We start from the raw sequence: 144,179 nt of genomic DNA, 5'->3' as shown, positions 1-144,179 counted from the left end.
TTATTTGAAGCACGTTTGATTATTTAAGTAAATTTGAGTGAGAGGACTCCTACATATCATGAACAAATATGCAAGAAACAAGTTGGTATTGAAATTGTTTTATAAACCTGTCTAATGATCGAACTTAAGATTAACATATCCATAAAAGTAATTTTACTATGGTGAACACGCACTTTTAAAAGCAAAGGGAATGTATCGGTAAAATGGATCGAGCGGTCCTAGTAAATATTACTAAGAACTACATAATCAATAAGGGACACTTAGAAGGTGTCCTTTTTTACAGGTACAAACCAAAACGAAAGATAATTACTGGAACATAAAATGGCATTATCGGAATGGTGGAAAACTTTCATAATGATCACAGATTTAAAATGCTTCAGAAATTTAATTAACAATTTTTGACCGTACAAATTATTGGCTTTTTAAGCGGTTACAAGAAATACCGAAATGCACACAAAAACTCAAGATACATCGAAATACACAGTGTATATTGCTGTACACGCGGAAATTATGAATTGTAGCTGGTTGAGTAATAAAGAGCAACGTTGATTAGGGTGAATTTAATAACAGCTGAGTTAATTAATTTATCATATTTATAACATAATTCATGTAATGATGCCACTTTGTTGTACTTGAGTGGAAAGGTATGACACATTGTTAATGATATCAATAAATACACAGAATGATGATAATGTAAGTAATTACTGTTGTGCATATTTGCATTATGTTTTTCATTTTTCATCCACGGTTGTAGGTTATAAGGGTAATTTATTTAAACCTTACATAGCTTCATATTAGTGGATTGTACTTAAATGTGGGTAAACAATTTTTTGTTTCCTTTTGACCTTGTAAAGGTGTATCAGAGTCAGTCATTTAGTTGTCTTCAAGTATTATTGAAGAGGATTGAATTATTTCAATTATTCATTGGATTTACAAATATTAATAGACTTAACAACTAAATAACTATCCTATAATTACTGTGAATTCATTATGGATTGTAAAGACACACAATGGGGCCCAAGTGCTATAAAGTGGCAATAAGTAGTTATGAAAACACTTATTAATGAAAGTAAAATAAATTTTTTCTTATCTTTTATAGATGAATTTGATTTTTTCATGATACCAGTTACTCAAGAATTTGACAAAACAACTCTTTGTGTGCAGTGTGTTATGACTGCATGCATTATCATTCAGTATCTGTGGAAGTTTTTATCCATGCAATTATTGCTGAGAGGCTTCAGTGGAGAAGACATTAAATATTCTATAAGTGAAATTAGTGACCCAGCTACCGAGACCTAGTCTCATCCAAATTATTATCTTAAAATCAATATACTTCAACCAAATTTCTATGAAAAAAGTGTTGCAAACAAATGTTTATATACCAGTAGTGAGATAAATCATGATCCCCGAATCTGGATTGCATATCAATTTTGGGACACGGATGGTATCAATTTTGGCACTCGGATGGTATCAACACTTAAGTTATGGTTTACATTTAACTCATTTTATCAGACATGGTTGTGCTTACAGATATATACATCAACATGAGTTTCAAAAGGAATACAAAATCTATATGATTAACAGTTTCTATAATGAAGAAGGCATTGTTAATTGTGAGATCTCTTTTATCTTTATTTAAAGTATCATTTGCAGTCATGATACACTTATCAGTTACTTATATTTTGTTATCCTTGTCTGTTTGTCTGCCTGTATGTTTGTAATACCTTGTTCAGTTATCTCACCCATGAGAATCACATTCTTGGTTGATTTAATGGCCTAAATGTTAATGGTCATTTTGGTTTTATTGGTTTAACACCACTTTTTCTGCACATTATAGGCTATCTATGGAGTCAGTACACTAAGTGGAAAAAGAATCCAGGAAAACTGTGGGAAGTACCATTGGGAAGCTGGAAAGCTACTGTCAGATGAGGCAGTAGGAAATTATAGGATAGAAAATATATTTAGTGGAGGTCAAGAATGCAGGGAAACCCCATGAAGTTGGCCAAGCAAGATCGACAAATATTAGTGAGTTGGTTTCGTATCTGATTGTGTGAATATATTGCCATTTTGGAGAATGTATTTACAAAATTCTTAATACTGACTGTAACCGTAAAATGAAAGAAACACAACACTTTGATATATGATAATTGTATTCATGATGAACTTATTTTGTATCTGACAAAATTTTAAATCAGATGGTTCCCCTGGGGTCAACCAAGAAATGAACCCAAAAGGTCAGCTTGAGTTGAGTAGTCGTTCTGACTTGTATGAGTCATTTCTGTTTATTCACTGTTGGTGAAGTATTTGACTAGATCTAGACCTGTCTGAATAGTGGAGATGTGTATAGGAATCCCTGTGTCCATACTTCCATCTAGCACTCAATCTAGTTAGTGCAACTAGGACTACAGTTTTTGTTTGGCATGCCATGTAACTTGGTAAATAATATGGTCGTCACCTGAAGATGCACATGTTGTCAAGTTACTTTACTCTGAAACTTTTAGATTGCCTGGCTGTAAGGCTGAGTGAGCTTATGGCATTACCATGTGTCTATTGCTTGCTATTCCTCTACAAGCCATGTGTTTGATCCAATTTGGGATTTAAGATTTTATCCTGATTATCACTGACAATTAGTTTTAATATGCATGAGATATATTCAACTTACTAATGTTGTTTTCCATCTCATTGGTTGTTATCACTGTGATGGCTGAGCCTGTTATCACTGTGATGGCTTAGCCTGTTATCACTTTGATGGCTTAGCCTGTTATCACTGTGATGGCTTAGCCTGTTATCACTGTGATGGCTGAGCCTGTTATCACTTTGATGGCTTAGCCTGTTATCACTGTGATGGCTGAGCCTGTTATCACTGTGATGGCTTAGCCTGTTATCACTGTGATGGCTGAGCCTGTTATCACTTTGATGGCTTAGCCTGTTATCACTGTGATGGCTGAGCCTGTTATCACTGTGATGGCTTAGCCTGTTATCACTTTGACGGCTGAGCCTGTTATCACTTTGAAGGCTGAGCCTGTTATCACTGTGATGGCTGAACCTGTTATCACTGTGATGGCTTAGCCTGTTATCACTGTGATGGCTTAGCCTGTTATCACTGTGATGGCTTAACCTGTTATCACTTTGACGGCTGAGCCTGTTATCAATTTGATCGCTTAGCCTGTTATCACTGTGATGGCTGAGCCTGTTATCACTGTGATGGCTTAGCCTGTTATCACTGTGATGGCTGACCCTGTTATCACTGTGATGGCTTAGCCTGTTATCATTGTGATGGCTGAGCTTGTTACCACATTAATTGCTTGAGTTCTTTTACCACTGTAGAGGCCATATTGCTGGTCTAATTTTGATAAAGCTTGGAATATTTGCTTGTACACCATAAAGAATTCAGAGAAGTCCTGACTTTAGAGAGATATATTCCTGTTAATGTCATGATACATGCCTTTTAATTTGGTAATCATGCATCTGATTGACTGAGATTCTGGAAAACATTTTTCTGATCCAGTTTTGATCCAGTTTGGAATATATATGCTTACAACATGCAGACGTTGAATGAATTCACTGAGAAGCAAAATCCAATGCATTGCTAAAGCGATCTTGCATCTGATTACATGTGCTTCTTAGTTTATCTGGCTGGAAATGAAATTATTTTATGCTCATGTGTCCGTCAGTTTGGAATATATATGCTTACAGCTACAATAATTCCTGCTTAGTGAGATATAGTCAACTATCAAGTGATGTAAGCTATGTGAATGCTATCAGGCCCACATGGGCCTCATGCTGCTACTTAGGATGACACATTGTTTTATCCAGCCTTAATTAAACTTGGAATTCAGGGCTATGTATAATTCAGATCACAAACAAATTTAATAACAAGCAAGATATATACACATAAAAATGAGGTAATCTTGCATCTGATTGGCTGAGTATGTTACCACTAAAAAGGTTATTATTCTGATCTGACTTTCATCAGACTTAAAATGATCTTGGCTGGTCTGATAAAGATCAATGCATTTCAATGAGGTAATCTTGCATCTGACTGGCTGAGTATGTTACCACTAAACAGGTTATTTTTTCTGATCTGACTTTCATCAGACTTAGATTATATGGTTATATTATCATGATCTTGCCTGGTCTGATAAAGATCAATGCATGTTAATGATGAGGTGATAATTGGTTGTTATTGTAACCTAACCTGGCAGCTATATTCATGATCCAGTTTTGATCAGATATGTACTAGAGACTTATTTGATCAAGATCTCACTTGAGTTTAGTATTTACCAAAACCCACACATTAATGAATTGATTTTGCATCACATTGTGTCAACTTGTTTTAAGTCTAGATATGGTATTTGTGATAAGATTTATAGCAAAGTCAGTAAAACGATTGAAATAATCAAGATCTAAGATGAGTACAGTCTTGTGCAGGATTAGCACATATTGATGAGGTGATAATGGATCTGATTGGCTGAGGTTGTAAGCACTTTGGTGATTATTTATAATTAGATTTGTATCAAACTTAGTAAATAGGTTTGTATCATCAGGATATCCAATGAGCAACCTGCCAATCAAGTGAATTCAGCATACACTGTATCTAGAATTCAGTTTATTCTGCATAATAATTTGCTTCCTATATTAAATGAATTTTTTCTGTCACTAAGGAAAGAAAGGGAAGAAACCCTTGTATATTGCAAATTACAGGCTTATTTACAGTTCTTCCCCTTGCAAGCCATTCATTAAAAGTAGAAGATGAATATCAACATGCTTTTCTCCTGAACACTTCCTTCATTTACCAAGAGTCACATGACTCTTTAGGCTACTAATTAAATCTATGTCTCTCTTTGGAAAACAGTTGGTATCAGACTATAGTAAAAATGGAAAATTAACATACTACAAAAGTCAACTGTTAAGTTTGTTAAGCCAGGTGAATGATATGAGGTTCACTTGGGCCTCTTATCTAACAAATATGCTAATCATATTTTTCCTTATTATTCATTTTATTTGCATTCATTCTGCATTATGCTGCATTCTTTCTTTATTTGCCCTACATTCAAGATATTTCCATGAGGCCTAAGTTTTTCTCTGTGTACATTTTTAATATTTATGTAGATAATATCGACCGAATACTGAGCAGTGAAAATTTTCACAGAGTTTGCCTTAAAACATGTTTACTTCATGTTTGCTTGATTCTTTTTCCAGCTGCATTACACTGAGATATGTCCCATGCTAACTTATTTCACCTTTAATTGTTATCAGATTGTTGGGACTATCCACGTCTTGAGGAGACATTTATTGTCCTGTGTTGGCTTATTTAGCTATGTGCGTAAGATTGTAAGTACCGTAAGTGCAACAGTGATGACAGAAAATGATTTGTAGGTGTATAAATGTATGAATATTTACAGCTGAGTGCATGATATCAGTGACTTAATGCATTATAAAATATAAATATTTTTGTTGTTTTTTTTGTCAGGTTTTGCAGCTGTTGAGTCCTAATTAGGCATCTGTATCAAGATAGGACTGTCATGAGATTTGATCATTAACATCGCTGCCTTGACAATGCTGGTATGTATCAGGGTATGGAGCATAATGTAAATAGCTGTCAGTTACTGGACGATAATAACGTAAATAGCTGTCACTTTCCTGGATGTGGATTTTTATTCTCCACCATGACATTAATAGGATCATGCAGTGTTACCCTTGTCCAGCTATCCAGCTATTACACTTTGGCTGGGTTTTGTATCTAGGTTACTTTTTATACATTATGATGGAACATCCATGTTTTGTGAGCACATTTGTTTCCTTCTTAAGCCCACACTAAAGGAATAGTATATAAAGACATATCAGTCACTTTTCCAAAAGGGTAGTTATGATCAAAGGTTAAATTAAAATCCTTTTATCAATATGGAGTTTATATAACAAGTTCTTGCCATATATTTTTATAATTTTGTATTTTTCTTTTTAACTTATTCTTTGTTTTTATTTACTTGCAAGAAGTTTGGCATTTTATAGTGATGTCTTGCATGGGGTCATCATATCACAGACATTTAGCATCATGTCCCACCCAGATACACTGTCATGACACTAGGCCAACCAGTAATAATACTAACCTCTAAATGGCTCGTAAGGCAGCTCTTAAGTGCCATTTTTATATGTCTTTGGTATGACTCATCTGAGGATCAAACCACATCTTCCTTCATCCAAGGTAAGTGCTCTAACCACTTAGGCCACTGCAGTGGTCATCCATGATGTAGACAAGAGGGCAATGTGTGTTCTTTGTGTTCAAAAGCTCGAAGATCAAGACCACTGAATGAATTATATTTTTCTGCACAATAACACCAGTTTTCCTATGTTTGCCAGCCTTTATACATGGATTGCCTTTGGTGTGTGGAAGAACCCATTTGAATTTGGAGTAAAAATGAATGTCAAAGGTTAATGTCACTGACTGAAAGAAGAGGAAAACTTTAGTTCTGCTTGACATACCTCCACCAAACATTGTGGATTGCTTGCATTTTGGGTAAGGTAGGAGGCAAATCATTTGGAATTGTGTAAAGGTCAAAAGTCAAGGTCACTGACTGCAACAAGAATAATTTTTTCTCACAATCTTAGTTTCACTTTACAGACCTGGCCCAAACTTTGCAGATGGTTTGCATTTGGGGGAGGAGGAAAAAAATCTTCCTGAATTTGTGGTAGAAGGGTCAAGGTCTCTCAGACTGAAGAAAGGAAAATAGTTTCTTCATATACATTTCATTTATCAACTCAGACAATTATTAAATATAGACTTGTGTATAATGTCTCATTTATGATACTCTTTGTAGTTTCCAAATGTCTCTTTTTTTTCTTAATTTTTTATTTCTAAATGTAACTTTTCACGTGTAGATGGACCTGGTCTACAAATTTTTAATGTATTTAAGTTCATTGTTGCAATTAATTTTGGGGGCCCGAGTGGCCGAGTGGTCTAAAGCGCTCTCCATTACTGATCACTGCCATCTCACATCTGTCTGCGTGGGTTCGAGTCTTGGATTCAGCCAATGTGGTTATTTGAGAAAGCTTGCCAGTAGCTTCTCGAGGGTTGGTGGTTCTTTACGGGGATTTCCCGGGTTCTTCCTCCACCATTAATACTGGCCACCATGTATAGCCTATCGTGTGCTGAAAAATGGCGTTAAACCCTACAACAACAACAACAATTAATTTTAAACTTATTTTTGTATGATCTGTAAACAAATTCATGTTTCTTATTTCATCTCTAATCTTTCTTTGATGTGATCTTCTCACAGGATCCATCATGAAATGTAAGAGTGTGTTCATTTTTTGTCTCACAGAATCTAACACTTATATGTTGTTCTGTGCTTTTTAGATACCTAAATTTCTACTCCAGGCACAACTCTGTTACAGGATATTTATTGGAATGAATAGGTTACCTCCCCTAGACCGTCTGTCTGTAGTTAACATCAGCATGGTACATGTTTCAACCTGGTCTTAATTTAGCAAGTTTGAACTTTTTCCCAAAAGTTATTTGATTTGTATTTGTGTATTTTGTCACTTGTTACATACTTGTTATGAGAAACTTTCCTGGCTTAAAATGAAAGTTTATCTTATTAAAGTATGTTATATTTACATACCATTATCCTGCTATTAATTCCATACATCCCACTATCCTGCTATTATTACCATACATACCAGTATCCTGCTATTATTACCATACATACCAGTATCCTGCTATTATTACCATACGTACCAGTATCCTGCTATTAATACCAGTATCCTGCTATTATTACCATACATACCAATATCCTGCTATTATTACCATATGTACCAGTATCCTGCTATTAATATCATACATATCAGTATCTTGCTATCAATTCCATACATCCCAGTATATTGATATTATATTCATATATCCCAGTATCCTGCTAATAATTCCATACATCCCAGTAAATAGATATTATTACCATACATACCAGTATCCTGCTATTGTTACCATACATACCAGTATCCTGCTATTAATTCCATACATCCCATTATATTGATATTATTACCATGTATCCCAGTATACTTCTATTATTACCATACATTCCACTATCCTGTTATTATTACTATAATTCCCATTAAAGAGACAGTTAACAAGATGAAGCCATTCAACTCTTCACAGCACTGGATTAAGTCTTCAGCTTACAAAAAAAAATTAAAGCTATATTTAAATCTTTAATCTACATTTAATTCTGTCCAAAAGCAAATATGATTAGATCTTCAAATTGCTTTCACAGAATGTAATTGTTGCTAAACCTAATTTGAATAAAAAGTTTTATTGATGTAAACATAGATGGCCTTTACATGTGGTACACTGTGGAGGGTATTTGAACCATGTTTCCATAGTTTCAAGTGTGATAAGGTGTCAACAGTCTTGTTGTATCACAATAATATGATACAAAATTTACTTGAACAATTCACAACAATTCTAAAATATTGTTTTATTTGCAAATTAATGAGCACTTTTTAATTCCAATGAATAATTTAAATAAATAATTCCTCTCAATTATTAAATGAAATACAATAATATTGATTCCTTTAAAGACTGATGTTAAAATAGAATGAGTAATTCTAATATAATCAACCTTAATATAAAAACCTAGGGCATAATAACAGAACCATGATGAGGTGATCATTTTTCCCATCAATTGCATAAACAAGATCCCTTCTAGAAATTTCCATGGTCAAAAGGCCACATAAACATGTTACCTCCAAATAATAATGATTTTAATATATGATATAAAATCATAGACAAAAAATAGTGATATAATATGTTGTTTATAAAAAAGACATTATTCAGGTAGGCCCAACTCCAACCCTTAGTTATGAATTAAGATCAATTTCACAATTCAAATTAAATATACCAGCAACAGTTATACATAACACTTACATGATGGCATTAAGTCTGACAAACTGATATTAAATTTGACTAACTGATAAAACATTTTACAACCTGACATTATACTGGACAAAATGGTATTAAACGTGACATACTAGTAATATCCCAAATATTACAGAAACAAGATGGCTGCCTGATCACATTGATAAATGTAAAGAAGGGCTGATATAGCAGCCAAGGCTTCTGTGCAGTCATCAGCATCTGAATATAGATTTTCTACAGAGGCTTCAAATATTATATTAATTCATATTACATGTCTACTTGGCAAATATGTGGAACAAAAACTGTACAGATAATCTTTAGAACATTAAATCAACATTTGCGAAGGTGGAATCCTTCATATGGAACAAATTATACAGATGAGAAGGTGTGGTGCCACTTACATTGTATTGGAAACATATGCTTGACCAATGCCTGCCTCCTGAAGGGTGAAACTCGACCACAGTGCATATCATTATATTGTCCACTAACAGTGGAAGACATTTTTGTAAGTGTATCGACTTGGACTCTGTGATAAATAAATGTTTAGTGAGAACATAAGTGTTTAGTGAGAACATAAGTGTTGCAGTTAGGAAGGTTTTAAATCTGAAGAAAGAAAAAGATCAGAGAAAATTTTGGACAGTTTTAAAGACTGCAATCTCTATAATAAACTTTGATCCATATGTTGTAAGACTATATTTTATACCTTTCTCTTTATTTATATACGCTTCAAAGAATCTGAATATCTTTATCTTCTCTGTTATATATAGGACTACATGTTTAATTTTATTTGGAAGGGTTTATCTTCCTGAATATCTTTTCAGTTTTTACCGTTTACATTTTTATGTCCATACTGCAATAGCAGAAAGAGGTATACCACTTCATTGCTTTCTGACCGTATGTCCACAAAACTCCACAAATAAGCTTTGGAACATTAAGTCAGCATTGGGGAAGTGGCATCCCACATACAGAATAAACTGTAACGATGATGTGGTATTGTGCTGCTCACATATATGACACACATACCTGGTCCAAAGCAGTAGGACACACATTTCTAGCCTATAGCAGTAAGACACACCTATCTAGTCCATAGCAGTAGGTCACACATACCTGGTCCATAGCAGTAGGTCACACATACCTGGTCCATAGCAGTAAGACACACATATCTAGTCTATAGTAGTAGGTCACACATACCTGGTCCATAGCAGTAGGACATACATACCTGGTCCATATCAGTAGGACACACATACCTGGTCCATAGGAGTAGGTCAGACATATGTAGTTCATAACAGTAGGACACACACACCTGGTCCAAAGCAGTAGGACACAATTTCTAGTCCATAGCAGTAAGACACACATATCTAGTCTATAGTAGTAGGTCACACATACCTGGTCCATAGCAGTAGGATACACATAGCTAGTCTAGCACAGGATCACATACCTGGTCCATAGCAGTAGGACACACATACCTGGTCCATAGCAGTAGGACACACATAGCTGGTCCAGCATGGGAGGACACACATACCTGGTCCATATCAGTAGGAAACAAATACCTGGTCCATAGCAGTAGGACACACATAGCTGGTCCAGCATGGGAGGACACACATACCTGGTCCATATCAGTAGGAAAGAAATACCTGGTCCATAGCAGTAGGAAACAAATACTTGGTATATAGCATTAGGACACATATAAGTGGTCCATAGCAGTAGGACACACATAGCTGGTCCAGAGCAGTAGGACACATATCTAGTCCATAGCTGTAGGACACACATATCTGGTCCATAGCAATAGGACACACAAAGCAGATAGTTTCTGCACAAAGACCAAATTTCTCCACAAACTGCAGTTATTAAATATCTAGTCCATAGCAGTAGGACACATATATGTAGTCCATTGCAGTAGGACACACATATCTAGTCTACAGCAGTAGGATACACATGTCTAATCCATAGCAGTAGGACACACATATCTGGTCCAGAGCAGTAGGCCACACATATCTAGTCCACAGCAGTAAGACACACATACCTGGTCCATGGCAGTAGGCCACACATACATGGTCTATAGCAGTAGGAAACATATCTAGTTCATAGCAGTAGGACACACATAGCTGGTCTATAGCAGTAGGCCACACATATCTGGCCCATAGCAGTAGGCCACACATAGCTGGTCCAGAACAGTAGGACACACATACCTGGTCCATAGCCGTAGGAAACACAAACCTGGTCCATAGCAGTAGGACACACATACCTGGTCCATAGCAGCAGGACACACATACCTGGTCCATAGCAGTAGGACACACATACCTAGTCCATACCAGTAGGAAACACATACCTGGTCCATAGCAGTAGAACACACATATCTAGTCCATATTAGAAGGACACACATATCTAGTACATAACAGTAGGACCCACATATCTAGTCTATAACAACAGTAGGACATGCATACCTGGTCCATAGCAATAGGACACACAAAGCAGATAGTTTCTGCACAAAGACCCAGCTTCTCTGCAATCTGCAGTTATTAAATTTTGAGAGTAGATTGCATATGGCCTAAATTAGATTTCTGTTCATTTTGGGATCAACCATCAAGGTCACTGTCACTGAACAATGAAAATGGTTTCTGAAATATAACTTGAATGTTCCACCATCTATGGTTACTAGACTTTGTGGGTGGTTTGAAAGGAAGAAGTCTATTGATTTGTGGTCAAGAGGTCAATGGTCAAGGCCACTGGCTCAAACACTGAAATGGGTTCAACACAATAGCATGAGCTTTCTACCATGTACAGTCATGAAGCTTTGAGAATGGCTTGTACTTGGCATAAGGAAGATTATTTATTAAGATTATTATTATTTGTAGGTAAAAAGTTTTCTTTGATTTCAGTTTTAATGTGAGAGGATTTATTTATTTAAAGGATTCACCGGAATTACAAAGTATTCAATAATTCTTTCAGACTCAATCACTAGTTTAGGATTATTATGAATTAATTTAGAGATGTTTTGGACTATATCATTGTGATTCATCAAGACTATTAGAAAATCAACACTATTTCAGGCTATTTCATCTTCACTTTCAAGATTGGAAATCGTTTGAACACATCTGGGATTCGTTCAGAATAATCTACAGTTTTGAAGATGTAAATTGAACATTCAGGATTATTTGTGATTTAATTCACAGTACAGTAAGATACTTTTAAAGTTTCACATTGTATTTTAGAAAATCAATTTCTTTTTAAATTTTTCTAAATGTGTTGTTTTTGCTCTTTTTTGTTACTTAGTTTAAGATCAAAGAGTTGTAGCAAAATTACGAGGCCTTTGGTATGGCTTGCACTTAGTGTCAGGAAGAATCAAATGGCCCTAGGTCATGGTCACTGACTCCAAGAAGGATAATGGCCTTAACACAGTGACTTGAGTTGTCTGCCATGTATTGTTATAAAACTTTGTGTATGGTTTGTAATTGAAGTAAAGAAGAACCCAAAATAAGCTTAGTTTGTGAATGTTGTTATGGGGTATAGTGCCATTTTTCAGAACAAGATAGGCTATGGATAAGTGGCCAGCCTAACTGGTGGTGGTAGAACCAGGGATAACCACTGGAAGATTCCCATCGACCCATGGGAAGTTACTGGCAAGATTTCTCATGTGCCCATATTAACTGAGCCTGAGACTCAAACCCACAGACAGAGGTATTAGATATCAGTGATTCATAATGGTGAGCACTTTAGACCATTTGGCCACTCAGGGCCCCCTAAGACTGAGGAATATGTTTGATCAATTTAGTAAAACTAGTTTTAGGAAAGCATTTGTTGAATGTTGGTTTCTAATTATTGCTGTCATTGTTTTTTTCACTGAGATTGAGTGAAGAAGATGATGCCATTGGTAGCTGAGCCATTTTTGACAGCTCACTTTTAGAGAGTTTGTAGGCTTTGACTAAAAAGTGTGAGAGAGACATTATTGGACAAAATCATTGTTTGTATAAGCCTGTGGTGTTACACATTAAGCCAGCTTTCAGCAGTGGGAACTATGAATTTCTTGAACAGTTATTTATGAGAATTTGATTTACAGTGTTCTATAACAGTGAAATAATTGTTAATTTCTTTAACATTGATACGTGTCAATTTCTTTAATGGTGAGATATGTGATTTTCTTTAACAGTGATGCATGGAGATTTGTTTAACAGTGATGCATATGAATTTCTTTAACAGTGACAAACATGAATTTCTTTAAATGTGAGATATGTGAATTTCTTTAACAGTAATATTTGTAAATTTCTTTAACAGTAATATATGTAAATTTCATTAACAATGATATATGTGAAAAACAGTGACACATGTGAATTTCTTTAACAGTGATATATGTGGGTGTCCTTAACAGTGATGCATATAAATTTCTTTAACAGTGACATACATGAATTTCTTTATAAGTGAGATAATTTTATGTGAATTTCTTTAAAAGTGAGATATGTGAATTTCTTTCACAGTGGTTTATTTCAATTTTATTATCAGTTAGATGTTAGCTTAAGTTTAGGTATTGTTATTGCAGCACAGATCATATTTCAGTAACAAATGTTTTTATCACTGAGCTACACTCAAAATAACTCTTAACCAGGAGGAGTGTGGTGTTGTCCAATCCACTTTGTGTATACATTGGGGTACTTCACATCATACTTTGTGTATATACCATGGGTACTTCATGGCATGCTTTGTGTATACACAGGTACTTCAGGGCATAAATTATGCATATACAGTGGGGTACTTCAGGACATACTTTGTGTATATACCATGGGTACTTCTGGCATGCCTTGTGTATACACAGGTACTTCAGGGCATACATTGTGTATATACCATGGGTACTTCATGGCATGCCTTGTGTATAAATAGGTACTTCAGGGCATACATTGTGCATATACTGTGGGGTACTTCAGGGCATACTTTGTGTGCATATCATGGGTACTTCATGGTATGCTTTGTGTATACAAAGTCAGGTACCTCATATCATAATTTGTGTATATACAGTAGGGTACTTCAGGGCTTTCTTTGTGTGTATACTGAGGGTACTTCATGATATGCTTTGTGCATACATAGTGAGGTACTAAAGGGTATACATTGTACATATACAGTGGGGTAATTCAGGGCATACTTTGTGTGCATATCATGGGTACCTCATGGCATGCTTTGTGCATACACAGTGAAGTACTAAAGGGTGTACATTGTACATATACAGTGGGGTAATTCAGGGCATACTTTGGGTGCATATCATGGGTACTTCATGACATGCTTTGTGTCTACAGAGTGAGATACTTCAGGGCATACATTGTGTATATACAGTGGAGTACTTCAAGGCATACTTTGAGTGTATTCAGTGAAGTACTTCAGGGCATACATTATGCATATTCAGTGGGGTACTTCAGGGTATACTTTGTATGGATAACATGGATACTTCATGGCATGCTATGTGTATACATATGTACTTCAGGGCATACATTGTGTATTTACAGTGGTGTACTTCAAGGCATACTTTGTGTGTATTCAGTGAAGTGCTTCATGGCATACATTGTGTATGTACAGTGGGGTATTTCAAGGCATACTTTGTATGGATAACATGGATACTTCATGGCATGCTATGTGTATACATATGTACTTCAGGGCATACATTGTGTATATACAGTGGGGTACTTCAGGGCATATATTGTGCATATACAGTGGGGTACTTCAAGGCATACTTTGTGTGTATTCAGTGAAGTACTTCATGGCATACATTGTGTATATACAGTGGGGTACTTCGAGGCATACTTTGTGTGTATACTTCAGGGCATACATTATTTACATACAGTGGGGTACTTCAAGGCATACTTTGTATTCAGTGAAGTACTTCAGGACATACATTGTGTATATACAGTGGGGTACTTCAAGGTATACTTTGTGTGTATTCATTTAAGTACTGCATGGCATACATTTGTATATACACAGTGGGGTACTTCAGGGCATACATTTGTGTATACACGTTGAGGTACTTCATGGCATAATTTGTGTATATACATTGGGGTACTTCAAGGCATACTTTGTAATGGACACAGTATTTTGTCACAGTTTTTCACAGTGATTCTCCCACTGTTGAATATTCAGAATAAAACAAAACATTAAGATTCTTTCATCTTTGTCTCGCCTGCTTTAGTTTGGTACTTATGCAAATGGTGCCATCATCATTGGTTAATGTCTTCATTTTTCTATAAGATAACATGTTGCAAGCCATGGAGGGATATATAGCTTTCATATTTAGACTGTAGAATCAGGAAAAAATGCCATGTCATATCCATGTACCACAACATTCTTTTTGACCTCAATGCATCATCAGAGATGTTGCCAGAGCATGTGAATGCAGGATGCATCAAAATTTATATCAATTAGCAGACATCGAGAGCAGTGTTGCATGAGAGCTCCTGCAAATTAGTTTAAATTAATTCAAATTAGTTTAAGCTGCACAAATATATAAAAAAAATTATGCACAGGATACAATTTTTATTATATAGGAAGAAAGAGAGATGGATATTGAAGGACTCACGGTATTAATTCAGTTTCCAAACTTCAGTTCCCATAGTAAACCTATGCAAACACCATATATTAAAAACTCAATACCTTTGAATTTCTGAGTGTCCATGATGAAATTTATATTTATTAGCATAGATGTTTCCTGGATGACAACTCTGTGTAAAGAAATTATATGATCTGAGGCGTTTTCTAGACTTGCATTTGTTTGAAACATGTGCTTTCAATTCTGCACCAAAGAGTCAGGTGATAATTTCAGTAATGAGTGTTACAAACTCAAGACTGTTAAAGGATTGAAATTCCATCAATAAAACAATATCTCTATATTTTTCCAGTTACAACTAGCATGAGCACTCAAAAATACTTTTTACTAAAATTTATCTGTCATTATCAACCATTCCTGACTAGACAAACCCATATATACTCTTTTATCTCCAGACAAACCCATATATACTCTTTTATCTTCACCCATTTCCAGACTGGTTCCCATTTTTCCATACAATTAGTAACATGAATCCTGAAGTGTTATGTAAATATTGTATGATGGCTGTTTCATCCCATCTCCTTTTTTTCCACTACCCCCTTCCTTCTTTCTTTTTTGGACAAGGGAGAGCTACCCACTTTAGATGAAATCTTTGCATCATTAAGCAAAAACCACATGAAGCAGCCAAATTTAATTTCATTGATTTGTTTGCATATATTGATGACTTGAATAAATTTTCAAGTGATTTCAAATTCAAAAGTTAATGTCACTCTGAGAACAAAGCTAGATTTTGCATTAACATTATTTATTCATCATAGACATAAACCAGTCCTTGTGGATGGCTTGCATTTGGGGTAAAGATGAAGCTTTCACTCTTGGAGTCCACTCTACCAGTTCACTGTTATACTGAGACAATTTATAATGATAGACTGCATTATACTGAGACAATTTATAATGATAGACTGTGTTATACTGAGACAATTTATAATGATAGACTGTGTTATACATAGACACTTTATAGTGAGAGAATGTTATAATTAGAGATCATTACACTGAGATACCTTATCATGAGAGACTATTAATTTAGTAAGACACTTTTATTATGTATTTTATATTGTGTGTTTGACCTCTGGCAGTAATTGAGGGTAGAGGTTAGGCCTACCTGGCTTTGGTCTTGTTTTTTATGATATTTACTAAAACTTGAGTTCAAAGCCTAATTTTGTTTATGAATATATGTTCTGGAAGTAAATGTATTAACAATAATTTGGAATTTTCCATTAGTTTTAGAAAATGCTATTGCATCATATATATATATATATATATATATATATATATATATATATATATATATATATATATATATATATATATATAATGAGGTATTGGTAATCAGTGTCTTCAGTCCTGTCTTAAGTTCAGTCTGTGGAATCAATTACTGTTGCATTCAAATATAATTCAAAGGGGATTATTTATTGAAATTACTCATTGGAACTTCAAAGTGCTTTTGATGTTTTGGACAAAAACACTACTTTGCAGTTAGGAATAACTCATTCAAAGACATTTTGAATTGTCATTGTGGTACATCAGGACATTCAAGACTTTTAGTTCAAGGCTTAAAGACTCCTGGTACATCAGTACATTTGTGGCTATTGTAATTCATTCATAACATTCTATATTTTGGACTTGGGATAGGAAGATTTAGGATTATTTGGGATTTAATTGTTCCTCTTAAACTTTAACTTTGTAACTTAGAGAAATAAATTGTTTGTTAATTTTACTTAAATTGTTGATTTCACTTGTCTCTGTTATATAGGTTAAGACCTCAGTATATTTGTAACAATTTATAGAGAGAGACTTTTATGCTGAGACACTTTATAGTGAGAGACACTTATACTGTTGCATTCTAAAGTGAGAGACTGTTATGCTGAGACAATTTATAGTGAGAGACTTATACTGAGACACTTTATACTGACAGACTCTTATATTGAGCGGAACATAATAGTGAGAGACTTATACTGATACATTTTATAGTGAGATACTGTTATAAAGAGACTATAGTGAGAGACTGTTATAATGATACACTTTGTACTGAGAGAGACTTATACTGAGACACTTCATAGTGAGAGACTGAAATACTGAAACACTTATGGTGAGAGACTGTTGCACTAATACTTCATAGTGAGAGACTGTTATACTTTCTTAGTGAGAGACTATTATACTGAGACATTTTAGTGAGAAACTGTTATACTGAGACACTTTATAGTGAGAGACTGTTATAGTGAGAGACTGTTATAGTGATACACTTTATAGTGAGAGACTGTTATACTGTGACACTTTATAGTGAGAGACTGTTATAGTGAGACACTTTATAGTGAGACACTTTAAAGTGAGAGACTGTTATAATGTGACACTTTATAGTGAGAGACTGAGACTATATTGGTCAAATTCAGGCAATTGTTGCACATAACACAGCTAGTACTCAATTCATTTATTTCAACTGACCTGAATAAGACCCACAGGGTGAGTTGCTAGATTATTAAAAATGACACCATCTTATAGGCCTAATAGTGGGTTATAATCCAGGATGTCATAGCAGGTTATAATCCAGGGTGCATGCTTCCATGAATCACAAAAGAAACTGACTACAGTGGAGTACTTGCCTGTAATAACCTGTGACAATTGGATGTTGAACACTGTGTATTATGTAGCTTGGTGTCATCTACACCAGCTCAAGAGAAAGATGGTCAGTACACTTTGCACACTTTATGTTCATTTGAAACTGTATATTGTAGAAGCCAGTTCATGATTGTTTCCCCAGCATGATCAGTGATGCAGACTAGGTTGAAGCTTCCTCTTGGATGTGATGAGTGGCAATGAATGGAGGCAGAATAGGCCCAAAGCGCCCTCTTGAATGTCACAAGAGGCAGTTAACAGAGGCAGAATAGGCCCAAAGGACCCTCTTGAATGTCATTTAATGGAAGCAGGAATAGATGTGGCTCAGTAGTTGGAGTGCTGGATATGTCATGAAAAAGGTGCAGGTACAGAGCGATCTATAAGATCAGCCTGTGTTGGATACCATAATATACATATAGGCAAGGCACTTTATTTCAGTTGCATCAGCCCTAAATGACTAACTGGCGGTGTCATGAAACACAGAAACAAACCAAACCATGATTGCATGAACCTGATTTTAATGGATGAATGCTATGGACTGTCATTAATCAATAAAATGACAATTTATTTGACTGAAAGTCAGGAACATCAGTTTGGATATATTCTATTATTTTTTTTCATGATCATTTATGTTCCTCAATAAAATAATTTTATTTTAATGACAATGATAAAGTCCATCATCAGCATAATTTAGCAAGATGTGTATTAGGTTCCAGAGAGAGAGAGAGAGAGAGAGAGAGAGAGAAAGAAAGAGATGTTAATAAATGGTAAGATTATTGAGAAAAATGAATATAATTTATTTACAACTTCATAGCAGTTCTGGGAAATGGACATACTAAAATGCCATTTACACAAATACAGACTGAATTATCTGCCATAAAAAGGAAATACAATAAAAAATGATCTAGATAATGCAGTGAATTTTATCAGATCTTGCATTGATATATTTTCTGAAGACTGAAAAGAAAACATTTAAAAAAGTTCCAAGCAACAATCTTGACTACAATACTATCTTTATTGGCATCGGCATTTACAATGATTAAGGCATTTACATACGTACAGTTCATTGCATCTCTTTCTTTTCCCAAGGTCCTTGTCAACAGTTGGAATGCATTTAATGGCACCAGCCCACTGGGGGTTGGGCTGTATAATTTTATATGTACATTAGTTATACAGTCTATGTAAGTTTTTTGTTTAGCTCAAGCTAGTTTGCATGCTGCATACATACTGTTATACATAGAACCATGAAACTTGGTGAGAAGTCTTGCATCTTGATGAGTGCTACAACCTAATTACAAAGTGTGATCATATTGACCCATACTGAACATTTCTCTATTATGTTTTTTATGTTTCAAGACTTATAACAAAAGAAGGTCATTGTGACCTACATTTAGTATTTTGTTGGCATACATTAAACTTATATTTTGCATTATATATATATATATATATATATATATATATATATATGCACACACATACACACATATGGTATTTTACCTTGAATTAATCGTGGAACTTAATGATTGGTGAATATTGATGAATAGTACACATTTGCAGCGGAAATAAGGTCATTGTGACCAATATTTCATACTTCTTTGATTTTGGTTCAATTTTCTGTTTTGATTGTTCATGCTAGAATCAATAAACTAGATGACTGTATGCATTTCTATTAGTACCACATGGGTAATCAAAGTCACATTGAATGCATCTCTATTAGTACCACATGCAAAAGCAAAGTCATATTGAATGCATCTCTATTAGTACCACATGCAAAAGCAAAGTCATATTGAATGCATCTCTATTAGTACTACATAGGTATGCAAAGGCATATTGTATGCATCTCTGTTAGTAAAACATAGGTACGCAAAGGCATATTGTATGCATCTCTATTAGTACATGACATGGGTATGCAAAGGCATATTGTATGCATCTCTATTAGTAAAACATAGGTACGCAAAGGCATATTGTATGCATCTCTATTAGTACATGACATGGGTATGCAAAGGCATATTGTATGCATCTCTGTTAGTAAAACATAGGTACGCAAAGGCATATTGTATGCATCTCTATTAGTACATGACATGGGTATGCAAAGGAATATTGTATGCATCTCTATTACTACATGGGTAAGCAATGGCATTGTGCCCCACATTTCCTATTTTACTGGCTTAGCTGGCTTTACATTCACACTGTGATTAAACAGCTTATTTGCATGCTATTTATATGCAAAATCATATTAAAATCATGCAACTTGGTGAAGGTAGCATCAACGTTCTACATGAGGGAGCATACACATACTATATGAGGGAAATATACATATACTAGATGAGGGGAATATTATGCATACTAAATGTGGGAAACATGCCCATACTAAATGAAGGAAATATGCACTTACTAGATGAGGGAAGCAGCACATATTATTACTAGATGAGAAAAACACATACTAGATGAGGAGAATATCTGCATACTTGTTAAGCAAACATGCATATGCTAGATGAGGACAGCATGTGCATTCTAGATGAGGGAAACAGACACATGCCAGATGAGGGAAACTTGCACCTTCTTGATGAGGGAAACATATACATATTAGATGAGGGAGAACTTACCAGATGAGGGAAATATGCACACACTAGATTAGGGAAATATCCAGACACTAGATGAGGAAACATGCACATATTAGATGAGGGAAACAATCACACACCAGATGAGGGAAAAATACACATACAAGATGAGGGAAACAATTATGTTCTATATGAGAAAAACATGTACATTCTAGATGATGGAAACATAAACATACCAGGTGAGGGAATTATATATATATATATATATATATATATATAGATATAGATATAGATATATATATATATATATACTAGACAAGGGAAGCTACACATACCAGATGAGGGAAATTACCCAAACCAGATGAAGAAGAAAACAATTACATTATATATGAGGAAAACATGCACATTCTACATGAGGGAATCATGCACACACTAGATGAGGAAAACATATCTACTGTATGAGGGAAGCACCACATACCAGATGAGGAAAACATGCACAAGTCATATTGATTGTGGGAAAGATGCACATACTATATAATGTGTGTGTGTGTGTGAGATTTGGATTTTTAATCCAGCTTTAACAATTTTTCAGTCATATCACTGTGATGTCTGCATTGTGACACTTTATAGTGATGTCTAGCACTGGTGTATCATGGCACAGACATGTAGCATGTTGTCCCACCCAGTCACATTATCCTGACACCAGGCCGACCAGTCCTAATACTAACCTGTTAATGCAGAGTGCCAAGCAAGGCAGTTGTTAATACCATTTTATAAGTTTTTGGTATGACTTGGCCAGTAATCAAACCTATGATATCCCACATCTGAGGTGGACACTCCAACCACTAGGCCAAAAGAGTGGTCCCACTATATGATGGCAATATCCTGATACCTGATGAGGAAACATGCATATACAAGATGAGGACAGCATGAACATACTAGATGAGGCACACATACCAGATGAGGTATACATGGGCATTCTAGATGAGGTAAACATGCACATTCTAGATGAGGTAAACATGCATGTTCTAGATGAGGTAAACATGCATATTCTAGATGAGGTAAACATGCATATTATAGATGAGGGAAACATACGCATACCAGATGATGGAAACTTGCACCTTCTAAATGATGGAAACACACACATATTAGATGAGGAAAGGAGTGCATACCAGATGAGGGAAACATGCACATAGTCTAGATGAGGGGAATATCCAGACACTAGATGAGGAACCATGCACTTATTACATGAGGATGGCATAAACATTTTAGATGAGGCAAACATGTACATTCTAGATGAGGGAAACATGTACATTCTAGATTAGAGAAACAGGCACATACCATATGTGGGAAACATGCACATACTAGATGAGGGAAACATAGATACACCAGATGAGGAAAGCAACATATGATAGATGAGGGAAACATACACATACTTGATAAGGGATAGCAATACATGCCAGATGAGGGAAACATGCATATACTACATGTGGAAAACATGCACATACTTGATGATGACATGATGCACATTCTAGATAATAGGCAAACATGCACATTCTAGATGATGGAAACAGGCACATACCAGATGAGTGAAGTGGCACATACTAGATAAGGGACACATGCACATACCAGATGAGGGAAACATGCACATTCTGCATGAGGGAAACATGCACAGACAATATGAAGGAAACATACATATACTAGATGAGGGAAGCAGAACATACCAGATGAGGAAAACACGCACATTGAAGATGCGGGAAACATATACATTCTAGATGAGGGAAGCAGCACATACAAGATGAGAGAAATATGAATATCCTAATTGAGGGAAACATGCACATACTAGAAGAGGGAAATATACATGTACTAGATGCTGAAAGCAATACATTCCAGATGAGGAAAACATGCACATATTAGATTAAGGAATCATTCACATACTAGATAAGGGAATATGCACATTCAAAATGAGGGAAACATGCACATTCTAGAAGAGGGAAACAACACATAAAAGATGAGGGATATAAGCACCTTCTAGATAATGGACACATACACATATTAGATGAGGGAAGGAGTACATACCAGATGAAGGAAACATGCACATGCTGGATGTGGGGGAATACCCAATACCCAGACACAAGATGAAGAAATATGAACATGCTAGATGAGGGAGGCATCACATACCAGATGAGGGAAGCATGCATATACTATATTTTATATAGAATCTTGGATCTTGGTATACTTGATATTTAGCTGGTACTAAATAAAATGGTGCCCATTTCATATCCAGTATGGCCACCATGAATACCCTCTTGGAAATTTTGTCATTTCTATGTCCTCTAGATGGAAATCCATATTACCATGATATCTTCACCAGAAGACTAAAAATGAAATGTTGTTGATCTCCATGGAGGCCAAATAAAAACTTATGTGGTTTTGGTTACTCTATCAACATTTGGTTTTCTTGATGAATCTACATGGGGGGGGGGGGGAGTTGGTAAAAAGAAATAAATTAAGGAGAAAATAAATAATAAAAGTATGTAACTGCAATCAAACTTAAATTCAAGGTATGAACGATGCTTATTTTTTAGGTTATTCTTTATTTAAATTTATGGGGTGTTCACTAACAGGGTTTTTATATCAGCCCGGCTGTACTTTTTCCATCGTATACTCTGGAAAAGGATGGAATACGATGGAAAAACATGGAAAACCCTGGAAAACGATGGAAAAATGAAATATTCTGCAGAATTTAGCATGGAAACCCTGGACATTGTGCATGGAAAATGCTGGACATGCCTGGAAAATGCTGGACATTTTGGACTTTGAAATTTTTCAGCATGGAAAACCCTGGAAAACGATGGACATTTTGGACTTTGATTTTTTTCAGCATGGAAAACCCTGGAAAATGATGGACATTTTGGACTCTGAATTTTTTTCAGCATGGAAAACCCTGGAAAAGCATGGGCAGTTTAGACTTAGAAATTTTTGGATAAATTTCAGCATGGAAAACCCTGGAAAAGGATGGACAGTTTGGACTTAGAATTTTTGGGATAAATTTCAGCATGGAAAACCCTGGAAAAGAACTTAGTCAATTTTCAAGATTGGTACAAAGAATTATTTTGAATTACCTAAAGAAAGAGCAATTATGACTATATGGGAATCATCTGATGATGAATATTACATGTACATTGTATTCATGGTGGTCCGCTGCAAACAATGAGATTTTATGGAGTTTGCAAGATCAGTCATGCACTACATCCAGCTCAAATCATACAGCACTGATGCTGACATGCAGGCACATCATTTATGATATTCATTTGAAGTCATAATAACCACTGACCTATTGGTGCATTAAGTGATGGAAGGTAAGGGTCTTTGATGTTCATTTGAAGTAATTGTTATCACTTTATGGTCTTAGACTAAATAGCAGTAAAGAGCGAAAACCCAAAAACAAATCCAAATGTACATTTCCAATTGAATTCCATTCATGTTCCAAAAAAGTTCTAATAATGAGACTGTTGATATGACTGTGGTCTCAATTTTGCTAATGTGCCAATTACCCGGAATGTGTTCATGTCATAGCAGTCTATAGAGGTGTTGCAATAATAAAATAAAAAATGTCCTTATTTTGAATTACCTAAAGAAAGAGCAATTATGACTAAACTGCGCTGTAACACAGATTTTTGAACTTGAAACTGAACTATTATTTCAAACCTATGATAAATATACACTGAGAAATAGAGGACACAAGTCAAGTAAACAAACTAAACCATACACACACACACACCTGACCCCTGCTTTAAAAAAACAAACTACAAGTGCTGAAGTAGTACATCATTTATTGTATGTACCACATGTGTAAATAAATGTTCATTATCAAAAGAACATCACTATACAAAAATGTTGGTGTAACACAAACTATACATGTATGAAGAGATATCCTGAAAAATTAGTTAAATCCTGACCAGAAAATATCTGGTGCATATAAAATCATAAATATGTCCAAATCTGTTCACCACTTGAGCTTGACACTACAGTGTATAAGTATGAAATTCTGCTGTGCAATGGTGAGAGCCATTTTAGTCCTTTTCATGATGATTGGGGAGAACAGTACCATAAATGGCATTTCCAATTTCAACAACAATAATAGGTTCTCAAAGACACTTGATCCTATTTTTGATGATGAAAGGAAGTCTTCTTTCTTGTCAGAGCCAACTTCATTCCAAGGAGATGTTTGCTCATAATTATTAGTTATGTACACCTGGACAGCCCCCAGTTTCACACATTTCTTCTTTATCGGAGTACAGTTTTTTGCAGATCTCACAATAAAAATTCTATTTGAGATACTCCTTACTGAATTCACATTTTTCCTTCAAATCTTTGACAATTGTCAATCCTGTGTTTGCTGAAGGAAGATGCAACTGAATTAAGTCCAAAAAGTCACATATTTAGCATCTGACAAATTATGTCTTGTTGGCAAAGCCCCAAGGACAATAACATGTTCAGACTTTGTGATTTCACTACAATATATATCTTGTTATGGGGCTATGACATAAAGTGGGGGATCTGTGACATGGGATGGGTAAGACTGAGTTGCTTCATTCACCTGATGATACTGTTCATCGTCTGAACTTGATTAAAACTCTATACTTTCTTCTGAGTCAGATGAAAAACTCATGTCACTGTCACCATATCTAGTTGGTTCATCTGTTGATATTCTCATTATATTTGAAGATTAGTATTACGTACAGTCACCAATTTCATAATATCCAAGACCAACAGAACTGGATTCACCTAGATCAACAACACTGTAATGAGAAATACAAATTTTAGTGAACATGTATAATTCATATTAAAATCTTAACATTCAAACATTATTGTTTTGTTGTGGGAATTGAATATGTACAGTTAATATTACACTGTTACAGTAGTTTAGTTTGACAAATCCAATGTTAATGCATGCATCATTTAAACATAGGCAATGCAAACATGATACACAATGAATGCATGTTAATGACAAGTAATTGATACACAATAATATACTCAATCATACAAAGTACATGTGATACAACATACACTTCATAAATGTATGTGATGTTTTCAGAAAAACAACTCAAGTTTCATAACGTTTTAGGGCATTATAAGAAAAATGAAAGTAAAAATTATACTTAACATTTTAAATGATTAAAAACTGAAGTATGACAATGCATAACAATAAATTATTAATCTTGTTCTGCAAGAATCAATACTGATCAGATATTTCCTGGAATTTCTGTAATTGGCTGATTTGGTTAAATATGGTGTACATTGTGCATATATTGTGTATGGTGTGTTGGATAACCCATACAGAGTGAATGTTCTGTTCAAACACGCACATTGAATATTCTGTCTGTAAATACTGAATGATTTCACCATATACTCAGAATTTGTTGAACTCTGAAAATTCCACTTAGTATTGTATAGTGAAATTTGTTTATTCCTTAAATTATTGATATGGTAATGAAACTGTGTTTAAGATATGAGCCATGTTAAGCTGTGAATGTACTAGGTAAGAACAAATGTATAAAGAATAATGCTTATCTTCACACAAATAAACATTGCTGTGGGAGACAGCTGCAGACATTATTTAAAATGTAAAAAAACTCTCTATTACTCCTGGAATTACCATTGTTTTCTCTTCCTCCAGTACATGGTGCTTTTAGGAATGGACTTTGTGGAATTAACTTCAAACTGCTTATATATTTTGTCCTGAACACCAGTACCTATAATACACAAACAGCATTAAAACGTTTACTGACTGTACAGTCAGACTGATTAAAACATCAACATATCGTTCAAAAATCATCTTCATGGTAAAACTTGTGTACATTTTAATCTTGCTAAGATTAATGTGAAATTTTTCAAAATTTCTTTTTCCAGGACTTAAGTTACTTAAGTGATGATTTTACTTATATATGTAGCAGTCTGAAAATTTAGCAGTAACCTAAAGACCTTTTTGGACTAGATCTACAAATACTCAAGAAATTCACAACTTTATCATAATACCAGAGCAGTCCCTGTTTGGGCTTACATGTATCACTGGAGTTAACATTTCCAAGACTGACAATTACAAGGTTATGGCTGTTAAAATAAAATTCCACAAATTAGGTTGCTTTGAAAGTTATATATACATATATATTGAAAAACAAAAATACCTACTCTAATTTTAAAACTGGTGCAAAAGGAAACTTGTTTTTGACCTTGTATATCTTTTCACATTTATTGAAATACTTGCTTACAATTTAATTACCAGTCATACATATATAGTGTTGGGCGGTTAATCATATAGTCAGTTTATACTTGGGCAAACGAGATAAAGCCGAGACTCCGTTTATTTCATACTCACCTATAATGTTTGGGTGTCCAGTTTGTGTTGTCTTTCCATTTGTGTTCCACACCTCGACACGATATTGCCTCTTGGTCGTAAACTTTGTCTTCTAAAACCACTTTACTGTAAACCAATCATTCCCCAACATATCCAAATCACGGCGTTGGTATCCGATGTATAGATATTAACTCTTTAGATAAATCATAAATCAAAAGAGAACAAAATGTCTGATTTTTCTGTCAAGTATTCGCCTTTACGTATCGGAGTCACGTTTTTGTCACGCAGAAATAGCCGAGGTTGTTCCGTATGATGATGGCTGATGAAGCTGACTATGATGGGATATAAAATTATGAACTTATTTTTTTTAACCAATTACTACATTGAAAAAGCCGACATATTTCGATTTCATGCGTTAGAACCAAATTTTCTGTAAAAAGAAAAAACAAAAAAAAAACGTTTCTGTAAATTTTGGTTCCAAATTCGGCACCGTAAAACGCTTTGGATAACCAGTCTAGAATTTGGGCGCAATTTTCAATTGGAGTGTCATTGAAATTGTAAAATATAAAATATCCCAGGATTTTAAGATGACCACTGAACCAGAAATATCCCTGGTTATATGGGTGAATGATCGTCCCATTCAGGGAGGCATAATCTGTATGGCTGATGTACACTCGCCACGAAAAGAAATGAAGGAATATCGCACGGGAGAGAAAGTGATGGCGGTTCGTCGTGGATTCAAGAGATACCATGAGTGTATTATTGCGAAAATAGCAGGTAAGTCATTACTCAGTCCAATTGTAGCAAAATTATTTGCACGGCCGCCAAATACCTTAGCTGCGAAAGACTTCGCGTGACGTAAATTTACGGAAAGCTATTACGAAATATATCCTATGGAACAATTTCTCTTTTTTTATGCTGTTTGAAGACATAAAATAGACGTCAAAATAGTAAGGATATTGAAAGGTATGTGTTATGTTTTGAGCTTTGTTTACATAATTGGCAACATTTTTTACTTATCCTAATGAACAATGACCAGTTATCTCGTGTCTGTCTTTCAAAAAAGTTAGTACGTGCCGGCCTTGCGAATATACATTTCCAAATTGTAAATTTCACTTTAACTTTTATTCACCCTTGATATTATTAATGATCTGACTGGTATTTGTATTTTTTACATTTTCGTTATTATTTTCCAGACAGTGTGCGGTTTGTAGCAATAAGTTATATTTGTTTTAATTAATTTTAGACTGCGACTCAGAAATATTCCAGTAGATCTCTTTTCCAATTAATCTTCAGTTCAGATTATGGCTTGTTTCTGTCTATCCAATTTATATTCAGCCATTTCAGTAATATTTAATAGTAACTTATTGTATAATTAATAAGAATGTACAGTTGTAAACTGTTGGAAATGATTATCAATTTTCCTCACCAAAAATACTTGTTTAGTTTGTGTCCTTTAATTTCAGAAAAAAAGTGGCAAGGCACAGTTATGTAAACAACTTGATGGTGACAGCTTCATTGAAATTCTTCGATCTTTTAATTTGAGTTAAGCAAGCGAGAGGTAATACCACACTTGTTTCAAATTCAAATGTCTAGAACATTAGCTGTAACCTGGAGTTGTGTATGTAGATAAGTAAATATATCAGAAACTTAGTGCATATGAATCATCATGGTGAAAATTTGGATTAAATTTTTTTTCACACCCAGCATGAGGCAGAAATATGTCAAATTTTGGATTTTAACAAAGCTGATAAATAAATATTCAGAATGCTGTACAGCTCTGGTGAATATATTGGCAAGACACTAACTGGGGCAAGAGCCAATAATAAGTACACACAAGGCCACCTCTCCAAGACCAGTCCAGAATTCAAATAATTTATGGTATATTTTAAATTATTAACCATGCGTTTTAAACTTTGTTAACCTATGACAAAATATATGCCAAATTGTAACAAAATTTTTTTAATGAACTAAGGCTGGAACATTATTATGAAATCTAAACGTATACACAACTACTACTTGAAACATAATAGTGTAGACAGGCAATATTCAAATGGACAATGTAAATCTACTTTCAGTTTAAATGGTATAATCACAACTGCATGTATATGGTAGCCAGTTTGTGTGTGCGTGATTCAGATGTTTAGTAACATAGCTTTAACAAATGTTTAGTCACATCGCTACGATGTCTGCAGTGTGGCAATTTATAGTGATGTCTAGCACTGAGATATCATGCCACAGACATGTAGCATAATGTCTCCCACCCATTCACATTATCTTGACACCAGGTTGACCAGTCCTAACACTAACCTCTTAACCGTTTACCTTATAGAGCATAATTACAAAGTGCAGCATGCTATAAATAGAGCACCTGTTACCTATTCGACTCCATACGCATAGGCCTGCCTGTTAACTGTTTAGCAATGTAGTGTATTTTATGTTAAACAGCAATTGTAACCATTTTACATTTTTGGTTCACATCTATTATGTGTGGAAAAATTTAAGATTAAAAGTCTGATTGTTATAGCTGCGTAATTATTTTTCACTGAAGAATTTTTTACGGGCTTTAAAATCTTGAGAGGACTCATTTACCGTCATGTCAGTGAGGCTGCGTGACCAATCATAGCTGCCATTTCTCATACTTGAAATTTACAATTTGTCGTCTGCATCTACATCACTAAATCATCTGAATTTGATAATTTATGAAAACTAATTGCTGCCTGCATCAATATCAGAGCCTTTACCTAAGTTATTGAATCTTTCGTAGTTCTGATTCTAATCGTGAAAACTTCGTAAGTACTGAATGAAATCCGCGACCTCCATCTTGGAGAGTGGAGATTATGACCCAGTTACTTTAAATAGCAGATATCGACCAGGGCATAAACAGTGACCACGTGATCTGATGTAATTGTCATTCACAGAAATGAATGTAGTATCTAAATGGGGGTTTTCCCCGAAGGTGGCACTATGACAACCGGCTTAAAATGGCTGATGTTTACAGCAGGCGTCAAAAGGCGCTTCCATGTGAATGGAGTAGAGGCATCAAAAGACGCTTGCATGAGGTAAAGGGTTAATGCTGAGCACCAGGCAAGGCAACTAATAGTACCATTCTTTTAATAAGTCTTTGGTATGACTCGGTTAAGGGTTCAAACCTGTGACCTCTCACACCCGTAGCAGGCGCTCTAACCACTTAGACTTAGGCCACAGGAGCAGTTAGGTAGCCAGTTTAATTTGTGATGGAAACCACAGGTTTTTAAGCCTATCAAGTTAGTCATCAAGCCAAGTGCCTCATTACAATTACCAACCTCAGGGATTGTAAAAGTACTGTAATTGCATGAAATGTTTCAGGCATAACTCTCATTCTCTCACTCCCCTCTCTCTCTCTCTCTATATATATATATGGGATTGAAATAAATTTGAAATCTTGCTTGATTCTATTCATTAATATACAATGATTTGTATTTCAGAAATCATGAAGGAGAAGTACAACATTGGGGAGGTGATGGTGAGACAGAAACTTTGCGATTTGGTTAAACCATCAAGAGTACCATCACTTCCACAGACTCCAGTGGTGACAACAGAAAAATAAGAAATGTGGTGAATGAACTATGAAACAACACGTGTAAAAAAAAAATATTTTAAATTTTTTTAATTAAAATTGAGATAGAAATTAACGTGAATTTTTGTTATTTTGTTGTTAAGATTGCTTCAGAATAAATTCAGACTATAACTAGAGTAAGAGAACATATTTTTAGAAACTCGGATGATGTTAAGGAGCTAGTAATCTGGATTTTATGACACACCAGTAGAAGTGTAGCGATATTTATGACAACTTAAGCCATGTTGTCTACTGAATACTATTAAGCTACCAGTGACAAGTATAGTTTTTAATTTTGTTTCCTTGTTTAAAAGTTACTAAACATCACAGTCAATACAAGGAGTTGGTTGGGGTAATTTGGATCATGTTCTTCTTGAAATTTTCATCAAATAAAAGTTGCATCACTGTTAAAAATCTCGTTTTCATAAAATATTTCAACAATTTTCAGCTAAATTTTAGTGTTGTCCAGTGTTTTCCAGCCTACCCTGGATAAAGACTGGAATATTAGTCCAAATGCTCCAGCTTTTTCCATGCTAGAATTGTCCAGGGTTTTCCATTGTTTTCCATGCTAGAATTGTCCAGGGTTTTCCAGCCTACCCTGGACATAGGCTGGAATATTAGTCCAAATACTCCAGCGTTTTCCATGCTAGAATTTTCCAGCGTTTTCCAGCCTACCCTGGACAGAGGCTGGAATATTAGTCCAAATACTCCAGCGTTTTCCATGCTAGAATTTTCCAGCGTTTTCCATGCTAGAATTGTCCAGGGTTTTCCAGCCTACCCTGGACATAGGCTGGAATATTAGTCCAAATACTCCAGCGTTTTCCATGCTAGAATTTTCCAGCGTTTTCCATGCTAGGATTGTCCAGGGTTTTCCAGCCTACCCTGGACATAGGCTGGAATATTAGTCCAAATACTCCAGCGTTTTCCATGCTAGAATTTTCCAGCGTTTTCCATGCTAGAATTGTCCAGGGTTTTCCAGCCTACCCTGGACATAGCCTGGAATAATAGTCCAAATACTCCAGCGTTTTCCATGCTAGAATTGTCCAGCGTTTTCCATGCAAGAATTGTTCAGGGTTTTCCAGCCTACCCTGGACAGAGGCTGGAATATTAGTCCAAATACTCCAGCGTTTTCCATGCTAGAATTTTCCAGCATTTTCCATCGTTTTTCATGGAATATGATGGACATTCTACAGCCGGGAGGTTTTACATCCAATATGGCCATTATGGTGTTGATTTTACAAAAGCAGGCATTTTTAATGCAGATGAATTTTTCTTTCATGTAAAGGAATATGAATCTGCTAATTAAAGGAAAAGGAAAAAATCACAGTAAATATGGCAATTAATAATTGTTAAACAGTGGAGTGTCAGTGCCTTCCTGGGACTCTTGTTTATTTGATATAAAGGTATAAGAATTGTGATAAAAAAACAACACAAATGCCGAAAATTCTGTGCAACTAGTTTCACATTTAATGTTTGCTTTTGAAAGTAACGGATGATGTCTTTTATTTTAAAACAACAATTATGTCTTTACGTAACGTCATAAATGATATGCATCATTATAACAATTTTATAACAATTCTATATGACAGGATCTAAAAGATACACAAGTCTCTAATGAAACTTGAATTAGTAAAATAATAAAAGAAACTAGAGACAAACAGTCATACATATAATTATATTGTTATAAAGGATATACAATATATCGATGTAAATTATACAATTTTATATAGTGCATTAGCATTAAGTCCATTAGGATACAGAGTAGGATCATCTGTTATGTATAAAAAATGGAACACTTGCATAATATTGAAAGGACCTAATATATACTGCATATTTATTCACTTCATGGGGAGACATATTAAGAATCAGATATTTTTCTGCAGCACTTTTTCTATCTTAAAATAATTTTTCATATCCACTGAAAAAATGTAACCATGCTACCTACTGCCTTGTTCATTTTGCATGAATGCTAATATTGACAAATCAAGGGAGACAGCTGCAAATATTTAGCAACATCATCTGGATTTTTAGTTGCAATCAAACAACAGATTTGATAGAGTTCCTGCACTTGCATAATATTGAAAGGACCAAATATATATTGCATGTTTATTTCTTCAGTTCATGGGAAGACCATATAGAATGAGGAATGAGATATTTTTCTATAACACTTTTCTATTCTAAAATGATCTGTCATATCCATTGAAGAAATGTAACCATGCTACCTGTTGTCTTGTATATTTAGCATGAGTGCTAATATTGACAAATCAAGGGAGACAACTGCAAGTACTTATCAACATCATTTGGAATTTTAGTTGTGACTGAACAAAAAATGTATAGGGTTCCTGCACTTTGCTTGAAAACCACAAACAACTGGACTCTTGAACATTGATAGCTCTGCAATTTTAATATGCAAAATAAAATATGAGTTTTTATAATAGATCTTTTATATGAGTAATATTGTAAAATTCCATTTAAACCTATTCTCATCTGTTGTTTTGAATTATGTATGTACATGCATCTGTGATTGTATATGTAAATTGGTTCATTCATTGTGAGTATAGGGAGGTATTTGTGTGTATATAACATTGTTGTTTGTGGACTATTTGAGTATAGGGAGGTACTTGTGTGCATACATAACATTGGTGTATGGGGACTCTTTGAAAATAGAGAGGTATTTGTGGTGTATACAACATTGGTGTATGGGGACTGTTTGAGAATAGGGTCAGGTATTTGTGGTGTATGATAACATTGGTGTATATGGGGACTGTTTTTTTTCTACTACTAACATGGTGGCTTAACTCTCTCTCGAGTCGAACTTAAGTGTTTGCTTTATTTTCAGATTATCTGGTAGACAGTTAGAATGAGTATGTGTAAACCAACTATTGTACCTGTAGTTAATGATTAGCTACAATATATGGTAGAGGAATGGGCACAAAACTCTGATCTGGAATCTCTATGATTTTTAAATACATGCCAAAAGGCAGAACAATTAATATTGTCATTACATCCATCTGTCACCAATTTGATATCTACACAATAGTTTCAGTTGTCCTAAATCTATAAATCTACATTTATCATTCTGTGTGGATGGCGTTCACTTGAAGCAATGAAAAGGATTACTAACTTTGAGGATGAAAATGACCAAGGTCAAGGTCCTTAACTGTAAAAGAAACTTGGTTCCTGCATAATAAGTTGAGTTGTTGCCATGGTATCTCACTTGTATCGATATCAGGCTCATAATCCAAGAGTTAAGTGAGTTTGAAACCTGACCTTACCATCCCAGGTTGGAAGCCTCAGTGTGACCGTCAGCAAGACATTAGGCCAGTATAATGTTAAAGTGCCATTAAAACCAGAAACAAAAAATATCCGTCATCGCTTACCACACTTTATGGCTCACTTTTGTTTGGTGTAAGGAACAAACCCGTTGATTTTAGAGTCAAAAGGTAAAGGTCAATGTCATTTCTCTGAATGAAAGAAAAATGATTTCCACATATTAACATTATTTCAGTCACTTATTATGAATGTTTTGCACTAGGGATAAAGAAAAAGGCTTTGGGGTTTTGGGACTAAAAGTTAAAGTCACTGACTGCAACAAAAATATTTTCTGTAGAATGACAATAGTTTTATATCTCAAGCTTTGGAAAGGGCTTACACATAGGGTGAAAATAAAGCCTGTTGATTTGGGGGACTGCTGTTCATAGATCAAAAACCCTAAGAAGAAAGATCATTTCTGCATGAAGTCAGAGTGTGTGATTTGGATTTTTAATGTAGCTTAATAATATTTCAGTCATATTGCTATGATGTCTGCAGTGTGGCAGTTTATAGTGATGTCTAGTGCTGAGGCATCAGGTCGCAGTCATGTAGCACGATGTCTCACCCAGACACATTATTCTGACACCAGGCCGACCTGAGTCCTAACACTAACATCTTAATGCTGACTGCCTAGCGAGGCAGCTGTTAGTACCATTTTTATAAGTCTTTGGTATGAGTTGGCTGGGGTTCAAACCCGTGACCTCCTGCATCTGAAATGGATGCTCTAACCACTAGGCCAATGGAGCAGTCATATTTCTACATGGAAATTTCAGTGATCAATATAGAAAATTATTACACATGGGGCAGGTGTATAGTATTAATGTTACACTAGTTTTTATTTTTCAAATGTTATTTTCAAGTTTTCATTTTCAAATGTAGTTTTTCATTCTAGATAAAGCTGATCTAGAAATGTATAATGTATTTAAATCATTATCATTGTACTTTTATGTCATATTTTGATTTGATTATTAACTTTAATCACTTTTGAAAATTAAGTTAGGTGACTGTATATAAATGTATAATCCACTTTTTATTGTCCGATTCTGTCTGTCACATACAGTTAATACAAAGGACATTTTGATACACATTATTAAAGACATTATATAGCTTGTAAATTAATATTAATTGTTAACTACTTGGAGACCAGAATTTTTAAAATTTAAAAGGAAAATTTCTGTGTGATCATCGTTAATTGAAAGAGAGAAATTTAGGCTTTGCTTATGTCAAAGTTGGATACATTAGAGCTGGGTAGACCATTGCATTGCATAGATAGACCATTGCATTGGATTGTGTTGGTTAATTACACTATTCAGATGTAAGTATTTTATTCATAAATGATTTTGTCACATACAGCACAAAATCTGATTTTCATATCTCTGACGTTATTAAATATCATCAGTTTTGCTTATGATGTGAAAGAAAAGAAATTTATCCACAAAAAGACATCGTAAAAACAAAAAAGTGTGCTCAGCTTTAAATGCTATTTATCTATTTTACCCTTTGGTCATAGCTAGTATGTGCCAGTCAACCAGTACCATATATTCAAATGGAGACTGCATTAATTATGTCACTATGAATTAAAAAACAATTCTATTTATGAGTAAGAGAGAAAGTCACATTGAAGGAATCTTGATTGTTTGATATCAATAGGCATCTGCACTCAGAAGACAAGAATAAAAATACGAGCACTTATTAGTTGTTAGCCAGTAGAGCATCAGACCCTTCTAGGGAGTCTTGTTCATTTGATATTAAGGAATAGGTGTCTGCTAAATAAAAGACAAGAAAAATCAGAAGAATCACAATAAATATAGTACTGATTAACCATCAAACAGTTGAGTGTCAGTCCCAGAAGGGACTCTTGTTTGTTTTATACTCATGATAAGTACATGTATCTGGTGTTTAAATAACATGAAGAATATTCACAATAAATAACAAACTTTTAATTGATAACTGTTTTAAAACTTTTGTTTTCTCTTTTTTCATACAGGGAGCAGCGAGAATGGTTTTAGAGACAGAACAGAAATCTATGCCATCTGAAGGATATGTTTGATCTACAAGTGGCACCACTACCACTACCATGCATGTTCAGGGGAATGGGGGGGGGGGGGGACAAAAACAGCAACTTTAAAAACAAGTGACCTGGAATCACAGAAAAAAATTCTTATCCTGCTACACTAGCAATCGGTCATATCCATTGACATATTGGAACTTTAAAGGCCTGTAACCTACTGTCTTGTAATTTCTTGATGAATAATCAGTATGCCTTATTGCAAGCCTGTCAGTACATGTCATATTTGATCAAACTTTGTAAACAGGCTTATATCATCAAGATGTATAATGTGTTTTGTTAGGAGCAAAATGTATTCATATAATGAGGTGATCTTGTATGTGATTGGCTGAGCTTCCTACCACTTGTGAGACTGTATTTTTGACCTGAGTTTAAGTAGGCTAGTATTGTATTTCTGACCCAATTTTAATTAAACATGGTTAGTGGGATAATATCATCAAGATGTTGGATTTTTTTTATTATGAGTATGACATCTGCACATTTATGAGGTTATCTTGCATTTGATTGGCTGAATTTTGTTTTACTACTTTAGACTATTTTTAAAAAAAAAGAAAAAAGATTTTGATCAAATTTGGTAATTTAACTTTTGTCATCTAGCCTTTGATAGAGTATGATGGCTGAGCTTTTCAGCAATCAGGCAGCTTTTCTCTTGATCAGATTTTGATCAGACTTGATAATTGGTCTTTACTATTAAGATATAGGATGAGATTGATTAAGAGCAGGATCTTTAGATTAATGAGATAATTTTTTAATCTAATTGGCTAATCTTGTCACAACTCAGGAGACTTAATTCCAATCAGATCTTTGATTCACCATAAGCTTATATTATCATTATCATTGACTGCTTCTCTAATAAGGTAGAGCTGTACATATAAATGAGATACCTTGTTTCTGATTGGCTGAGCTTGTTGCATCTCTAGATATAGAAATTATTTTTCTCATTCAAATTTTATAAAACTCAATAAATGGTTTATCTTGGCTGACAGTGCATATTGCTTTTTATCTGTAGGATACATTTTTATCATTTTTTTTTAAAAAAAATAGGTACAATCAACATGGTTAAAAGTATGAGAGATATTTTTTTTACATATGATGTGTTTTTACAATATCACATAAGACTGCTTAGTCAAATGGTCAGCTTTTAGGTTATGTAAGCCTGCAATTTCAGGCCAACTTGGAGCCCTTGTTATGATAATGAAATTTAAGATGTCCAGTCATTACTGATTATTAAGACGACATATTGGCCAGTTTGTGAAGCATTGAAATGTTTCTGTTGTCAGCATTCAGGACAATTTGCAGGTGAGACAATAAATGTATGGATATTTCCTTCAATTAGCCTGTGAGTACTGTCCCAGTATCAATTTGAAGGATCATTTGAATTTATTTTAATAATAAATGAAATATACATAACTGCTCCAAGAAGCAGAGGTATTTTAATAAATAATAATAATAATAATAATAATAATAACAATGTTAATTTAGTACAGCACCCATTCTTTAGAATCTCAGTTAGCATGTTGCAATATTGTATAACACAAAAATATGTATATCGATAAGATTACCAAAAGAAACAACATGAAATTACAAAACAAAAACATACTGAAAAACATTTAGGAAGTACCAGTAAACATTATTAAGTCTTAGGTCTAAAGTTAAAAATGATATGTTCAATTTTGTGTTGCTGATATGGCTAATTATTTTGATTGAATCTGTCAGAAATACATGTTTTGGTTTGGTTTATTTCAGAGAAGGTTCATGCAGAACTGATCTATGCTGAATGTCTTCTTATGAGAGCCTTACTGATGTTTGTACAGGATGAAAACCTCATCAGCTTTGTCAAAAGGGGTCTTAAAATTAGGGAGTGTTACAAAGTGTACAAGTAAGTTATTACTAATCGGAATAGGTCTTGAATAGTGTTATTATGTTTGCAAGTAGCTGAAAATTTACATGCCATCAAAATCTCAAATACGGTAGATATTTACAGTCTTTTTTCATCAATAAGTCAAAGCTATAATGTTTAAAATTGTCTTAGATCAGGAGGTGGGCCTATCATTGAAATATTACTTCTTACATACAAATTTGCCAAAATTATCAAAAGGTAGTGAGGGATGTATCTTCAAGCATGAAGTTATTAACTAGGGTTAATTAATAAGAAATTTATAACACTTGTGGTTGTTAAGGATGATTGCATAAGTCATGAAGTAGGTGTTAATTTTATAGATGCAAACATCCTTATGTGCAGCATAATCACCTTAAAATACCTTGGATACTCGTATCTTATAATGACAACTATCACTGAAAAAAAACTTGTACAGGTTCCATTATATTTGTGAAAATGTAACTGTTACAGTTGTAAATGCCTTGCCTTGTTAAGAAGATCACTTATAAATATATATTTTGGTTTACAGTATCAGAGCTTAACTGGAAATGTAAACTGGGTAAAGCTTAAGGAACTCAAACATCAAAATACTCAGTTATATTACATAGCTTGCTAAGAAACAGTCAAGCACTTTATTACGATCAAACCCCCAGATGTGGAAGCCCTACAGTAATAATGGTTTCTGTCAGTCCATCATTCTCTCTCTCCATGCATCCATTCACACTAGTTGTAAGCACTGCTCTTACACACAATTTTGTGCCATTAGATGCCATATGTACTCGCTTATAAGACAAGCCCAATGCAAACTGCACAGACCTAGGTCTGCCATCATGTAATGTGCCAGCAGATCTGGGTCTGTGGAGTTTGTAAGGAAGTCAGTATAACAAACAACGTAGACCCTGATCTGAAGGCACATTATGCTGGTCAGGATCTATGTTGTTTGCAGTTTGTCTTGACTTAAGTAAATGTATGTAGTAGGTGAATGGCCTATGACGTGTTAATGTACCTTTTAAAGTTTGCATCTTTAAAGTCCAGTTTTGATTAAGTTTATTGCCCTTTTATTTATCAATGTTACCTTTTCCATACAGCAGAGCTTTGTAACCAGCAACGGTTCAGGAACCATTCAACATAATTTGATACAGAACCAGATGTGCCCATTATAGGTTTTGTCTTATCAACTCATTTCTTAGCACTGCTAGGATTCTATCAAGCGTCAATATAAAAAAATAGAGAACCACAGAGAGAATATAATTGGCCAAATATGATGGATACAGAGTCAATCAAATAAGCACTTGGTTATAAAATACTACCTTATTTGTTTAAATTATGAATAAAAAGACAATTATTCAATAAGTAAACCTGTTTGAATGAGCACCTTTATACAGTAGTCACCAGGCCTCAACAGTAATTTTATTTTCTCCCTGGTGAAAATGTCTCTTCTAAATATAATGTGTCTATCGGTCATCAGGTTTAGACGGTCAGTATTTAACAGCCAAATATTGGTTTCTCACTGCTTTATGTGGTGAATGGCAGGGTTACCATGCTAGCAGGAAATTTGAAGAAAGGACAGGTTTGTTCTTAACCTGAAAAAGCCATTCAATTTTGCAAATCGAAGTCGGGGGAAAGCCAGGAATTTTAATCCACCACTTGATGACAGGAAAATATGTTATTGAGTCATATTTGAATAGATTGTGAGTTAAACGTTTCAAGTTCTTATATAAGTTTTGGAGGATGGGGAACTCTTCAGTCAATTGAGTTAAAATTACTGTATGGATCATTTGCATGCTTGCCCTAAACATATTTTTATTTTCAATGCCAGTTTGCAGGCAATCAGATTGGTCATGTTGAATGGTTACCCTTAGTTCACTCCATATTGATATCTTTTCTTTTCTGGATGATTGGATGATGGGGAAAAGCAGTCACACTGTACCATTACATTGTCTGTGACATGTGATCTCAGTAAATATAAGCAAAAACTAATAAAGCTTTCCTTCCTCAGTTCTCCTTTTGATATGTAAATTTATTGTGATAAATCTTTTCTCATTCAGAACATAGCGTTAAGCATTATCATCAGTAGTAACGTCCTAAGTTCACCTTTATGGTGAATTTCACTATTAGACCTAATTATGTAGAAATTTACCAGGTGTTGGGGTAATTTTCAATGCAGAATCCCATGTTCTGGGTGTTCTTGACAATGACAGCATTAAATATACTCGTTCACTGTTAGTCTATATTGAAAGTAGATGTTGGGGCACCAACCAGACATAAGTAGGGCTCAGGAAAATAACTCTTCCTCTGGCCTGAAAACATAATAACTGACTCTGCCAAAGAAAATTTTACTATCCCTGACCGCTCCGGTGGCCTAGTGGTTAGAGTGTCTGCCTCGTATGCAGGAGGTCGTGGGTTCGATTCCCAGTCGAGTCATACCAAAGACTTATAAGAATGGTACTAACAGCTGCCTCGCTTGGCACTCGGCATTAAGAGATTAGTGTTTGGGCTGGTCTGCCTGGTGTCAGGATAATGTGACTGGGTTGGACATCATGCTACATGTCTGCGGCATGATGCCCCCTTGCTAGACATCACCATAAACTGCCACACTGCAGACATCGTAGCGATATGACTGAATTTTTTATAAAAATTACGTTAAAAATCCAAATCATACACAATGTCTACTTGTCCCTTAGGTTGAGTGATTGCAGATTTGCGCCTTGAGAATATCTCTGTGCATTTTCTACCCATAACAAACTCTGAAGCTCAACATTGCTTAACATGTGTGTCATTATGTCAAATTTGAGAGTGAGGTTATTTTATGATCAGAGGAGAGGGTCAAAACAATTAATTTGCTGGCTGGTGAGAAAAGTAGTCACATTGTCACAACATAAATGTGAGTTGCCATTTGTGCTGATGTGACAGATATCATTTAATATCTTCATTCATTTGATTTGCCTGTGAATTAAACCTGTCTCTGATGGAAAACAGTTAATCTTTGAGAGATTTGAGTCAGATCACTTTTCATCAGGATCACGGCTCCTTCAGTTTTTACAAAACATGTTGTAAGGCCAGGCAAAGTTTTTAGTATGGTGTTAATAATAGCCACATCAAACTTCTTTTCATTTCATATTCATCACAGGCTTCTCACCTAAGCTGACTGTCTTTTGATCTCAGCATGTTGAACATCTTGTAAATCCAGATATTGCTTTAAGTGTGAACAGTTGTTTCTAAGCCTAATTATAAAAGTTGGCTTAGCAAACAGGCACTGTTACACAGACCTTGCACACATCTCACCTTGAGAACTGACATATTCATAATGATTCTGAACTAAAGGTCAAAGGTCATTGTCAAAAGGGTCAGGTAGAAAACCTGTGAATTTGATTGTCTCCTTTATTTCCTTTATTAAATAGTGATCAAACTTTGTATTCTAGCGTAGAGGGTAAACATCTCATGAATTGAAAGGGGTGTGTCAGGGTTGGAGCAAACGATAACATTTCAGGGTCACAGACAATTTTCAGTAATGGCTTTAAAGTTTAACTAGAGTCCAGGCAGTGAGGAAAATGTTTAACCATGTTGGACAATACCTCAAAGAGTCTTGGATTGTTAAAGTGTGTAAGATTTTGTATATAGTTGTATTATCTGTTATCTTTAGCAAAGATGCATCGGACTTTGCACATACAATTTAACTTGGGACACAGAGAAACATTCAAAAAGGGCAAAAAGGTAAACATTGTGGAAAGTCAGCATTTTTTGCAAGTTTTATATTAATTAGCCAAGATTCTCATATGAGAACATGTTGGAAGAGATGAAAGTCAAAGTCATGGGGGTTGTAAAGAAACTCTTCTTTAGCAGATTTACATTGTTTATTTCCATGAAAGAAAGTTACGGTTTGTACTCTAAAAATTTAGCAGATTTTTAATGTGAAACTTGAAGTATGCAAAGTGAAATGTTCATATCTTTTGCTATGTTCACTTTACGTTTTGTATTTTAGTGAATTGGTGTTGTTTATATGGGCTTTTAATCCAGTTTTGGCCATTTGCAGCATACTGGTCCCCAAGATTTTAGAAAGTTGAGTTTGTTTCTCCAGAATGTTAAGGTTTACATATATTAGGTAATATCTGAAGAACTTTTGAAGAATTGTTACAGTGTGAAAGGCATGAGGAGCAGGTGAGACATCCTAATTTAAAAAAAAAATGTTCCATGGTAACAGTGGGAACCATTGGAGTAACTGTGGGAACCAGTGGTGGAACAGTGGGAACCAGTTGGGTTACAGTAGGAACAAATGTGTTGGAACTTTCTGATTATCTTTGGTTTGTCTAATTCTTAGAGAGTGCAGTAAAATTCTGGCCCAGAAAAAATGGCAGTCAGAGGCTCAGAGAATGCATTTTGAAAGTGGAGTCCGGATTTGTGTTGGCTCCTTTAACTTGGTAATTTGTAGAGTCAGACATTATTGATTCTTAAATATTAAATCACTATACACCAATAAACCTGCATGCTAAAGTGTTCGCAGGTTTAAAAATGCAAATCATTTTTATGTTATTTATTATTGGATTTTACCAAATTTTGTATGTGTGACAGGTTTAGGATCTGATCCATTAGTTATGGTCTTGGGTTTGGTGGTGGATGGGTTGGTAGGTGGATGGCTTTTGAGGGGAGGTAATAAATAGTACAGAGCAATTAGATTTGCCATATGGCAGGCCATGTACGAGTAGTAGCTTTATTGTGGAACCTGCCTTGGCAGAACTTCAACATAATGATCACTTTAGTATCTATGTGCATATCTGTCTTAATGTGCATTTATCAGTCTTTCCATCTGTCCACACTCTGTGCTAAAATTTATTATGTTGTCGGTTTGTCAGTTCCAGTTGGCCATAGAGTCATGTTATTTGGTATATGGAAACATCTTGATGCGTACAACACTATTACATAGACCGCTCCGGTGGCCTAGTGGTTAGAGCATCCGCCTCGGATGCAGGAGGTTGTGGGTTCGATCCCCGGCCGAGTCATACCAAAGACTTACAAAATGGTACTAACAGCTGCCTCGCTTGGCGCTCAGCATTAAGAGTTTAGTGTTAGGACTGGTCGGCCTGGTGTCAGAATAATGTGACTGGGTGGGACATCATGCTACATGTCTGCGGCATGATGCCCCAGTGCTAGACATCACTATAAACTGCCACATTGCAGACATCGTAGCGATATGACTGAAAAATTGTTAAAGCTACATTAAAAATCCAAATCACACACACACAACACACACACACACAACACTATTACACCCAAATCTTGGTGGTTTAATGCTTGACAGGCAGTCCATAGCCAGCTTAATATTTTAATGTGTTAGAAAACTAAATTATAAAAAAATTCTGCCAAAATTGCCAGCTAAAAATTACTTAAGTGTTGATTTTCTTTTAAAGTTGTTGCTGTCAGATTTATATATGATACCCACAACATTATGCATGCATTAAATCTATCAACTTTTATTATCTTGGGTATTTTACCTTAATATTTCAACTTATCACATACAGGATATTTGCTAGAAATGAGCAAATAACATGTATTTCATCAAGTGGGTGAAAAACTGTATTTTCACAAGTGGTGAAGTCACAAGTGAAAACATTTGAATTTTACACCCACAAAGAGAAACATGTCTAGCAGCAGAGGGGCTGTACAGACCGAAACTTTTTGCACAATAAACCCCTCCAGGAAACTATTCCTCGATAGAGGGCTTATTTCGACGAAATAAACCCTTCTATTCAGAATACAGGACAAAAAAAAATGTCCCCCTGAAAACTCGAAGAGTTTCCAGGGACAAACTCGTTGAGTTTGCACTGACAACTTGGGTTACTTCAATAAATCTGAAACAGTTTCCGTGGCGGGGTCGTTATTGAAAAATCCATGGGTCGGGTCCATCCCCTCTGCTGCTCTGGGAAATGAGTTTCCAAGGAAAAACATTTTTATGTTAGCGGAATTAAATCATTGACAAATAAATAATGGCAAATATTGGAGAAGCACATACGACTAGATTAGCTCGAGAACGTCTCGAAGCAATTCAGAAATTTCTTCCTGTCCGTGATAGTGTCAGACAAAAATTACAACTAAGACAGCAAGCACGGGAAGGCTTTGCAGAGACTACGGAGGAATTATTTAAACCCGTGACCAAAGCTACTGAAAAATCCGCAGCTGTTACCAAAGAGGCTTTAATAGAGCAAAGGAAAATTTTACAGGATATTTCAGCTGGACTTAAACCCCCGCCTCCACCCGATGAAGTTGTTGTGTCAGTACCTGCTGGTAAGCGAGTAACAGGGAGAATTACTGACCCCGCCAAAAGATTTACGCCGGATTATATTGAACTTCTTAAAAATGTACCAGAAGAGAAATTACCTGAGACAATACTGTTAGGATTGATTAGAAGAGATGTGTCTTTAAACCCAGAACACGGTTCTATGACAGATGATAATTTTATCAAATATTCGTATCGTATACGTGAAAATAAAAAACAAATCAGCAGGGACGATACAAAATACGATAGACTTGTAGATGCTATACGTAAACTTGAAATTCCACCATCGCAACCTCAAGAAGAAAAATCACCGTTGCAACACACAGAACGACAACAATATCCTTCACGGCGAAGAGCAATAGATCCTGACCTAACTCCGTTAAGTGAATACGAGGCTGCATCTGAAGGAAGTCCGCGGGGCCAAAAATTCAAACAAACTAGGTCGCCGATAATTAGCTTAACAACATCTTCTGAAAGTTTGCCTCAAGACATTTTATCCCCAAGAATTGTACCATCAACAAGGGAGGGTTTAGGATCCGGTTTTATTGCCTGCCCTAATAATATCATCGATGATGTATCACGGTTGGAAGTTCTCATCGGAGGAAGACGTGCCGGAAACAATTCTCCGGAAATTATAAATGAAGCCGCAGATATCTGTCAGAGACTATTTCAGCGTGGCATCATGGATATCAGCATCTACCGGGGGCTCATTGATGAACTCGCAGACGGTTACCACAGCGACTAATAATTAAATTTGCTAGCAAATTCAGTTAGATAAACAATAATTAAATAAAATGATACTACACGATTCTTTTCGCAGACCAAGAAGTGTCAGAGTAGTAAACTCACGATTACCAGTATACGAGGCTGTTTACGGAGATGGAGTCGGTGATGTTGTTAGGGATTTAGTCACAAGAATCGCTCCGAAAGCTGGACCGTTAGCAAAACAATTCGCGATGAAAGCCGCTGATGTTGTCAAGGATAAAGCCATTGGCACTGTTGGTAGTCTTGCCGGGAAAGCATTTCAATCAATCAAGGATCGACTAGCACAGCTGATACGAAAAAAAAACCCAGTCGAGAGGTTGGTGCCAGTAAAACTACCATCCACTGAAGCTATGCCGGCAAATGTTAGTAGCGTAGTAAATAAGGCCGTAAATCAGAAATTAGCTGAGATCGCAACAGCAGGAATTACCTCCAAAGCGTTGCAAGATAGTGTAACTGCTAATTTGATAGCTGGTAGTGGTTTCCGGTGACGATAACATTTTAATTAGATCATCACAAATAATAATAATGTTTGCACGAAAATCCAATGACGCGTTTGATATGTCCAAACCAGTACTTAAAGATGATTCTGTACGTGATTTTCAATATTATTCTTATGAAGCACGTGATCCTAACCAACGCGGAAGAATTGAACTACAGGTCCAGGATACAAGTAGATACTTCTTGCCCGCTGAGGCCTTCATCGAAGTTGAAGGTAGGCTTTTAAAGAATGATAACACTAACTACGGAATCGGCGACCGAGTTGGATTTGTTAACAACGGCATCATGGCGTTATTTAAATCCGCTATTTACATGATAGATGGAAAAGAAATTGAAACAATTCATGATAACGTCGACGTTGCCACAACAATTCTCGGGTTGGCGAGATACTCGGATGATTACACCAGATCAGCCGGACCATCAATGATGTTTGCAAAGGATATAACCGACAGCCCCGAGAACAGGAATGTAACAATGAATAATGCCGGTGACGCAGTTGCATCGATGAACGAAAATTTTAATTTGGGTTTTGCAACACGTAGATCGATGTTAAGTGGAGATGAAGAGTTCTCAGGTGTGATTCCATTGTCTCACATCTTTGGATTCTGCAGAGATGTCCACAAGGTCATATTCGGTGCCAAACACACAGTTGTACTTGTGCGAAAACCTGATGATAATGACGCTATCTGGCGAGATGCTGCTGTTGCCCCTGGTCAGGTAATACTAACTAAACTGTGGTTGTGGATGCCAGTGTTGTCTCCGTCAATCACCGAAGAACAACGACTGTTGTCTTTCATGGACACGGGCGGTAAATCACTGCTATCCTGGAAAACAACAACCACAGACGTTATTCAGGGTGATAATGGTGGGTTGTTTACATGGCATATATCATCGCAACAAGGAGTATCAGCACCACGACATATTTTCATTGCATTTCAATACCGTGCTAGAACAGATAGCCAGGAAAGAAATCCAATGGTATTTGATACACTTGGAGTTTCTGAAGTTTCGTTGAGAATAAATGGGCATCAGGAGCCATCTGAGGATATATTAATAGATTTCGAACATCATCGTGTCGCACGCGCGTATCATCGTCTGATGTCATTTATGGGGCGCGACCTTAATGTAGACACTGGCCTGCAAATATCACAGCGAGACTTTATGAGTTTATATCCGATTTATTACTTTTCGCTGGAACATCTTGATCTGGTTAAACAATCTGTTGTCGACCTACATTTCCGAGCTCGTGTAGGTGTTCCTGCTGGTGGTTACAGAGCGATTGCTGTCATACTCTCCGATAAAGCAATGCTGCTTGAAGGTGTTGGCGGACGAATGAGGGTCATCGACGCTCCAATCGAGAATATGTAACGCAATTAAAATCAAACTTAGGATATAATGTCATACAGTCATGTTAATGTCACCTTGACTTCCGGTCAAACGAAGAAATTGCAATCAAAGAACGCAAGCACGTGCGGGACATCAATAACACTAAAACGAGATCAGATTACTGGTGGTCCAAACAAATTGTCGTTGACTAATACTCAGCTTAAACATTTTAATAAGGCACTAACAGCAAAAACCGGTGTCCGACTTGATTTCTCTGCTGCAGCTATCAAGGACATGACTAAAACCGGTGGAATATTTCCTCTTCTCGCAGCAATACCGGCGTTGATTGCCGCGGCAGCACCAGCCGTAGCAAAAGCCGCAGCACTCGGTGCAGTTGGAACTGCAGCTGGAATGGCACTAAAAAAGGCAACGGGAAAAGGATACAAGAAAAAAAAGGGACGCGGTCTAAGACTACCAGGAACTCCACCATCATGGTATCCAAAAAAATTCTAACGCCGTTGAGCAATTTTGATTTACTCGATGCTGTTAAAAAATTGCGTGTAAAACATTTCAGAGGCGTATTTATGCGAGATCAATTACCGCAACGACCGAATAATCCAGAAACTGGCATTATCAATCTCGACAACAAAGATGGTCCGGGAACTCACTGGGTTGCTTACGCGATCGATCCACGTGGAATTATCTATTTTGATTCGTACGGTTTAGCACCGCCAGTTGAGTTTCTCAAGTATGTCAGCAGATTTTCTAATGTTCCAGTGTGGCAGTCGACGTTACCAACACAAACATTAATTGATCCGCCCATTTGTGGGAGGGAGGTTTTAAATGTTCTTGATGCAATCTCAAGAAATCCAGCAACTCCTCCTCATAAAGTAGTGTATGAATATACCGCATCGAGAAATGCTAGCATTTGAAAAACAGCAATAAGAATAATGGTGGATATTTACGGAAGACCTTTCACACGAGGAGGTAAACCAAGCACAGATGCTGATCTCTCAAAATATGCGACCAAAGATGAAGTCGATAATCTTTTGAATATAGCTGGAGTTGACCCAGATGAAGTTGCTATTTTCCAAGACAGGCAAGGAAAACTAAGAACGAGCAACATTAAGTGGAATGATATAATTCGCAGAGTTCTTGGAGCTACCAAGGATAACTTCGTTGCATTTAGTGATGGCGGCCGGATCAAGGACTCGAATATATCAATCGCAAGCATCAAAGACAGTATTGATAAAGGTGTTGATAAATGTGTGAAAAAAGCCGGTGACACGATGACAGGCGAACTCAGCATGAGCGGCAACAAAATAACCGCGTTAGCGAATCCCGAATCCGACCAGGATGCGTCAAACAAACAATACGTGGACATCGTCAACGGTAAACTAAATACGCTGCGTGCAGAGCATGATGTTCACGTGGGCGCGTTTACAAGATTTCGAAGAAACTTCGTAAAAACTGATGAGGTCGTGGATAAGTTCTTTGGGACTCCTCCAGTCGTCGATGTAAAACTCGCTGATGTAAAGACCGACATTAACACGATCAAACAAACACAGCAGGATATCGTATCGGGTATTCCTGATATCGTTAACAAAACCAGTTTGATTAAAGTTCCCACTGGAGTTACTCCGGGGCATATCACCAACATCGTATTCACGGTATCATCGGGATTCACAACATGGTCACGACAAAATAACACTATCAAATATACAGCAACAGCCACCGGTGTTTACAGGTTGTCTGTGTTTTCAGCCGCTAAATTTGAAATCTTCACAACATATCCTTGGAGACATTCCACCGATAAGTATTCCGGGGTTTGCACTGTAATACTAAACAGCGGAACCGAGGAAACATTTATGCTTGAAGCCGAGGACGATAGTTTAACAGCAACATCTTACTGGTTTTGTTTGGAATTCGTCGCTGCAACGCCTCAATTGGTTACCGCGTAATTGAATAATGTCAACGACGCCAGATGCTCAACAATATCGATACAATCAAGTCCGTGAGTGGCAATCTGAGTTAAAAACTGTCATCGAAGTAACTAGTCAAAAAGTAAAAAAATACAAGCGCCGCATAACAGTGCTGGATATTATGGTTTATTCAGTATCTGCCGTTGTTGCATCTGCCGGAGCAATACTATCAGCGGTCACTCCGGTAACTGCAGCAGTCGCCGCCACGATCTGTGTTTCCGCGGCCACAACAACAGCTGGAGTTTTCGGCATCATAGCAAAAAAAATATCATCATGTGCTAACACAAAATTACACGATTACACGACAAAATTAAATACAGCCACGACCGCATATCAGAAATTATCATCGCTGATATCATCATCGTTAGACGTGCAAAGTAGCGACGCTACGATATCAGATTCTGAATTCAAACTAATGTCAGATGCGTACAATGACTATTTGAAAACTAAACAAATAAATAATGTCAATAGAACTGCTTCAACAAATAGTCACAAACACAACACCGGTAAGGACCACAATGATCTCAGTGTCCTCGACGACACCAGAATTCGGTATTAATTTTCGAACTCCAATTCCAGTGAGTGAAATCGCGTTAGCAAAGCTCAGTGTGTATCACAGCTGGCCCAATGTTAGGTCGGCATCATTTGGTGGTCTGCAGCCAAATAATTCATTCGTGTTCGGGAAAAGCAAAGCCGACTCCGGCGAACAGGGTGAACTTGACTGGAATACAATTACACTTCCCACTGGGAGTTATCAGATCGAAGAAATCAATAATGAGATACAACGCCAAATAAAACGAATCACCGGCAAGGAAGCCAAAATATCTATAACAGCTCATGAACCAACGCTGTCTGCGGTCATTGAAATCTCAACGCCAGGATACGCCGTGGATATTTATAACAGCTCAATCCGAACATTATTAGGATGGCCAAAGGCCCCCGAGGTTAAACCTCGTCCACCAAAACCTGAAAAATCGGATTTTATGACCTATAAAGAAGCACTACACGACCTCGAGTACAATTATTATTTACTCCTTGCAGATCAATTACTAGCAAGAAAAAGTACTTTAATGCCCGATACTTGGAGTATAGAAGCTCCACGTGTTAAGGGGGGGCAGGAGCTCCGTGTTTACCGTCTAGATGATATAGAATCTGAATTATTTATTCCGATCAATCTAGTACATAAACAACAGCTACAACTCCTGCGAGTATATTTCCAAGATTATATTTCTGATTTAACAAGTCCGCGTGATAATATTATCACAACCATAGAAAAACTAAACAAACTCGCATCGGCCATGGAAACTATAAATCTAAGAATAATTCAGGCTTTACTGGATCTTAAAGACTATATCGATGATAATTATAGACAGATAGCCAGAGCAGATTTTGCAATTAAATATGGTATTCAAGTGAATGATATTTCAGATTTTAAATTTCCTGGATATAACGTGCCCGAGCTGAGAAAATCAGTCTCTGATCTCATCGATCAATCTTTCGAAGATATTCTTGCCGCGTACGAACGAATAAAACCACAACCTGTTATTCTCAAGCACGACAACAGTACAGCATCCGATGGCAGACACATCTCACCCGGGATCGTAAATATCACAGATGTTATTGCGGTCAATCTTGTATGTGACGTCATCGATGGCAGTTACAGCGCATCAGATACTACGACGGCACAACAGGGGTTTATCCTGTATACGTTCACACCAAGAGACCCCCCTGGTTTTCTGATTGTGCAAGAACCAATCAATCCGGTCTATCTACGGTGTCATAACCCGTGGTTGTCAACGATAAATTTCAAACTCACCGACCAGAGGGGGAATTTGTTGGACCTGCGTGACGAGACTGTTAGTATAAACTTACTGGTGAAGTCCTAAGTCAAGGGATCCATAATATTTATAATAGTTTTTTTTTCTGCACTGATCCATTTTCGTCATTTTATCGTGCAAATACCCTATCAAAACCAGCATAAGTTATCGTTGAAAGTGCTAGCACGCATTTAAAAAAAAACGGTTGTGTATAATGTATCAACCCGAGTACATTCATGCACGAGTTCATATTCATGATAAGCAAATTCTTTACGAGGCAATAAAAACCGCATTTCAAATACAGACATTCCCAGAACAGTATTTCCCCGTTAAAATAGTTATTGACGTGTATGGTGACGAAGACTTCTTGTTAACTCCGTCACAATTAACAGAGCTACAGCAAAATCATATGATCATAGTTTGGTGTCAACGAGAACAGATTATGAACTATTCTCATTCCTGTATTGATGTTGAAACGCTTAAGCAAATCCTGAAAATCTGAAAGCGCCCTTCACTTGAGAAACTCTTTGAGTTTCCAAGGGCAAAAAAAATAATACACTTTTTTTTTTACCCGTGGAAATGTGCTTTACACTCCAAGCGGGGGGGGGGGGGGCGCTAGCGTTCTCAGGTTCTACTTTCACTTTGTGCTGTGAGTCACACGCTATGCGGTTTATACTTCCTTGTCGGCCTCGTAGTCAGAAACACTAGTATTTTTGTCAGAAATGCAAGGCATTTCCGTGTCTAGATTCTTTATATAACCTTTTAACCGTCTCACCCTGGTGCTAATTAATTTTCGAGTCTCATACTCTTGTGACAATCCAAGACGAATCTTCTCAACTGCACGGCACAGTGGAATAAATTCAGATACCTGATTTTCAGTTATCCCGGCAAGTGATCTGTAAACACGATCTTGCAAACCCTTAATGAACCTATAACGAGCAGGGAGATTGTTCTTCCCCAAGCGTGATAGCTCATTCAAGGATTCAAAATCTGACATAATTGTTTCAGTGTCTAGTAAAATATTAAAACCTCGCTGTTGTAATTCTTTAATTTCAACAAGTATGGTATTTATATTTTCGTGATTCATATTATTATATATTTTTATATTTTTAATAGAAACACTTTGCATGAGAAACGCTAGCTTTCCAAAACAAAACGAGACAGTCGGAAACATTTATCCCCTGCAAGGGCCTAGATCGTCAAATAACGTTCTAGAACCCCACGAGGACTGCTTCCGACATGACAATACAACATGTAACACGAAACACTTTATCCCCTGCAAGAGCCTCTAGATCGTCAAATAACGTTCTATAGGCTCAAGAGGACGTGTTTAGTGAATTGACAAGGACAAACATATAACACGTAACTTATCCTAAGGACGGACCCCTCTGACTGCCAAGTGACTCAGAGGCACATTTATTTACAAGACGAGACAGCCCTGGCTTCTAGGATCGAGTTCTCTAGCAGGCCCGGCAAACATTTATTTGACAACACAAACAACCTTTACCTCTGATTCGAGTATCACAGCAAGCAAAGGTACAATGAACATGTAATCTTATCCTAAGAGACGGTACAGAACAGACAACCTTTACCTCTGATTCGAGTATCACAGCAAGCAAAGGTACAATGAACATGTAATCTTATCCTAAGAGACGGTACAGAACAGACAACCTTTAACCTCTGATTCGAGTATGACAGCAAGTAAAGGCACAATGAACATGTAATCTTATCCTAACTTATCCTAAGACCTTATCCTATGACGACACAAACATACACAGGTGGGTCATTTTCTACGGTCAGCAGCAGAGCAAAACCATCCATTGAATCGACCATTGGATGGTGCACAAAAGACACCCGCCATTGGCGGATTAAATTTATGGTTTTGCTTGCGCGTGCTGACTTTCGATCGACCCAAAGGTCTTAGGGAGCGATTTCGTATATAACCCAACTGTTACTTGCGAGTTGGAAATTCGCTCTAGCAGTGGGCGGGACTTGTTTAAAATATTTTAATTGTATGTTTTCTTAAGCGCGGTCATATAACAAGCACAGAAGAGCAAAACAGTCGGATATATTCAGTAAAACGAGGATATTGTTTGTAAAAAAATATATATTCTACGGTAAATAAATGATTACATGTTATGAACTCGATAAAATATTTTATCAAGGTGGCTTTCTTAGGGGGAGCAAATCCTCTGACCAGCAACGACAACTCTGCAAAGCGTTACACACTCTCGGAGGAGTTATCGTCGTTTGTATCAACGATAAGAGTTATATAACAGAATGAAATCTTCTGTTTGAGCTTCTTTGAAAATGCTGTTTTGTAGATCCCATCTGCGACATGCTGTACAGAAGGTGGACAAATACCGAAATACCTACCGGCTGCGCTCATTGATTGAAATATTATTTCTTCACGAGTCTCAACATTCACAGATTTCACTGCTCTTCTTATAGCTGTTTTACATTTAACTCTTCCTCGTATGGTATTCTTGCTCTGAGTGATCGCTTGAAGGTTTTCAATACTGTTATCAAGTCTGTTCCCGTTAATATGATCAATGACAAGGCCTTTAGGGATCTCTCCGTTAAAAACCTCATAGACGAAACGATGACATAAATACCTCCCTTTCCTAACAGTAAATCTTAAATAACCAGCATTATCAACTGTACCAACTTGTTTCCTCAGCCTGTAGTTTCTCACTATGCCATCTCGGTTTGCCTCATAATTTGGAATAGTTGGATGTCGGACGAATTCTTGATTCATTATACTATAAGCAAATCATTGTCTAATTCATAATTTGTCTGAAAACTTATTTATGTAATCACGCTCGCATTTGAGAGCGTTATCACAGTCTGGATTTTTTTTATCATAATACCGTTTTAGTTCTCGATAGCGTTTTCCACCACACGCTGAACATAATTGCGTTTTTCCTCGTACTCCAATGCCGCATCTGATACACGGTATCGGTCCTAGACTCCCACCGCGGACCTGTTGAGCATGTTGTCCACAGTATTCGCCTCTGCAGGGTTTGCTACACGGCGCTGATGAATTTAGTTTGATCCACTTGCATTGGTTCATCATATAATATATTTGTCTATTTAAATATTTGTCTTAATTATAATAATGGGTTTTGAAAGACTATCCAGAATAAAACCCATATCAGGTTCTAGATTCGATCTTGACCGGTTAACCGCTGATCCACGACGAAGAGAGTTAGCAGAGGTAATTGGTGTTATCAAGAATGCCAAAGAAGAGTTTCGTCGTGATGGTGCCGCACACACGTGGTCTTCGTATAAAATTATCCTCGGAAACGCGAGCATTTCTCGTGACCGTATCATTGATGCTACCATGAACGATACAATCGCGCGTAACATAATTGGGTATCTCGACGATAGAAGATATTTCGTACAGATAAAATTTATTGTTGGAGTCGGCGAGGGAACGTGGATTATCAGAGACAAACTAGACCCTGTTCTTGATGCCAGAGGCGTTCGTGGAAAAACCGTTCTGTTAAGTAAAGACTCAAAACCGGGAGTACTTGTTGGGATTGATATACCATATTATGCCAGAGCGTATCCTGTGACCGCAGTTGTTTATGGAATTTATCCGATGAAGAAACCGCGCGTTGATAAACTCAAACCGATGAAGGTGTCGGTGTTGAATTGTGTAGCTGAGCGAGTAATGGAACATTTTAAAAATGCAATGCGAGGAAACGGCCTAACACCGCTAAGACAAACTAAAATAACAGCGTGGGCGACACGAGTAGCGGATAAAGGAGCGTCAATAAATGATGTTGCTGAGCTAGAGCGATTACTAAAATTTCCTATAACGGTTTCATCGTTAACCGGTGAGGTATTGTATGAGTGTAAATACAATTCCCGTGGAACACCAATAACTATTATCGATCATAACAGTCACGCCTGGACTGACTCGGTTAGGATATTTCCGCAAGACCGTGTTGTGAAGTATTATCCGGAATTGCAAAGCAATTCTGGGAGCATGTTTGATTTTATTTATCAGATAAGTAAAACCGATCCAGTGTCTGTGTGGTTATTCAGAAGTAGCGAAGATGGAGAATATGATCAGTTTGTGAGACCCAACGGGGAAATATACAGAACAATGGCGTTACAGCAGGAAATGAAAAAACTCGCAGAAAAATATCATGCTGGCAACACTGATACGTTACTGACACACTGTTTTACTGTCCCGGGTGTTGTCGCGCATGTAGCCCGGGAACGAAATTCATGGAGACCAACTCCGAAAAGTTTTCTTGCTGATATCCAGCAGAGCTGTGTCGAATACGGACACGGCGGTTTGTGGAATACTCAGTATGATCACCGCGGTATGATATCCGTGGACATGACGGCGTGTTATCCAGGAAGTTTCCTTGGGCGTGGAGAATGCAGCGAATATTTTAAACGGTTTGGCCACGCTGGCAATACCATGACAAGAGTAGCTGTCAACGGTGTTTTACCCGATTTTGACTTGACCGGATTTGCTTGTGTGTCGTCGTTTAAATTCGCTAAGGATTTACATCCTGTGTGTTATGTTTGGTTTGGCAGACATTTCGTTGAGAAGCGATGGGCACCGATAGTGTTATTGCGATACATGCTTGACAGTCGAATACTGTTGTCGCTGACGGTCAGCGAAGCGATTATATGTTATTGTCGTCAAACCGAAGTTTGGTTGCCAACTCCAACGCCGGTTACGTTAGAAGAAGTCATCGAAGATTGGTCACGAGAATATCCAGAAACTTCTATCGACGCTATCATCAAGAAAGCTCCTGAAGTACTTAAAAGCAAACTCAGAAATGATGAAAGCACAGCAAAAGATCTAGGACGAAGAATAATAGGGAAATTCACTCAAGGTGGAGCGTATGATCATAAACAACATCACAGTCGATTAATCATGGACAAGACTGAATTGGATCTTATTGTCGCTGATGCAGCCACGAACAACATGTTCTGTAACCGCAAAGATGTGTTTCTGTCAAACGGGGAAAAACTAGGGACTGTTTTTAGTTATATTGACGGAGAATCATCTCAGTACATACATTTGAGATCTTCGATGCTGGCTTATGTATCCATAAATTTGTTGTCGATGATCAATAGATTCCCTGTTGCCGCAGTGAGAGTTGCAACGGATTCATTTTATATTGATAAAAAACACTCAGCGCTGTTGGATAATGTTATATCGGATGATCCATCGTGGGGCTCGTGGAGAATAAAGAATGAAATGTTACACGGATATTGTAAATCGGCTGATGTTGAAATCGAGGATGAGTATCGCAGCGCAGAAATATCTTCGATGGTTTCGTCGGGGGCAACTTCGTTGCTGCCGCCGGTGCACGATCCTGTTACAAGACACAAAACAGTTTATCTGAACGGTCCTGGTGGTTCTGGTAAAACAACTCGAGCGATTGAATTATTTAGAAACTCTGACATGATTGTGCTAACACCCACACACAGACTTGCCAGGGAGATGAGACAACGGGATGTTAACGCGTGCACGTATCACAGTTTTTTCAAATACAGCGGCGGCACGTGGACACCTGAACGAATGGGAACGAAATATATTCCCGAGAAAATCATCTGGGATGAGATAGACACTGTGCCGTTGGATACATTAAAACAGTTTCTGGATTGGCTGCTAAAGAAAAATACCGCAGTGGTGATGTGCGGCGATCATGGTCAACCACCCCCATTTACAGGTGAATCTCCACACGAGTGGCTGAAAACTTTTGTAGATTATTATGAGGAAATAACTAACGATGTTAGAGCACTCGATGAAACGCTGAAAGAGTTTAAGGCACTGATCAGGCTACAAACCAATAAAGTCCAGTGTGAGATAATGCGTGAAATAATTCCAGAGACTTCGCTGAGCGACTTTTGGGAAACGTGGAAACCAGGTGATTTAATTGTGGCAAGTAGAAAGATAGTCAGGGACACACTTCAGCAGCGGTTATTTCAGTTACATCAGAAGAAATTTCCCATGTTGCCAGTGCCGTTGTGTTATAGACCAGCTGATACGCGATTGCAGAATATTGATGTTGATATTCCAGGGCGCCTGACTGCGTCGGGTCCGGAGAAACAGAATTTAGTATTAAATGATATTGTCACAGTTGATGTTGATGCTGTTGAACAGGCACTGAAAATGAGCAAATCCCCGTGGACGCTAGGATATGCTATGACCATCCACAGTTCGCAGGGACTAACTATTTCAGATACAACAGTTTGGATTGTTGATGATCGCATCGAGTGGTCAAATTTAGTTTATTTAGCCGTGTCAAGAGTAAGAAGGATAGGTCAGTTACGAAGAATTGTATTAGATGATGTTGTCAACGACAGCTCAATCGCTGATGACACAATAAGAAAGAAATTAGCCGGTTACAAACAGAGCGACAAAAAAAATGGTAGAGAGTTTGATCCCAAACAAAGTTTGGATGTTGAATTTGTAATACAATTACAACAACAGCAGAATAATCACTGTGCGAGTTGTAATTGTTTATTGCTGTGGCAGTATTCGAAAAACGACCCAAGGCAATTCACCGTAGATAGAATAGATAGCAGTCGCGGTCATACACGTGAAAATGTGATGTTGACCTGTCTTGAGTGTAACCGACGCAGAGGTGTTGCTGCAGTTATTTAAATGATTGAATCACTTCAGTGCGGATCACTTTAGTGATCGGGGTGGTAATTGTGTATCCTCGGGAATCACCTGAAGTTGCTCGCGTTTAAATCCGCGTTGAGGAGCAGTCGAATCTAATCTGTAGATTGCGTTTCTCCCAGTTGATCTGGTTATGCTGGATATCTTATGTGTAGTAACACTCCATGTGGGATCGGTTGCTCTTTTTTTTCCTCCTTCTAGTTCGCCTGGTTCGTATAAATACCTAACGGTGACATTACCCAGCAGTGGGGACGCTAGCGTCCCTGGCTGCGTTGAAACATTTTGTTGCTGTTGTCCGCGTTCACTGACGCGGGGTATATATTTTTTTGTGATTGCATTTACAGGTCTCATGTTTGTTGTTCTGGTAATTTCATTATTCAGTGCGGCTATCACGTTTGGCAGTCTTGCAACCCATTCACGAGATCTCGTATCGTAAATGAATTCCCTCGCGTACTGGTATCCGAATAATCTCTCAGCGAGTGTTCTATTAAATCGCTCAACAATTGCCTGATCCCGATGAATTTCAGTATGTCCTCGTCGTATGGTAACGTTATGCTGCTTTGTCAGTGATGACACCGCGCCCTGAAATTCCTTGCCAGGATCAACTTGTAATAATCGTGGCCAGTTTAGAGGTCCTCGTTGATAAATTCGTTTAAACGCAGAGGCGACTTCGGACGCTGTTTTAGTCGCTAACGGTTCTGCTTCTTTGTATCTACTGGCAACATCAACTACTGTTAGCGCGTATTTGTATATTTTTCTACGGACAGTATCATGAGGCAGGAATAGTATGTCAGCCTGATGAACTTCATTGGGCACACTAACATCAAAATGTGCAAAGTTGATTTGTCGAGGTGGTGGTAAGTAGATTTGCCATATTGCTTGTTTTGATAGCCAATTTTTGGCAACCTCGCGTGTTACTGATGCCGCGTTGGCGAGTTTATTAATTGCTGAGTTACCTCTCCAGTATCCGATTGGGGAATAATAAATCGCTTGCATTTTTATTTAATTATCCAGCGCCTAATACTAATTTAGATTTCATCGCTGATCTTACTAACCAATTAGCGAGTGACTCCTTAAATGATTTATTTTTTATGGCGCTTAGTGCATGAATTAATTTCACATCCGCGATATGCCTGTCTTGTAGATCTTTACTTCGATAAGCAACATCATGTATGTGACACGCTGCGTCGATAGCGTTTATCGGATACTCTCCCGGTTTTGGTTTAGATTGTTCATCAAGTCTGATATCTAGTCGGGTCCCTGGACCGCAGTAATTGTATCCTGGGAGATGTTTTTCTCCGGGATACTTTGCCCAGGGAGTTCCGGGGAGCTTTCCAAGTTTGGCTGCAATGTCACCTCCGCTAAATTCTCGCTTTTTTTTTTAAATCTAAATTTTTTTGTGCCACATCGCGTACACTTACCAGAAAGTGCTTGTCTGTTATTTTTTGTTGTAATGGTTGTTAGATCATTCGTAGGGGTTCGTGCCTTACACTTCACACAATATAGATCCATAATTATTATTCTTTATATACAAATGGAAATTACAGATTTTTCTGCGACAAAAAAGAAAGAGCCAGTTAAGCATAATTCAGTGCTACCAAACTCTATCCGCGCGATTATAATTGGGCCATCCGGTTCAGGTAAAACACAGCTGTTGCTGAACTTGATAATGAAGTGGATGAAATGGGATAAACTGTATTTGATAGCTCCATCTGTAGATGATCAACGATGCTATAACGTTATAAAAGATTTTAATGAGAGTGCAAGCGCGCTGAGTAAAGACGGTGAGGATGTTGTTGAATTTATCACTGATATCGAAGAAGCCCCCAGCGTCGAGGATCTTGATGAATCAATTAACAACCTAGTAGTGTATGATGATGTTATGTTGGACAAGCAAAAAAATCCCGCAAGAATATTTTCCCGGGGACGTCACAAAAACACTGATGTGATTTATGTTACTCAGCGTTATACACAAATTCCTAAAGTAATCAGGGATAATTGTAATCTTCTTGCGATATTCAATGGAGTTGATACACATACACTGAGAAATATTCATCAAACCTGGTGTGGTGGCGATATGGATTTAAATAAATTTAAAAATTTCTTCAGTCATGCTCAAAGAAAACCTCACGGATTTGTGACAATAAATTTACACGATCCCAGAACAAGATACCGTATTGGACTTGATACACTATTTGCAACATAAAAATGTTTTTCCTTGGAAACTCATTTCCCAGAGCAGCAGAGGGGATGGACCCGACCCATGGATTTTTCAATAACGACCCCGCCACGGAAACTGTTTCAGATTTATTGAAGTAACCCAAGTTGTCAGTGCAAACTCAACGAGTTTGTCCCTGGAAACTCTTCGAGTTTTCGGGGGACATTTTTTTTTGTCCTGTATTCTGAATAGAAGGGTTTATTTCGTCGAAATAAGCCCTCTATCGAGGAATAGTTTCCTGGAGGGGTTTATTGTGCAAAAAGTTTCGGTCTGTACAGCCCCTCTGCTGCTTGTCTATTACTCACCCAGAGCAAGCAAGTTTTATTTATATCTTATGCTTTTAAAGTTTTTGCCATCAAAGTTATTTGTGATACCGAGAACATTATTTTGATAATAAATCTATGAACTGTGCTGTTCTAGTGAAATATTTAATCTTATCAGACTGTTTCTTTTAATTATTATTATTGAACAGTAATTTTCTTGATTCATTACCTAATGTTATGGCAGTCATTAACTTTAGGAGAAAGATGGATCATCACAATTTAAAAACCCCAGATCAATGTAAACCACTCTGATGCATGCATAGGACCAAATATCGTATGTGTTGTATGTAGTTACATTCTCAGGTGGCTGTCCTATATGATAATGTTTAAAAAAAATTGTTTGGATTAAATGATATTTTGTGACATTGCATTTTTTCTCTTTTTAGCTGATTTCTCTTCTACCTGCCAAAATATCAAAGCTGTTAGAATTTGTTGGTTTCTCAGAAAATAAGGCAACAGTTTGTAGAGTTATTGGGATTATTTCAGTACACTGTTGTAATTGTGTATGTAGCTAGTGTTTCATGCATCAAGCAATAGTTCCAGTATTTCACATTCGTGTTGTTCATTGTGTCTATTGTAACTGTGTATATACCTAGTGTTTCATGCGTCAAGCAATAGTTCCAGTATTTCACATTTGTGTTGTTCATTGTGATTAGGCATGCATTGACAAAACGAGATATGCTTTCATGAGAATCGATCTGAATAAATATCAAATCTGATTTTCAGTTATTTTTTCTTTTATTTTTGGTAATACTAGTGTTTGAGTGTCTAATATACATTTTTTCTGTCTATGCTTGTGTCACAACATGATGTTTTAATGCAGCGTCTAGACATTACAGCTACCAGATATCATAAGAATATTTTCTTTATAGAGTGTAACTTGTTTAGTCAATGATTATTCTCCCTTTTAATTAGAAAACATAACATACATCATACAAAATATAATAGTAATTACTATTTATGTCAACATATATGTAGTATTTTGAATGTGTTTTATTGAAACACATATATATTAATGATATTTCTTCTTTAAGTCTTATATATAAACACCCACATGTGTCTTTGTGTCCGAGCTGCCAAATGAGAAGTTGTGAGTTCAAAACTCATGGCAGAATACCAAAGATATTTTTACTTCTTCTGTATTTTTATCTTCAAACTTTCTTTTAAACTTGCTCATCTGAATTTTTTATATTTTTTAAAATATTTTTTGTTGTTGTTGAAACTTTCTTTTATCATTCACATTCATGGATGGGCAATTTGGCTGCCAAACAAAAGGACATCAGTTCAGAACTCATGGCAGGATCCCCAATTTATTTTCCTGTTTTTGTATATTTATTTTCAAGCTTTTGTTAAAACTCATTCTTCAAAAAGAGATTAAATTTGTTTCTATTTTTTATTTATAAAAATATTTGTATTCCCTTCCTTGGATGGGCAATTAACATAGTTTTGTAATAGTTTACATGAAGTGGAAGCTTGTTTTATAGAACTGTACCAGAGTATTGGAAGCTTTTCTTAAGCTGCTCTGTTCTTGGTTTTGTTTGATAAAGGTTTCCATATGATTTTAAACTGCCTTATGAAAGTCAATTCTTTGATATTTTGTAAACCATTTCAGTTCTGTAAACAATGCTCTTGATTAATAATCATTTGATTCACCATAAATAATGCGTGCTGTCCATTTCTAAAGTTTATAAATCCTGTAAAGCTGAGAGTGGGCCTAGTTTCCTGAAACTGTTGAACAGCAATTGATTGTTGGGAGAATATATATATATATATATATATATATATATATATATATATATATATATATTATGCAAATTTCTATAGGTAAATAATTCTTGATTCTACTAAGACAATTTCAGATGACACTGGTTTGCAAAGCTTGTACAATGCATAATATACAATACAGCTGGTCTCAATGAATAAATAAAGCAAATGGTACGATGCATAATATACAATACAGTTGGTCTCAAGTAAATTAAACAATTTGTTCAAACCAACCATTTTAAGATTAAATAGGCATCCAGTAGATGCATTTACCAATTCGGTGCCATGTTCAGCCATATTACATCAAAGTTGTATAGAGGTATGCCAAAACTCTCCTTTGTACATGTTGCAATGCAAACAACATAACATTACACCTATCACTCTGTCAAAAGTACGTAATATCTGTGGAGCATCCCCATAAAGACCACATAAGTACTACATTTGTACTATCCAGTATTACTTATATTGCTGAAACATTTAAGTTTCAAGCATGTAAACAGTCCTTATGAATACTTCTTATGCAATTCTTTCACTGAACAACTATTTTCTAGTAGGAAAGTCAATATAGTCAAAAGGTGCAGCCTCCCCGTTGACATAACATGAGATATATCAAAAATGCACATTGAAGTTTCTCAACATAGCAACTAATGATATGATAAATGACAGGAACATGAAACCTATCACAATTATTCATGAGATGTCACTAATATGTTTTACAATCTCAAAAGGGAAAAAAAAAATCAGATTTACATAGTTCAAAGGTTAACAATTTCACTAATTTTTAGCACTAGTATATAGTATATAGCTAATCTTTTCTTTCATCACTTTTACTTTATTTGTCTCCCAAGAAATGAAAAGAAACATTTTTTGAAACAATTGGCCAGTTTGTTAAGACAGTAAATGGTTTTGAGTGTGTATAAACTCCTCTTCCATTTCAAATTGTCATCCCTTGTCCCCTTGCATATTTATTGATTTGAGTGTGTATAAACTCCTCTTCTATTTAAAATTACCGCTCCGGTGGCCTAGTGGTTAGAGTGTCCGCCTCGGATGCGGGAGGTCTGGGTTCGATCCCTGGCCGAGTCATACCAGAGACTTCAAAATGGTACTAACAGCTGCCTCGCTTGGCGTTCAGCATTAAGAGGTTAGTGTTAGGACTGGTCGTCCTGGTGTCAGGATAATGTGACTGGGTGGGACATCATGCTACATGTCTGCGGCATGATGCCCCAGTGCTAGACATCACTATAAACTGCCACACTGCAGACATCATAGCGATATGACTGAAAAATTGTTAAAGCTACGTTAAAAATCAAAATCAAACATCACTCTATTTAAAATTGCTATCCCCTGTTTTCTTGCATATTTATTGAGATTTTTGTCTGCTTGATATTTACTGATCTTATTAATCTAGCATTTATATATACAGTAAAGGTCTAAACGAGAATGTATGTTTGCAGTTTAAATGTATATTATGTATAGGAGGGAACAACTTATTTTTCCATTTCCTTTGTGGATTGACTAAATTATAAAAACTAAATTCATTGTCAGTCTTAGCAGAGCTTTTAAGTACTATTTTAATAAGTTGCAATGTACTTGGAAGATAATTTATAATGATGTACTTGTAAAGCTCCATGTTGGTGCTTCACATCAGTGCACAACATACATGTAATTGCTATATCCATATTTTTGGCACCCAAAGTCTTCCTATATAATTACCGTTAAAGAAAAGAAAATGATAAAAAGGAAACAAATTGCCCTTTCTACTCTTTCTAAAACAAGGTTTCACTGTACATCACAGACAAAGAACATTAGATTTACACATAATGACTATGAAATCAATACATTTTGCCACAATGTATAGGAGGATTGTTGTGAGAGTCTTAGTCAAGGGAGGTAATGCAGTCAGTACTGTAAGACAGTATATGTCTTCCTTTAGTTTAGCTCTATTTTTCAGGTCTTTGTGAGATCAATCTTTGCTGGGAAAGTAGATTTTGTTTCATATTTTGATCTACAAACAAGTTTGAAATTTTTGTATTTACAGATATTATCAATATTTGACCTTAACTATCAAAACCATAAAGTATATATAATTATATATATATATATATATATATATATATATATATATATATATATATATATATATATATATATATATATATATATATATATATATATATATATATTTATATATATATATATATCCAGGAGCAAAGAACATCAATACATTTGACCAGTGCTTATTAAATAATTCAAAAGTAGCATTGAAACTTTAGAAAATATTCACCTTAGAATATGGGTCAGAAAGAGATATTCAAAATAAATGAACACTGAAAAGTTGACTATGAATCTTTTTTTTTTCCTTTTTTCCTATTCATTTTTCACTGATTTAGTAATAAAATTAAGTTTATAAAGTTTAGTTAAGTCAGAGTTTATGGCACAACAACCCAGTTAGGTTATTTAGTGCCAAGCCAACTGGAGTAAAGTGCATTGCCCAAGGAGACACAACAGTAGGTGACCCAGGCTTAGTCTGTAGGACTGTTTACACATTAATTGTATCCAGCATCATTACAAGCACAGCATACCAGTACTGATTTATTTCTATAATTTGTTGCTATTTCAATAAATCATGACATCAGAAGACATTTTTTTTTCTTCTTTCAGAACCTTCCATTGAATGTGACTTCAGTTAGTGTATGATTGCAACCACACCTGTATAGATTTCAATTTCACATAACCACCTTAAGTATAACAACAGGTAAGTGTGTTCTATATTCTTTTATTAAATATTCATTTAACCCAAAATGATTGATTATTTGATCATTATGTTATTTTCATATCACACACCCTGGTTGGAACTAATCATTTTTATTCCCTGACATCTAGGCATCAGTATTAATAGATGCACTGAACCAAGTCTTTATATATAACACATTGATTTTAGAATTTCAGCAAGGGAGGGGAAATAACTAATTTGATATGGTATATGTATAGTTGCAAGGGAGGGGAAATAACTCATTTGATAAGTTACATGTTTTGTTGCAGGTGAGGGGAAATAACTCATTTGATATGGTATATGTTTGATGCATTTGGGAGAAATAACTCATCTGATATAATGTATGTACTATTACAAGGTATTTGAAATAACTTATTTGATATGTATAGGTTATGGTTCAAGTGATGAGAAAGAACTCATCTGATATGGTATATAGTTTGGTTCAAGTAATGGAAAAGAGTTAATTTGATTATGTATATTTTTTGTTGCAAGTGAGGGGAAATAACTCATTTGATATGGTGTAATTTTTGTTGCATGGGAGGGGAAATAACTCATTTGATATGGTATATCGTTTAGTTCAAATGAGGAGAAAGAACCCATTTTGTATGGTACAAGTTTTGTTGTTAGTAAGGGGAATGAACTCATCTGACATGTTATATGTTTTGTTGCAAGTGACGAGAAGGAAATCATTTGATATGGTATATGAAGATGATGAGGTTTCAAGCTGAGACATATCCCTGTGTCAAACCAACATATGTCTCACATTCATTCTGCCAAAGCATAAGAAAACCTGTAGTGCTTTGTATTTATTATTTTATTTCTGAAAACAATGGTTATTGTCAAGTTTCCTTGCCAATGAACAAATGAGTCCAAGCAATAGTTCCACTGGAAAATGTAATGGTGAACTCACATGAAAATTTAAATACAGTTTGGCATTTCTTTTTTATCCAGCTATTTCATCAGGATGTTCTTCTTCGGTATATCTCTTTTGTTTAGCCTGTAATAGAATAGGGCAAGAAAAGAGTGACAAAGTAGTGGCAGCATGGTCATTCATAGGAAAAAGGCAATGTGAATGACAGTATAGCCTCAAAGTTGGCATCATGCAGGGCAAAATTGTTGGAAACAAGGCGATATAGTTGGCAATAGGAAACTCTTAATGGAAACAAGGCCATGTAGTTGGCAATAGGAAAATATTGATGGAAATAAGACCATATAGTTGGGCAGTAGGAAAATATTGATGTAAACAAGGCCATATAGTTGGCAATAGGAAAATATTGATGGAAAAAGCAGCATTGTAGGCAATAGAGCAATGTGTTTGATAACAGAGCAACATAATTTGCAGCAGGGAAACATATTATGCAGCAAAGCTATGTAGTTGCCAACATGGCAACATAGTGGCATGGCTGGAAAGAGAATGGAGGAGCCAAAGGATACTTTTTTCAAAAGATGTAAAGTCTGAACATGTACATGTATTTAGAATTGAACTGTGAAATTATGATGTTGACAATGCATATGTTTACATGAACCACACATCTTTTATTAAAAACCTGTTCCCAGTGTGGTGAATAAAAAACTCATTAGTTGCATATGACACTATCTATGTCATATAATTTGGTTGAGTATTGCATATAGCATAGTTATACTAATGCTGTCTTGGGGATAGTGCAATTTCAAAAGGGGGTTTTAAATACCGTATATCACTGTTTGACTGAAGATATTTGTAGATTAAGCTTGGATTTTTCTAACAGTCAATGGATTACACATGTGCTGTATTAGTTATTTGGACATACCATAATGGGCATATAGGATGTATAACAGTCAATGGATTACACATGTACAGTATTAGTTATTTGGACATACCATAATGGATATATAGGATGTATAATAGTCATTGGATTACACATGTACTGTATTAGTTATTTGGACATACCATAATGGATATATAGGATGTATAACAGTCATTGGATTACACATGTACTGTATTAGTTATCTGGACATACCATAATGGATGTATATGATGTATAACAGTCATTGGATTACACATGTATGTATTAGTTATTTGGACATACCATAATGGATGTATATGATGTATAACAGTCATTGGATTACACATGTACTGTATTAGTTATCTGGACATACCATAATGAATGTATAGGATGTATAACAGTCATTGGATTACACATGTACTGTATTAGTTATCTGGACATACCATAATGGATATATAGGATGTATAACAGTCATTGGATTACACATGTACTGTATTAGTTATTTGGACATACCATAATGGATATATAGGATGTATAACAGTCATTGGATTACACATGTACTGTATTAGTTATTTGGACATACCTTAATGGATATATAGGATGTATAAACCTCAATAGGATAGGAGTTTATTTTTTGTCTGGAGAAGATGGAAGGCATTTATTGGAAGGGGCCTTCTATTAGAATAACTATGATATTCATGGGAGTGTGTAGCTTCATCTTTTGTGTTAATGTTATGGTGTGTAAAGCAATTCATATCATGTTCAAGTTTTAAGTCATGTAAGAGTATATTTGTTTGATTGTTGTTCTTTTCTACTATTACATTTCTTTTTTAATTTCACTTTTGCATTAGTATTTATGGTGAAGGTTTGTAGAATCTATTACATTTCATCATCATAAACATTTAATATTGTGCATACATTGTGTTTTAGTATTTTCACTTGATTGATATCCATTCTGTTTCAATCGTGTTATGCTGGTAGTCTATTAAAAACAAACAAACAGGGGACATGCTACCGTATTCATACTTCCATCTATCATTCACTCCACTTATTCATTCAGTGTCCATCCATTTATTTGTCCATCTGTCTAACACACATTTTCCCCACTCTGTACTTGTCCATCTGTCTAACACACATTTTCCCCACTCTTTACTTGTCCATCTGTCTAACACAATTTTTACCCACTCTGTACTTGTCAATTTAACACACATTTTCCCCAATCTGGTCTTGTTTTTATAGCACATTTTTCCCTCTTAGACTCATCCATTGGTCTGAAACATTGTTCCCTGCTCTGTACTTGTCCATCTGTTTGACACACTTTTTTCTGTATTTGTCCATCTAACACATCTTTCCCCAATCTATATGTGTCCATCTCTCTAACACATTTTTTTCCCACTCTATACTTGCAGAAGTAGTCATGGTGGTTTATTTGGTAGAGTGTTACACTTGTAATTCAAAGGTGGTGTGTTTGATATCTGCTCAGGACTGACCAGCATGGCTGCCTTGGTGCCCCCATCATGGAAAGGTATAAATAAAAAATTGTCTAAAAGTGTCATTAATCTAAAACATATATTCTGTACCTGCAGATACACAATTATGGACTGAGACTTTGTATGGTAACATTTAGAAATTCCCATTTAAAAAAATGACTTTGTTTAGTAATGAGATGTGAACTCAGTTAAGAAACCCTACGATGTACCCTCCGATTATTTTGGGACTTTGTAAACATTGAGGTATATACGAAAATGCTGCCCTTTATTGTTAGGCTTTTATACAAAGATTTTAAACATAAAATAATAACATACTGCTATTCATCCTGTAGGCCATCAAGTTTGCATTTATTTGGAAGAATGTATCTTCCTAATTTCTTTTATTGTCTTTTTATCACGGCATTTTTAGAACTTATAAGTGGTATTATATAGCCATTAGTGTGCTGATGTACTGTAAAACTCTGTACATACCAGTAAATTTATTATTACGCCTAGTGTAACCAATCATAGTCTTTTATTTATACCATATGGCAATTTTAATTACATATTGTACAGTTTCTTTTATTTATACCATATGGTTGATTATTATGATTATATATCGTAGTTTCTTTCATTTATACTACATGGTTGACAATTATAATTACATATTGTCCAGTTTCTGTGTTTAAATCACATGCATTGGCTATGACTGACTGAAATAAATCCATATAGAACGATGAAAACATATGTACATAAGGGAGGTAAATGCTGTTGCTTGATTCATATAATTAATTCCCTTGCTAAAGTCTATTCTCTATATTACTACATTTATACCTGGCTAGGTCCAGTAAATAATTTCTTCCTTAATATTCATATTACTGGCATGAGATGGTGTTATTAGAAATGGAAGGCATGCCTGAATACTATTAACCTTGCATGAGTCAATTCATGCAGATCTGATGCTATGGAAAGGGAAAATTGCAGCAAACTAATTTATTGATAAGTGCTGTATTATTATTTTTATTATTGCTATTATTACTATTATTAGTAATAGTAGTAGTATTAGTAGCAGTATTATTTGTTTTAAATTACTAGTGAGATCTGTACAATATTGGCTTGATAACCTTCTGGGATATTATTATTATTATTATTATTATTATTTTGCTTTGCTGAAATTATTGACACCACCTGTACAATGTTGGAGTTGATATCCATCTGGTGAATACAACAATATACATGAAAGATATGATGGACATTATAATTGTTTAGTCAGAACAAAGGATTTGGATTGTAAACATTTTATATGTACAATTATATGTATTATATAGTATCATACCACAGGTTATTGATTTGGTCAAGTACTAATTAAGGAATCAAGCATTAATCATAAAGTCAATCACTAATTAAGGCATAGGTATATTTTGTGTACTGATAAAACATTTGCTACACTATTATTATACTTGTATATGCTTTACAAGTACAACAATTTTATGATTTGAAAGGGACATTTTAAAAAATGTTCTTAGTTTTTTTTTGGATTCAGAATCAACATTTCTTTAGAATTTTTTTTGAGGATACTTTTATATTGATAGCTGTATTTTATCAGCTTATCCACTTTTTTACAAAGTTTTTATGTCTTTCCATTTTACATTTTATCATGTACTACATGTAATTATAATACCTCTATGTAAGGTGACCTCACAATTATCCTGCAGTCTTCTTTGTATGGCTCCCATAAACAGAGCTATAATGTCTGTTTTAAATATCTAGTGTTTACATCAGCAGTTAAATTTGCCTTACAGGTACCTAGATTGTACAATCTGAGTGTCATTCACTTCCCTTACAGGTCCAAGGAGTGTACAGTGTGACTGCCCTAAATTGCCTTACAGGTACCTAAATTGTACAGTCTGACTGCCCAAAATTAGTCATACAGGTACCTACATTGTCCAGTATGTCTGTCTTAAATTAACCTCACAGCTGCCATGGTTGCACAGATGATATATTAAAGCACCTAAATACCATATCTGTGTGGATATAGCTAATTCAAGCAGAATATACCATTAACTGCCATCACTTGATGTACCACTGTATATATATATATATATATATATATATATATATATATATATATATATATATATAGTGGTACTATTATTTTATGTATATTTAATTTGTATTGTTTATGGCTGTTGTCTATGACTATATGTAACATAGCTGTATTAAGGTCAGACCTTAGTCCAAAATGAAGTAATTGGTCTACAAGACTAGTGACATTTATTCTGTAAACAACATAATACATAGTTAATATTTATCTATTATTATAGGTTACACATTTAGATCATTATTATTGGACATAAACATGTTTATTTGAATCTGGGTGAAGGTCATTAGTTGGAAATTCCTAAACTTGTTGACAACCTTTTGTTTTTGAAAGGAAACTGACCTACTTCCTGGATCTCTTATTGGGTCTGAACCTTTTATATTAATGTGATTTAACTTGAACAATTACTCATTCCTATCTTAACATCCAAGATAGAATCAGTCTTATTGTTTCATTCAGTTTTTGTTTTGGTGGTTTTGCTGATTTAAATTATTCACCTTTATTACAAAATGATCATTGATACTTCTTGGACTATATCATTAATTTGCACTTTTTGTGAATTCAGTCAAGGACATTTTTTATTTTATTATTGCGATACCTCAATAAACTGCTATGACATGACCACATTCCAGGTAATTGGCACATTAGCAAAACTGAGACCACAGCAACATCAATAGTCTCATTATTAGAATTTATTTGGAACATGAATGGAATTCAATTGGAACTATACATCTGGATTTGTGTTTGGTTTTTGCTCTTTACTGCTATTTAGGCTAAGACCATAAAGTGATAACAACTACTTCAAATGAACATCATGGACCTTACCTACCATCACTTAATGCACCAATAGGTCAGTGTATACAGTGTTTGTTATTATGATTTCAAATGAATATCATAAACCCAGAACTACCATTGCACAATGTGCCAGCAGGTCAGGGTCAGTGCTGTTTGATTTTGGAGCTCGATGTAGTGCATGACTGATCTTGCAAACTCCAAAATATCTAATTGTGTGCAGTGGACCACCATTAGTACATGTTATGGACATATGAAGATGCACATGCTGACAAATTATTTTTGTTGTCAGAGCTATTGCCATTTAGGTCTTGCCACTCATTGATATGAATGCAATTCGTTGCAGTTTTTTGACAGATTTATGTTATGGTCATCATATGAAGATCACATATTGTCAAATTATAGTTTATGTCAGAAATATTGCTATTTTTCTCTTGCCACTGAATATTATTAATGCAGTTTGTCTCAGTGTTTTGACAGATTGATGTTATTGTAACTATCAGGAGTTAAGGTTCCAATGTCAATACGAGTTTCCATTTTCTCACAGACAGGTTCCAATGTCAATATGGCTTTCCATTTTATCACCGACAGGTTCCAATGTCAATATGACTTCCATTTTATCACAGACAGGTTCCAATGTCATTATGACTTTCCATTTTATCACAGACAGGTTCCAATGTCAATATGACTTTCCATTTTATCACAGACAGGTTCCAATGTCAATATGACTTTCCATTTTATCACAGACAGGTTCCAATGTCAATATGACTTTCCATTTTATCACAGACAGGTTCCAATGTCAATATGACTTTCCATTTTATCATAGACAGGTTCCAGTGTCAGTATGACTTTCCATTTTATCACAGACAGGTTCCAAGGTCAGTATGACTTTCCATTTTATCACAGACAGGTTCCAATGTCAGTATGTCTTTCCATTTTATCATTGACAGGTTCCAAGGTCAATATGCATTTCCATTGTATCACAGGCACAGACAATTTTTAGTGAGAGAACATTATGCTGAGACACTTTATAGCGAGAGACTGTTAAACTGAGACACTTTATAATGAGAGATTGTTATACTGGGACATTTTATAATGAGAGACTGTTATACTGGGACATTTTATAGTGAGAGATTTATACTGAGACAATGTCAAGTGAGAGATTGAGAATGCATTGGTAAAATTCATGCAGTTGTTGCACATCACTTATCTGGTAATCAATCCCTATCTTTCTACTGACCTGAATTAGACCCACAGGGTGAGTTGCTTGATTTTCATTAATGACATCATCTTAATAGGCCTCATAGCAGGTTATAATTCAGGATGTCATAGCAGGTTATTATTCAGGATGTCATAGCAGGTTATAATCCAGAATTTCATAGCAGGTTATAATCCAGAATTTCATAGCAGGTTATAATCCAGGATGTCATAGCAGGTTATAATTCAGGATGTCATAGCAGGTTATAATCCAGGATGTCATAGCAGGTTATATAATCCAGGATGTTATAGCAGGTTATAATCCAGGATGTCATAGCAGGTTATAATTCAGGATGTCATAGCAGGTTATAATCCAGGATGTCATAGCAGGTTATAATCCAGGATGTCATAGCAGGTTATAATTCAGGATGTCATAGCAGGTTATAATCCAGGATGTCATAGCAGGTTATAATTCAGGATGTCATAGCAGGTTATAATTCAGGATGTCATAGCAGGTTATAATCCAGAATGTCATAAAAGGTTATAATCCAGGATGTCATAGCAGGTTATAATCCAGGATTTCATAGCAGGTTATAATTCAGGATGTCATAGCAGGTTATAATCCAGGATTTCATAGCAGGTTATAATCCAGTATGTCATAACAGGTTATAATCCAGGATGTCATAGCAGGTTATAATCCAGGATTTCATAGCAGGTTATAATCCAGTATGTCATAACAGGTTATAATCCAGGATGCCATAGCAGGTTATAATCCAGGATGTCATGCATCAATCACAAACGAAACTGACTATAATGGAGTACTTGCCTATAATAACCTGTGACAATTGGATGCTACACTCTGAAATGTGTAGGTTGGTGTCGTCTACACCAGCTCAAGAGAAACATGGTAAATACACTTTGCACACTTAATGTTCATTTGAAACTGTTTATTGTTGAAGTCAGTTCATGATTGCTTCCCCAGCATGATCAATGATGCAAACTGAGCCTGAAGCACTCTTTCATATGTCATTAGAGACAATTAATGGAGGCAGAAAATGGATTTGAACCACCCTTTTGCATGTAATGAGAGGCAATTAATAGAGGCAGTAACAAATGTAGCTCTGTAATTGGAGTACTGGATATGTCATGAAAAGGTGCATGTACAGAGCCTACCATAAGATCAGCCTGGGTTGGATACCATAATATGACACGGGGAAAGCACTATATTTCAGTTGCATCGTATGCATATGGGTGAGGCACTTTATTTCAGTTGCATCAGCCCTAAATGACTAACTTGTGTCATGAAACACAAAAACAAACCAAACCATGATTCATGAACCTGATTTTGATGGATGTTATGGACTGTCACTATATTTCAGTTGCATCGTATGCATATGGGTGAGGCACTTTATTTCAGTTGCATCAGCCCTAAATGACTAACTTGTGTCATGAAACACAAAAACAAACCAAACCATGATTCATGAACCTGATTTTGATGGATGTTATGGACTGTCATTAAAGAATAAAAAGACAATTTACTAGATTGCAAGTCATGAACATTGGTTTGGATATATTCCGTTATTGATAATATTTTTTAAAATTATGTTGATTATATTTTTTCATGATCATTTATGTTATTCAATGAAATAATTTTATTTTAATGACAATGATAAAGTCCATCATCAGCATAACTTAGCAAGATGTGTATTAGTTTCCACAGAGAGAGCGAGAGAGAGAGAGAGAGAGAGAGAGAGAGATGTTAATAGATGATACAGTTATTGAGAAAGATGGATATAATGTATTTACAACTGCATTATTTGTTAGCCAGTAGAGTATCAATCCCTTCCTGGGACTCTTGTTTGTTTGATATCAAGGTATAGGTATCTGCAAATTTAAAGACAAAATGAAGAAGAAGAATAGCAATAAAAATATCACTTATTAATTGTTAACCACCATAAAGCATTTCTCTCATTTCCTTACAGGGTGTAACATAAATGCTTTTAGAGAAGAAACAAAACAAGACAGCTGTATATGAGGTTTGCCGTCTAGGAGGCACTACTTTCATTGCCATACATATTTTAGAGGTTGTTTTCAAAAAGCATTGAATGATGCAGTGGAAATAGCCACTTTAAATGTAAGAGAACCAGGATTAAAAGAGTTTATTTTCATTGAATATTGCTGCAAATGTGAAACATTGTTCTCTCCAGTTACCTGACTAGGATCATCTGTTATGTATAAAAAATGGAACACTTGCATAACATTGAAAGGACCAAATATATATTGCATATTTATTCACTTCATGGGGGACATATTAAGAATAAGATATTTTTCCACAACAGTTTTTCTATCTTAAAATAATTTTTCATATCCACTGAAAAAATGTAACCATGCCACCTACTGCCTTGTTCATTTTGCATGAATGCTAATATTGACATATCAAGGGAGACAACTGCAAATATTTAGCAACATCATTTGGACTTTTAGTTGTAATCAAACAACAGAATTGATAGAGTTCCTGCACTTTCTTTGAAAGCTCCAAATAACTGTACTTTGAAATGAGCAGTAATGAGGAAAGGAAAATAAGTCTTTAGCATTGATAGCTTTGCTAGCATAATATGTCAAATAAAGTATGATGTTTTATATTAAATGATTGTTTATATGAGTAATATTGTAAAATTCCATTTAAACTTATTCTGATCTGTTGTTTTGAAGACGTGTATATACATGCATTTGTGATTGGTTCATTTATTGTGAGCATAGGGAGATATTTGTATACATAAAATTGGTGTATATGGACATTTTGAGTATGGGGAAGTATTTGTGTGCACATATAACATTGGTGTATGGGGACTTTTTGAGTATGGGGAGGTATTTGTGTGCACATATAACATTGGTGTATAGGGACTTTTTGAGCATGGGGAGATATTTGTGTACATATATAACATTGGTGTATGGGGACTTTTTGAGTATGGGGAGGTATTTGTGTATATATATAACATTGGTGTATGGGGACTTTTTGAGTATGGGGAGGTATTTGTGTACATATATAACATTGGTGTATGGGGACTGTTTGAGTATAGGGAGGTATTTGTGTACATTTATAACATTGGTGTATGGGGACTGTTTGAGTATGGGGAGGTATTTGTGTGCCTATATAATAACATTGGTGCATAGGAACTGAGTATAGGGAGGTAATTGTCTGCATATGTAACATTGGTGTATTATGAACTGAGTGTAGGGAGATATTGTGTATGTACATAATAGTGGTATATGGGGAGTGTTTGATTATAGGGAGGTATTTGTGTGCATATGTAACATTGGTGTATAGGAACTGAGTATAGGGAGGTATTTGTGTGTGTATATAACATTGCTGTATGGGGACTGCTGTTTCTTTTTCTCCTACTGAAATGGTGGCTACTGTCTTTAGTCAAACTAGTGTTTGCTTTGTTTTCCGATTATCTAGTAGACACTATGACAGTGTTTACATCAGCTCAACAGTTTTCTTTTATGATTTTCTGTGCATGGTATGTGCTTGTGAAAAATTGTGTGTGTGTAAAATCAAAGACAAAAACAAAGCAACCTGTACTGATTACACAAATGCTCTTGATATGGGATTGAAAGTTTTAGATATGTACTGAAGATGACAAATTTAGATTTAACTGGTACAAAATAAATACAATTTATCATTAAAAAAACACATTTTTATTAGAAGAAAACTACATTCAGTAACTATTTCATTTTATTAGCAAAATAATATGGTAACAGTCCTATTGTGAAAGTCATTGAAATTGTTAACAAAAACTTGGCACACCATCTTAAGGGTCTTATGCCTCCAGTGTTTGGGTTCAATGAAAATCATTGACTGCAAGTCATGTAAAATATTCTCTGTCTCCTATATTTTTTTCCAAATAAGTAATTTCATTTCCAAATTACAGATTTATTTGTGAAAGAGGATTACTGAAATTTTAAAAGATTCCAGTTTTTGGTGAGTTTACAACTGATATATATTTTTGATATCTGCACACTGGTTTCAGTTGTCCTATATATAACATTACCATGCTTTGTGGATGGCTTTCACTTGAAGCAAGGAAAAGGATTAAAAGGTCCAAGGTCAGGGTCATTAACTGTAAAAGAATCTTGGTTAAGTTGTTGCCATGGTATCTCACTTGTATGGATATGAGGCTCATAATCCGAGAGTAGTGAGTTTGATACCTGACCTTACCATCCCAGGTTGGAAGCCTCAGTGTAACCGTCAGACAGGCATTAGGCCAATATAATGTTAAAGTGCCATTAAAACAAGCAACAAAAAATATCCATCATTGCTTACCAAACTTTGTGGCTCACTTTTGTTTGGTGTAAGGAACAAACATGTTGATTTTGGAGTCAAAAGGTAAAGGTCAACATCACTTCTCTGAATAAAGAAAAATGATTTCCACATATTAACATTATTTCAGTCACTTATTGTGAATGTTTTGCACTAGGGATAAATTATAAGGCTTTTGGGTTTTGGGCCTAAAAGTTAAGGTCACAGTAGGTAGGTAGTTATGTATGTATGTATGTATGCATGTATGCAGGTATGTATGTATGTATGTATGCATGTATGTTTGTATGTATGCATGCATGCATGCATGTACGTACGTATGTATGTATGTATGTATGTATGTATGTTGCTAGTTAGGTAGGTAGGTAGGCATTTAGGTAGGTAGTTATCTAGGTAGGTAATTGTATGTATGTACATTGTATGTATGCATGCATGTATGTATGTATGTATGTATGTATGTATGTATGTATGTATGTTGCTAGTTAGGTAGGTAGGTAGGCATTTAGGTAGGTAGTTATCTAGGTGGGTAATTGTATATATGTATGTATGTATGTATGTATGCATGCATGTATATTGCTAGTTAGGTAGGTAGGTAGGTAGTTATCTAGGTAGGTAATTGTATGTATGTATGTATGTATGTATGTATCAGGGTAGGTAGATAGGTGGGTAGTCATTTAGGTAGTTAGTTAGGTATGTGTGTGTGTGATTATGATTTTTGATGTAGCTTTAAAAATATCTCAGTCATATCGCTATGATGTCTGCAGTGTGGCAGTTTATAGTGATCATGTCTAGAACTGGGGCATCATGACGCAGACATGTAATATGATGTCCCACCCAGTCACATTATCCTGACACCAGGCCGACCATTCCTAACACTAATCTCTTAATGCTGAGCACCTAGCAAGGCAGCTATTAGTACCATTTTTGCAAGTCTTTGGTATGACTCGGCTGGGGATCAAACCCACGACCTCCCGCTTCCGAGGTGGACACTCTAACCACTAGGCCACCAGAGTGGTCGGTAGTTAGGTATGTATGTTTGCATATATGTATGCATGCATATATGTCTATATATATGTATGTATGTATATATGTATATTGTTTTTGTTTTTAATGGCAGTTATCTGCTCAAGAGTTACCACACATATAACAGGTGTAACCATAACCTGCAAAAACCCTGATATGAGCCAATGACACTCTGTAAGCAATTGGTGACATTTCTCACTTATCCACACTGACAGAGCCTGAGGTAATATTGTAGTGATCTGGAATGATGAACCATTACACCCATTGTATGCATGATGATATTTTAATATCCTAATGCACGTCTGCTTGTTGGACTAAGCCCCAACAAAGGAAGAGAGAGAGTGCATGTGTGTATAAGGCAGAGAGAGAAAGTGTGTGTGTTTTCTGGATTTTTGAAATGGCTTGAACAATCAGTCATATTGCTATGATGTCTGCATTGTTATAGTTCATTGTGATGTCTAGCACTAGTATTATTTTCAACAAGTCTTTGTAAAAGAAGCATTTGTTCAGCAAATAGATTCCATTTCTGTTTTTAATGGCAAACTCAACAGATTTCCTTGACAGAGGGTTCTGCTTATATGATAGTGTCTAAAATTACTACCATGCCAGGTAAATATTGTAATCATTCATGTATAAATCCAACTATATTACATCATAAACTTCCTAAACCAGATGCTGTTGGGACCATCAATTTTAACCATTTTATCTAGGTGTTGAATTTGAAATTGTTAAAGCAGTGCTTCAATGACCGATTGAAGAATAAAATTCTTTGCTGCTCTATAGAGGTTATAGGTTTCCATAGTGACTAGCTCAAGGAAGTTGCACTGGCTTTTTTTAGCTCTTCAAATAGCATAGGAAAGAAATGCAGCTTAAATAAAAGCAAGTCATATTTATTCCATGATAATATCAGGCATGCGTCTGAATAACACTGTGAATAGGTTGGTGTGGACAAGGAATCCAGCTAAATAATTCTGAATAGGTTGGGGTGGTTAAAGCAGGCTGAGTGCCCAGCTGAATAACTCTGAATATATTTGGCAGTCATATGGCAGTCAGCTGAATAACTCTGTAAAAGGGTTGGGGAGGTCAAAGCAGCTAGCTGAATAACTCTGTGAATAAGTTGGAGTGGTCAAGACAACCAGCTGAATAACTGTGAATAGGTTGGAGCATCATGGCAGCCAGCCAAATAACTCTGTGAATAGGTTGGGGGGTGGTCAAGACAGCCAGATGAATAAAACTCTGAATAGTTTAGTGAAGAAAAGGCAGCCAGCTGGATAACTCTGAGAATAGGTTGGGGTGGTCAAGACAATCAGCTGAATACCCCTGAATAGGTTGGAGAGGTCATGGCAGACAGATGAATAACTCAGTGAATAGGTTGGGGTGATCAAGACAGTCAGATTAATAAAACTCTGAATAGTTTAGTGAAGAAAAGGCAGCCAGCTGAATAACTCTGTGAATAGGTTGGGGTGGTCTACACAGCCAACTGAATAGAAATCTGAACATGTTTGGGGAGTCATGGCAGTCAGATGAATAACTCTTTGAATGGTTTGGGATGGTTAAAGCAGTTAGCTGAATAACTCTGTGAATGGGTTGGTGTGGACCCAGCAGCCAGCTGAATAACTATGTGAATGGGTTGGGGTGGTCAAGACAGCCAGCTGAATAACTCTGTGAATGGGTTGGTGTGGACAAGGTGACCTGCTGAATAACTCTCTGAATAGGTTTGTGTGGACAAGGCAACCAGCTGAATAACTCTGTGAATGGGTTGGGGTGGTCAAAGTGACCAGCTGAATAACTCTCTGAATAGGTTTGTGTGGACAAGGCAGCCAGCTGAATAACTCTGTGAATAGATTGGGGTGGTCAAGACAGCCAGATGAATAACTCTGTGAATGGGTTGATGTGGACAAGGCAGCCAGCTGAATAACTCTGTGAATAGATTTAGGTGGTCAAGACAGGCAACTGAATAACTCTGTGAATAGGTTGGGATGGTCAAAGCAGACAGCAGAATAACTTTGAATATGTTGGTGCAGTCATGGCAGCCAGCTGAATATCTCTGAAATGGTTGGGGTGGAATTGTTATTAAAAACAATATCCTCAGTAAATCTGCCAGGTTGTTTTTCTTAAAGGAGAGATTCGGAATCTATTATTAATCTTGGATTGTCATTAGATAAATACTGTGATGCAGTCATTTTACTTTATCTGACCTCCTATCTCCTATCGTACTCTTGAATCAACCCATGAAATACTATATTTATCCCACAATATGTCTATGCTTAATGACAAAACAATCCACGCTTCTTCAAACTGTATCCCATTTTTATTACAAAGCTCTGTCTGATGATAACTTTTAAGAAAGCTTTAATTAGCAGCTGTATGAACTGATAAAACTAAAAACTGACACTTTTAAAATAATTTTCAGCTTTAACAAACTTGGGGTCCACTTGAAGTACTAATTATGTCATATGGATTAATCAATTGAACTGACAATTTAAAAAAACAATTGGACCAGACTTCACATATATTAATATCAGAAATCCATAGTGTATGCTACAGATATGGACCAGACTTCACATGTATTTATAGCAGGAAGCCATAGTGTATGCTACAGATATGGACCAGACTTAATGTGTATTAATAGCAGGAAGCCATAGTGTATGCTGTAGATATGGACCAGACTTAATGTGTATTAATAGCAGGAAGCCATAATGTATGCTATAGATATGGACCAGACTTCACATGTATTAACAGGTGGAAGCCATAATGTATGCTATAGATATGGACCAGACTTCACATATATTAATAACGGGAAGTCATAATGTAGGCTATAGATATGGACTCATTCAGTCATATTAGGTTTGGGAATCTTGTGATGTACTCCATGTGTTCAATTCTACATCCTTTAGTGTCAGGTCTGAGGATCTTATGATATATACTCCATCTATTTAATCCCATCTCTTAGTGTCAGGTCTGAGAATCTTATGATGTACTCCATCTATTTAACCCCATCTCTTAGTGTCAGGTCTGAAAATCTTATGATGTACTCCATCTATTTAATCCCATCTCTTAGTGTAAGGTCTGAGGATCTTGTGATGTACTCCATCTATTTAATCCCATCTCTTAGTGTCAGGTCTGAGGATCTTATGATGTACTCCATCTATGTAATCCCATCTCTTAGTGTCAAGTAGGAAATAGTGACACAGCATTTGTTCATCCCCATCCTTTGGAGTCAAGTTTGAGAATACTGATTGTACATATTTTATCTGTACATGTATTATGACACAATGCAGTAATACAGGCTATTGATTTGGGAGTCAAACACTAATTAAGGAGTTCATCAGTTGTACTTTATTCACAACCTAATATTGGCAATTTCTAATATAAATCATGTTTATTATAGAACTTAATTAATTAGCCTTTCACAAATATATTTTATTGGCTTCTCCACTTATCCATCCAGCCATACATACATACATACATACAAAACATTGCTTGCACAGTACTCCTTTGGTACACAGTGCCTCATAATAAGTTGGTCACTTTGTCACTTTTTATAAAGGATGGGTGTGGTTATTCATCTCATTTCTTATATATATATATATATATATATATATATATATATATATATATATATATATATATGAACTTCACATACATTCAGTACATGGTATTTGCATGACTCCCATCTGCAGGGTTATATTAAGGGAGTACTGTATCAAGTATCAGTTTCCATGTCAGCAGTTAAACAAATTTGACTGACCTAAATTTGGTGTACAGGTATTGTACATACATTGTCCAAAAGGATATGTTACTAATCTCATGTACCATACCTGTCTGGATATAACTTACACACCTCTCTAAACAGTATTTACCTTCCACACTTGATGTGTCAATAGACTGGTGTCTGTAGGTTTCATTATTACTTTTTTAAATGAACACTGTAGACCCTTGCCTGCCATCACTGCACCACTAGACCAGTGTACATGTACCTAGTGTTGTTATGATTTCAAATTAACACCATAGACCCCTACCAGTCACTGCTTGATGAACCAGTAGATCAGTGTATATGTTTCTGTTTGTGTTTGATATTATGGTTTCCAATTAGCATCATAGACCCTTACCTGCCATTGCTTGATGCCCCAGCAGATCAGTGTGTATAGTGTTTGTGTTTGTTATTGTCGTTTCAAATGCACTAGTAGATCAGTGTGTATAGTGTTTGTGTTTGTTATTGTGGTTTCAAATCAACATCATTAGACCCTTACCTGTCATTGCAAGATGCACCAGCAGATCATTGTATATAGTGTTTGTGTTTGTTATTGTGGTTTCAAATCAACATCATAGACCTTTACCTGTTATAACTTGATGCATTGAATGTTTGTCATTATGATTTCAAATGAATATCACAGACCCAGATTTACCATCAGACACTGTATCAACAGATCAGTGTCAATGCTTTTTCACTTGGAGCTGAATGGCAGAATCTTGAGAATACAACTAATCTTACAGACGTTATCAGATCATCATGCAAAATTGTGCATGGCATGGTTATCATCTGAAATTGAACATGATGGCAAATAATGATTATTGTCAGAGTTATTGCCATTTTTGTCTCACCAATAAATGGATTGATTACAAGTAGTTTCAGTATTTTTGACAACTTGATGTTGTGGTCATTTGAAGATGCACTATTACATGTATCAGAAAACTGAATTGCTCCAGAGATTTTTGTCAGTTTGCTTTTCTTTTATTTTAACTTTGTGCTGGCTGTAGCATAATATAACAACAAATAGTCTGACACATGTTTCAACAGAATGCAATCAAATTTTGTACTTAAGACATCCATATTAAATTATTTATACAGACCACTCATTGTGACTGTCACCATTTTCATTAGATATGCATGCAGATCAATTCTTGTATTGTCACTAGCTTTACTGGATAGGTATGCAGAACAGTCATTACATTCTCACTATTTTCAGTAAATATGTATGCATACAAGTCCTTGTATTCCTTGTAGATATGTAGGCAGACCAGTCAGTGTATTCTTACTATTTCAGTAGATATATATGCAGACCAGTTAATATATTCATACTATTTCAGTAGATATATATGCGGACCAGTTAGTATATTCATACTATTGCAGTAGATATATATGCAGACCAGTCAGTGTATTCATACTATTGCAGTAGATATGTATGCAGACCAGTCAGTGTATTCATACTATTTCAGTAGATATGTATGCAGACCAGTCAGAGTATTCATACTATTTCAGTAGATATGTATGCAGACCAGTCAGTGTATTCATACTATTGCAGTAGATATGTATGCAGACCTGTCAGTGTATTCATACTATTTCAGTAGATATGTATGCAGACCAGTCAGTGTATTCATACTATTTCAGTAGACATGTTGTTGTTGTTGTAGGGTTTAATGCCATTTTTCAGCACACAATAGGCTATATATGGCGGCCAATATTAATGGTGGAGGAAGTACCTGGGAAAATCCTGGAAAGAACCACCAACCCATGAGAAGCTACTGGCAAGCTTTCTCACATACCCACATAGGCCAAATCGGAGACTCGAACCCATGCAGACAGAGGTGAGATGGCAATGATCCGTAACGGAGAGCGTTTAGACCACTTGGCCACTCGGGCCCCTTCAGTAGATATGTAGGCAGGCTTTTCACAAAGAAGAATATGTTTAGTGTATCTTGTATCTTTTCACAAAGTTTAAAAAGTTCAGTGTAGTTCTCATATCTTTTCAAATAGATGAACTTTGTTCTGATCAGGGATAGTTTTTATTTACCAGTAATTGAATCTTCTTTTGTCTTCATGCAACATGATAATTACTAGACAATCACTCATTTCTATCTCTATGTTGTTATCTGTTGCACATAAAATGTAATATCAAATTGCCTATTTTACCTCTTAAAACACCTTGTCAGCAAAACAGGTTATTAAAGTACATTATGTTGAATTTTCCTGCGGACTGTATTAGGTTCTATGCATTATATTTGTGTATAACACACCGACAAACCCTATGAAGCCTATTCACTTACTGTATTAGGTTCATTGCATGATACCTGGGTATACCACACGTACCCATCCTATGAAGCCTATTCACTTGCTGTATAAGGTTCACTGCATGATACTTGGGTATACCACACCCACCCACCCTATAAAGCCTATTCACTTACTGTATTAGGTTCATTACATGATATTTGGGTATACCACACCCACCCACCCTATGAAGCCTATTCACTTACTGTATTAGGTTCATTGCATGATAATTGGGTATACCACACCCACCCACCCTATGAAGCCTATTCACTTACTGTAGTTGTTGTTGTTGTAGTGTTTAACGCCATTTTTCAGCACACGATAGGCTATACATGGCGGCCAGTATTAATGGTGGAGGAAGAACCCTGGAAATCCCCGGAAAGAACCACCAACCCTCGAGAAGCTACTGGCATGCTTTCTCACATACCCATAATGGCCGAATTGGAGACTCGAACCTCGCAGACAGAGGTGAGATGGCAGTGATCCGTAACGGAGAGCGCGTTAGACCACTCGGCCACTCGGGGCCCCATTCACTTACTGTATTAGGTTATATGCATGGTATTTGGGCATACCACACCCACCCACCCTATGAAGCCCATTCACTTACTGTATTAGGTTATATGCATGATATTTGAGTATACAACAACCACCCACCCTATGAAGCCCATTCACTTACCGTATTAGGTTATATGCATGATATTTGGATATACAACAACCACCCACCCTATGAAGCTCATTCACTTACTGTATTAGGTTTATGCATGATATTTGGATATACAACAACCACCCACCCTATGAAGCCTATTCACTTACTGTATTAGGTTATATGCATGGTATTTGGGTATATCACACCCACCCACCCTATGAAGCCCATTCACTTACTGTATTAGGTTATATACATGGTATTTGGGCATACCACACCCACCCACCCTATGAAGCCCATTCACTTACTGTATTAGGTTATATGCATGATATTTGGATATACAACAACCACCCACCCTATGAAGCCCATTCACTTACTGTATTAGGTTATATGCATGATATTTGGATATACAACAACCACCCACCCTATGAAGCTCATTCACTTACTGTATTAGGTTATATGCATGGTATTTGGGTATATCACACCCACCCACCCTATGAAGCCCATTCACTTACTGTATTAGGTTCATTGCATGATATTTGAGTATACAACAACCACCCACCCTATGAAGCCTATTCACTTACTGTATTAGGTTATATGCATGGTATTTGGGTATATCACGCCCACCCACACTATGAAGCCCATTCACTTACTGTATTAGGTTATATGCATGGTATTTGGGTATATCACACCCACCCACCCTATGAAGCCCATTCACCTACTGTATTAGGTTATATGCATGATATTTGGATATACAACAACCACCCACCCTATGAAGCCCATTCACTTACTGTCTTAGGTTATATGCATGGTATTTGGGTATATCACACCCACCCACCCTATGAAGCCCATTCACTTACTGTATTAGGTTATATGCATGGTATTTGGGTATATCACACCCACCCACCCTATGAAGCCCATTCACTTACTGTATTAGGTTATATGCATGATATTTGGATATACCACACCCACCCACCCTATGAAGCTCATTCACTTACTGTATTAGGTTATATGCATGATATTTGGGTATATCACACCCACCCACCCTATGAAGCCCATTCACTTACTGTATTAGGTTATATGCATGATATTTGGATATACCACACCCACCCACCCTATGAAGCTCATTCACTTACTGTATTTGGTTCTATGCATGGTATTTGGGTATATCACACCCACCCACCCTATGAAGCCCATTCACTTACTGTATTAGGTTCTATGCATGACATTTGGGTATATCACACCCACCCACCCTATGAAGCCCATTCACTTACTGTATTAGGTTCTATGCATGGTATTTGGGTATATCACACCCACCCACCCTATGAAGCCCATTCACTTACTGTATTAGGTTCTATGCATGATATTTGGGTATATCACACCCACCCACCCTATGAAGCCCATTCACTTACTGTATTAGGTTATATGCATGATATTTGGATATACCACACCCACCCACCCTATGAAGCTCATTCACTTACTGTATTAGGTTCTATGCATGATATTTGGGTATATCACACCCACCCACCCTATGAAGCCCATTCACTTACTGTATTAGGTTATATGCATGATATTTGGATATACCACACCCACCCACCCTATGAAGCTTATTCACTTACTGTATTTGGTTCTATGCATGGTATTTGGGTATATCACACCCACCCACCCTATGAAGCCCATTCACTTACTGTATTAGGTTCTATGCATGACATTTGGGTATATCACACCCACCCACCATATGAAGCCCATTCACTTACTGTATTAGGTTCTATGCATGGTATTTGGGTATATCACACCCACCCACCCTATGAAGCCCATTCACTTACTGTATTGGGTTCTATGCATGATATTTGGGTATATCACACCCACCCACCCTATGAAGCCCATTCACTTACTGTATTAGGTTCTATGCATGGTATTTGGGTATATTCACAATACAAAAAAGTTAAGAATGCTATATTAGACTAAAATTTTTAAACTTTTGTATTAGATTAAAATTTTAAACAAATATATTGGACTGAAATGTCAAACTTATATAAACAGTTTTAAATTAAAAACTATATTAGACTAAAATTAAAAACCCTATATTAGACTAAAAATTAAACATTCTATATGAGACTACCGGTAATACTAAAAATTCTATATTAGACTAAAATAACAAAAAAATTATATAATCAACTAAACTTACAAATTATGTATTAGACTTAATTCAAAAATCTAAATTGAACAGAAATTAAAATCTATATTTGACTAAAAATATAAATTCTGTATTAGACTAAAATTGGAAATTATATATAAGATTAAAATTACAGATTCTAAATTAGACTCAAACTCAAAATTTTATTAGATCAATATTATAATCTTTATATGTGCATGTGTGTGTGTGTGTGTGACTTGGATTTTTAACGTAGCTTTAACAATTTTTTTCATGTCATATCTCTACGATGTCTGCAGTGTGACAGTTTATAGTGATGACTAGCACTGGGGGCATCATGCCGCAGACATGTATCCTGACACCAGGCCGACCAGTCCTAATACTAAAACCTCTTAATGCTGAGCACCAAGCAAGGCAGCTGTTAGTACCATTTTGTAAGTCTTTGGTATGACTCGGCCGGGGATTGAACACACGACCTCCCGCATCCAAGGCAGATGCTCTAGCCACTAGGCCACTGGAGTGGTTTAAGTAAAAATTCTGTATTAGAGTAAATTAAAATTTCTGTATTATAAAAAATTATAAATTCTATAATTGACTAAATTAACAAAGTTATATATTATTCCAAAACTAACATTCTAATATTAGAAAAAAATTATAAATACTTTATATTAGACCAATGTCAACAATTGTAAATTAGACTAATTTTAAAAATGCTATATTAGACTAAATTAAACATTATATATTTAACTAAAATTAAAATATTATATTGGACTAAAATGTAAAATTATTTATCAATTAAAACTGAATAGTCTATGTTAAAGTAAAATTAAAAATCCTATATTAGGCTAAAATTAAAAATCCTATATTTTACTAAGATGCAAAAATTTCATTATTCAAAAAAATTAAGAATTCTGTATTAGACTAAAATTTTTTAAAAATTCTTTAGTAGATTAAAATTGAAAATCCTATATTGGGCTAAAATGTAAAAATTATTTAAATCGCTATAGAAAAAAACAACTCTATATTAGACTAAAATTAAACTCAGTATTAGACTAAAATAAAAAAAATGATATAAATAACTAAATTTACAAATTAAAAATTTTGTATTAGACTAAATTACAAATTATATATCAAACAAAAATAAAAATTCTTTATTAGACTAAAATTGGAAATTCTATATAAGACTAAAATTACAGATTCTAAATTAGACTCAAACTCAATCTTTTTAAGATTAATATTAAAGTCTCTATATTATAATAAAATTAAAAATTCCATATGGGGCTAAAATTAAAATATCTATTGTAGACTAGAATTACAATTTATATATTAGACTAAATTATAAAATCTATATTAGACTAATATTAAAAATTCTATATTAGACCAAAAATGATAGTTATGTATTAAATTAAATTTATAGAATTTATAAGACTAAAATTAAAAACTATATTTTAGACTAATTTAAAAAAATTATATGTTAGACTAAATAAAAATTCTGCATCAGACTAAATTCAAAATTCTGTATTTGACTAAATTAAAAATTATATACTATACTACAATGAAAACCCTATATTATATCAAAATTAAGCATCTTATATTTAACTACCATGTAAAAGCATTCTTTAAGCAAGGAAAATTAAAAGTGCTATATTAGACTAAAATTAAAAATTAAATAATATACTAAAATTTTAAATCCTATCTTAGACTCAAATTAAAAATTTATATAATTGACTAAAAGTAAAAACTTTATTTAAGACTGAAATCACACAGCATCTTAAACTAAAATTTAAAAAATCTATATTGGACTAAAACTAACAAAAATATATAATATACATTTTCTCTATTAGACTAAAGGTAAAACATTCCAAGGTCAACTAAAATTAAAATTTATATATTAGACTAAAGTTAAAATTTATATATTAGAATTAAATTAAAACTTTCATACTATAATAATATTGGAAAAATTCTATATTAGATTAAAAATAATTATATGTTAGTCTAAAATTAAAATTCTATATCAGGGTAAAATTACAAATACGAAAAAAAAAAGAATCTGTTGAAAAGTCCCTATTAGAATAAAATTGAAAATTCAATATTTTTCTAAATTAAAAATTATATATTAGACTAATTTACAAATTCAATATTAAACTAATATTAAAAATTCTATATTAGACTAATGTTAAAAACTATATGTTAGACTAAATTAAAAATTATGTATTAGACTAAAATTACAAATCTATATTAGTCTAAATTTAAAAAAGCTTTATTAGAATTTATTATTAAAAGTTCTATATCAGGCTAAATTAAAAACTCTCCATTAGACTAAAGTTGAAAATTCTATACAAGACTAATGTTAAAATTTTTATATTAGACTAATGTCAAATTTTTTTTATTGACTATAGTGAGTATGCAAGAAAGATTGCCTAGTAGAGTCCCATAGCTTGACTATAGTGAATATGTGAGAAAGATTGCTGGTAGAGTCCCATGGCTTGACTTTAGTGTTTACTTGAGAAAGATTGCCAGTAGAGTCCCATGGCTTTACTATAGTGTTTTTGTGAGAAAGATTGCTAGGAGTCCCATCATGTTTCTCAAAGAGGTCCTCCTGTGTACTTCCTTTTCCAGATATACTGGCCAACATGCATAGTCTGTCTTGTGCTGATAAATGTCATAAAATCCCACAAAAGCAAACAAAACTTTATTTTCACCAACATTTGAGATAGCAGGCTAAACATATAAAAAAAAATTTGAATCATGATAGTTGAATATACAATTATAAGTAATTTGGGCGTAGATGGAATTTAAAGTCTATTTAATGCTAATGTGTCTTTTATTAGTGTTAATTAAAATCCTAAAATTGATTTTCATATTTCAGAAGACAGAGAACTCCTGTTGTAAATAGTCAGGTTTAGAAATATGGTCTGCCTCTCAGCGATGTAATTTGCCATTCTGACCAACATATTGACGCTTAAACAGTGAGAAGTCAAAAGAAATGGTAATGTGGAAACAGTGACAGATAGGAATAAATGGTTATGTGGAATCAGTGAGACAGGAATAACTGGTAAAGTGTTTTCTTGTACCTGTCAGGCTGCATGTCAAACATAAACCATTAAAATATTGCAGTCATTTGGTATGAATGTGTGTGTTGTTATGAAATAGAGTGATTATATATGGCTTGACTGTGCCTTTTACTTTTATAGAACATGTGTGGATATTTCATTCAATGTGTCCTGGTCATCTAGTGCAACCTTTGATACCATTAAAAAATGTTAATGTTCTTGTATCCCATTGTTTCCATTATTTCATTTTTTCAAATAGATTAACACCCCGCAGTATTAGTTTCCAAGATACCTTGGGTCAAATGGAGGGTTTAACTTTAGTAAATTCCACCAGAACATGAAAAGTAAGAGATTGATCTAGCAGCAAGTGTAAAACAACCATAACAGGGCAAGGTATCTAACCTGTTCTTCACATAGCAATAATGTCATTCACACGTTGTCTTATGTCACATGTTTAGGCTCGAATAAACAGTAACACAAGAAAGAGTGAAAACAACAAGCTTTGAAAAAATATAATAATTTATTTTCCTGGAAAAATTCTGTAAAAATGAAAAAAATAGGAACTTATGGTTTATATAGAATCAAATCCAAAATTAATCCATGAATAATCCATGAATAAAATTTTTGTAGTCCTAATAACAAAATATTCTAATGATTTCAAGTTTGAGTCCTGAAGAATCCAAGATGGAAGACTCTGGTTTTGGACATCTGACTAATTCTATTTTATAAAAACTGTCCTTGTTGAACAATTTCACATGAGCACATGTAGTTTCCAGCAAAAAGAATGAATCCTTCTGGAATCCAAGTAATCTGAAATAACTCCAATCCAAGTAGTTTGAAATAACTCCAAACAGCACAACATACAACTTCTAGTGTAAGAAAATGCCCAGCTTCCACTGAGAATAACTCTCCAAAACAAAGATTATATCATCTTTTAAAATGCAAAAGGGGTCATGTGATCATGTTATAGAACGTCGTAGAAATTAGGTACTTGTTAAAGATCATGTACACCCCATGTGGCCCTGACAAAACCAATCATTTTATTCTAAGAAATAAAAAAAATTGTTTACGTGTTTAACACAATGTCCCATCATGACCTCAACAACAACCAATCATTCTGAAATAAAAATAAAATGTGTTTATGTGGTTGCTACTAATTTTGAATCCAGGTCAGGATCTAAATCAACACTTGGTGTTTATAAAATGAACAGTCAAGATCAAACTATTTTCTGAAAAAATATCATCTCTATTGAATAGATTTACATTACAATAGCATGTAATAAAAATAAACAATTAAAAGAAAAACTGACACACAATTAAATTTAAATACAATATATTAAATCGGATAAAATTAAATCATAACTGTTGATACTAATTGGCTGAAATATACAGCAACCAGCACACCAGGGTAAGTAGAGGAATAACCAGGAAAAGGAGCAATAGACAAGCTTTCTCACATTATCCACACTGTCCAAGCCAGCCTCAAACCCATGAGGATAGAAGTGAGTTGTCAGTGATTGGTAAAGGCAAGCATTGGCAAAGCCAGATTCAAATCCATGGTGACAGAGGTGAGTTGTCAGTGATTGGAATAGGCAAGCATTGGCCAAGCCAGACTCAAACCCATGGTGACAGAGGTGAGTTGTCAGTGATTGGAATAGGCAAGCATTGGCCAAGCCAGACTCAAACCCATGGTGACAGAGGTGAGTTGTCAGTGATTGGAATAGGCATACATTGGCCAAGCCAGACTCAAATCCATGAGGACAGAGGTGAGTTGTCAGTGATTGGAATAGGCAAACATCGGTCAAGCCAGACTCAAACCCATGAAGACAGAAGGGAGTTGTCAGTGATTAGTAAAGGCAAGTATTGGCCAAGCCAGACTCAAACCCATGAGGACAGATGTGAGTGTTCAGTAATTGGTAAAGGCAAGCATTGGCCAAGCCAGACTCAAACCCATGGGGACAGATGTGAGTTGTGAGTGATTGGTAAAGGCAAGCATTGGCCAAGCCAGACTCAAACCCATGAGGACAGAGGTGAGTTTGTGAGTGATTGGTAAAGGCAAGCATTGGCAAGGCCAGACTCAAGTCCATGAGGACAGAGGTGAGTTGTCAGTGACTGGTAAAGGCAAGCATTGGCAAAGCCAGACTCAAACCCATGAGGACAGAGGTGAGTTTGTGAGTGATTGGTAAAGGCAAGCATTGGCAAAGCCAGACTCAAATCCATGAGGACAGGTGTAAGTTGTCAGTGATTGGTAAAGGCAAACACTATATACCTCTCTGCCATCCAAGGCCTCAGTGAATGAATGAATGAATGAATAAACTATATGTCACATATATGTAACTTTGTAATTGTTAAATAATTGAATAAATTGACCAGGTCTATTGACTTACATGTATCTAAGGACAGCACAGCAGTAACACACAAGGGATACAACCTTGTTAATCAATCCATAGATCTGACAATCAAACTCATCCTGTGTCTCCCCATGTCTAGAAAGCATATACAATTGGGTCAAATTCATTATTTATGTGAGCTATTGTACAGAAAAAGGTATGGATGGTGCAGAGACAAATCCACTTTAATGCTAAGACTTCTCTACAAAAGTGTGAAATATTTAGTTTACATTCCAAAACAAAACACAAGTTTTGCTTTAATTAACTTTTGAGCAGTATCAGTGTCTTCTTCTCATCCCTCATTCCAGGGTAAAAATAAGATGCAGAAACTAAACTATCATACATTATAAAACTATGAGTTTGACCCCTGATACAATGGTTCCAAAGTCAAGATTAACTCTTTCCTGTTCATTAAAGGCTTCCCTATTAGTTTCATATCCATTGCCCCAGCTTTGAGAAATGCCATATTAATTTAAACTGTTGTCTTGGACTGCAATTATATGACCCCCAAATTGTACATCTTCAATTTCCCTGAGAAAATCTACACATAGGCAAGTGTTCATGTTGTCTGTCTTTATTGTCACAACTCTATCATCTTGGAATAAATAAGAGAAAGAACAAAAACAACAAGTTTAGTCAAATTCATCGATTTATTTCCCAAGAATACAATGTGAAAATGAGTTTGAAAAATCTTAAGTGTGTTAATGTACCAGGAGTATTCAACAGGCTGTTGTACCAAGGGTCTGGATGTATTACAATGACATAATAAAGAAGGTCTTTGAATGAATTTACAATAGTTCCAAAGTAGTGTTTTAGTCCAAAAAGTAAACAAGTGTTTTGAAATTATAATGATTAATTTCACATTCCTCTGAAATCATATCTGAACACAACAGTAAAATATTACACAGACTGAACTTAAGAAAGGAATCAATAATTGTTTACTAAAACCTGCTTAGATTAAAACTGTCACCTGACTTATGACACAATAATTTGTTCTGGAAAACTAATGATTTTTATTGTAAGATGTTTACTACTTCATAACAAGGTCAGGCCTTTAACTAATACATTCAAGTAAACATCTTTAAAAAAATTTAAAAAATAAAAATAAAAGAAACTTGGGTAGAGGGTAAACCGGACCCTCAGCCATGCCAAAAGTCAGATAGGCTTTACTACCAGTGCTATACTGAAGTTGACTTATCTATTTCTCTTAGTCAATATGCTTTAAGATTAATGAGGAGTAATACCTTGATCTTGAACATTGACCACAAGGCAGACATCCACATTACAATACATGTATGATGATGAACACTACATGGATCTTGGACCTTGACTACAAGGTAGACAACCACACTATACTACATGTATAATGAGGAATAATACATTGATCTTGTACCTTGACTACAAGGTAGACAACCACTCTATACTACATGTATGATGAGGAATAATACATTGATTTGGGACCTGGACTACAAGGTAGACAACCACACTATACTACATGTATAATGAGGAATAATACATTGATCTTGTACCTTGACTACAAGGTAGACAACCACACTATACTACATGTATGATGAGGAATAATACATTGGTTTGGGACCTGGACTACAAGGTAGAAACCACTCTATACTACATATATGATGAGGAATAATACATTGATCTTGTACCTTAGCTACAAGGTAGACAACCACTCTATACTACATGTATAATGAGGAATAATACATTATTTGTGTACCTTGACTACAAGGTAGACAACCACACTATACTACATGTATGATGAGGAATAATACATTGATCTTGAACCTTGACTACAAGGTAGACAAACACACTATGCTACATGACTGATACTATGACCTTGGTCCTTGACTACATGGGAGACAGACACACTATAATATGTGTATGATACATTGATCGTGTACCTTGACTACAAGGTAGACAACCACACTATACTACATGTATGATCTTTAACCCTGCAGAAAATTTAGAGGTAGGTAGGCAACCAAATCTATGCATACCCTTCAATCCTGTGCAACAATTATGCTAAAGAAACCAAAATACTGTGTTACTACTCCATGCTCTTAAACTAAGTACCACAAAGAAATAAAAAAAACTAAAAACGTTTTGTAAAGTCAACAAATAATTTAATTCTCCATGTTATACAATGAAACTTAAAGAGCAAATTAGAGTATGATGAATTAAATCCCAAATAATTCTAAATGTTCCATTACAAGTTCAAACATATAGTGTTACAAATGGATTCTAATCTGGAATGTATTGATGTAGTAATGGTCTTGATGTATCACAGTGATATAATCAAGAACATCTTTGAATGAATTCACAATAATCTGGAAATATTATTAATCCAGTCAATGAGCACTTTATTAATTTAAATAAATGATTTATCACAGTGAAATAATCAAGAATTATTGTTAATCCAGTCAATGAGCACTTTATTAATTTCAATAAATGATTTAAATAATTATTCATCTCAAATTCTATGTGAAGAAAGCTAAAAGTGGTTTCCCACAACTGATATTAAAATAGGAACAATTCATTTTGTTTAAGGACAATGTATAAAAACCAAATACACAACAATATGACCAGTATGTGTGCCATAAGTTTGCTTCCAAAACATTCTAAGGCCAAAAGGCCACACCAACATGTTTATAAATTTTATTGTAAAGTACAACTTACTTTTTCAGTCCAAAATATTGTCAACCAGTTACATTATTTTGCTTTGATCTGATGAAATGTGTTTTTGCCAGATTTATTGTGAACTTAGGACATACGCCAGTACCACTGGGTTACTAAAGATTTATGAATAAAATGTATGTCTTTTTTTTGTAACATAAACACAATTTGTATGATATTTGTTTTGACATATTATTATTATTATTATTATTATTATTATATGGTGCTTCGTTTGAGTAGATGGCAATTTCCATCCAATAAGATCATGGTGTGTGAGATGATGTAACATCGATCATGATTGTACAGGCCATTATAAGTGTTCATTACCCCACAATTAAAAGCATTAATTATCCTACCATTAAAAGTATTCATTAACCACCATTAGAAATGTTCATTATTGCCCCACCATTAGAAGTATTAATTGCCCAACCATTAGAAGTGACCATCACTCTGCCATTTGAAGTGTTTGTTACCCTACACTTAGAGTGTCAATTACCCCACCATTAAAAGTGATCATTACCCCACCAGTAGAAGTATTCATTACCACACCTAATATGTATTAATTACCTGCCATTAGAAGTGTTCATTACTCCACCATTAAGAGTGTTCATTACCCTACCATTATAAGTGTACATAACCCTACCATTATAGTTGTTTGTTACCCTACAATGAGAGTGTTAATTACCCTACCAATATATGTGTTCTTTATCCTACCATTAAAGGTAATTGCCCCACCATTAGAAGTGTTCTTTAACCCACCAATAAGTGTTCATTACTCCACCATTAGAAGTGCAAAAACAAAACTACAAGCTCTACTTCGTCATTTTCAGTTCCTGGACTAAAGATGTAAAAAGTAATTAAAACTGATGATAACTTATCTTTTTTACTCTTTATATATTTTGTAATTCATTCATTGCACTTTCAGAAGGTGGTTTTGTCTAATCTGGAAATATTAATTTTCACTATTTTTGATAACTGACAATGATACGGTACTTTAAACTAATTCAGGTTGATTTTTCAAGCACATGTGGTTATCCATGTATGCAATATTCATCTACATTTTTAACCAGCGCAATTTCCAAAGAAAGTTCACCCACTTTACATAAAGGTAACAGAGGTGTGTCACCAACATTACATAAGGTTAACATATGTGTGTTAACATTCTGACCACTATGCATGTAGAGAATTTCACCTTACATCTGTCACTGTCTCAGAAGTAGATATAAACTGTAGACTGACCCCAATGGATATCACAGGAGTGATAATATTCACAACTGATTTGTAGAGTTACCTCCCCTAAAAAATACTGTAGTGACTCTTCTGGCTAAACCATGATGTAAATGTATATCACAACATGGAGAATATTCACAGTAAGAAGAAAAAGTTTCTTATACAAAGGAGAATTCATTGAACAATTTGACAATCTTTTGGGTGGTAATGTAATGTATGTTTCCCTACAACTATTATACAAAAAGTGGAAAACTAATGTTTAAATGATATGGTCTGTATCAGAGTATACTTACATACTGGGTAACTTGCATGCTGGGAACTTGACCTTGATATAGACTATACATGTATATTGGGTAACTTGCATGCTGGGAACTCGACCTTATATAGACTATACTTGTATATTGAGTAACTTGCATGCTGGGAACTTGACCTTATATAGACTATACTTGTATATTGGGTAACTTGCATGCTGGGAACTTGACCTTATATAGACTATACTTGTATATTGGGTAACTTGCATGCTGGGAACTTGACCTTATATAGACTATACATGTATATTGGGTAACTTGCATGCTGGGAACTCGACCTTATATAGACTATACTTGTATATTGAGTAACTTGCATGCTGGGAACTTGACCTTATATAGACTATACTTGTATATTGGGTAACTTGCATGCTGGGAACTTGACTTTATATAGACTATACTTGTATATTGGGTAACTTGCATGCTGGGAACTCGACCTTATATAGACTATACTTGTATATTGGGTAACTTGCATGCTGGGAACTTGACTTTATATAGACTATACTTGTATACTGGGTAACTTGCATGCTGGGAACTTGACCTTATATAGACTATACTTGTATATTGGGTAACTTGCATGCTGGGAACCTGATCTTTTGAAAAATGGTTTTACTTTCAAAAGCAGGTTGGGTAATAAGCTTGGAGCATTATTTCCTACATCAGAATATCATATGGATTTTATTGCCCTGGAAGAGGTTTATATCAAGTTAGTAGAAAAGCAAATAAAATATTGAGGCCACACGGTATTGTAATATTTTTTCAGCATTACTAATCATGCATCTTTGAATCTAATGTCAATTACATAAAGTAAATCTATGGAATGGCAGCAAAGCTTGACTATTCAGAAAAGAGGTATGAAGTACATGAAAGAAAGTACAACATATTAAAAGGGCAAAATATTTTACATGTACACCCTAAGTAATGTCATAAGAGATGAACTTGGACACAAGATAATGAATAAGACATGCATGAAATGCAGTCAACAGTTGTAATCAGGCATCTTTACTTTCTATTTCATCTAGGGATTCCAAGAATGTTCAGTGAGCATTCTAAATCAGTTATATTCCAACAGACACTAGTGTTCCTTGTATTGTGTGTCTGTGTGTGTATTTTGTGTTTTTTATATCGTTAATGTAGCTTAAAAAATTTCAGCTATGATGTATGCAGTGTGATAGTTTACTGTGATGCTTAGCACTGGGGCACTGGGTCACAGACATGTGACATTGTGTCAAACCCTGACATATTATCCTGATGCAAGAGTTACCAGTCCTAACATTAACCTCTTAACAATGAGTGCCAAGCGAGGCAGCTGCTAATACCATTTTTATGTATTTGGTATGACAAAACTGGTTTCAAACCTGTGACCTCTGCCAACAAAGGTGGATTGCTCTAACCACATTTATTGCAAAATAAGATTTGCACACCATCATCACACAGGAATACTTCTCTAATTAATACCAACAATATACTAGCATTGTGTAAAATATATTCCAATATAGTTGAAGGAAATGTTTATTGCCAATACAGAGGACAACTCTTGTGAAAATTTTGTGAATACAATAATTAGTCATGTCTTCTGATGATCACCATTGTACATACATAGTGAATACAATAATTAGTCATGTCTTCTGATGATCACCACTGTGCATACATAGTGAATACAATAATTAGTCATGTCTTCTGATGATCACCATTGTACATGCATTATAAGTGAATACAATAATTAGTCATGTCTTCTGATGATCACCATTGTACATGAATAGTGAATACAAAAATTAGTCATGTCTTCTGATGATTACCATTGTACATCCATAGTGAATACAATAATAAATCACGCCTTCTGATGATCACCATTGTACATATATAGTGAATATAAGTTCAAGTTCAGTTCATTTTCTTCATGCACTGGCTAATGTACAGCATAATTATGTAAGGGAAAATCCCCAATGTACAGCATACTTCTGTAAGGGGAAATCCCCTATGTACTGCATAATTCTGTAAAGGAAAATCCCCAATGTACATCATAATTCTATAAGAAAAAATCCCCCTCTCCCCAATGTTCAGCAGACCTATAATTTGACACTGTCATCATCATCCCCCTGATTGCTTTTAGCTATCATCTACTTTCATTCTTCTGGGACACCAGTGGATTCTTTGACCTTTTTGACAATCCAGGTTCTTTTTAACAGGAGCCTCTTGTATTTTGTTGAATATGTCAATCTAATTTTGGTCCAATATCTCCTTCAATTTTGTAAAGATCTTCTTCACTTTGGATTAGCATGAAGGTTGCCCATCATCTGCATCTTCCTCATCTGAACCTATGCAGCTGTTCTCCAGCACCTTCCTTATTTTTGCCATTTTTCCAGAACTCCATGATTCTTTCTTTCCCAATGTAGAGAGTCATCTTTTGGATTTCTGCTGCATGATAAATAAAAGGAAACTAATTATATATATATATAAACACCCACCCACCTAAACATACTATAACACTAGTCATGGAAGTCATGAAATTGTACTCAGTAACAAGGGAGTTTTCTTTAGGACTCATGGTACTAATTCAACTCCCATAGTAAATATATGGAAATAACTTGATATTAAAAATTCAATAACTTAACATTTCTGGGTGCTGATGATGAGACCTATATTTCTCCATGCACAACTATCCTTGGTACAATCATCTGTGTGGAGAACACCATATGAACATTTTGCGATTTACATGTGCATGAAACACATGTCATCTATTCTGCACCAATTACATCAATATAATTTTGTATGTGTTTTTTTAAGAATTAAATAGGATAAGCTCTTAAAAAGATATTTTTATTAAAATTTTACTTTTCTTTATTAACCAATTATGGACCACCAAACCCGTATATACTCTAATTTTTGTTCACCCAATTCTAGATTGGTTCACAATTTTTCCACATAATTAATACCATGTGTCATATAACCAGATCTATATTTTTTAGAATGTATTTTACTCATTGACAATGGATCATAATTGTAATAAAGAATTGGCCATGCTTGTGAAAATATAATATTGTAATGGCATTTTATGTGATACCACCGTATATAGCTAAACTGCATTCACATTATATGATGCTGTATTGTATTGTACATATTAATGGTTTATTCTTGTTATTAAACAATTGTTTTCTGCATTTGTATCTTCATGTTATCTTTCTATAGCATACATGCTACACAAAAGAAACACAAACATGCTGACATCAGCAAGTATTACATCACAGGGTATCAAATTAAAATAAGACGACACCTTGTATTTTCATCTTTCACTGGCTATAAGACAAGTTTTAAAAGTTAAAAATTTCAAAATTGCATTTTTTTCTTTCTTTCTGACTCGCACAGAAATAAGGAACAGTGCATCCCTATTCCCATCATTCAAACCAGACAAATAAGTGTACCATGACAGATGAAAATGAAAAGAGGTCATTGCCATTCTGTGACTAAGACAAATACATAACTTCATGAAGCATCAAGAGATCCTGACATTTCAAAATTATTTAAAGTATCAACACATGTGATGTGTCACCCCCAAATCATAACAAAAAGGTATAAAAGCTCCAAAAAGTTCTGTAAGTTTTATTCTAATGAAAACTTAAATAAATGGGTACTACTATTTAGCATAAAAATATGGGAAATGATAAATAAGTAATGAACAGACAGGGTCATTTCTTTAAGCCTGGTAATGTTCCCCACAACAAGGGGAAAAAATGTGCATCAATTCAAAAGACAAAGCCACTTTTGGTCTGTTAAATAAGGACAACAAGAAACAAATTTGAAAAAGCTATCCAAAGTCTCTACTATGCTGACACTGATGATGGAGATGGAAAGCCCATGTGCAAACTGCTGCGGCCCAAGCCAATAAGTAAGCTGGAGGTGGAGAAATATGTGGAAAACTTTGCAATTCCAAGATAAGTCCATGTTTCTATGCAATAATCATACACTGATATCATTTATCACTGCATAAGCTACTTGGTAAATTTAAGTAACAGAACTAAATTGCAAGTTGTCTAATACATAAATATATACTTACATTTAGCCAAAACTCACACAAAGTTAGGAACAAAATCCAAAATCCTTATTGTGGCAACTTTCCACTTCAAACAGTGTTAAATTACTTACTTTTCAAGATAAATCTTAATAAAATGCATAAATTATTGAAAAACTGAGAAACAAAGCAAGCCTTGTAATCACTCACTTACAAAGGGAGGTAATATACCTTGATTTTGCATACCAAGTAGCAAGCTCTAATTTACAGCTAAAGGATTCTATGCTACCACTTGAGAATATGTGCAGAGCAATGTTGCCTTTCCATATAGCTAATATGAAGGGCTTATACATTTGAAGAAAACAGACAATCTAGAGGTACACAACATTACAACTGATCCAGACACTGCTAGTTACCGGGCTAGCCTAGACCTTAGGCGGGAAGGAACAAACAAAACAGTACCTGTAAATCATATTGATACATGCCATCTAGATCAAAATCATAGAAAGTTGTACAAGCTGGATAGACAGAAGTACATTCTTGCCAAGTGATTTCAAACTGAAAATATCCAGTGAGAAAGAGGAGTGTACATTATGCTTGTGTGCTAGGTAGATGGTACAAGCTAGATAGACATTAGTACAGATTCTTGAATGTGATTCAAACTGAACATATCCAGTGAGAAAGAGGAGTGTACATTATGCATGTGTGCTAGGTAGATGGTACAAGCTAGATAGACATTAGTACAGGTTCTTGAAAGTGATTTTAAACTGAAAATATCCAGTGAGAAAGAGGAGTGTATATTATGCATGTGTGCTAGGTAGATGATAAAAGCTGGATAGACATTAGTACAGATTCTTGAAAGTGATTTCAAACTGAAAATATCCAGTGAGAGAGAGAAGTGTATATTATGCATGTGTGCTAGGTAGATGGTACAAGCTGGATAGACATTAGTACAGATTCATGAAAGTGATTTCAAACTGACAATATCCAGTGAGAAAGAGGAGTGTATAGTATGCATGTGTGCTAGGTAGATGGTACAAGCTGGATAGACATTAGTACAGATTCATGAAAGTGATTTCAAACTGAAAATATCCAGTGAGAAAGAAGAGTGTACATTATGCATGTGTGCTGAGTACTGGTTAGATTAATTTACAGTGTTAAAAACAAAATTAAACAAGAGCACTCAGAAAAAGGAATCAGTGAAACAAAGGATAAAACACAGCTTACCAAAGAATATAACCATTAAGAGAAACTTCCACGGCAGGGATCATCGTGCTGTCCATGACTGTAACCATGGACCTAGATAATCTCTGGTGAAGCTAAGCTGTGTTGATCTAGCATTTGTCTGATTTCAGCTTGCAGTTCTGTGGCACAACATCTGAAAAACAAGCAAGATATATATCTCAGAGAAAAATGTTTAAAGCAAGTGTAGTATACAAGAGAAAAATCACAGAAAAGGGCATTTCTTTACAAATTTTATGAGAAATATCAAGAAGAAAAGAATTATAGCAAAGGCAAATTAATGTGCTGTGGCCAAAAAAATAAAAGCAAAATATGAACATTCTTACCATAAACCACCTCCACTTTATGACATTTCTACATGTTGAGGCAATGTGAAATGTGCAGTTTTGTGCACAGTCCTTGCTTATTACAATGCTCTCTGCTTTGATTTACTGAATGTGTCTCTAACATTAAATGATCAGTATTGATACATAAGTGATTGTGACACAAGTGGCTCACATTTAAAACCTCTCCCCACCCCCCTTGTGTGAATTGTTGCATATGTTAAATGGCATTTAACTATATTAGGCAATATGTGGGTACCAACATATGAAATTCTGCAATTGGGCCATACTATTCTCTTTTTCTTCCCATCTGTATTTTGTATAGATTTTAATGTAAAATCACATGTTAACCATGAAAAAAGACTCCATTGTGATTGTCATATGCAAAGGATACCCAAATAATACCCTGGATGCATGTGGTAGCTATGAAAACAACAGGCTCCTATCATGTTATAGGTCCCATATAGGACTCATGGTACTAAGTCAACTCCCATAGTAAACATATGGAAACACCATGGTATTCAACATTCAATAACTTAACATTTATGGGTGCATATGATCAGACCAATATTTCTCCATGCACAACTATCCTTGGTGCAAGCTTCTGTGTGGAGAACATCATATGAGCCTATTTACTTGTCGACTTGAAACCTACGACTCCCGAGGATTTGCGATTTCGTACCCACTTGTTTTACCACTGGTGCCAAGACGGAGGGCCTGTCCTGTACACGTCTCCGTCCTCGACTTCATTTCACTCCCCATAAAAAAATCTATAAAAACCTCAGACCCTTTTTCATCTGTCTCACTCTCAGTGCGAACATGACGTCCCTTCAGTCGCATCTTCCCGTCAAATTGATTCGTGCCTTGTATGGCATCAGTCGAGAAAAAGATCCACAAACACGAGCTCGTGTCTTAGAAGCTAGTCTCAAAGAAGTCTTACGATGGTTCACGGTGACGGCACGTCAATTACCCCAAGGAATCATTCAGATACCTCATCAAACCAAACGCTTTTTCGATCGAAACAAAGTCGCTTTGGTCCAACTGGCCGATCCCCGCATCGACACTCAAACCAAAAAACAAATCATTTTGAAACCTGGAGGGAGCGCTACTCTAGGAGGGGTCATCATTCGCTCACTCTTAAGATGGGATCCTAATGCCCCCAAAGTTATACCCAAGACAAAAGTCCAACGAAGCCCCAAGAAGAAAAAGACCAGGTCCCCAAGGAGAACTTCTCCAGTGGCAGGACCCTCCTCTGACCAGACACCACCACCACCCCGGAAAAAGAAAAGGAGCCCCCAGAAAAAGAAAAGTCTACAGAAAACTAGTCGCAAGAGAGGCACTTCGGCCAGGACGCAACCTTACACTCGCAAACCACGACCTGCCACAGCGGTGACTGCGTCTACGGCAGCTTCACGTTTGTCCACTTCTCCGTTAATGACACCCAGAACTGAAGAGTACTTGGAGACGTTGATCACACCAAGAACTTCTCCGTTGATGACCCCCAAAAGAACTTCCCCAGTGGCAGGACCTTCCAATTTAGTGGCAGTGGCTGCTGCTCACAAAGTACCTTCTCCCAAAATCAAAGTTCAAGAAAGATCGGGCATGTTACAAAGTTTACTGGATTTGTCCAAGCAAGAACTGGCTCGATTTAGTCCGTTACGTACCCCTGCACGACGTGTCATGCCTGTCCTCAAACTAATACGACGTAAAGACAATCAGTGGCGACGCGTTCCAGTATAAAAAAGGCCTGTGACCAAGTCGGGTATCAGTGTTTTTTGGTGCTCCTGAAGACTCAAAGATGTCACCCTCCAGAAAACCCCAAGGAAAGAAAAGGAAAGGACTGCCACCACGTTTAACCAAACATGGGGACATGTTATCTGTCCTGTCCAAAGCTTCTCCACCCCTACGAAAAAAACTCATTCAAACAGCCTCCAAAGAGGTCATCGATACCGTGTGCAAATGTTGTTTGAACGTTTTGAAAGGCACGATCCCTTTGTCCAAACACCAGAAACAATGCTTAGGCAAACATCGTCACGTTCTTCGCCAAATGGTTCAAAAGAAAATTCCCATTCGTCAAAAAAAGAAGATGTTAGTGCAACGTGGAGGTATTTTACCTCTCTTGTAAGGCCCCATACTGAAAGGAGTCTTGGGAACCATGTTGGGAGGACTGGTGGGAGCAAGATAAAAAGGCCTCGGAAGTTCCAAGATCTCAGAATCGACCCCTGACAACCCCATGGAAGGACGAAAACTAGCTTTAGTGCCTTACAAACGGCGGATGGAATACCATCGGTGGCAAGAACAACACACCCCGCATTTACCTCCCAATCCCCATTTGAGCGAGATGTCCCAGTTACAACACGAATTGCAGTCCTTGATGGATCGCCAAGATTTGTCCGAAACAGAAAAATCGCAAAAGTACGGTCAACTCTTGCAACGACTGCAACTCTTTCACCAGAAAGCTTTAGACGAAACAGCTCTACCCACTCTGAAAGATTTTAAGACCTTGATGAAAAGTCCAGTACCATCACCAGTACCAGTACAAGTACCAGTACCACCAGTACCCGTGACCAAGACAGAAAAAGGAGAAGAAGAGGAAGGGTTTCAAACTCCACCCGAAAAAGTACGCAAGTTAACAACACCACCTACCTCCAGAATTGGATGGATTAAAAAGATGATGGCCACCCCTTCTTCATCACAAGAGAAAAAGAAAGTGAAGACAGAAGTGAAGACAGAAGTGAAACAAGAACCGATATCCCCCGCTCAGACATCCTCCTCCTCTTCAACACCTATTGCCGGGCGCACACGCAAAACATTGCAATCCAAGAAAATACCCCAAGAGAAAAAGAGTAGCATCCTCCAAGAGTGGGTGCCTTATTAACACACCAACCAACACAAAAAAATGGAAAAAGTCTTAGCTAGCATTTACTACGATCCCTCCCATCCTGCAGGTTACGCAGGAGTTCAAAAATTGTATCGTGCTGCCAAAACGCGACTGAAAAGTCTCCGTTTACCTCAAGTGCAACGATGGTTACAAGAACAAGCTACCTACACTTTACACAAACCCATTCGACGCAAGTTTGCCAGAAGTCGCACCCGAGTGGAAGGCATCGATCATCAATGGCAAGCCGATTTAGCCGATGTCTCTCATTTGGCCAGCTACAATCGTTGCTACAAATATTTGTTTTGTGTCATCGACGTCTTTTCCAAATTTGCTTGGGTCGTACCCTTGACTTCCAAATCGAGCAGCGAGTTAGTGCGAGCCCTGCAACGAGTGCTGAAACAAAGCGGTCGTCACCCTCTTCGATGGCAAACGGACAAAGGCACCGAATTTCTAAACCAAGCTTTCCAAAAAGAATTAAAGAAAAGTGACATTCATTTTTTTACCACCGAGAATCCCGAAACCAAAGCCAGCATCGTGGAACGTTTTCAACGCACTTTGAAAGAACGCATGTGGAAATATTTTACGCATCACCACACTCTGAAGTACATCGACATCTTACCGCACCTGGTGCAAGCGTACAACCAATCTTACCATCGAAGCATTGGACGTGCCCCGCAAGACGTGACTCCCGACAACGAAGTGTTGGTGTTTGAGCGCCTGTTTGGTACGTCCCCGACGAGGGCTGTCCCCAAGAAAAGTGGAGAGTTGGCCGTAGGAGATTGGGTGCACATTGGCAAAACCAAACGCACTTTCGACAAAGGTTACTTACCTAACTGGACGACCGAATTGTTTCGCGTCACTGGACGAGTGCATGGCCGTAATCCTGCCGTCTATAAATTGGAAGACATGAACGGAGAAGTGCTCAAAGGAACGTTTTATTTGCCCGAGTTACAACGTGTCACCAAAAAAAGAAGACGACGTGTACGACATCGAAAGCATTCTCGAACGCAGAACCCGTAAAGTGGGCAAACGACGTGTCAAAGAAGTCAAAGTACGTTGGAAAGGATATCCACCCAGTTTTCATTCTTGGATCGACGCTTCGCACGTCATCGACTATAAAAAGAAGTGACCATCATGCCTTTTCACACAGACGCAGCTACGTCGACCACTCCTCCTTCCCCTTTTTCTTTTGTGCTAGATTTACAAAAACAACCCTTGTGGGTGTGGTGTGGAGAACGTGTACCTAAAACGCAAATCGTCTTTTTCTGCCAAATCTTCGTGGTGTATTGTGTCATCGGGGCAGCCATCGCCAATTTGAGTTTGCAACAAGGAGACAAACAATTGTGGACCATTTTATTGAGCAGTTCCATCGGTTACCTGCTTCCTAATCCCTCCCTGAAATTCACCTCGAACGGGAACCACGGGAACCTTGTGTCCAGTGCCAGTGCCAGTCGCCACTCCAACCACAACCAGAACCCCATTTTGGGCGGAGACACACCTCTGACGTCCACTAACCCCTCGGACAGCCACAGAACTCTGGAATTATGAGTCACCAAAACCAATTTTACTTAACCTTACCCAGTGACAGTTCCATGGAGGTGTTTCCCAAGAACACGTTGTGCTGTTACACGGCCAAATTACCTCAAACCATCCCCTTAGATCACAAAGCCCATTGGGAAGTGGCTTTAGTAGAAATGATTCACCCGACCCAAGTCATCAATGTCCTTCCCAATCAAAATTTTTTTGATGTGGAAGTTCATGACGAACAATTGCAACAGTGGATGGATAGCAATGTCAAATATGACAAGAAAACCCGTACACAAAAGTACACCACCTATCACTTGTTCATTCCCCCAGGCTATTATTTTAGTGGTCAACATTTGGTCAGCACCATAGCCTCCAGATTTAATGCCGTGTTTCTGAAAGTTTTGGAGCATGTTAACAAAAGTGTCACCATGGAGTACCACAAAACAGCTCGTCGCTTCTTGATGAAATTTGAACGGAGTAAAATCCTGTCCATTTTATTTTGTCCTGAATTGTATGACATGTTGGGCGGAGACATGAACCTGAGAATGAGCATGATGAAGAAAAGCGAATTACCCATCGTTTACGACAACGAGTCTTTTAGCAAGTTATTTCGTGCCCCGGTAGAACTGAACCAAGGACTGAATTTGATGTTTGTGTACTCCGATGTGGTGGAGTATAACGTGGTGGGACACACCTCCGTACCGTTACTGCGTGTCATTCCTTTCAAAGTGGATTCTGCCACGAACGCTGACGAGGAAGGTGGAAACACTTACCACGTCCACCGCGAATTTGTACATCCTCACTATTTGCCTGTCAGTAAGTCGTATTTGGACACGGTCAACATTGCTATAAAAGGAGATTTGGGACAAAATATTCCATTCACCAAAGGAAAAGTCACGGTGAAACTGCATTTTCGAAAACGGTTTTCTCACGATTCGTAAGTCATGTATCCAGTGTACCGAGGGGTTGCTCGACAGCGAGGACACGGCTTAGGAGATATGTCAAAATCGGCCTTTCGTTCGGTGGCCCCGGTGTTGAAACCGATGGTGACACGCGGATTGCACGCCTTGAAAGATGCGGCACTGACGCAAGGCAAAGAATTTCTCCAAAATGTCATCATCGACAAACAAAACCCTAAAGAAGCCTTCATGAGGGCAGGCAAAAATGTCTTGCTGCAAACGGGCAAAGACATTTTAGGCCAACGAGAAACACCTATAAATGACCTGCACGCTACCGAGTCAGGCATTCAGCAAGGACAAGGCAGAAAGAGACGACGAAGAAAACACCCTTTCACCAGACTTCAAGCGAGAAAGGCCAAGAAAAGAAGAACCGTTCGAGACTTAGACGTTTTCGATTATTGAGAAAAGAGACAAAAAATGATGCACCGAGAATCTTGCGCTTGTTCCAAGACGGAACTGGATCTGTTTGCCATGCCCCCCACGATGATGACGATGCAAGAATCCCAGTGGGTGGAATTTCACCCCGTCTCCTCACTGACCGATTCCGCTCCCATCGAGTTTGAAATCAAAGGACAGCCCGAAGATTACATCGATCTGAATAGCAGTTACTTGTACCTGAAAGTCAAAATTCTAGATAAGACTGGAGGTGCTATAGACGATGAAGCAGTAGCTCCCGTCAACAATTTCATGCATTCCTTGTTCAGTGGAGTGGACTTGTACTTGAATAACAAACTGGTCAGTAGCAGCATGGATACTTACCCTTATCGTGCCTACCTGGAAAATCTCTTGACGTACGGAATAGATGCCAAGAACACTCATCTCAATGCCTGTGTGGTATGGGAAGCTGACGAACCTACCAAGTTTGAAATATTGGAAACTGATGAAAAGAAAGACAACAATGATGGATTTGTAGAACGAAGAAAGAGAATCACGGGAGCCGACACAAGTTTAGAACTGATGGATCGTTTGCATTTGGACATGTGGTTGCAAGAAAAGTATTTGCTGAACGGGGTGGATGTCCGCCTGAGACTGAATATAGTGACGGTTACAAAACCAAAATCCTAGAAGCCAGACTCTACGTACGCCGTGTGGAAGTGTTACCTAAAGTGGGAAACGACATCAGTCAGACGTTGAGCAGAACGACTGCCAAATGTCCCATACGACGCGTGGAAGTGAAAACCTTCACCATTCCCAAGGGACAGCGATCCATGATCGAAGATCATCTGTTCCAAGGACAGTTACCCAAACGTTTGATCGTTGGTATCGTCGAGAATACAGCCTTCAACGGAGCTGCCGAAAAAAATCCTTTCTACTTTCAACACTTTGGCGTGTCCAAAATCGAAGTCAGTCGCGATGGCAAGACCTTGTGTACCCGACCTTTCGAACCTGACTTTACCAAGAAGAATTACTTGAGATCATACTTGTCCCTGTACGAAGCCACCGGACAGTTAGGAACCAATACCAGTCACGGTATTACGTACGAGGATTATGCAGGAGGCTACGCTTTGTGGGCTTTCGATTTCACTCCAGACCAAGGCAGCGACGAGGGACATTTCCACCCTATAAAATCCGGCCAGATTCGTGTGGAAATTCAGTTTAAAGACCGAGACCCTGATGAAACGGTGAACGTCATCCTGTATGCAGAATTCGATAATACCATAGAAATCAACAGTTTGAGAGAAGTCATCCTAGATTACTAGAAGCTATGGAAGACTGTTATCCCTCTTTACCTAGTGGAGAAACTTTTAGTGTTGCATTGTTGTTAAAAAATGTTAGAGTTGTTGTTTAGTGTTAAGTGATTTTTGAATAAAAAATGTTGTGTTTTGAAAAAATTGTTTGATGTTATATTGTTGGATTATTGTTAAAAATGTTAGAGTTGTTGTTTAGTGTTAAGTGATTTTTGAATAAAAAATGTTGTGTTTTGAAAAAAAATGCCTTTGTCTTTTGTTTAGCTATAAGAATGTTGGATTGATGCTCTTTCATTTCTTACTATCCCTCTCATGACACTCACTAAATGTTGCGACTCAAAAACCGTGTGGGGGATGTTTTCCTTCACGTCCGCGCTTTGACTTTAAGAACTGGGTTGTTTCCAGTCTAACCATCCATTGTCGACTCATCCTCCTAAGAAGATGTGCTCCAAACTAGCTAAACTCAACGAAGCCTACGTGAAATTGCATAGGGTCAGACACAGTCTGATACCGAAGCCAGAAGAAATAGAGAATGTGAGAATGTTAAAAATCACTGAAGACCTGATAGAAGAGCTCTTCAGAGAAGAAATGAACAGGGAAAAAGAAGAATGGACAGAGAAGTACAGACTTCAGAGACAGCAGCATCAGCAACAACAAGAGCAGCAGCAGCAACCTGAAGCTGACAGAGGCTTTGTCGATTGTCGTATCGACACCAAAGAGTTCTTCTTCTCTTTTCGAAGAAGCAGACCTATCGCCAGAAAGTCTATCCTCAGAGGACATCGCATTCTTAGAAACTAAGAATGCCAAACAAAAAAAAAAAACAGCCTTTTTCAGGGCTACCCAATACTCTAGAAAAGAAATAACCATCGATTTGCCAATGTGTGTAGGTAGAGTAGTGTGAAAATAAACACTAACTCTTTTTTAAAAAATGTGAGGGTATGTGTTTGTGTGTTTGTGTTTGTAAGTGCTTAAGTAAGTTGGTATGGATAGTAGATTAAAATGATGTCTTTTTTTGGTGTTTGAGGTGTAAATTTGGGGTTAGATTGGATTGCTTTGCGTATGTGGATAGTCTATTGAAGTGATTTATAAAAAAATTTAAAATAGTGATGGGTAGCATAAAAAGTGAGTGAGTGTTTCTTTTAGGTCCGCGCGTTGTTGTTTTCTTTGGTTATGATCTAGGTAAGATCAATTTTATGTTTTTAGGGGATGTTTTCCTTCACGTCCGCGCTTTCACTATAAATTGAAACTCGTTCGGCAGTCCAGCTACCCTTGTTGATTGATCAACACCAAAAATGAACACGAGACTGGAGAAACTGTTGGAACTTCATGTGCATCTGGAATATGCCAGGCGCATATTAAATGAACTGGCCGCGGAAGCCATTGTGGAGGAGGGAAGGATAAGAGAGGAGGAGGAAAGAAGAAACAAAGAAGAGGAGGAGAGAAGATATAAAGAAGAAGAGGAAAGAAGATACAAAGAGTAGGAGAGAAGATACAAAGAAGAGGAGGAGGAGGAAAAGGAGAGAAGAAGAAGAAATTTCAGAATCCCAGAGAGCGAAAATTGGGATTCTGAAGCGACATATCCTGCCTCTGCTCTCTCCCCCAAAAAGGTAAAAAGTAACTGGGGGACAAGATGTGTATGTGGCGCCAGGCCTGGAAGGTGCCACCATTAACCAGGTGTCCATGAAGTTCAAAAAAAAACAGCCCTTTTCAGGGCTACCCAATACTCTAGAAAAGAAATAACGATCGATTTGCCAATGTGTGTAGGTAGAGTAGTGTGATTATAAACACTAACTCTTTTTTTAAGATAGTGTGAGGGTATGTGTTTGTGTGTTGGTGCTTGTAAGAGCTAAGGTATGTTTGTGGGAATAGTAGATTATGGGTTTCTTTATTGTTTCTTAGCGTAGGTGAAGAGTATAGTTAGGGTTCTGTAAGCGCTCACGTACGATTGTGAGGATAGTAGATTATGGATTAGTTTATTGTTCTTAGCGTATGTGGAGAGTATAGTTTGGGTTTTGTAAGCGCTCACGTAAGATTGTGTGGATAGTAGATTATGGATTTTGTTTATTGTTTCTTAGCGTATGTGGAGAGTATAGTTTGGGTTTTATTATATGAAATGAAAAGTAGGGGATGTTTTCCTTCACGTCCGCGCTTTTAGTATAAGAAACCACAGTATTCGTCGTTCCAACCATTCTACAAAGAATAAAAAAAGAAGATGGCTTCTAACCAAATGGACAAAATGGAAAAATTGCAAAACGTCCTCGACAATTTAGGAATGATAGAGCAAATGTTGGCTAACCTAAACGAGGATCACTATTCTTATAGTCCCCATCGAGTGAAGATGGAGATAAACAATTTACGAAAAATGAAGGTAATCATCAGTGATCTGTTGAAAGAAATAAAGGAGGAGAAGGAAGATGAAGAGGAAAGGATAAGGATGAGAGCATGGAATGAAAAAATTGAAAAAGAAGAAGAAAATGAAAAGAGGAAGAAAGAAGAGGAGGAAGAGAAGAAGAAAGAAGAGCAGGAGAAAAAAAGAAAGAAAAGAAGAGAAAGAGTGTTGGAGATAAAATAAGAACTTGGTGGAGAAAAAGAAGAAACTAGAAGCAGAAGAAGAAGAAGAAGAAGAAGAAGAAAACCCAAAGGCCCTTTTCAGGGCCAGCCATATTTCTCGAAAAGAGATAGCCTTTCCATTGCCTACCCCTTTTTAAAAAAAAATTAAAAAAAAAAAAAAATCCCATATTCAATTCCCCTTTGTCCCTAAACAACCCCCAAACTCTATTCCCCATGTTAAATTCCCCTTGTACGTATATCGACCCACAATTTTTTTCCATGTTAATTCCCCTTGTACGTATATTAACCCACGATTTTTCGCCATGTTAAATTTCCATTGTATGTATATTCACCCAGGGGTCTCCATAATGCTAATTTCCATTGTACGTATAGTGGCCCACCTTACTACTGACGAATATGACCAATATGTGCATACGTATCTACTCTCTTTCTGGAGAGCAAAATTATAGCTGCTTTGAGTAAATAAGCACAAATCACGCATTACTTCCAGTTATTATATGACCTTAAGACGAAGATGTAAATGAAAAATAATGATTCGCCAAATGCACCTCATTTCCTACACTTACCAAGGAATGATTATTGTTTCTATATCGCGCATTTATTGCTTTTGTCGGAAAATGAAGTAACGTCCTCCTTTTAGTAAATACGTTCAAATGGACACTTTTTATGGAATAATGTATTATACCTTTGTCTTATGATGTGCGTATTATAATACAACATTGTCCGACCAGCTGTACATCCTGTTAAATTATTGACTGCCCGGCCCACTACTTTACAAACCTTGAGATGATAATTCGTTGCACTTTTTCTAAATATATACTATATTAACATTGTTTTGTTATGTCTCACATTTCACGGTCACAAAAAGGAAAATGTAATCTTGAAACTTACTTCAGTATCCGAAATACAATTTTAGAAATACTGGCAACGCTTTCTTATCCTATTTAACAAGTTATACCGGATGCATATCTTGAGTATAATATAGTCCCGTCGTCGTTAAAATGGTAATGTCACAATGATGTCAATAGTTACATTTAATGAGGTCAATAGTTACCTTTAATGTAGTCAATAGTTACCTTTAAATTAGTCAATACTTATCTTTAAAATAATCAGTAGTTACCTTTAAAGTAGTCAATAGTTACCTTTAAGGCAGTCAATATTTAGCTTTAAGGTAGTCAATATTTACTTTTAAAGTAGTCAAATGTTACCTTTAAAGTAGTCAATAGTTACCTTTAAAGTAGTCAATAGTTCCTTTAATGTAGTCAATAGTTAACAGTCAATAGTTGCCTTTAAAGTAGCTAATGGTTACGTTTACAACAATGAAAGTTGCATGAAGTATTATTCCTTATTTCTTATTGGTCTTTACTGGCAACAAAATGAGTATTTTCCACTGCAAATTTGATAACAAGCAAATCTGATTTCCATTCATCAGTGTATATCTTGTGTGTAATTTCCTGCAATAATGCTTTACATTACTCTCAATCATTTTCACCTCTGTGAGCATGGGTTTTACAACTCTACAGTCACAAGCTAAGTAACATAAAAAAGGCAACAAAGAATTTAATTATCAAAGTTGTAAATGAAAATTTTGAGAATCAGAAATGCACTGGTCCTCCAAGAACCACGTCCCTCTCAAGACGCACTGTCCATAATTCCTTTCAATAATTTATAACAGTTCTCAAATAATAATATAGTCCAAATAATGAGCACTTTCCATTTCTACTGAACAGTCCGAGCAAAAATGGGACCGCTCTCTTAGTCTAGTGGTTAGAGCATCTGACTCAGATGTGGGAAGTTGGGGTTTTAAACCCATCAAAGTCATAACAAAGACTCAAACAAATGGTACTAACAGCTGCCTCGCATGGTGCTCAACATTAAGAGGCTAGAGTTATGACTGGTTGGCCTGGTATAAGGAAAATGTAACTGGGTGCAACATGATGCTACAAGTCTGCGGCATGATGCCCCAGAGCTAGACATCATTATAAACTGACACACTGCAGACTTAGCGATATGACTGAATAATCTTTAAAGCCATATTAAAAGTCCAAATCACACCCCTCCAAAATTTTTCCTCTCAAATAATATCTAAGTACAACATACAAACTGCAGACTTACTACATGAACAAAATAAGTGTGAATGTCTCAAAAGTTGAAATGAAACTGATTTTTTAATTCTCTCCTTATATACACCATTTATTGCATCTGTATTTCACAACAGACCCCATGAAACAGAAAACACTACTCATTTGTTTCAATTTGACCTATTCATGTGACCTAGCCTAACCAATGGGAAGTTACATACTTATTCTACAGATGTTAAAACCACATCTGAGTCCTGAGAAATTAAGCCAAAAGTCTTACTATTAAGATTACGATAATCAATTGTCAACACACAAGTTAACATTTACCTATAGATCCTATGCAACACACAAGTTAACATATACCTACAGATCCTATGCAACACACAAGTAACATATACCTATAGATCCTATGCAACATTATTCTCTTAACAGATTCAGGTCATGTAGACAAACCTAACTAAATACAATACTTATTGTAATTCAATGCATGTATAATTTATGTCATACAGCTTCATGTCTTTGAAGACATATGTTCACTACAGAATAAGATTGTGGATGTATGGGGCAGATAAGTGTAAAGTATAGAGCAAATATGCAAAGAACAAACTAAGACAATAAACTAACAGCATCATCCTTTATTATAAAATTAATTTTTCCAATAACTAAAAAATACTGGCATGCACAATGGACAGTAAAAAAAACATTCCCATCGTGGTTATGCTACATCCATTTATCAGACATTTGCCTTTATAATGTGCTTCGAATGTAAATGATTGAACATAATGCATACATTTATCCATTTATACAATTGCCTTACAAAATATTTAATTTCAATGGCTTTTATCAATTAAACAACAAGAGACTGTCATATTTATGGATATTTATGTTACAATGTAAAATGTTGCAGACATATGCACTTTTCAAAGTAAAAAAATGGTAGGCTGTCTGTTACCAAGATAATACAATCTGACAGCAATAAACTGGATTTTCTTAATAATACAATCTGACATCAATCAACTGGATTTTCTTAATACTAAAATCTGACAACAATAAACTGGATTTTCTTAATAATACAATATGACAGCAATAAACTGGATTTTCTTAATACTAAAATCTGACAGCAATAAACTGGATTTTCTTAATACCAAAATCTGACATCAATAAACTGGATTTTCTTAATACTAAAACATGATAGAAATAAACTGGATTTTCTTAATACCAAAATCTGACAGAAATAAACTGGATTATCTTAATACCAAAATCTGACAAAAATAAACAGGACTTTCTTTACTGATGCAATAAATGATCTTTTTCAATGATCCCCCCAAAAATTGTAGAAAATATGAATGGCCATCTAGTTCTTTCCCACTGACAGAACACTCAATGTTTCATATCACAGTAAAAACTTTGTTGTGATGTCTCTAGCATTTTTTGGTTAAAACCTTTATCAAAATATAAATACCTTTGAAATCAATAGTTGTCTAAAATAAAATAAGTGCAAAACTGTACTGTAGAAGAATCACACAATAACATGAATTGGTCACTTGATCAGCTACATCTATTATTAATTATTTGACCCAAGTACAAACTGACACTATTTTTTTCTTAAGGTTTATTTAATTTACATTTCATCTATAATGAGCTAATTTTTAACCAAACAATTATTCAACACCAACTCTATTTCTGATTTAAACCATACAAATGTTGACTACTTTGTTCATATAAACATACTCTTATCTCTCCTGCATCCCTACCTCATGATTTGAATGTCTATTGCCAAAACTGATGACAACTCTTGTGAAAATTATGTTAACACAATAATGAGTCATATCATCTGATGATCAGCACTGTACATACATAGTTTTACAACAGTCCAATAAAAAGTGCAATAATAGCTGCATTAAAAATTGTGACATACACTGCATCAAGCCATAAGTAAACAAGGGCAATAACTCTTCCATACATTAAGGAAGCACAGAGATTTGTCAATATGTGCATTTATGAATGATGACTATATAATATAGACTATGTTTAACTGCAGTCAATAAAATAGCAAGATAACTTGCATTCACAATGAAATGTTGTCTGGCACTATTTTCAGCAGTAGCACAAAAGGAACAGGACCTCCAAAAACAATGAGGAGTAGAGTGATTTGTTGACATGGTTGTCTTCCAATCATGATCATAATAGTTACCAATTTTCAGGGCAATCTATGAAAAACTCTGGGAATAGTTGCATTAATGACAATGTGTTGGATGGATGGAAATGAGTATTAATATATATAGAGAGAGATAACACAATTAATATAAAACATCCTTTATTCACAGAAATCAAACTATCTGTGTTATATACAACAGGAATGCACCCATCCCACAACTTTAGCTAAATGACTTCCCAAAAACTAAACAGTTCAACATAATGGCTTGAATAGATGATCATCTTATGTACATTAATGTCTAAGATGTTTAATTTTTATTCAGCATTTAGTGTTTTTATGTATGATCATTTTAACAAGGGTTTCATTAATGGAATTAAGTTTTAAAAAAGTAAAAATTGTTAAAATATATGAAGAAAAAATGTTACCACTTTGTCATTCATTACTCATGCTAACAGGCTTCAGAGGATCAAGAGAAAGAGAGAGAGAGAAACAAATTATGATGCATCACCTACTGTGAGCAACAAGTCCAGGGGTCAGTTTCATATCACAAACTGTCAGTGCACCCTAAAGTGAAAAAATTACCCATAAACCCTAAAGTGAAAAAATACCCATAAACCCTAAAGTGAAAACAAAATCCATGCACCCTGAAGTGAAAAAAATACCCATGTCATGATTGTTAAATTGGGTCAGAGATATATATTATGCTTAAACAAGGTGCAACAATCATAAAAATAATTATTGTACGCAAATCCAAAAGCAAGCAAGCAAAACATGTGTGAGCTAAACATTAGTCACATAGATGAAAATACACAAGGAGTTATCATGGGTGCATCAAATTCAAGCTCATTTCACTTTCTTCATGCACTGTTTAATATACAGCAAGATTCTGTGAGGGAAAATTCCCCCCCCCCCCCCAATGTTCAGGAGGCCTCTGTTTGACACTGTCTTCATCATCCCCCTGAATGCTTTTGGCTATTATCTACTTCATTCTTTTCGGACTTCAGGAGCTTATTTGGCCTGTTTGATGCTCCTGGTTCTTTTTAACAGAAGCCTCTTGCATCTTGTTGAACATATCAATATATTTTTGGTCCAATATCTTCTTCACTTTGGATTCCCATGAAGAATGCCCACCATCTGCCTCGTCTGAACTCATGCAGCTGATCTCAAGCACCTTCCTTACTGTTGCCATTTTTCCAGAACTCCATAATTCTTTCTTTTCCAAAGCAGTCTTCTTTTAGATTTCTGCTGCATGATAAATAAAAGGGAAAAGGTTAAATAAACACACAAACACCCCCACCTAAACATACTATAACACTAGTCATGGAAGTCATGAAATTGTACTCAATAACAAGTGAGTTTCCTTTCGGATTCACTGTACTAATTCAGCACTCATATGGAAACACCATGATATTCAAAATTTAATAACTTAACATTTCTGGGTGCTGCTGATCAGACTGATATTTATCCATGTACAACTATCCTTGGTGCAAGCTTCTATGTGGAGATCATATGAGCCACTGCATCTTTTTGTCTACATGTGCATAAAACACATGTTATCCATTCTGCACCAAATGATTCAGTTGTTACTTTCCTTACTGAGTGCTCCTAAGTCAGATCTGTAAAAATACTAAACTTTCATCAATATAACTGTGTCTACATCTTTTTAAAATTACAGATAGGATAAGCTCTCAAAAATATTTTTACTAAAATTTTACTTTTCATTATTAACCAATTATGGACCACCAAACTCGTATATACTATACTTTATGTTAATTCACCCATTTTAAGACTGGTTCACAGTTCTTTCTTATAAAAAGTACCACATGTCCTTTATGCATAATACTTATAGACTATGAAATATGAATGTGTTACACTGGGGGGGGGGTGGGAGTGTTGGCAGTCTGTAAACAATGGTTGCCATTTTCCCCCTCTAAATATCCTAGCCCCACTAACCTCAGTGGAAAAAGCTGTCTGATAATGCCTTCACATCTCCTTGTCATTAGAATATGCAGTACTGTATCTGTATGGGTGGATATTACACTGATAATGCCTTCACATCTCCTTGTCATTAGAATATGCAGTACTGTATCTGTATGGGTGGATATTACACTGATAATGCCTTCACATCTCCTTGTCATTAGAATATGCAATACCGGATATGTATGGGTGGATGTTACACAGATAATGCCTTCACAGTCTCCTTATCACTAGAATTCGTAATAATGGATCTGTCTGTGTGGATATATAACAGATAATGCCTTCACAGTCACTGTGTCACTAGAATAGGCAATAGTGGTTCTGTGTGGATATTCCACAGATAATCCTTCAGTCTCGTTGTCACTAGAATAGGCAATAATGGATATGTCTGTGTGGATATTCCACACATAATGCCTTCAATTTTTCATTGTCACTAGAATAGGCAGTACTGGATATGTCTGTGTGGATGTTCCACAGATAATGCCTTCATGGTCTCCTTGTCACCAGAATAAGCAATACTGGATTTGTCTGTGTGGATATTCCACAGGTAATGCATTCACAGTCTCCTTGTCACCAGAATAAACAATATTGGATTTTTCTGTGTGGATATTCCACAGATAATGCCTTCATGGTCTCCTTGTTAGTAGAATAGGCAATATTGGATCTGTCTGTGTGGATATTCCATATATAATGCCATCACAGTCTCCTTGTCACTAATTGCGACATTGCCCTTGCTTGTTGTAAATCCAAACAGCTCTTTTACTCTTGCATACCGGAGTTTGTATGTTGCACCTGAAAAATATGTACTGGTATATTCAATAAATGACTACTGTAGAATAGAACCTAACTTATGTACTTCATATATGGTGTTGTACTCACTATACAGTGTTGTACTCACAATATGGTATTGCACTCACTATATGGTGTTGTACTTACTATACAGTTTTGTACTCACTATATGGTGTTGTACTCACTATATGGTATTGTAGTCACTATATGGTGTTGTACTCACTATATGGTGTTGTACTTACTATGCAGTGTCGTATTCACAATATGGTGTTGTACTCACAATATGGTGCAGTACTCACTATATGGTGTTGATAACTGTTGCAGTATGTTTGTTTGTGTCCTAATAGTAATACAGTATTGAACAAAATGAGTCATTAATGTGAAAACATGTAAATGCTTTTACTAATTATAAAGTCAATGGACACTATTAAAACATAAATATGCACATATTTAAGCCAACACTATACTCTATATTGTTAGAAAAAAGTCCCCAATATGGAATTTTATGAGATTAAGTATCTGTAATACCACTGGCATGAATGGTCTAGAGTCAGTGATGGTTGAATTCTATTTAAGGCTCCACAGACAGCAAACAACTATCATTATTATTAAGTATTATTGTATCAATTTATGGTATCTGGAAAACATACATGTACTTGAAACCCATGAATCTCCAAAATAGTACATTAAACTAGAGATATATTCCAATGACATGAATGCATCAAGTTTTGCTTTTATTTAACTCTGCATGTTTCAAATATTTAGCAGCTGAAAGTGCATGACCCCTTGTCTAGTGAACCTGACCTTGATCATACATCTACTGCCAATATAAAAATAACGATTCATTTAAAAATCTAATGGGGTTGGGTAGCTAAGGAGGAAAACAAATCCTTACCCTGTCTAGTGACCATGATGCTACTACAATCAAGGTACTAACAACCATAAATACATGTCAAGAATAACCCCACCATCCACCCCTGCCAATCAATATGTCTATTGTCTATTTGTCTGCATATCCACCTAACCATACAAACTGGGTCAGATTTTTAAACCAAGTTTAAAAGAGCTATCATATTTAGCATATATATATATATACTAATTATACACTGTATTAAGCCATGGTGCTGGGGAAACTTACAAAATACAAAAGTCAGAATATGATGCCAGAGTCACCATTGGGAGAATGGAGAAAATGGTTGCTGTGGGAATGTGAATGACAACAAAAATGTCAAGTCACCTGAATTTTTCCTTTTTTCAACTGCAATCATAGGTACTCCATGCTTCATTTGTACACAGTCATTCATTGCCAATTTTTCAAAATATGTCAAACATATAAAAATCCTTCTTTGGTCTGGAAACTGAAATTATAATAATAATAATAATAATAACAAGAATACAAACAATAATAATAATAATAATATAATAATAATATTTTGATGTAAATAAAACAATAATAATAATAATAATAATAATAATAATAATAAAATTATTATTATTATTATTATATGTTGGTATAAAAAATAAATATATAAATCCTACATTGATCTGGAAACTGAAAAACTACTACTACTAATATTACTACTACTACTACTAATAATAATAATAATTATAATAATAATAACAACAATAATAATAATATGTTGGTGTAAAAAAACAATCCTAATAATATAATAATAACTTGGTGTAAATGAAAAAATAATAATAAAAATACTAATTATTATTATCATTATTATTATATGTTGTGTAAATAATAACAATAATAATAATAATAATAATAATAATAACAATAATATGTTGCCATAAACAAACAACAACAAACAAAACAATTCCCCCTGTGCTGTTGCTATTTTTAAAAACATAGTTAATAGCTGGAAATGTGATAAGTCTCAAAATTGGTACCCTGGGGTTACACCAAGAGGGTGATTTTAAATTATGTCATTTAAATATTTTTCCTTATACATATATATATATATATATATATATATATATATATATATATATATATATATATATATTGTGGGAATTTTTAATCATCAACCCAACTGACATCCCTGGCAGCATGATCTGAGGTACACAATGTATTCCTATAAATGTCCCATCATGTCCCGAACTGCTGTTACAGAGGGGTAGCCCTTCCCACCTTCAATACCCTGAAATATGACCAAGTGACCAATGTGAAATCCCATAAGTTATATTAAATAGCCAGCTTTGGTGAAGGCATAAACCAAATTTCAGACTTGAATATGCAACAGTTTACAAAATATTTTAGACTTTTGAACAACCCCTCCAACCCCTAATTTCTTCTATTATGGCAGGTCTCACTAGAACAAACAAGATTTAGGAAAAATAATAGATACACACACATACATGCATACATACATACATACATACATACATACATACATATTGGGGAAAAGGGTCACATTTCCTATCATGATCTGCAAGTGAGAATTATGTTATTTCTGCCCAGATTTTTTCAAGCAGATAATGATAGTTTGGTGGAGGAAGATTGTACATATTTTCAAGTGAAATAGGCTCTGTATCTTACTCATTGTTTTCTTGTTTTAAAAGAAAATAAAGCAGAATCTCCTGGAATTGTTCATAGATAAGTACATATACAAATCATATTTGGTTGAAAATATACTTAGCAACCTGACACTGATATGTGACATCAACCTGTATTCCATTTTATGCAATCTGTGTAACTAAGAACGTTATATAGTGAATTATCACAACTAGACCCTACGAACATAATACTTATTTTAAATTTAATTGTAACTATATAACTCAAATATTTTCATGTATCAAGCTGATTATCCCACTGATCTCCAGACTCCATGTTGTTACTGACTCTAGTTTTATTCCTGACAAAAATTATAAATTATGGCAACGAAAGAGACACTTAATTAATCCTGTTCTTGGCCTTTTTCTGTCAGTTTGAGAGATTCTACACATTACTTCAAATATTTATCTTAATGTATTGTTACACGCACACGGGTATTTACTTGACCGAGCGGTTGTCAAACCCTGGCGCGATTCTCGCTAGAAGTCATAAGTTTCCCCGACTTTCCAAAGACTTCCATACAACCTCAGTTGTAAATCAGAAAGCCCGACGCGTCCATTCTATACCTAAATTTTCCTCTAATTAATGCAAGACCACAGATAAACCAAACTGTCAACTATCCATCAACCGTACATCTGCGTGTTTTGGCTTCATTATGTTTCCGTACCACCAACCGTTCACGCCTTAGAACATATACGAGTACTCCCTAACAATGGGAACTATTTTAACTCCGCCACCTTAGGCCAGTCAATGTATGCTTTCCAGGCACATTTCGCCGATATAACTGCACCATATTCGCCCGCATGGCGACATAAACGGTCTCTGCCAAGTCCCTTTTTATTTATGCCCTTGTGTAATTTACCGGTTTAATACCGTAAGTGCTGTCCTTGCAGTCACGCTACCAATGTATACCACTAGATTTTAATATGTACTATTTTACGACAGGGACAGTCATTCGGTTTTGGTCGGAATTCACTACTAGTGAACCAGGACATCATGGAAACACACTAACACTTCACTCCGTGACGTTTGCTCCTATTGATTAGCTCATTAGTTCGGGCCAGGAATATTTCCATGGCGCCAAATTCCAATAATCAAACAAGTAATCACACAAATCTAAGAATTGCTTAAAACGGGGCACTAAAACCACGTGCACATACTCTAAATTTACTACAGTATGTAAAAAAATACCCATTTCCATAACACTGTATTTGGATTCTTGTTCTGGGCTCTTTCCAGTAGATGATAACTAACATTTTTTTATATGGTTTGTGTAAGAAAACTTGCTCAAAGATCCCTTCCCTGCAAATATGCATTAATACATTATTCCTGGGTAACTTTTATGGCATGAGGTATAACATACATGTGTTTTTAACGTCATGGTCATTAGTTCCTCTCCCAATTCCTTAATAGGACAAGACCCAAAAGTACAGGTCCAAAGTAAGAACTATCGTGAAATGAAAATGCTTCATTTTCTCCTTCATTATAACAGCAAAGTTACATGCAAGTGGTACGATTTATACACGTCAAGATTTTCAACCTGTGCCAAGGTGCATCCCTTCATGATAACTGCAAAGTTATATGCAAGCAATATAAAACTATACACGTCAAGCTTTTCACCCTGTGGCTAGGTGCATTCTTTCTCTATAACTGCAAAGTTATATGCAGGTCATATAAACTATTATATGTCAAAACTGCCAACCTGTGCCAAATACAGGACAAATGATCCTCATTTGTCATATCCAGTAGAAAATCACGCTACCTGGTCTCCATGATCCGCCATTTTGTTATGTCACATGACAATAATGTTTTTATAGAAGCCACCTGACCATTGTAATAACATTAGTGGACAGTCAGGGTACCAGCCTAGTACATTTATGAATAACCATGTCTCGATCGGAACTGCACTCGGCCATTTACGACAGGTCGTAGGAGGCTTCGAAAGTTGTATCTTCAAACATCAGCTTTCGTTGTTACATAGGTAGCGCACGAATAGAGAGAAGTGTCTCTCCGTGTTGGATTATATGTTAGATGAATGAACTGTAAATAAATCGCAAGCAACGTAACGTGTACATTTACATCCTTCATTGCGCACACACATAACACACGTTTTCTTTCTAAATATGTAAAGGTGCGTCAAATCTAAACTTTTTATAATGATCCATATGCCATCATTCCTGTTCGCATACTTTAACATAAATTATAATTCGTGCTGAACAGATATAAAATAAAATATACCCTAAATAATGTATGACGTGATGCGATGTGATGTGATTTGGATTTTTAACTTAGCTTTAAAAAAAATTCAGTCATATCGCTACGATGTCTGCAATGTGGCAGTTTATAGTTATGTCTAGCACTTGGGCAGCATGCTGCAGACATGTATCATGATGTCCCATCCAGTCACATTATCCTGACACAATGCGGGAGGTCCTGTGTTCGATCCCCGGCCGAGTCATACCAAAGACTTAGAAATATGGTACTAAAAGTTGCATCGCGCTTGGCGCTCAGCATTAAGAGGTTAGTGTTAGGACTGGTCGGCCTGGTGTCAGGATAGTGTGACTGGGTGGGACATCATGCTACAAGTCTGATACAGACATCGTAGTGATATGACTGAAATATTGTTAAAGCTACGTTAAAAGTCCAAATCACACACAACACACACATGTATGGTTGTATGTATGTGTGTATGTAAGTATGTATGTATGTATGTTGTATGTATGTATTTGTCGACCTTTCCGGTGGCATAAGTGGTTAGAGCGTCCGCTCGGAAGATTTCGGGTTCGAACCCCGTCCGAGTCATACCAAAGACTAATACAGATGTTACTAGCAGCTGCATGACTGTGCGTTGAGCATTAAGTGGTTACGGTTAGGTCGGCCTGGTTTCAGGTGGTACATGATGATATATGTCTGCGGCATAATGTCCCAGTGCTGAACATTAGTATGAACTGCCACATTGCAGTCATCGTAGGGTTATGAGTGAAAAATTGTTAAATGTACGTTACAAATTTAAGTCACATACATAAAGACACAGACACAAACACACACACATCTTATTATTCAACCAGTAACCAACCTAGAAAGGTAATGTCCCTTGCAAAACTATTTTGATTGCACACTATGTGACCGACTTGGATACAATATAGGACAGAGTGTTGAGCTGAAAAATTCCATAGGAGTTCGTATTCGTATCGTTGCTTGCAGTTTACCTGTCATACGTGTACTATATTGCTTGTAAACTCTTAAGACGGTAATTATACTGAAAACACGAAGAGGCAGACCTATCTAAATTCGTTTCTTAGGTTTATGTTTGCATTGTATTAAATTATATTGGAATAATAGGCTAATATAAAAACTTAAGTGAGATCGAGCACGCGCTTGGCTGAAAACCTATATTACCATATTTATATTGTTAAACGTTAGTTTAACGCGTTAATACTTTAAACTACATGTAATTACTTAGGACTATGTTCAACGAGATATTAGAGCGCACTGTGACAGAAACTACTCCAATATTGACCCATTTGTCTAATTCTGTATTTCAATCTGGATGCAGTATTTTGGTAAAATTTACTATTTGTCAAATAAACAAAATGACTGTGTTAAATGATCCCAGCAATTATCAAGGCGTTCCAAGTATCCTTGTGCTAAAAAAAAAGAACGTCGGTGCTATCTTGAATAAAATGACTGACAACATGGCCCGTGGAAAGGGAGATAATCTATGAAGCTCAATATGGTTTCCGAAATGGGTGCTCGCCCATATTAACCTGTTTTAAACGTTGGTATATGCATATTTAAGCAATCCTGTTTGCAGATTATTTTGTCTTCTACTTATTTTTACAAGCCGTTTGATTCGATAGATCACTCATAGTGTTATGAATGTGTAGAGAAGTAGCATATTGAAGTCAAAATGTATAATAATCGTCTTTATGTACATGTCTACGTTGATCGGCATTATACACAATTTATCATTCTAATATAGAAAACATAAGCGATTTCATTATACGGCCTTTGATTTTGATCTATGTATTTCTAATTTGATTATTAAATTAAGATAGAAATATATGAATATAATAGTTGTTATAATTGTCGATTTAGTATACTGAATGATGGTGATATTTCTGAATGTGCAGATACTGTCATAAATCTAGGATTTCGAGCTGTGGAGAAACAGGGTTCAGTATTAATATTTACTAAACTCAAAGTACTGTTTGCATAAATGGAAGTATTCTGAAAACAACGAGGCAGATTCGTCTCTCTTAACTTTGCCACAAAAGAGAATTTTTGTGGGTATAATTATTAAGAAGATGCTGAAAATGTGCACAACATAATATGTACCGGTTATTCGAAATGAGCAAACAATAGGTTCCTTTTTTCCTTTAGCATGGCCGATATACCGTTTACATACAAGATTTTACAAAGTGCTTTAAAAACTGGATGAAATGGACCAGAATGATCGATTTGGCATACGCAACACAATGTTGGAAAGCAACACGAAAATTAAACCAAAATGGCGTTCCAGTCCTGAACCACTATCCCCATAATATTCACTAAATGATATTTGACGATGTTCGACAACTGCAATCTTATATATAAATACCCATATTTGTTTTTGTGTCCAACTGGATAAAAAGTAGGTCAAGAGTTCGAAAATTCGTGTTATCCCAATTTGACTTTCATATTTTATATTTACTTCTTTTTTAAAATTTTTGTTCAAACTTTATTTTAAACTCTACATCTCATGGTTTTAAAACGTTGCTTACTTTTCTTTTATTTTTATGTTGAAACTTTATTTCAAATTGCGCATGCATTTTTTTAAATTTGTCTTTGTACCATTTTAACTTTATGTTGGAACTTTTTTTATGAATCCCATCTGCAAAAGAAGAGGTCACGAGTTTAAAACTCGCGTCATCTCAATCTTGTTTTAAAGATTATGTTGAAACTTTCTATTAAACTCGCTCATCACAATTTTTATTTTATATTTTATTTTAATTTATTTTTGTATTGAATCATTTTTTTTTCAACACGCGCATCCTAATTTTTTTAATTTTATTTCTTTTACTTTTTTTCTATTTATTTGTGGAAACCTTCTCTTGTGACTTCCGCCGGTCCAACAAGAATTAAACTGTTTCTAAGCTCGCGGCATCCGAATTGTCTTTTCTTTATAATTTTATATTTGAACTTCGTTTTCAGCTTTCGCATCCCAATTTTTGTTTCACTTTATTATATCTACTTTTTGTATTTGCTTTTGAAACGTTTTTTATGATTAGCGTTTTCCAAACAAAATGTTGCTTGTTCGAACTGAAGGCATCTTACTTATCTCTTCTTTTTGATTTTAATTTAATGGTGACAAATTCATTTTTACTTGCGCATCCCATTTTTTCTATTTCTTTAATAAATTGTTATTATCATGGTGAAATTTTCTTTTATGATTCTCGTCTACCAAACGAGGCGTCGCGAGTTCGAAACTCGCGGAATCCCAATTGTTTATTGTTTCAATTTTTACTTTCTGATTTTCATGTTGAAACTTTCTTTTAATCTCATGCATCCCATTTTTGACCTTTGTATTTTTGTTTTGATAGTGTCTTTTATGACTCCCGTCCTAAATACGATTTCATCGACAGAGTATATGAATTTCTTTAAAGACTGAAGCAAACGCGATGTTTCAATTGAATGATCATGATGTAACTAAAGAACGACACCAGCTTATATTTATGTATCCCTTAATTCTTCGGTAATAAATACGTTTACTTTAATTTGAAACAAAGGTATATCAAATGATAGTAATATATTGTATCAGATATGTGGATTGTGTTTGCATTAGTGATTTTGATTCTGCTATTGTGCTTGTAGCCTGCACGTGAACCTGGTGTCGAATGTTAGCTGCTTCAGGATCGATTTATTGAAACATCGCGTGTGCTTCAGTCTTTAAATGAAATCTAATTAACTCATGCCATACATCATGAATTCATCACTAATATACATTTTGCTTTTATTTCGGTGGGAGAATTTCAACGAATTATGAAGCTTCATGTGTGGGTTTAGTGGGATATGCTTATAATCTTACACTGGTCATGTCAGATTAAGACCTGATGTTATCGTCTGCATCAAGCCATTGTGAATTAGCTATATTAGCCTCACATCAATGACAAATTATACCACTAATTATAAATGTATTTCATCAAAATGTAACACATTTTTTTTTTTGTTTTTTTTTTTTGTTTTTTGGGGGGTGGGGTGGGGGTGGCATTATGCGTCATTCATTGGTTACAGCCAGTGTATCTCAACATCCTTGAAAACGTTATACAATTCTGAAAAAAAATTTCGTTTGTCTATTTAATTCCCCGAGCCCGCCATACCGCATCCATGGTAGGTTTTCTGCCTTCAGTCCAAATGTTCACTAAAGGATTATTGACTTGATAGTGTTATATGCACAGTTTGAGGGCAAAAGGTGTGAAATAAGAATAAGACACAAACTGAAAAAGGAACATGCCGATTTGATGATGAGCTGTCTGGTTTTGTAATCAGCTTCGCTCTGTACGTTTTGCCCAAATACTTTAAAGTACTAAATGGTTAAAAACTGTACAGCTTTTTAATTTATATTTATTCAGGATAACGAAATGACAGAAAAGTTACAATTCATAGATTTATATGCGAAACATTCCTTAAAATAAATCAGCTCTAACGACAACTGGTTTGGATTACCTTATTTTATGTAATGACTTACAGTGTGTGACATACAGTTTTCCATTGGTGAATACGTGCATGCGTATCTCCTCCCTCTTGAGAGCAAATAAGTCGAATTTATAGAACCTTGTCTAATATCAGTTTTTTATATTTTTCAGGAATAATTACCTGCTCACTTTGACTTAAGCTGTATTTATATTTGCAAATATCTTCATACTTGTCTACTCTCACGTTTGACAGCAAATACGCGGAAAATATTTCACCGTCTAATAACTGGTTTATTGTATTCTTTAAGGACGAAAGAGAGAAGAAAGAAAGAGTAAGTATAATTATATGTGTTTTCAGTAAATAGGTAAATATTTTGCATTGCATAAAGTTAATGTATGATTTCTAAGACGCATATATTTATGAGAATTAATTATTCGTCATATGTATTGCATATCTGTTATCATTTAACAAGGCAGGATTATTTTCAAAATCTTCTCTGGTTGATATCTTTCCAGTATCCCGCATTTATCGCTTTCGTCGGAAAGAGAAGTTACATGTATTTATGGACTTACGAAATATGCGTTTATTTCAAGATGTTCATTTTATAATATGACATTGTCTCCCTGTTAATCATGTCAAAATTTTTGACTGATCGGCCATAATATCACCAGCATTTGATAGATGTTACTGAGTGTATATTTTTTTTCTCCAAAATATATAATGTGACTAACATTATCTGTTGGATCTTACAATTCACGGTTAAACAAAGGAAAATGGAATTATTACTTTTCTTTCAGTGTCCGGAATACAATTTTGTGGATACAGGCAACACTTCCGTATCATATTCATCAAAACATACGCGATGCGTCACTTCAGTAGTACATAGTCCCGTCGTTGTTAAAATGTTGATATCGCAACAAGGAAAGGTTGACTAGTAGATTAGGTTAAACGTATGCTCTTGTGGAATATTCAGCAAAAGTAGCGGCATAAGTTGTAATTGTATTTTCGCATGGGTTTGTTTCCCCTTTTTGAGACCTAATAAGCGACGTTTGTTTCACCGATTCTAATATCACATTTGTTTAATTATTTCAGGAAGAAAAGCAGATGCAAGCATATGTAAGTATAAATATATCTCCTCTCAGTCATTAAGAGATAGATATGTATTTTTATTGGATTATCAAGACATATATTCATTAAAATATGTATTCATCGAATTTAAGCCATCATTTACTACTAAGTATAGGACCCCTCCGATGGCCTAGTGGTAAGAGCGTCCGCCTCAAATGCTGGAGGCCGTGGGTTCGATCCCCGGCCGAGTCATACCAAAGACTTACATAAATGGTACTAACAGATGCCCCTCTTGGCGCTCAGCATTAAGAGGTTAGTGTTAGGACTGGTCGGCCTGGTGTCAGGATAACGTGACTGGGTGCCCCAGTGCATACCATCACTATAAACTGCCACACTGCAAACATCGTAGCGATATGACTGAAAAAGTGTTAAAGCTACGTTAAAAATCCAAATCACACACAAATACACATACACAGTACTGAGTATAACGTTACACTTTAGGTATCATGCCCCTTTTCTTTTCTATAATGAGTTATCAATAGCATTACAATGACATCAGGTAATAAAAATGCTTTATATTCGCATATAATAAAAGGGTATTGTGTTTGATACCAACTATACATTAATAAGTTCATAATACAACTTTAGATTTTCTGCAGAGAAATGAAGATGTAAATGTTTAATACAAATATGAAAACCACAACAGAAGGCGCATTCTTTATTTAGAGTTTCCTCTCCATTACTGAAGAAACGTGTGGCATTTTGCCATAATTGAGAGTGAGAGTTATACATTGTATATTGTGATGTTGTGTTTCCCAGACATTTAAATCTCAAAGCCTGCATATTAGGATTGATTTCATTTCAGTTTCCTGGCAGTATCGTTTACTAACCAATGATTACTCTTTCATTATTGTTACGTTCTGTTAGTATAAATACCTCAGGAAAATATATTTGTGAGAGTGACAAAACTTACTAGAGTAAGACACTTTTACGGGTGGTATAAACTAACGTCTTTGTCGTAGACCAGAAGAGACTAAGGGTTGGTATGTTATCCATTGTCCTTCTATCTGTCAGCAATATAAATTATCATCGTACAATACGTGGATAATTGCCATAAAACGTTACACACACATACACACTCATCGCGAGTTTAGTTGCTCCTAAATGAAAATTTTGCTGCTCGGACATATAACATGGCCACCACAGCAGCCGTCTTGAAAATAATGTTATCGCTATTCCTTCTTAGTAGATGGTCATATCAGTATGGAGTATTCATGATATCAACTATGTCCATATTGAAAATATTGTTATCGCCAATCCTTCTCGATGCAATAGATGACCATTTGTCCATAATTACGCAAGACAGCTTATACAGGGAAGTACGTGTACACTTAAAAATAAATTTACAATCATTGTGAGGTACCATTTGCCTGAATGATACAAAGAAATTGTATGTAGCTTGTGCAAAATGGTTTATAAATCGTTACAATTAAATCAATACCTCATTCTAACTTACTAGTAGACAGTGAGTAAAATGTAGAATTTGACAATAATCATACAAAGAAAGTTTATATGGCTTGATATTCAATATTCTCATTACTGGATATATAACATGGATACAAATGAATATATGATGGATATCGGAGAGGTTACTCGAATATTAAACGTTCTTATCAAAGTTTCGTTCATGCCACACCAACACCGTACGGATCAAGAGACCATACATTTTATACCAAAGAAGATGCTGGTATTAAGAATCATAACAATTGTAGTGGTAGGTAGTTAAACGGCATTAGTCACAGCCAACAAATTATACAGTATAGAACAATTTACAGTTACTCGGAATATTTTACATTTCAAAGACATAGTGTGAGATTGTAAAGAAAATGCGGGAAGTTTATTCAACGTTTCGATCATGAATTTTGTTTTGTTTTCACGGGGAAGAAAGGAAAATAGCATCCTTATGAACCTAAAGATCTGAAAAATTGCATCTACTTTCACAAAATCAGTACAAAGTATGCATTGGATAAGGCTATGATCTCTGATCACCAACTGGCATTACAAAAAATATATTGAAACTACCTACGAGAAGTATATTTTACCATTTCTATTATCACGCTTATTGTGTTCTTTCAGCGAATGAAGTATCCATTGGTAAGTACTGTTTTGAATACGTTATGCATTATATAATATGTATTACTCGACCTTAATCGTTACTGAACGGCTGATTGCAAAGTCTTCAATTCATTTATCATTTAATTTCTTTAGTTGTTGAGATATAAATGACACTATTTAAGAACACATTAGGATATCTATCTTATTGTTTTTCCTTTAGCTTATAACGAAGTTGTCTTTTCTCAGACACAGTAACACATGATGTATTTCATTAAAAAGGAACGTGTCTTCTCCACATTAAAGAGGACGTACATTATTATTACACAAAGGAAATAGATAAAAGAAAGTGCAGATTATAATGGGAAGCAGCAGGGAGGGCGAACAACCTCTAATTGGTTCACCTGCATTTTCCAAAATACGACTTCCTGGGGAATCGCAAAAATCGTTAAAAAAATGCGATATTCAGAAAACAACTCCGTCGATGACAAATTGGTTTACTTGTTATCGCTGATAGCTTTTTTTTCTTCGATGTAACTTAAGAAAAAATGCGCGATCGTCGGTGACGCGTTGAGAGCGTCGCCCTCCCTTCTGCTATGTATTAAATTTTTTATCTAACCCGATTCGATACCGTGTTCGAGGATCGTGTAAGTTTTGTTGTTATAAATCCATGTGGGGGTATTTTAGCACGACTAAAGAAATTTTTATATTTATTTATGTCCATATCACCGCTGCACCAAGTTTGATGAATATTTCGTAACGTGTGAGTATCAAGTCCGTTAAAGACAGTAAGAATATTAAAGTTATCCCTAATCACTTTAGGAATTTGTGTATACCGCTGGGTTACATAAGTTACATCTGTGTTTTTGTGTCTACCTCTGGAAAATATCCTAGCTGGATTTGATTGTTTATCCAACATTACATCATCGTAAACAACTAAATTATTAATAAATCCATCAATATCATCAATACTTGGCGCTTCATTAATGTCAGTTATAAATTCAACAACATCATCTCCGCTCTCATTTAACGATTTTGCTTTTTCAATAAAATCTTTTATTACATCATCGCATCGTTGATCGTCTGCAGATGGAGCTACCAAATACAACTTATCCCATTTCATCCACTGCATTATTACATTAAGTAACAACTGCGTCTTACCACTTCCAGATGGTCCTTTAATAATCATACGAACATAATTTGGTAGCGCTGCGTGATGCTTAACTGGTTCTCGTTTCCTTGTTGCAGAAAAGTCAGTGATTTCCATATAGAAAATATATAAAAAGAATATGGATTTATACTGTGTGAAATGCAGGGCGCGCACATCGACAAGTGATCTAACAACCATTACAACAAAAAAATAATAGATCTGAGGTTACGGGCAAGTGTGAGCGATGCGGTACAAATAAATTTAAATTTATTTCCACTGGCAAGTCAGGTGAAAAACCAAAACCAAAGTCAAAACCAAAGTCAAAACCAAAATCAAAGCCAAAGCCAAAGTCAAGTAATAAAACAAAGCAACACGGAGGTGATATTGCAGCAAAATTAACAAAACTATCCGGTACTCCGTGGGCTAAATACCCATGAGAAAAAGACCTCCCAGGATATAATTACTGTGGTCCTGGAACCAGACTTGATATCAGACTTGATGACCAAGATCAACCAAAACCAGGTGAGTATCCGATAAATGCTATTGATAAAGCTTGACATGCGCATGATGTAACTTATAAAAGTAAAGATCTGCAGCATAGACATCTCGCGGATGTGAAATTAATTCACGCGTTACATTCCATCACTGATAAATCTCTCAAGGAAAAATTAGCTAGTTGGTTAATAAAATCCGCGATGAAAGGTAAATTAATGCTAGGTGCTGGTAATTAATTATAAATGGAGTCGATTTATTATTCCCCAAAAGGATATTGGAGGGGTAGCGCAGCAATTAGTAAACTCGCTGAAGCAGCAAAAGGTACGCGCGATACTGCAAAAAATTGGTTATCCAAACAGGCAATATGGCAAATTTACCAACCATCGCCTAAACAAATTCACTTTGCACATTTCAATATCAGTGTTCCTAATGAAGTTCTCCAGGCCGACATATTATTTCTGCCACATGATACTATTAAAATCCGAAGACGTCAACTAACATATAAATACGCGCTAACTGTAGTTGATGTTGCAGGTAGATACAAAGATGCAGAACCGTTAACGACTAAAACAGCATCTGAGGTTGCTTCTGCGTTTGAACGAATTTATCAACGAGGTGGGCTACGATGGCCACAGCTGCTATAAGATGATCCTGGCAAGGAATTTCAGGGTCCAGCATCATCGTTGATGAAGCAACACAATGTCACCATCAGACGAGAACATACTGCAATTCATTGTGATCAGGCAATTCTTGAGCGATTTAATCAAATACTTGCTGAGCGGTTATTTGGATATCAATACGCGAAGGAATTCATTCAGGACAAGAGATCACGCGAATGGGTAGCAAGATTACCAGTCGTGATAGCTGCATTAAATCATGAAATAACTCGAACAACCAACATTAAATCTTTTGACGCAATTACTAAAAGAAAATATACCACAACGACGTGATTTTTCAGCACAGCTGATACTGGGTGATGTCACTGTGAGATATTTATATGAACCAGGTAAACTTGAAAAGGGTAAAAAAGAGCGACTGATCCTACTTGGAGCATCACTAAACATAAGATATCTAACATAACTAGATCGACTGGTAGACCAGCAATCTACAGGCTGGATTCAACTGCTCCTCAACGTGGGTTTACACGTGAACAACTACAAGTAATTCCCGAGGATACACAATTACCGCCTAGATCACTTGCCTAGCACCCCTACGCTGGTTGCACTCGAGACAGGTCAGCATCACATTCTCTCGTGTATGACCAAGACGATTATCTTTTCTATCTACGGTGAATTCTCTTGAATGTTTATCCGAATACTGCGACAACATTATACAATTACAACTCGCACAATGATTATTCTGCTGTTGTTTCAGTGTCGTGATAAATTCAACATCAAGGTCAAATTCTCGATTAATTATTTTTGTCACTCTGTTTGTAACCAGTTAATTTTTTTCTTATTATAACACTGTTGTTTTCATTGTTAATTTCATCAGCCATTTACTCATCCAAGACAATTCTCCGCAGTTGAGATATTGTTCTGACTCTGGACACAGCCAAGTAAACTAAGTTTGACCACTCGATACGATCATCAGTGATCCAAACAACTGTATCAGAGATAGTCAGTCCTTGAGATGAATGTATCGTCATTGCGTATCCTAGCGTCCAAGGGGATTTAAAGGCCCGCAGTGCATTTTCAACAACATTGACATCAACTGCAACAACTTCATTTAATACGAGATTCTGCTTCCTCCCTGACTGTCCTGGTATATCAACGTCAATATTCTGTAACCGCGAATCAGCTGGTCTATAACACAATGGCACTGGCAGTGTTGGAAATTTGTTCTTGTGTAATTGAAATAACTGCTGTTGAAGTGTGTCTCTGACTATCTTTCTACTTGCCACTATCAAATCGTTTGGTCTCCACGTTTTCCAAAAGTCGTTCAAGGAAGTTTCTGAAATCACCTTACGCATAATTTCACACTGAATTTTATTCGGTTGTAGTCTGATTAATGTTTTAAATTCCTTTAATTCTGCATCAAGAGATCTGTGATCATCAGTCACTACTTCGTAATAATCAACAAAATTATTCAACCAATCGTGCTAGGATGGGCCAACAAACGGAGGTGGCTGACCGTGATCGCCGCACATTATCACAGCTGTATTTTTGGTTAATAACCAATCGATAAATGTTTGTAATGTTTCTAATGGTACCGTACATATTTCATCCCAAATTATAACTTTTGGAATATATTTCTCCCCCATTCGATCTGGAGTCCACACACCACCGCTGTATTTGAAAAAGCTGTGATAAGTACAAGAATTGACTCCACGTTGTTTCATCTCCCTGGCAAGTCTGTGTATTGGTGTTAGCGCAATCATATCTGAATTATGTCGAAATAACTCGATTACTCGAGTTGTCTTACCAGAGCCACCCAATCCGTTCAAATAAACGGTTTTGTGTCTGGATACTGGATCATACAGATATGGTACATTCGACATTTCTGATAATTCTGATTTACAATAACTATCTTTAACCGCAACATCAGCGGATTTACAATAACAATGTAACATTTCTTTTTTTATTCTCCACGAATTCCATGATTCATCATTGCTTGTGAAACGAGCCAGTAATTCTGAATATTTTGTATCGATATAAAATTAATCCGTAGCAACTCTAACTGCAGTGTCAAGAAATATATTTATCATCGATAGCAAATTTATAGAAACATCGAAGCATCGAAGATCTTAAATGTGTGTACTGAGGTGATTCTCCATTGATGTAACTAACAATTGTACCCAACAGATAAACATGTACGTATGCAACAAGGCAGATATATCAGTAGCTACGTTTCGATATTTCACTTATGTGGCACAGCTTCAATTGGATAATTTTCATACGATTTGTTTCATAAATTTTCAACTGGCTACCGTTTCTAAGTAAAATAATCATTGTTTTATCTACAGTCATATTCACAAAAGAAAATTTGCACTATGTTTCGATCAAAATCAAGTCAATTAGGTATCTGTGATATTAATCGATGGCAATCAAATCTCGTTATTGTCATACAGCTTTACCTTCTTTACCTCTACTATGACCATAAACTAAGGATACATTTTAGTAGAGAAACCATTTAATTCTTAATATTTGTATAATTGATACAGTTTGTAAAATACATGCACATTTCCTTAGACTTTTGTGGGAATGTACAATGTAAAATATTTTTTAATACACCTTATTGTCAAGCTAAGATTTTAATTAGTGAACCATTAACATGAAGCAGTGTAATCTCAACCTATCAGTAAATACTACCATATCCAATATCAGGTTAAGGCTGTAGCAGGAACCTATCAGTAAATATTATCATATCCAATATCAGGTTAAGGCTGTAGCAGGAACGTATCAGTAAATACTATCATATCCAATACCAGGTTAAGGCTGTAACAGGAACCTATCAGTAAATACTATCATATCCAATATCAATTTAAGGCTGTAGCAGGAACCTATCAGTAAATACTATCATATCCAATATCAGGTTAAGGCTGTAGCAGCAACCTATCAGTAAATACTATCATGTCCAATATCAGGTTAAGGTTGTAGCAGGAACCTATTAGTAAATACTATCATATCCAATACCAGGTTAAGGCTGTAGCAGGAACCTATCAGTAAATACTATCATGTCCAATATCAGGTTAAGGTTGTAGCAGGAACCTATCAGTAAATACTATCATATCCAATATCAGGTTAAGGCTGTAGCATGAACAGAGTCAAAGCTTATGGTTTGTGATAATATATTGTTCACCAGGGTGAACACAATATTTGTTTTTTTTAAAGGTTGAGATAAGCCATAACTATGTCAAGTTTGGTTGCGATTTATATAGAATGTTTTATCTACTACGATTGTGCCGCTTTATCGTATAATATAACTTCTGGGAAACTGCCAATTATCTTTTATGAGCGGAAATTCATCGATAAGATTACAAATATGTGCCCACTTGTCTAATCAAATCAAGAGAATATATTGTCCTTCGCAAATGTCGCCAGTTAGTTAATTTCTTTGATATAATTAGCTTGAAGACAAGTTTGTTATCACAAGGAATTTCTTGATGCGGATGTTAACGCGTATGTCATCTGCTATCTCGGAATAAAGATATGTAGCGCACGTTTATAACTGAAAACTAGGCTTAACATATAAAAACCAAGTTCTTTCGTTTCTAAACTATAACTACTGAGAATACAAGCCCTACTTGTGTGAGTATTTGGCACATAACATAAAGTAAATATCTCCCTCCCACTCTTGTGATTGTGTATGTATATAGATTAACTATAACCATCAATAATGCTCTCTTTGTACCTCGAACGAACAATAAATTGTAAAGGAACAACATCAAAAAACGTACTCAGAGATGAGATTCAGACATAAAGTTGAAAATTCCATTCCGTCGTTATATTGCTGGAATGATGTGCAAAAATGTCTTCTTTCGGACTTAATATTTTCATTTTATTATTATAAATATTTGTATTAAAACTAATCGGCCTATTGAAATGCAAAACCGCTTTTGCTGGTTCTATGACTGGTCTGATTTATACGGTGCTTCCATTAAATTATTGGTTATGTTTCCATGACACCGATGGAATCGGAGTGAAATGTGCCTCTCCTCCTAGTTTGGGCAGGAATCGTGACCCCTTGATAACTAGTCATGCACTATACTACCTGAGTTATACATACTATACGAATGTATTTATTAGTTCGTGGCACCTAATCCTTGAACAATAAAAAATAGTTGATTGCAACGTTTATTGTAAAACTATGAATAGCTATTCGCGTAAAAGTGACCAATGAAACTGCTTGCTTAAATGGACAAGATAATTTCTCAGTTTATTTTTAACATTCTATTTTCCTAACTGATACAGTTGGATCCGGCTGCACATTCTTACAACTTAGAAAAAACGTTGACTACAAAGGATGCACATTAAACGGAGAAAGAACGAAATAATATTGCATGTATGTATGTATGTTTTGTATGTATGTATATGTCTGTCTGTCCGTCTGTCTTTTCGTGTGTGTGTGTATGTATGTATGTATGTATGTATGTATGTATGTATGTATGTATGTATGCATGCATGCATGCATGTATGTATGTATGTTGTAGGGTTCAACGACATTTTTCAGCACACAATACATGGCGGCCAGTATTAATGGTGGAAGAACAACGTTGGAAATTCCAGAAAAACCACCGGCCCTCGAGAAGCTACTACCAAGCTTTCTGACATACCCACATTGGCCGAATCCGAGACTTCAACCCACGCAGACACATGTGAGATGGCAATGACCCGTAACGGTGAGCGCTTTAGACTACTCGGCCACTATGGGCCCCTTGTCTGTAAGTATGTATGTACGTACGTATGTATATATGCATGTACGTATTTATGTATGTATGTGCGTACGCACGTGTCTATTTATGTATGCAAGTATGTATATATGTATGTATGTATGGATGTATGTATGTATTTATGTATGTATGTATGTATGTATGTATGTATGTGTGTGTATGTATATATGTATGTATGTATGTATGTATGTATGTGCGTATGTATGTATGTATGTAGGTATGTATGTATGTATGCATATATGTATGTATGTATATGTGTGCATGTGCGTGTGTATGTGTGCGTTCTTGCATGCGTTCCACACTTGCAAGTGATATGCATGCTTGTATGTATGTATGTATGTATGTCTGTATGAATTTATGTATGTATGTAGGTAGGTAGGTAGGAAGGTATGTAGGTATATATGTATTTATATATGTATGTATGCGTTGTTTGTGCTTTTATCGCCAGTTTTCTGCATATGATACGTTACATATTGTTGCTAGAGTAATTGCTGAAGGTAAAATCCGGGAAAACTCCAGTAAAAACTACTGACCGAAGACAAGTTACTGGGAATCTTTTGACATCCCAACCATGGCTAAGCGAAAATTAAAAACGCAATGACTATATGCATGTTTTTATGCATGTTCGGATGGATGGATTGATGCATGCATTCATTTATGCAAGTATGTAGGTACGTACGCATGCATCCGTGCACGTACGCACGTTTGAATGCATGCTCGTACGTATGTACTTATGTGATACTTAATTCATATAAAAGTTCACATATTTTCAACTGCTTTCCTTCAAACTCGTATGTCTTTGCCTTTATAATATTTATATTGTAAGTTCAATATTTAATAACGTGAACCTCGTACCTGTATTCATGTCTTGAGCTGATTGTTCTTTACTGCATGTCGCACAGACGTTAAACGAAAAAAAAATGTCCTTAAGTTACATGTTGTATATTTTTGTAGCATATGACGGTTCTATACGATGTCATTTTTTTCTGCAGCTAAATGGTATTATTATATCCTGAATACTTAGAGTTGATATTGTTTCCAGTGTAAATCATTGTTTATCGCCATTTATAACAATATATAAATCATATTATAGGATACACTAACTAGCTTGCAAAACCTCAGACTTGCAATACAATGGTCGCGTGTTCGATAAGTTCTCAAGGCAACACAAGTCTGCTGCATTATTATGTCTTTGGAATTACGTTTATGTTTCATTTTCCCGGTATGATATGACCAATAATGGATTAAAAAGTGGCCGTAAGAAAACAACCGATTCCCTCCTTTTTATATACCCTAGTCACTAACTTTATATGTTTTATTTTCCGTAAGAAAATGACTATTTCACTGGAAATTGTATATACGGTGCATATCATTAGCAGATAAGATTTAATTCAGACTCCTGTGTGTTGCCTTTCCATAGAATATGGACCCCTGGTGCTACATGGCCTTTATTTTAACATTTATAACGGAAGCGTCTTTAAAGAGCTACTTTATTTCTTGAGACATTGAATCGTATTATATATGTATCAAATGCTTTGTAAAATACCGACAACGTCGGCAAAAAGAGGAGGACAACATTTAGTATAAAATTGTTTATATTCTGTGAAAGACACCTCGTTAACATTCAAAGTCAGCTATATCGAATTAACAATATCAAAGTGACTGGCGAACGAAAAATGCAGACACCTGTTTACAAAGACGCATATGACCCTTCAAAAGTTCTTGGACAAAAGCGAGAACAATCACTAACAACACCACGCAAGGGCACTATTTATGTGGGTCTAAGTAAATCTTGAAGAATATTAATATAAAATGATTGACTGATCGCGAAATAGACAATCGAAGAGGAACAACAACTCAAAGGGAACCGCTATATATCCGCACAATATAAGCGCATGTTTAACGTTGTAGTTGTTACTTGTTTACTTGCTACAGCGACCGCTTATGGCACAAAAGATGCCATAATTATTACGACAGTAACTGTTGTTCGCATGCTAGTGGCATTTGATGTTTGGATTACAAGTCTAGTACGTCGTTTGTCTTTCGGCTCTCTTAAAATATATTGTTTACATTCTGCACTCGCGAATAATGTATATATGGAAAATAATCATATAATCACTCTGAAAACACATGCGCATGGGGCTTTTGCCGCACGAGGAGCTTATATGCAATGGCCCAGAACGAGTTCAACTCACCGGTGCGATCTTGTCTCTGATTTACTGCTGTATGTTGCAGGGAAAAGTTTTGCGGTAATGAAGGTCCATTCGCAGAGCTGTAGCTTGGTTCTAAAAGCCCCTTTTCATACTACTGCTTATTTAACCGCGTGTTGTATTCTGTGTCTGTTGCATTGGCTTCTGATTATCGCTTATCATTTTACTCACCATTGCATTAGCATTCTCCAACTTTCTTTAAGCAGATGTTACAATCTCATCGTGAGTTAAAACTGTACTTTCTGGTACCTTGTCGTTTTTAAGATTTACTGCCAAACCAAGAAAGGTTTCAACAAACCTATACAATTTCGCGGCATACCACACCGTGTAGCTGTCCCCGGAACTCAATAAACTATGTCTGGCAACTACAACACAAATTCCACTGAAAACACTTGCAATACTAGCCCTGTGAAATATAAGGACAATCATTTGCAGCTTTACAATTTTGGCTCAACGTTTATATGATTTCTTTCTTGACGTTACATTCTCTGCTGTTTAGGAACAATACCACATTCTTCAGTTTGAATTCCCATACATCTAATAGCGATATTTGCTTTTGCCTAAACATGTATCCTGTTTGCTTTTTGTTCAGTTTATCAGAAACGTTTCCTATATGTTGCATTTGGTATATGTTTGAACTAATGTTTTTATCAACTTACAAGTGTTGTTCATACCAATAATGCTTGGTTATCTTACTCAACAAATTTGTCAGGGGTTCAGCAATGATAGTGAAATTCAAGCACTAATTCCGATGGTATCCAGTCATCGCATCTGCTGTTTTTCACTAATCAGTACATTCAATTCAAAGATAGCCATGCCGTTACTATCTACAGGTTTAACCTGTCCATGTCCCATAATATCCTCTAGGAATGTAACAAAAGCACAACAAAACCTGCTTGCGGATAGATTAATTGTCATATTTGTATCGATAAGTCTGTCAAAAACATTGTCTCTAAGTGATCTTTCCAGGTGTCATTGTAGATGATTGCATGTTCTAAGTAAGCATGACAATTATGTAGACTAAAAATGTAATCATGTTCACTAAACGTTGGAAAGTACAAGGAGAGCCTTTCATGCAGAACATCATCAACCTATATTGATGAAGTTGATGTGGAGTCATACATTCCGATATTTCGTTTTCTTCAGTGGAATTTTCCAGATTTCTTTCAAAAGGTCAACTTATGTGAAATATTTTGCATTTCCAATAGTAAAAATGCTGTCATCGATTCATGACAATTGAAATAGATCTGATTTAATCACACTAATAACTTTCATGTATGTGCACATGCTGAAAGCATTATCTGGTTTCGGTACAAAGATACGTGTTGAACTATAGTTACATGTACTTGGTTCTATGAAATAATCACATAGCAAATGCAGAATTGGTTGTTCCAATCTCAAACATTACTGCTTGAGAAGGTTCATGTACAAGTGTTGATTTTCAAACGTGGAATCTACCAGTTCAACGTCATGGTCGAGTTTAGTTGTTCTTGTAGGAAGATATGGAAACAAGTTTTCATATTGAAGTTCTCCTTATATTGGACTGAATTGTTGGATGAGTCATTCATGCATAAATTGCTGAAAAAGTCCAGACATACAATTTGACCCTTAATCAGAATGCGTTGATTAGGAAGCTACATTATGTTAAAAAATCTTTACTGTGATCCATATCTGTTTATTGATCAATTTGAGGAACAGAAGTGATTTCATCAAAAGCCTGTCAAAAACACGTGTCAGCTAAAGGAATATTTGTCTAATCAGCATCTTTCTCAAGAACGTTCTTTGTCATAGCTCTAGTAACTGCACAAGATTGATATAAATTAGGGATTTCGTTTTCAATAGGATCGATTTTATGATATAAATAGATTAACATCAATCTTATCTTCACCTGTGTACGGATTATTGCTTTGCGTTTCAATTTGTAGCAGCCATACATGATGTGCACTTTATAACTGCACTAGGAGAAGCATTTTCAAGACTTTTGACGTTGTGGATATGTACACATTATACATACTAACTGTGTGAAAGCTTCCCTTCTCTACTTCTACCTATATACACTTTTTGAAACACATGACTTATCGCTGGAATCGATTAATTATTTTACATATGACCTACAGATCAATTGAACATTTAACCTTGAATAAATATAAATTATGTCACTTTATACTCAATATTATGAGTGTGTGCGTGCGTGTGTGTGTTATAACGTGCTAATTACATGGCTCTCAGTGCTGTCTTTTTCTCTGCCAATACAAATGTTCATTATATATATGATATTATTCAGTTGGTTAGACTATAGAGAAGACTGGCATTAATGCCAAGATGTAAACAATTGCAACATTAACTGTACATATTTGTTCTATTAATATGAATGATGTTAGTCATTTTACCTGTTAGGCATGACAATGAAATAAAGTAGTTGATGTGCATAATTTTTCCGTAATTGGTGACGTAAGTATGATCATTCTCATTTGTATAATTCGATAAACATTGGACATATTTACAGTGAGAGGTACATGCTAATCCTATTCAAAGTGTTTTCTGGAAGTACACTCACAAGATAAGTGGCTGACCGTATATATCTCTTTATATTTGTTCCCTACATCCACAGTTATCTTCAATTGAACAACATATATTCGACCTTAAAAGTAGATATTTGTTAAGCAAAGGCCATCAAATCGCTGCTGGTTACATTTATTCCTGGATAAAAAAAACCCAGCTGCAAATTATTTCAGCTCATGAGTACTATACGCTTGTTTCGTTTGATGTAAGCAATGAAACAGCTTTCCAGTTGTTTATATTACATTCTGGTATTATTGGTATATCAAATTGTGATTTGTCCATGACGTATGAATACGCATAATGAACATGTTTTTATAGCTATTATACACTAAAAACATGGAAATGAATTTCTTTGAATATTACCTTTAAAAATCAAAATTAACAAAAAAATGATTTTCATGTAAAATATTTTTATAGAAACTAACATTTTTATACAAACAAACAATCATGCTCAATCCAGGAAATAAATATTATTGAGCTCCACCCTGTGTCGTCTGCTGCCATCTCTGTCAATAATGCCGTTTCCAGTCTCTCCCTCTGGCAAAAATCAAACACTGCAACTCTGTGTACAAAATAAAAATGACATCAGATAAGGAGCAAGATTATGAAGCAACATTTAATCTACTAAACTGTGAGTTAATTGGAGAGTTTGATAGAGACATGGCTGAGACATTTGTAAATGAAAATGATCAATGTGTCAGGGAAGACAGATTTGTACACCATGAGCCTGATGATATACAGAGATTTATAGAAAGTAAGCAGAAAGCAAACAGTTTAAAATAGACACTTGTTGACGTAAGGCTAGTGACAAAAGTCTTGCAGTCAGAAAATGAATTCAGAAATTTACACAAAATACACCCATCTGAATCGGATCAACACCTGGCTGGTTTTATACTCAGTGTTAGGAGAAAAGATGGATTTGAGTTTGAACCGAACAGCTTGAGAAGCATCATCAGCTCCATTGATCGCCACCTAAAAAATAAGAAATATGCAAGTACAATCAAGAGAGGAGAAGACACAAATTTTGCATTAACAGGGGAAGCTCTTCGGGCTAAGCAAAAATATTTAAAATCTAAAGGAAAAGGAAATATACCCAATCAGAGTCAAGTGATAACATACGAAGAAATAAATTCCTTTTATAGCAAAAACTAATGGAGATGGAAACACCTGAAGCCATTGTTAACACATTGTGGTTTAACAACAATGTGCATTTTGGTTTGAGGGGAGTGACTGAATATTACAATCTGAAATGGGGCGATGTTACACTAAGGAATGATGTGAATGGCCTCGAGTATATTAAATTCAATGAAAGGCAGACAAAAACAAGAACAGGAGACAATGTCGAGGACATCAGGGATATCAATCCTAAGATGTATGAAAACCAAAACAACAAAGAGAGAGATCCAGTTGCTATCTACAAACGGTATGCTGAGCTAAGACCAGCAGACCTTTGTCAACGTGAAGACCCTTTCTATATTGCGCCCAACACTATGTCAATCTCAGCAACAAACCCAAAATGGTTTAGGAAACACGTCATTGGAATTAACAAACATGCATGCATCATAAAAAGATGAACGAAAAGGCAAATATTACAGAAAGAAAGAAATTAACAAACACTAGTAGCCGAAGGTACCTAATTCAGAAGTTAAGAGACAAAAACATTTCCCCAACTGATATCATACACATTTCAGGCACAACAATGTACAGTCTATAAACAGCTACTCAGTCATTAGTGACAAACAACAACAGACGTACTCCAATTACCTGTGCAACATCGGCCACCCAAGTAACGATGCTGTCAACCTCCACCCCCAACAACAAAGAAATATCCAACTGCACAGCAACAGACTGTAGTATATCAAGGTCCCAAATGTGTAATGTTCAAAAGAATCAAATCATCAGCAACCCATTCTACGGATCAAACATCACCGTACTTTGTAATCAACCTCCCGCAAAATGTGAACGAGATCCCTAACTGGGTCAATTTCTTTCAACAGGCGCATTCTCAAACAGGGCCCACTCAGCGGAAACATAGGATAATTATTGAAAGTGACACTGACAGTCAGTAGGAATAGCGAAATATGGACATCAACGATATCAGTGAAATATGGTTAAGGTTAAATTGCCTAATTACCTCTTGTTCCTTTATTATTTGATGTTTCTGGCTCGAATCGTACTGTTGCTATAAATGCAAATTGCCGCCCTGTTATTATACTGTTCATGACAACAAACGCTGCAAATTGTTTGCAGTGTTTGCATGCAAATTATTGAAACAAAAATTGAA

The 144,179-nt window shown here is 35.7% G+C and overlaps 5 long non-coding RNA genes across 10 annotated transcripts; 3 read left to right on the top strand and 2 right to left on the bottom strand.

Moving 5' to 3' along the window:
* Positions 1-24,532: 24,532 nt before the first annotated feature.
* On the bottom strand, positions 24,533-27,331 carry LOC149774168 (uncharacterized). Its single transcript, XR_016417032.1, has 3 exons — positions 27,048-27,331; positions 26,328-26,424; positions 24,533-25,470 (listed from the first exon to the last, which is right to left on the bottom strand). It is a non-coding gene; the product is annotated as an uncharacterized LOC149774168 (long non-coding RNA).
* Positions 27,332-27,345: 14 nt separating this feature from the next.
* Positions 27,346-30,750, top strand: LOC149774167 (uncharacterized). Its single transcript, XR_016417031.1, has 3 exons — positions 27,346-27,803; positions 28,493-28,587; positions 30,494-30,750. It is a non-coding gene; the product is annotated as an uncharacterized LOC149774167 (long non-coding RNA).
* A 5,313-nt stretch (positions 30,751-36,063) lies between these two features.
* Positions 36,064-89,074, top strand: LOC149774166 (uncharacterized). Of its 6 annotated transcripts, none has more exons than XR_016417020.1 (7): positions 36,064-37,883; positions 64,170-64,263; positions 67,457-67,572; positions 69,363-69,449; positions 71,276-71,327; positions 73,589-73,740; positions 88,667-89,074. It is a non-coding gene; the product is annotated as an uncharacterized LOC149774166 (long non-coding RNA). The 6 variants fall into 6 exon arrangements; XR_016417024.1 differs by having other exon boundaries at positions 71,236-71,287; XR_016417023.1 differs by having other exon boundaries at positions 69,363-69,405; positions 71,276-73,740.
* A 24,290-nt stretch (positions 89,075-113,364) lies between these two features.
* Positions 113,365-122,184, bottom strand: LOC149774165 (uncharacterized). Its single transcript, XR_016417012.1, has 4 exons — positions 121,934-122,184; positions 118,906-119,026; positions 116,856-117,671; positions 113,365-116,147 (listed from the first exon to the last, which is right to left on the bottom strand). It is a non-coding gene; the product is annotated as an uncharacterized LOC149774165 (long non-coding RNA).
* Positions 122,083-130,331, top strand: LOC149774164 (uncharacterized). Its single transcript, XR_016417013.1, has 4 exons — positions 122,083-122,212; positions 127,214-127,237; positions 127,999-128,022; positions 130,111-130,331. It is a non-coding gene; the product is annotated as an uncharacterized LOC149774164 (long non-coding RNA).
* The last annotated feature ends 13,848 nt before the right edge of the window (positions 130,332-144,179 follow it).

Source organism: Sinohyriopsis cumingii, unplaced genomic scaffold (genome assembly GCF_028554795.1).
Source record: "Sinohyriopsis cumingii isolate HCF-2022 unplaced genomic scaffold, ASM2855479v2 utg000426l, whole genome shotgun sequence".
Classification (NCBI taxonomy): domain Eukaryota; kingdom Metazoa; phylum Mollusca; class Bivalvia; order Unionida; family Unionidae; genus Sinohyriopsis; species Sinohyriopsis cumingii.
This window is presented reverse-complemented; position numbering and strand designations above follow the sequence as displayed.